This window comes from Phaseolus vulgaris, chromosome 9, assembly GCF_000499845.2.
Source record: "Phaseolus vulgaris cultivar G19833 chromosome 9, P. vulgaris v2.0, whole genome shotgun sequence".
In the NCBI taxonomy this organism is placed as follows: Eukaryota; Viridiplantae; Streptophyta; class Magnoliopsida; order Fabales; family Fabaceae; genus Phaseolus; species Phaseolus vulgaris.
Genome location: NC_023751.2, coordinates 9,868,810 through 10,012,988, shown reverse-complemented (window position 1 = coordinate 10,012,988; position 144,179 = coordinate 9,868,810). Strand labels below are relative to the sequence as shown.

General features: G+C 29.1%; 11 protein-coding genes and 2 long non-coding RNA genes across 21 annotated transcripts in view; 5 read left to right on the top strand and 8 right to left on the bottom strand.

The window, feature by feature from the left end:
* Positions 1-5,867: 5,867 nt before the first annotated feature.
* LOC137821195 (protein RKD4) lies at positions 5,868-8,129 on the bottom strand. The gene is made up of 3 exons (XM_068625670.1): positions 7,338-8,129; positions 6,600-7,146; positions 5,868-6,278 (listed from the first exon to the last, which is right to left on the bottom strand). Exons 1-3 carry the CDS (start codon positions 7,598-7,600, stop codon positions 6,114-6,116), a joined length of 975 nt encoding a protein of 324 aa, XP_068481771.1. The 5' UTR covers positions 7,601-8,129; the 3' UTR covers positions 5,868-6,113.
* Positions 8,130-52,397: 44,268 nt separating this feature from the next.
* Positions 52,398-57,264, top strand: LOC137821646 (protein ABIL2). Of its 3 annotated transcripts, XM_068626331.1 has the most exons (11): positions 52,625-52,904; positions 52,988-53,027; positions 53,557-53,688; positions 53,889-53,971; positions 54,074-54,224; positions 55,798-55,897; positions 56,048-56,140; positions 56,236-56,278; positions 56,365-56,456; positions 56,613-56,758; positions 56,849-57,264. In XM_068626331.1, the coding sequence occupies exons 3-11, from the start codon at positions 53,584-53,586 to the stop codon at positions 57,017-57,019; spliced, it is 984 nt and encodes a 327-aa protein (XP_068482432.1). In that variant the 5' UTR covers positions 52,625-52,904; positions 52,988-53,027; positions 53,557-53,583; the 3' UTR covers positions 57,020-57,264. The 3 variants fall into 3 exon arrangements, with proteins under 3 accessions (XP_068482431.1, XP_068482432.1, XP_068482434.1); XM_068626330.1 differs by lacking the exon at positions 52,988-53,027 and having other exon boundaries at positions 52,398-52,904; XM_068626333.1 differs by lacking the exon at positions 52,988-53,027 and having other exon boundaries at positions 52,695-52,930.
* A 2,073-nt stretch (positions 57,265-59,337) lies between these two features.
* On the bottom strand, positions 59,338-63,233 carry LOC137823199 (uncharacterized). 4 transcript variants are annotated; one of them, XM_068628365.1, is made up of 4 exons: positions 63,114-63,233; positions 62,934-62,999; positions 61,126-62,074; positions 59,338-60,249 (listed from the first exon to the last, which is right to left on the bottom strand). In XM_068628365.1, exons 3-4 carry the CDS (start codon positions 62,013-62,015, stop codon positions 59,769-59,771), a joined length of 1,371 nt encoding a protein of 456 aa, XP_068484466.1. In that variant the 5' UTR covers positions 62,016-62,074; positions 62,934-62,999; positions 63,114-63,233; the 3' UTR covers positions 59,338-59,768. The 4 variants fall into 4 exon arrangements, with proteins under 4 accessions (XP_068484466.1, XP_068484467.1, XP_068484465.1 ...); XM_068628366.1 differs by having other exon boundaries at positions 62,178-62,999; positions 63,114-63,229; XM_068628364.1 differs by lacking the exon at positions 63,114-63,233 and having other exon boundaries at positions 62,934-63,075.
* A 954-nt stretch (positions 63,234-64,187) lies between these two features.
* Positions 64,188-68,412, bottom strand: LOC137823198 (uncharacterized). The gene is made up of 9 exons (XM_068628363.1): positions 68,264-68,412; positions 67,645-67,878; positions 67,198-67,429; positions 66,438-66,588; positions 65,926-66,148; positions 65,750-65,841; positions 65,305-65,440; positions 64,697-65,028; positions 64,188-64,477 (listed from the first exon to the last, which is right to left on the bottom strand). Exons 1-9 carry the CDS (start codon positions 68,308-68,310, stop codon positions 64,227-64,229), a joined length of 1,698 nt encoding a protein of 565 aa, XP_068484464.1. The 5' UTR covers positions 68,311-68,412; the 3' UTR covers positions 64,188-64,226.
* A 6,541-nt stretch (positions 68,413-74,953) lies between these two features.
* LOC137822204 (uncharacterized) lies at positions 74,954-78,797 on the bottom strand. Its single transcript, XM_068627102.1, has 6 exons — positions 78,762-78,797; positions 77,014-77,394; positions 76,796-76,927; positions 76,434-76,692; positions 75,113-75,294; positions 74,954-74,998 (listed from the first exon to the last, which is right to left on the bottom strand). The coding sequence occupies exons 1-6, from the start codon at positions 78,795-78,797 to the stop codon at positions 74,954-74,956; spliced, it is 1,035 nt and encodes a 344-aa protein (XP_068483203.1).
* A 2,063-nt stretch (positions 78,798-80,860) lies between these two features.
* LOC137822897 (uncharacterized) lies at positions 80,861-81,306 on the top strand. The gene is made up of 2 exons (XR_011083022.1): positions 80,861-80,984; positions 81,100-81,306. It is a non-coding gene; the product is annotated as an uncharacterized lncRNA (long non-coding RNA).
* Positions 81,307-86,919: 5,613 nt separating this feature from the next.
* LOC137822203 (uncharacterized) lies at positions 86,920-89,209 on the bottom strand. The gene is made up of 5 exons (XM_068627101.1): positions 88,799-89,209; positions 88,484-88,709; positions 87,964-88,400; positions 87,532-87,882; positions 86,920-87,447 (listed from the first exon to the last, which is right to left on the bottom strand). Exons 1-5 carry the CDS (start codon positions 89,207-89,209, stop codon positions 86,920-86,922), a joined length of 1,953 nt encoding a protein of 650 aa, XP_068483202.1.
* Positions 89,210-95,223: 6,014 nt separating this feature from the next.
* LOC137821875 (uncharacterized) lies at positions 95,224-95,894 on the top strand. The gene is made up of 2 exons (XR_011082888.1): positions 95,224-95,362; positions 95,646-95,894. It is a non-coding gene; the product is annotated as an uncharacterized lncRNA (long non-coding RNA).
* A 2,224-nt stretch (positions 95,895-98,118) lies between these two features.
* On the bottom strand, positions 98,119-103,664 carry LOC137821292 (RNA-binding KH domain-containing protein RCF3). The gene is made up of 8 exons (XM_068625807.1): positions 102,748-103,664; positions 101,487-101,960; positions 101,019-101,267; positions 100,351-100,566; positions 99,295-99,374; positions 99,099-99,207; positions 98,571-98,697; positions 98,119-98,439 (listed from the first exon to the last, which is right to left on the bottom strand). Exons 1-8 carry the CDS (start codon positions 103,405-103,407, stop codon positions 98,420-98,422), a joined length of 1,935 nt encoding a protein of 644 aa, XP_068481908.1. The 5' UTR covers positions 103,408-103,664; the 3' UTR covers positions 98,119-98,419.
* A 4,200-nt stretch (positions 103,665-107,864) lies between these two features.
* LOC137821104 (protein PLASTID TRANSCRIPTIONALLY ACTIVE 7) lies at positions 107,865-110,563 on the top strand. The gene is made up of 4 exons (XM_068625531.1): positions 107,865-107,996; positions 108,083-108,130; positions 108,207-108,266; positions 109,989-110,563. The coding sequence occupies exons 1-4, from the start codon at positions 107,952-107,954 to the stop codon at positions 110,322-110,324; spliced, it is 489 nt and encodes a 162-aa protein (XP_068481632.1). The 5' UTR covers positions 107,865-107,951; the 3' UTR covers positions 110,325-110,563.
* A 1,571-nt stretch (positions 110,564-112,134) lies between these two features.
* On the top strand, positions 112,135-116,369 carry LOC137820578 (protein phosphatase 2C 57). 2 transcript variants are annotated; one of them, XM_068624725.1, is made up of 11 exons: positions 112,135-112,523; positions 113,234-113,362; positions 113,493-113,595; positions 113,811-113,921; positions 114,385-114,464; positions 114,560-114,613; positions 115,305-115,421; positions 115,503-115,557; positions 115,659-115,691; positions 115,785-115,831; positions 116,090-116,369. In XM_068624725.1, the coding sequence occupies exons 1-11, from the start codon at positions 112,216-112,218 to the stop codon at positions 116,211-116,213; spliced, it is 1,161 nt and encodes a 386-aa protein (XP_068480826.1). In that variant the 5' UTR covers positions 112,135-112,215; the 3' UTR covers positions 116,214-116,369. The 2 variants fall into 2 exon arrangements, with proteins under 2 accessions (XP_068480826.1, XP_068480825.1); XM_068624724.1 differs by having other exon boundaries at positions 112,138-112,523; positions 113,222-113,362.
* Positions 116,370-121,570: 5,201 nt separating this feature from the next.
* LOC137821185 (uncharacterized) lies at positions 121,571-122,727 on the bottom strand. The gene is made up of 3 exons (XM_068625656.1): positions 122,295-122,727; positions 122,154-122,209; positions 121,571-121,938 (listed from the first exon to the last, which is right to left on the bottom strand). Exons 1-3 carry the CDS (start codon positions 122,362-122,364, stop codon positions 121,828-121,830), a joined length of 237 nt encoding a protein of 78 aa, XP_068481757.1. The 5' UTR covers positions 122,365-122,727; the 3' UTR covers positions 121,571-121,827.
* A 17,986-nt stretch (positions 122,728-140,713) lies between these two features.
* LOC137823161 (importin subunit beta-1-like) overlaps positions 140,714-144,179 on the bottom strand; it is a 4,587-nt gene continuing 1,121 nt past the window's right edge. For all 3 annotated transcript variants that reach the window (XM_068628310.1, XM_068628311.1, XM_068628313.1), the window contains 2 exons: positions 141,975-144,179; positions 140,714-141,893 (listed from right to left, as the gene is read on the bottom strand). The exon at positions 141,975-144,179 is cut by the window's right edge. In XM_068628310.1, coding sequence (XP_068484411.1) covers positions 141,695-141,893; positions 141,975-144,179 — 2,404 coding nt within the window. In that variant the 3' untranslated portion in view covers positions 140,714-141,694. The remainder of the gene's footprint in view (positions 141,894-141,974) is intronic.

Here is a 144,179-nt window from a genome sequence, read left to right as displayed (position 1 = left end):
TTTGCCCTTTACCATTATTTTCCAATGTTATATATACTAAAGTTAAGCATTGAGTTTGTTTCTGTATGTATAGTTTTGAGTAAATGAAAAATAAATTACTAATATAAATAGCATAAATTTATATCAATATAATGCAACTTATTAAATAATAGTTAAATATATTTTTAATCAAAGTTAGTATAATGCAACGCCACTTATATTAAATAGCTTCAATAATGCCAAATAAACAGGTGTAACGTGTCCTTTGATACGTGTTTATAAAATTGATTTCGATTTGTAGAATTGATCATCATAAGTATATTTGAGTTTGTAATAGCATAATTTTGTACTAACAACATGAACATGAGTTTTATTAGACAATAAAAATTTAAAATCAATTTCGGCGATGCATAATGTTTCAAAACTTGTAACTAGAAGTGAAAATTTTAGTCAAAGTATGATACCCACAATAATTACTGTAAATTCGCCAAAGGTTATTTCAATAGCTTTAATGAAACTTTGGTCTAAAACTTGAACCCACATTTTCAACACAATGAATGACAAGTCTAATGGTCAATGAGAAAATTCATGTTTAACTCATTTTAGACTCAAGTTAAGGCGTGTCAAACATACATTCAAAGTCCAAATACACTTTTAATACATCTTTAATAGGCTGAATACTTAGTTGATACCTATACAAAATTTAGATAAGTGTTGGGAATACACTATTTTTTTAATACACACACTTTTATTGATTAAAATTTATTAAACTCGATAAAGAAAATCTTTAAATAAAATAGAGACTTGCAACATTTTATATTTTGTGATAAATTTAAGTCAACAGCACAGTGTGCGTTCAATAATGTTGCTAATCATTTGTTTAGATTTCATTCAAATGGCATCATTGTTCTAAATGCCTGAATTCACACAGTATAGTAACAAGGGTTTAACAAGTTCTAAATTTTATTAATGACCCAAAAAGATTGTCATGAAAACAAGAGGAAAAGGTCATGAAGACGATGGAAATAAGCAAACTTTTTTTAAAAGAAAATTGAAAAGAAAAAATCCTTAAAAATTGAACTGTAATTCAATTTTAAAAATGGCTTATAAAATAAAATTTATTCTCATGAAATATTATTATATTTAATAAATCAATACAAAAATAAAATTAAAACAAAAGTGGGATTCACAAATAGATAATGAAATTAGTGAGATGATAAACTCATTAAAATCATAACATTTTTATCAAAATCTTTATGCTGAATTTATTTCTAATGTTCTAAATATAAATGGTGAATTTTATTGATTCTTATATTTTTTATTAAAAAAAATTGTCAACTAATTAAAACATTTTTTTTGTGTTTGAATTTTGTAAAATATTATTCTTAAAATTAGGGTAAAACAATGTTTTTAAAATAATTTATATGACAGAAAATAGTTTATTCAATATCTGTTACATTTATTTAATTAAAGAATATGATGAGACTACTCGAACACAATTCAAAGTGGCCATACTTCTGTTGATATTCACGTGGATTTTATTTCTTTTAACTAAATGAAATAAGAAACTTTTCAAAAATTAAAAACAATAATTTGCAAAATTAAAAATATATTTAAGTTAACAATATAATTATTTTTAAAATATATTTAATCGGTGTAATGGCGTATATTAGGGTTTCAAACGTAACTCATAATTCAAAACATTTCTATTTCTACATCATTCTTTGTTCGGTCCACACCACAAACCATTAATTAAGTCTCCGCAAGCACCTTTCAAATTTAATTTCTCGGTCACATTTCATTAATTTAATTGGTTAATTAATGCACTACCATTCTACAACTCTCCAACCATCTACATATGTTAAGGAAAAAAAAAGTTCACATTAATGATTCAAAATATTTTAAAAAATAATTAATACATATAATTTAAAGTACAAATAAATCAAGGAAAAAATATTTTAAAAACTACACATAAAATAAAATGTTGGAGATAGGAGAAAACGTTCTATACTTTTTTATTACTAAATTTTAAATAAATATATTAAATGTAAGTAATGCATGCATAAGAGGTAGGGTAACATTTATTTATTTTTGAACAGATAATATAATATAATAAAATATAAGAGAATCTCTCGGAGGAGTTTATTATTTCCATTGAATTTAAGAAACTTGGCATTGCAGTAATTAATTTGAGTAAAACCTAATTCAAAGCCCACACCAGATTGGAATGCAAGTGTTGACCATCACAGATAATATTTGAAAGCTTGCAATTACAGTTCGATGACTTAACAGCATAGGCTTAAAAGTTAAAAAGCGTGTCTTGCAAGTCATTTTCTTTATTAATGATAAGCACGAGTATAACTTTCTTTATTTAAAAAAATACAAAAAAATTATATATTTTACTTTTAGAATGAATTAAAATAAAATTCCTTAGTAATCTGTTTTCAAATTTAATTATCTTCATGCTAAAAGATTCGAGTATAATGTTTTTAAAACTTAAAATATCACATGTAACACATCATGTATTAGCCTAACTGAGATGTCAAGTTGCATAGTGATACCTAACATGAAATTTTTTATTAAAAAATATATTAAAACTTACAACCTTTTTGAATGCATGAAGAAATTATAAAAATTAAGTAATGAATAAAATTAACATTGTCTTAACAATTACACAACAAAGTAAACAAAAGAAATTTGAGTATTGCTTTTTTTTTTCTGTTAAATGTATCCTAACACAAGTTGAAACTAATCCATTGAAATACATGTTTTTCAGTTGAGATCAGTGAAACACACTAAGTAATGACGGTATTGTATGTTGTTGTAATATAAATGAAAAGATTATTCTTTGTGAATAATGTTTATATATTGCCATTAAATTTAAATTTATTTGTTATCTCGAACCTTAATAGTTGAATTTTGAGATAAACAGAGTATATCAACATTAAAATTCAGTGGAAAAATAAGTCCAAAACTTCAGAATCAACAACTAATGTTGCCAAGGAAAAGGGCCCATAAAGTTAAAGCCCACACTTTCTATCCAATTACAAAATGCAGATACTGTCAGGGATAGTTGAGATTTGATGTTAGTTATATTTATTTAGATAATGGAAAGAAATATGATTTTTTAGTTAAAAATTAAATTAATATTTTATTTATTTGAAATTTTAATAAGATAATGCAATATATGTATAGAATAAAATAAATATTTATTATATATATACACACACGTTATTTTAAGATGAGATAAACTGCATTACATTCATAATTTTTGTTATCTTCTTATTTTCTATTTATATTTTAAATTTCATAATAAAAATTTATTGTTTAATTATAAAACATGATATTTAATATCGTTTTTTTATTTTATATTATATACTTTTTTTCATTTATTAAAATGTCTAAAGATATTTCCCACGTTCGGGTGGATTAGGTCAACCCAACCCAATCCTTTTATTGGATATATTAGATGGAATATTGAACATAGTTTGGAAAAATTTGAGAGTGAAATCACAAGTATTTTACTTTTTTAATAACAAATAATTTTATTTTAATTAAAACTATAAAATTGGTAGCTGGTGATTGAAAGATGTTAAATTAACTTGTTAAATTATGCATATTTAACAAAATTACATGTTAAAACAAATGATAAATTAAAACTGAAAGAAATAAATATATTGATATAATATTTTTATACAAATATTTTAAATTTTAACGATAAAATTAAGAATATTTATAATTCCAGTTTTTAATTGATTTTAATTTTTCTAGTTTTTTATTTATCTTGATTACTTTTTATTAATAAATTATCTTAATTACGTTTTTTTCAAGTATTCTGTGTGTGTATATATATCTACAATATTGTGTATTTTATTCATTTACATAATACTTTAAAATATTTTCAATCAAATTTAAAATAAAATAAAAAAGACATATATGTAAATATTATACTTTCTTTATATTAATAAATATTATGATCAAGAAAATAGTGTAATACAAAAAAAGTTATCATTTATCAATACCAGTGTATTGAATCTTACTGTTAGAATAATAAAATATTGTAAATAGTATAGCGGTTAAAATAAATTGAATAATATAAAAATATTTGAAAAATAGCAATAAATAAAATCAACTTATTATTTATCATTATCAATAAGTTATGCAATAAAAAAAGGGGAAAAAATATTTTGTATAAAAATATGTAATAATAAATTCTTAATGTAAGTAACTTCTATTAAAATGCTAAAAAACTAGTAAAATTGTGCATCAAACATTATTTATATATTTTTTACATAACACAATTAATAAAGTTAAATAACTTGTTTAAATAATAATAAAAAGTAGAAAATAACTGACAATAAGCCTTATTAGTACATATATAATTAAATTATGGTTATCGATCTTATTCAGATTTTTTTACTAAATAGATTATTTTTTATTTTCAAAATAAAGGGGATTTAACCAACATAAATTTAGTAAACTTATTTACTTTATCAAGTAGTTTATTTGTTATTATAATTTTTTTATTAGACATAATAAATTTCAGAGTCCTGAACACCAAATTTTAATTTGTTTGATTGAGGCATTCCATATATATAGATTTAATTTTAAAAATTAAGAGTTGTTTGTTTATGTGGTATAAGCATTTAGACCAAATGACATGTGATACACTATAATTCCCAAGTCCCAACAAAATAGATCTTCATCCAACATCATAACTACCAAACAAAAAATCACATTCAAGTGCATCAAAATAGAGAACCATCATGCAATAAGTGACCACACTTTCATGCCTGCATATGATAAACAAGTCACATGAAATTAAAACCACCATTTGTACTGTTGTCACATTTTTTTTCTACACAAGGGTTCCACAACTCTACACTATCTTTTATAAACTAATGTATGGATCATGAAACTCATCAAATTAAGTTAAAAACCTAATTCATAACCTTAACATTTGAGTGAAAATTTGTGTATAATAGTTCATGTATACATTTTTTCAACATAACTTTTTTTTAATTTAAATTTTAAATCAATTTTATATCCAAGTGTATTAATATTTATCTAAAATCATGTTGATAAACATTTCATTATAATTCTTTATCATACCCCCATCATACTGTAACAAAGTGTGGGTGAGAAAAAAAAAAGTTCCTAAAATGCATGTCATTTAAGACTTTAATGTAATATTAATTACTCATCTCTATTCAAACACTTAGTTTTATAAATAGACAACACAAATTATAAAAAAAAAGTACAGCATTCTGCCTTTTAAATTTAGATTTATGTAAAAAAAATTAAAGAGGGAAAGAGTAAATCATAAATCTAAATATTATATAAATCATGTAGTTTTACAAACACATTGAGCAAATTCTTCCAATTGGTTCTACAGAAAATTGGTCAGAAAAGAAATTATTAAGATTTGTTCAAGTGTTAGAATCAGATTGTGTCGATGCCACTTGATCGTGTTAAAAACATTGCACTAGAATGAGTTATTGCCAATATTTTTGCCCAAAATAAGTTTAGTATAAGTTTAACAAGGAGTCAGATTTTCTTCAGCAAAATCACGTAAATTTGAACCAACAATTTTATCCTTAAACAGTGTCTGAAAGTTAAGGAGCTAAACTGGCTGAGACCAACTTTGAAATGAGTTTGATATGTAACTAGGATATTGTCCTAAAACAATATTTTGTGTAGATTAAGAAAAGTATTTATAAGATACTCTCCTAAAAGCAGAGGCAGAGGATGATAAAAGATGTTAAAAATTACATCCGTGGTGGCTCAGTTATTTTGGGAAGAGAAATTAGTTAATCATTTTAACCAGTTGCTGGGTAGTTGTAGAAGAATAAAGAATATAATAATAGTAGGAATTAATGGACAAGAATAGTTGAGAATAAGATCTGATATCATAGGTTCCAAAAGTAAGATTGTAAGTATTAAAAGACATAAGATGAGGTAAAGAGGTGATGAACAAGATGAGTTGTGAAGTCAAATCAGTTTCCTAATTCACAATATGAACCTATGTTACCTAGTAGAGTCCTCCACTGTCCTATTTTATGTAATGTTTCAAATTTCTATATACTCCTATTCCTTTTATGTTCATCCACGAATTCCAGGCATAACCATGAAGCTCAAGCTTGGACTGCCATACCCATATACCTTCTCCTCTTGTAATTAGCTTTGAAACAAGCTTGCCTCAGCTTCTTGGCTTTTGCACTTATTTCCAGTCCTGGTAATTTCTCCAACAACCTTTTATGCTTCTCCAACATGGACACCTCCTCTGCCAAACCCAATTCCTGCACCACATACCAACCACTTTCAACCATTGACCACAGAAAAGTAATAAAATCAGTGGTTAATTAGTCTTCACGTTGGTTTTCTTGTCACCTTCACTGCCCTTTTATGGGGCACAAACTATTACAAAACAGTACAAACTACAAAGTTCTTAATTATGATTCCGCGTGGGGTCCAACTCCTACAATTGTAAACTCACAATTTCTCAGCAAATAAAAGCAAAATTGTTTACTACTTGAGTAATTAAGAGACATGGGAAATAAGGTAATAAAAAGAGAATGTTGTTTCAGTTGATGCTCATTAAATGTTACAAGGTACATTACCTTAACATTGTCAATGAGTAATTGCAAGCTCTTGAGTTTCCTATGGGGCCACCTCATGATGTTAAGCTCCCTGCACCTTCTTTTCAACATGGTTAACCCCACATTCATTTGCTTCGCAGCTTCATTAATGGGAACATCAAAATGTTTCTTTATCTCCTCAAATTCCAAAGCACATGGCTTCTTCTTCTTACTGCTACCGCTACTACCACTACCTCTACCTCTAGCTCTAGGCACTAGCATCTGCTCAATATTCTGCACCTCCTCTTTCTTCACACAAATGGCAGACCCACTTTCAATCGCCAATAAAGCATCCCCAAAACCCTTCTCGCGACTGCAACGACCGTTTTCAGGAACAACAATAATGTTCAAGGGCTTCTGGTCCACCTCCTCCAAATCTTCACCCAGGGGTGGGAGGCTAAAATCGATGTCCAGGTTTTCCAAATCTGGGAACTCATTCAAGCTTAGTTGCTTGCTTGAATATGACAACTGCTGTGTCCAATCGTGGTCGGAAAAACCCTCGAGTGGTGAAAGTGAAACCTCCATGGTTCTGAAGTCACACACACCATTAAAATAAAACTCATCCCCAGACACACACGAACAAAAAAAAAAACAATATAGTACTGTTTATCATATAAGACAAAATGAAACAAAGAAAGTTCCAATCAACCTCGAAAGTCACGAGAAACTGTTTCATAGGAATAATACTAAGGAAAAGACAATGAAGAAAGAGGAACTTACTTGTCCGTGGGGTATAGTTGAGCAGAGAAAAAGCATGAGTTGAAGGTATGAGGAATGATCTCAAGATTTGGGAAATCACGTTCGGAGACAAAGTCCATGTCGGAGAGAAAGAGAGAACGCAGAATAGGTTTGGAAGGACTAAGGAGAATGCGAAAAATGAGAGTATTTATAAATGTGTGTGTGAAGTGATGTGTGGTTTGGGAAAAGAGGGAGGGGGTTACAATTTTCAGACCAACTCTTGTTCCGTTCATTTTTTGAGACATTGAACCGCCAGTTTAGATACATCATAATCATATTCATCCTCGTTTCAGCTTTCATTAACGCTTAATCACTAATTAATAACTCATCACAACCACCCTTCTTCATCCATTCTCACTCATCTCATACATCTGCATGCTGCATCATATCTCATTCTAATCACAAATTAATAATCTCATTAGTAATAATCACAGATTAATAACCTTTCTTTTGGGATATAATCTTCCCAAAAAATGCATAATAATTAAATTACTAAAAAGAAACCGATGTTTGTTATCATGTAATGCAAGTAAGAATGTTATAGTGGTGGGGAGATTTGTGATTGGTGTTTTGTTTGTACGTGTAATTGAGGGGTTGTAAAAGCGTGTTTTTCCATACATATTTTGTCATCATTTAGTGTTTTAGGAAATGCTGCTATGTTCATAGCTGTTCCTAAAGTAACGCATCAAAACTATTATAAAACAAAATAAGACAAACGCATTGTGTAGTGCAGTCACGATATTCATCCACACAAGAACTTAAAAAGAAAAGGATAAATAATAAATGAGGTGTCAATAGTAAAAAATACGAGTTAGTCCGCTGTTTTTTTGGACTGGTCCACTCCATCACAGTATGGGCTGTCAACCCGTCAGTTTTTTTCTATTTTTTTATTTTTAAATCATAAATAATATTGTTTTTAAATTACTTAAACATTTTTTTATGTTAACTTAATTAATACTATTAATAATCAGAACTTAAATATTTATGATTTTAATTATAATAATATGACATACACATATGTAATATAAAAAATTAATCTCAGAGTTATTTTTTAATTTTTTGTTTTGATTAAACAGACCAGGCTAAACTCAAAATTCAATATGTCCAGTTAAATTAATGAAAGGCTGATAAACCAACTTTTTTTTCCTAACTGAATATAATAAAATAAAGAAGAGATAAAATCAGAGACACATTTATCTTTTCAAATTATTTAAGTTTTCTTATATTTTTTAAAATTAATTGTCAGTTGAGTATGGAAACTAATATTAATTATTACGCTTAGTCATAAAACAGGATAGGTGAGTCAGAATGTTGTTCAACAGTATTAGTTCATTTAAAGCAACAATCATTCTTATTCATAAAATCGTATACAGATCAGATAGATGTGTTCATAGAAATATGTAATCATGATTTATTTTAAAGCGTAAGATTTATGAAAAATAAAATAGAAAAAAGTAAGAATATTTTAAGAAAAATATATATTCAGTGACTAATTTATTATTTTTTAATATTAAGAAAATCTTAAACATAAGATAAAATGAAATGAAGGGAGTAATCCATTTCATTATTGAATTACTTCAAAGAAGAAAAAACTTTGGTACGTACTTTTTAAATATACTATTTTTTATTGCTTAAAATTTATTATAGATTATAAATATTTCTTGGACTTATATTTTATTTAATAAGTTTTTATTATAACGATTGAAAAATAATATTTGATAATAAAATATGATAAATAGAATGGTATTAATGTCACTCTCTCAGTTGAATATATGAGTATATTTTAGAAAATAGTTAAAAGACCAAAGGAGAGAAGAAAAAGAAAAGTATATGTGTATTTATCCAAATCTTTTCATTTATATAATTATATAACATTTTTATGAATATAGTTACTGAGGTTTTATAGAGTTGAAATGTGATATTAAAATTATATGAATTTGAGAAATTTAACCTCGTTATGTATTATATTATGATTATGATTACTTTTGTAAATTATTAATGAATTAAAAAAGCGTCAGTGTTATCCCAATAAATAATATAAAATGAACTAATCACGATTATAGAAATAGAAAAGTAAATTAAGAAGAATTACCGTTGCGGTTGAAGTGGTAGTCTTTTATATCTACCCTGCAACCAAAAAATGTTTGAAGTTATTTCGATATTTAGAAAATACTTGTAGAGTTTGTTGTTTAGAAAATATTTGGAAAGAAAAATAATATTTTCTGCTGACTCTCTTTTCCTATTTTACAACCAAATCATGGTGATGTGTTTGAGCTTTCGTCAAGGAAATTGGTGCAAAAACTCAAGGAGTAGAGTTTTTCTTGCCAAGAAAACTTAGCACTAATTACTATCTTTACTTCCAACTAAGAAAAAACCTTCATGCTAATTCACTTTCCTTTTCTTCATCTCTTTATTTCTAAAGTTTTTATCATATAACCTATACCTCGTGCAAATTTCTTGATTATTTGGTTATCAAGAACAAACAACAATTGTTATTGTTTTTCTTAATATTGTTATAAAATGATGAACAAACTTTTCTTAACTTGTTATTTTTTTATTATTATTATTATAAAAATTTATTGTTTTTTAATATTATATATTTTTATATTATTAGGAGTTGAATGCTCTTAAGATCTATTGATATTTGGTACCCATCAATCATCATAAGAAAATATATTAAGGTAAAAGTAAATTAACATAAGTTAAATCATGCACAAAGTTAGATAATGCAAAATGTTAATCGTGGTACATATCTTAATTTTGACCCAACTGTAAAAGAGTTCAACAAGACCCTATAATATGTACAACAATCAAGACAAATATATGTCATTGTTATAACATATATTACATCCAACATACCGAGTACTCACTTAAGTATCAGATAATCTTTATTAAGTGTAATTTAAGTCCAAAACCAAAGACCGAGGATAAGAAGTCATAGTTGGAAGAGGAATCACAAGGAGTTATTGTCTCACCCCTACTCAAGAACAAATTTAATTTGGGAAATTAATTTCAATTTTGTTGTTTATGTTTCATTATTATGAATTATTTTTATTTGAATTCGGAAATAAGAAAATTAAAAAAAAGTTGAATTGTTTGAATTAAGAAAAATTAGATGGAAAATAAAAGAAAAACTAATTATTTCTTTTCACTTTTCACCCATTTTTTTTAATAAAAATAATTTAGTCTTTCACTCTTTTTTTTGCCTTTTCCACTTCTTATATCAAATAAAGTTAAAAAATGTTAATTAATTTATGCTAGAACTTTGAATTATAGTTTTTTTTTTTAAATAAAAGCTTCTATGTTAGGTATCACTATGCAACTTAAGATCTCAGCTAAGCTGACACCTCAAGTTACAACAATCATTTACCATCACATGAAAAAAATATTATTGAACAAAAGAAAAAAAAAATACAAAAATACGGGGGACTAGACCAAAACCCATATGTTAACAAAAACGATACATAGGTAGACTATACATATTCATAAAGAATTCTAAGAATAGACAAGGTGGAAGCCTATTATACCAAAGAAAAGGCTCTCTATGAAAAAATCCTAAATTAGCCAACTTATCAGCACACGCATTTCCTTCACGAAAAATATGAGTAACCCTAAACCTAATTTTCCCACAGTAATTAAGACAAGCATTCCATCGATTACGAAGCATCCAAAGAACAGTTGTCCTAGTAGTAAACGCATCACAAACCAAAGTAGAATCACATTCCAACCAGACATTAGTAAGCCCCATCTTTTGAGTTTCCTCCATAGCATGTATAACCCCATAAAACTCAGCAACCAGAGCAGTCTGAACTTCAAGAAATGCAGAAAAAGCTCCAATAAATTTCCCCATACTCCCACGAAAAATACCTCTGCAAGTAGCAAGACCAGGATACCCCTAGCAGCCCCATCAGTGTTAATTTTAACCCAGTCTGGTGAAGGAAACTCCCATCTAACAGGAAGAGGACGTAAAACTTTACCAGTACGAGTGTTAATACCAAAAAACTTGAGCACGTTGAAATCGAACATATCATTCTTCATTGAAGCTTTAGACGAATTACCCACTAGACAAGTTAAATCTTTAATAACCAAAATAACCCTAGAAACCTCAATTTTATCCTGAAAACGAGCATAATTCCTCATACGCCATAACATCCAAATAGAAAAAGTTATCACAACTAGCTTAATCAATTTAACCAACGGACTACCATCACTCTTAATAAAAGAAAGAAGATCATCCTTATTAGAGAAATGATAAGTAGGAAAAATGTGTTGAACCCAACTCCAAATACGCAAAGCATTAGCACATTCAAAAAATAAATGTTGAATAGATTCCTCGTGCTTTTCACAAAGCGTACACATATATGCAAACCTTTATTTTGAATATGCTGATCTGTAGGATGCCGCCTTTATGTAAATTTTTTGTTTATCTTATTGAGATCATGAACATTTTTCTTGTTTCTTGTGTGATTAATTTAGTCAACTTGTGATTGTGATTGAGTTTAAGTAGTTATGTATGGTCGGTTGGTGTAGGATGGGAAATTTGACTTATAAGTTATTTCATTAAGGTTAATTAGAGAATTTGAATTAATAAGCCTCTCTTATTATATTATTCTTAGTTGATTAGATAAAATATTATATTTAAATAATGAGAAATTGAAGTTTAATTTGAGATTTAGTTGTCTAAATTCGAAAATGAAAAGAGATATTGAATTAAATCTGTACTAGTTATATAATTGCTGTCCTAATCAATCTCTCTAGGACCATCTTGATATATAAACAGGAAGCATATCTTTATGATCCCAAATGAAAAAAAAGAGTGATATTTAGAAGTATATAAAATTGGAAATAAAAGGGTTTGAAAGCAACTAGATCTTCGGATAGTATTGCGTGTGTTTATAACATGAAAAAACTGTGATGCGTGGAGGTAGATATAAGGAATTGAACTTTATTCTATTAATAAATCTAGAGAAGTGTAGAAAGTAAATTGGAGGTGTATTTGGCAATTTCTGAAGTGTAGAGAATTTGGAACATAATTATGTATTTTAAATTTTAAAGTTTAGAAGGTATTTTTTTTAGTTTGAAAACCTATTCTAAACTATAGGATTTGAAATATAATTTGTATTCTAAATTTTATAGTTTGAAAGGCATGCATTCGGAATTTTGAAATTTGGAATATAAAATTGTATTTTGAATTCTAAAATTTAAAATACAATTTTATATTTCAAATTTTTAAGTTCGGATGTATGAATTAAAAAAAATGAGAAGAAAGGTGTCAATAAAAAAGATAAAAAAGGAAAAAAATTGTCATTTCATGTGTTATATGAAGATATCCATGGAGGTACAGGTAGATATTGTCTTAAATTGAGGTTAATATGGCCCATCAACAAATCTGTTCACGAATACAGAATGATTATTTCTTCCTATACCTCCATAAGCTTATCATGGTACTCCCAAATTTCAGATAAAAAATCATTTTATCATATTTTAGATTATATAATTTGAAAATATTTTCTTTTATTTACATCTAAATTATATGTAATCCTAGAAAAAAATTATGAAATAGAAAAATTGATTTTTAAAATTTGTTTCTATTTCTAAAATTTGTTTCTATTTCATGTTTTTCTTGTATTTTTTTTAGTATAAATATTTTTCAAATTCTACCGTTTAAATTTTTTTTCTTAAAAAAAATATTATAAATTATAAAATAATAAATATTCTCAGATCCAAAAATACTTTATAGATTCTATAATTAAAAATACCCTACATATTTCACAATCCAAATTATATTCTTTAAAAAAATTCATTATGAATTATAAAATTAAAAGTACTTTTTTGAAAAGTATTGTTGGAGAAAGTGATAGATAGAAGCTCGTGCGTGGGACTATATATTTTGGGTGGTCCGATAGCGGGTGACACGATAAGCCCAACAAATACTCGCTAGGATAGACTCAAAATGGCTCTGATACCATATTATGAAGTGGACTTTAAGCCTAACTCAACCCCATAAAACCGGCTCATAGGATTGAGGTTTGCACTCACTTATATACAATGAAATGCTCTAATCTCTAGTCGATGTGGGATCTCCAACAAGTATAATAGTACCGCAACGAAAGGTGCGTTTTTTTTAGTAGCATTAAGTTATATTATATGTCTATAGTTTTAAAATTTTAGTGTGGCATTTTTTGTGTTACGTGTTTGCAGTGGATTAAATAAGATATTACAAAAAAAAATAGCTCATTAAATAAAATAACAAGCAAATGTGTTTTAATCTTACTTGTAAAACTTAGTTTTTTACTCATAGTCTGAAATGTGGAAATAAACAAATTATAATAACGGTTTTAAACTATCCATGTATCTTGAAAAGGAATAATTTTTCATTTAAAATAACTAAAAATATAGTAGTATACTATAAAGAAAATTGTTCAATAGTTTTTAAATAACCATTCCAAAAGAAAAGAAACTAACAAAAAAGTATTTTTTGGTTCTGCCATTTTCACGTACTCATTCAATGAATGGTGTTTTTCTACACATGTTATTACTACCTACACTTCTATCTATGTATAATACATAATACAAATAGAAATAGAGAAAATCTCAGGGAAACTTTTGACACGAAGAAAAGAAAACTTCAAAATAAATCTATACTTGTTTATAAAGGATTCTCCCAATTAACTATCATTTTACTTTATTTCAATTTTATTCTTATATATTTATATTTTATTTTATTATTTTAAAAATATATATGAAGATATATTTATCATTTTGTGATATCTTTATTTTTAAAAAATAAATTTTAAATTTTAAATTTTAGATTTTAAATTCTAGATTTTAGATTTTAAATTCTAGATTCTAGATTTTAAATTCTAGATTGTAGATTTTAAATTCTAGATTCTAGATTTTAAATTTTAAATTTTAAATTCTAAATTTTAAATTTTAAATTCTAAATTTTAAATTCTAAATTTTTAAATTTTAAATTCTAAATTTTAAATTCTAAATTCTAAATTCTAAATTCTAAATTCTAGATTCTAAATTCTAGATTTTAAATTCTAAATTCTAGATTCTAAATTCTAGATTTTAAATTCTAAATTCTAGATTCTAAATTCTAAATTCTAGATTCTAAATTCCAAATTTTAAATTCTAAATTTTAAATTCTAAATTCTAAATTTTAAATTTTAATATGTAAAATTTAAACTCTAAATTTTAAATTTTAAATTTTAAATTTCAAAATTAAAACAATTTAAATTTAACTCAAAAAAATGAATCTCAAATGCATTATAAGAGTGATTGACATGCTCCATTGCTTACCCAGGACACAACTCTCATTTTAAAATCCTTTGTCACATGCCTCTTTTTATTACTTCTTTACTTTCTCCACTCTCTTTCATTTATTTTGACGCTTTGTATTTTTTTTATATTTTTTACATTTAATTATCTTTTGTTTGTTTCTCTCTTTCATTTACTTTGATACTTTGATGATGTGTGTCATCTGTCTCTCACATTTTCTCTTCTCTCATTTCATTTGGGCTCTGCTTTTAGCCACTGGTATAAATGGAACCCACTCTCATGACAAATCTCTTCTTTTAGGTATTTTTCATTTGACACGATTTTTTAATTTTGAAATGGCCAACACCATGGATTTCTAAGTTTATATAAGTTCTCATATAAAGAGAGACTCATTCATTTCTCATTTCTTCTTTCATTTTTCATTTTTCTAAAGAAAAAGTGAGTATTTTATCATTTCTTTTCATTTTTTGGTGTATCCATATCCTACCTCTTCATATTTTTTGCCAAAATGTTGTTTCTTGTTGTTTTGATGTTTATCGTTCTTTATTTCTTACTATTTTTAGGATTTTTGATCAAAGTTGTGAACTTTTATCTTTTTCTAAAAAAAAATGTGAGTCTTTTATCATTTCTTTTCATTTTTTGGTGCATCCATATCATTCTTCAAATTGTTTTCCAAAATCTTTTTATTTTTATTTTCTCCCATCGTTTTTATATCTGTTTCTTACTTTTTTTTCGTTGATGTTAGGGTTTCTGATCAAAGTTGTGAACTTTTATTTTTTCCAAAGAAAATGTGAGTCTTTTATCATTTATTTTCATTTTTTTTGCATCCATATCATACATTTTCATATTGTTTGCCAAAATGTTTTTTTTGTGTGCTTTCTTCCGTTGTTTTTTATGTTCTTGGTTCTCTGTTTCTTACTTTTTTTCGTTGTTCTTTAGATTTCTGATCAAAATTGCGAACTTTTATCTTTTCTGAAGAAAAGGTAATTCTTTGATAATTTCTTTTCATTTTTTTGTGCATCCATAACATCAGTTCAGATTGTTTGCCAAAATATTTTTTGGTTCGTTTTCGTCGATCTTACCAATAGTAAAATAGGAACCACAACGACTACAAGACTAAACATAAAGTAGAAAGGTAAGTAAAGTTTTCATTTTTATCATCATGCACAAAAAGGGTTAATAATAAAGTTACAGATATTTAACGATTTCAGAATTTTGTTAAAAAATATTCTTACATTTCTTTTATTTAAAATTTTATTTATATTTAATTTATTACAATTTTAAAATTTTATTTAAATTTGATTTATTAGAAATTTAAAAATTTATTTATATTTTTTTTTTCGTCAACTTAAAAAATACAGATCATGAATGCGAAATCGGGTGGGACTTTGGTTTTACTCGAATACAACAAGATATATTATATATATTTTATAATTATGTATTAGATATTATTTATATGTTATTTGTTTAATGGAATTATTATATTTATTATTATTATTATTATTATTAATTAATTAATTGTATTTTATTTGATATTTGATATTTGCAATTTATTATTTGTTATTTGTTATTTGTTATTATTTTTTATGTATTATATATTATTTGTTATTTATTATTTATTATTTGTTATTAAGTATTTAGTATTTTTATTATTTAGTATTTATTATTTATTATTTAGTATTTAGTATTTATTATATTTTACTTATTATTTAGTATTTAATATTTAATATTTAATATTTATTATTTAGTATTTATTATTTATTATTTTTATTATTTATTATTTATTATTTATTATTTATTATTTAGTATTTATTACTTATTATTGATTATTGATTATTTATTATTGATTATTTATTATTGATTATTGATTATTTATTATTGATTATTTATTATTTATTATTTATTATTGATTATTGATTATTGATTATTTATCATTTATTATTTATTATTTATTATTTATTATTTATTATTTATTATTTATTATTTATTATTTATTATTTATTATTTATTATTTATTATTTATTATTTATTCTTTATTCTTTATTCTTTATTATATATTATTTATTATTGATTATTGATTATTGATTATTAGTTATTAATTATTAATTATTTATTATTTATTATTTATTATTTATTATTTATATTTAGTATTTAGTATTTAGTATTTAGTATTTAGTATTTAGTATTTAGTATTTAGTATTTAGTATTTAGTATTTAGTATTTAGTATTTAGTATTTAGTATTTAGTATTTAGTATTTAGTATTTAATATTTAATATTTAATATCAATTATCTATTTATCTATTATCTAATTATCTATTTATCTAATTATCTAATTATCTAAATATCTAAATATCTATCTAATTATCTAATTATCTAATTATCTAATTATCTAAATATCTAAATATCTAATTATCTAAATATCTAATTATCTAATTATCTAAATATCTAATGATCTAATGATCTAATTATCTAATTATTTATTTATCTATTTATCTATTTATCTATTTATCTATTTATATAATTATATAATTATCTATTTATTTATTTATCTATTATTTATTATCTATTATTTATTGTTCACATAGTCCCTCTGATCTTATTTTTCTTGTACTTTTACTTTCTAAATTAATTATAGTTGACTTATTTAAATGGTTGACAATTTGAATATAATATTATTGCGACAAAAATATGTCAACTACAATATCAACTGCTTCACATCTTATGTTTATTATTATTTTTTCATGCTTATCATTTTTATGTACATGTTAAGTGTTTTTCTTAATCATTTACTCATTTGTTTTCTTCATTTTCTTTCACTTTTAATTTCTAAGTTAATTATGGTTGACTTATTTAAATGGTTGAATATTCGAATATAATATTGTTACGACAAAAATATGTCAACTACATCATCAACTGCTTTTCTCACGAATTTTGTTTTTATACGTTATATCTAATAATCTGATAGAATGCAGTATAATTTAATTTTGATCACTTTAGTTGTACTGATTTTATTATTTTATGTACATTATTTTTTACAACTTGTTTGGTTATACGTGCATTATTTACCCAACTGTTCAGTATATATCAATATTATGCTCAACAAAAGAAGATGAAAGTTATTATTTAATAGATTTATGTATTCCAATTTCTTGCACATGCATATTGTATGTATATTCTGTAATGTTGTTCTTTGGGTCGAAGTGATTATCATTTTAGTAGTTTTTTTTTATGTTATGTTTCTCATTGTCAATTTTCTTTAAAATTCTCAACTTCATTATTCAAATAAATGTATTAAATGTAATAACTACATATACACATTGTATTGACAAATGTCATGTTTATTGATACATGTGTGCATTAAATACTTATATGAGCAATTAGGTCACTACTTTATTTTTTTCTTTTTCGCATACATTGCGGTTGTTCTCTATTACTTATACACTGTTCTCAACATATTCATTTTTGTTTTTGGTCAATTTTATGTATTCCTAGATGATTTAGTAATAATTATCTATTTATCTATTTATTTAATTATCTAATTATCTAACTATCTAACTATATATTTCACTATTTATCTATTAACTATTATTTATTGTTGCACTTCTAATTTCTAAGTTAATTACAATTGACTTATTTAAATGATTAACAATTTCAATATAATATTGTTACGATCAAAATATGCCAACTACAACATCAACTGCTTCACATTGCATGTTTATTATTATTTTTTCATGCTTATAATTTTTATGTACATGTTAAGTATTTTTTTTAATCCTTTACTCGTTTGTTTTCTTAATTTTCTTTCACTTTTAATTTTGCTAAGTTAATTACAGTTGACTTATTTAAATGGTTGATAATTCGAATATAATATTGGTACGACAAAAATATGACAACTACAACATGAAATGTTTTTCTCATTAATTCTGTTTTTATACGTTATATCTAATAAATTGATAGGATACAATACAATTTATTTTAGATCAGTTTAGTTATACTGATTTTATTTTTTATGTACATTATTATTTACAACTTTTTTTGATATACATGCATTATTTACCTAACTGTTAAGTATATATCAATATTATGCTCAACAAAAGAAGATGGAAGCTACATCATTTAATAGATTTATGTATTCCAATTTCTTGTACATCCATGTTGTATGTATGTTCTATAATAATGTTTTTTGGGTCCAAGTCATTATCATTTTAGTAGTTTTTTTTATGTTATGTTTCTCATTGTCAATTTTTTTTTAAATTCTCAATTTCATTATTCCAATAAATGTATTAAATGGAACAAATACATATACAACATTGTATTGACAAGTGTCATGTTTATTGATACATGTGTGCATTAAATACCTATAGGAGCAATTAAGTCACTACTTTACTTTTTTCTTTTTCGCATACAATGTGGTCGTTCCCTGTTACTTATTCACTCTTCTCAATATATTCATTTTTGTTTTTGGTCAATTTTATGTATTCCTAAATTATTTAGTAATAATTATCTATTTATATAATTATCTATTTACCTAATTATATGTTTATCTTTTTATCTATTATTTATTGTTCACATAGTCCGTCCGGTCTTATTTTTCTTGCACTTTTACTTTCTAAGTTAATGACATTTGGCTTATTTAAATGGTTGACAATTTGAATATAATATTGTTACGATCAAAATATGTCAACTACAACATCAACTCCTTCACATCTTATGTTTATTATTATTTTTTCATGCTTATCATTTTTATGTACATGTTAAGTGTTTTTCTTAATCATTTACTCATTTGTTTTCTTAGTTTTCTTTCCCTTTTAATTTTCTAAGTTAATTACGATTGACTTATATAAATGGTTGATAATTTAAATATAATATTGTTACAATAAAAATATGACAACTACAACCTCAAATGCTTTTCTCATGAATTAAGTCACTACTTTCTTTTTTTTCTTTTCCGCATACATTGTAGTTGTTCTCTATTACTTATACGCTGTTCTCAACATATTCATTTTTGTTTTTTGTCAATATTATGTATTCCTAGATTATTTAGTAATAATTATCTATTTAAATAATTTATGTATTTATCTAATTATCTATTTATCTAATTATATATTTATCTATTTATCTTTTTTTATCTATTATCTATTGTTTATTGTTCATATAGTCCGTTCGGTCTTATTTTTCTTGCACTTTTACTTTCTAAGTTAATTACGGTTGGCTTATTGAAATGGTTGACAATTTGAATATAATATTGTTAGGACCAAAATATGTCAACTATAGCATCAACGACTTCACATCTCATGTTTATAATTATTTTGTCATGCTTATCATTTTTATGTACATGTTAAGTGTTTTTCTTAATCATTTACCTATTTGTTTTCTTAATATTTTTTCACTTTTAATTTCTAAGTTAATTACGAATGACTTATTTAAATGGTTGACAATTCGTATATAATATTATTACGACAAAAATATGTCAACTACAGCATCAACAACTCTTCTCATGAATTTTGTTTTTAATATGTTATATATAATAATCTGATAGGATGCAGTACAATTTATTTTTTATCAGTTTAGTTGTATTGATTTTAGTTTTTTATGTACATTGTTTTTTACAACTTTTTTGTTATTCATGCATTATTTCGCTAACTGTTGAGTATATATCAATATTGTGCTCAACAAAAGAAGATGGAAGCTACATCATTTAATAGATTTATGTATTCCAATTTCTTGCAAATGCATGATGTAGGTATGTTCTGTAAATTATTTTTTGGGTCGAAGTCATTATCATTTTAGTAATTTTTTTATGTTATGTTTTTAATTGTCAATTTTCTTTAAAATTATCAACTTCATTATTCCAATATATGTATTAAATGGAACAAATACATATACAACATTGTATTGACAAGTGTCATGTTTATTAATACATGTGTGCATTAAATACATATAGGAGTAATTAAGTCATTATTTTTTTTTTCTTTTTCCCATACATTGTAGTCGTTCTCTATCAGTTAGACACTGCTCTCGACATATTCATTTTTGTTTTTTGTCAATTTTATGTATTCCTAGATTATTTAGTAATAATTATCTATTAAAATAATTTATGTATTTATAAAATTATCTATTTATCTAATTATCTATTTATCTATTATCTATTATTTATTGTTCACATAGTCCGTTCGGTCTTATTTTTCTTGCACTTTTACTTTCTAAGTTAAATACAATTGACTTATTTAAATGGTTGACAATTTGAATATAATATTGTTACGACGGAAATATGAAATATGCCTACTACAGCATCAACTGCTTCACATGTTATGTTTATTATTATTTTTTCAATCTTATCATTTTTATGTACATGTTAAGTGTTTTTCTTAATCCTTTACTCATTTGTTTTCTTAATTTTCTTTTACTTTTAATTTCTAAGTTAATTACGGTCGACTTATTTAAATGGTTTACAATTCGTATATAATATTGTTACGACAAAAATATGCCAACTACAGCATCACCTGCTTTTCTCATGAATTATGTTTTTATGCGTTATATCTAATAATCTGATAGGATTAAGTACAATTTATTTTTGATCAGTTTAGTTGTTCTGATTTTATTTTTTTATGTACATTTTTTTTACAAGTTTTTTTTATTATACATGCATTATTAACCTAACGGTTGAGTATATATCAATATTATGCTCAACAAAACAAGATGGAAGCTAAATCATTTAATAGATTTATGTATTCAAATTTCTTCACATGCATGTTGTATGTATGTTCTGTAATGTTGTTTTTTGGGTCGAAATCATTATCATTTTAGTAGTTTTTTTTTATGTTATGTTTCTCATTGTCAATTTTCTTTAAAATTCTCAACTTCATTATTCCAATAAATATATTAAATAGAACAAATAGATATACAACATTATATTGACAAGTGTCATGTTTAATGATACGTGTGTGCATTAAATTCCTATCCGAGCAATTAAGTCAATACTTTATTTTTTTTCTTTTTTCCGCATACATTGTGGTCGTTCTCTATTACTTATATACTCTTCTCAACATATTCAATTTTGTTTTTTTGTCAAGTTTACGTATTCCTAGATTATTTAGTAATAATGATCTATTTATGTATTTATCTAATTATTTATTTACCTAATTATCTAATTGTCTAATTATCTAATTATCCAATTATCTAATTATACAATTATCTAATTATATATTTATAAATTTATCTTTTTATCTATTATCTATTATTTATTGTTCACATAGTCCGTCTCATCTTATTTTTCTTGCATTTTTACTTTCTAAGTTAGTTATAGTTGGCTTATTTAAATGGTTGACAATTTGAATATAATATTGTTACGACCAAAATATGCTAAGTACATCATCAACAGCTTCATATCTCATGTTTATCATTATTTTTTCATGCTTATCATTTTTATGTACATGTTAAGTGTTTTTCTTAATCATTTACTCATTTGTTTTCTTAATTTTATTTTTCTTTTAATTTCTTAGTTAATTACTTTTGACTTAATTAAATGGTTTACAATTCGTATATAATATTGTTACGAATAAAATATGTCAACCTCAACATCAGCTGCTTTTCTCATGAATTCTATTTTTATGCGTTATATCTAATAAACTGATAGGATACAATAAAATTTATTTTTGATCAGTTTAGTTGTACTGATTTTATTTTTTTATGTACATTTTTTTTACAACTTTTTTTTATTATACATTCATTGTTAACCTAATTGTTGAGTATATATCTCTATTATTCTCAACAAAAGAAGATGGAAGCTACATTATTTAATAGATTTGTGTATTCCAATTTCTTGCACATGCATGTTGTATGTATGTTCTGTAATGTTGTTTTTTGGGTCGAAGTCATTATCATTTTAGTAATTTTTTTTATGTTATGTTTTTCATTATTCCAATAAATGTATTAAATAAAACAAATACATATACAACATTGTATTGACAAGTGTCATGTTTATTGATACATGTGTGTATTAAATATCTATAGGAGCAATTAAGTTAAGTCACTACTTTATTTTTTTTTCTTTTTTTCGCATACATTGTAGTCGTTCTCTATTACTTATACATTGTTATCAACATATTCAATTTTGTTTTTTTGTCAATTTTATATATTCCTAGATTATTTAGTAATAATTATCAATTTATGTATTTATCTAATTATCTATTTATCCAATTATCTAATTATCCAATTATCTAATTATCCAATTATCTAATTATCCAATTATCTAATTATCTAATTATCTAATTATATATTTATAAATTTATTTTTTATCTATTATCTATTTAAATAATAATTATCTATTTAAATAATTTATGTATTTATGTATTTATCTAATATTGTTACGTCGAAAATATGCCAACTACATCATGAACTGCTTCACATCTCATGTTTATTATTATTTTTTCATGTTTATTATTTTTATGTACATGTTAAGTGTTTTATTTAATCCTTTACTCATTTTTTTTCTTAATTTTCTTTTACTTTTAATTTCTAAGTTAATTAAAGTCGACTTATTTAAATGGTTTACAATTTGTATATATTATTGTTACGAGAAAAATATGTCAACTACAACATCACCTGCTTCTCTCATGAATTCTGTTTTTATGCGTTACATCTAATAATCTGATAGGATGTAATACAATTTATTTTTTATCAGTTTTGTTGTACTGATTTTATTTTTTTATCTACATTTTTTTATTATACATGCATTATTAACCTAACGGTTGAGTATATATAATTATTATGCTCAACAAAAGAAGATGGAAGCTACATTATTTAATAGATTTGTGTATTCCAATTTCTTGCACATGCATGTTGTATGTATGTTCTGTAATGTTGTTTTTTGGGTTGATATCATTTTAGTAATTTTCTTTGTTATGTTTTTCATTGTCAATTTTTTTAAAATTCTCAACTTCATTATTCTAATAAATGTATTAAATAGAACAAATAGATATACAACATTGTATTGACAAGTGTCATGTTTATTGATACATGTGTGCATTAAATACCTATACAAGCAATTCAGTCACTACTTTATTTTTTTCTTTTTTCGCATACATTGGTCGTTCTCTATTACTTATACACTGTTTTCAACATATTCAAAAAAATTTTTGTCAATTTTATGTATTCCTAGGTTATTTAGTAATAATTATCTATATATCTATTTATGTATTTATCTAATTATCTATTTACCTAATTATCTAATTGTCTAATTATCTAATTATCCAATTATCTAATTGTCCAATTATCTAATTATCCAATTATCTAATTATCCAATTATCTAATTATATATTTATAAATTTATCTTTTTATCTATTATCTATTATTTATTGTTCACATAGTCCGTCCGGTCTTATTTTTCTTGCATTTTTACTTTCTAAGTTAGTTATAGTTGGCTTATTTAAATGGTTGACAATTTGAATATAATATTGTTACGACCAAAATATGCCAACTACAACATAAACTGTTTCACATCTGATGTTTATTATTATTTTTTCATTCTTATAATTTTTATGTACATGTTAAGTGTTTTTCTTAATCTCTTACTCATTTGTTTTCTTAATTTTGTTTTACTTTTAATTTCTAAGTTAATTACTGTTGACTTATTTAAATGGTTTACAATTCGTATATAATATTGTTACGACAAAAATATGTCAACTACAACATCAACTGTTTTTCTCATGAATTCTGTTTTTATATGTTATATCTAATAATCTGATATGATACAATACAATGTATTTTTGATTAGTTTAGTTGTACTGATTTTATTTTTTTAAGTACATTTTTTAAAAAAAAATGGTTATACAGTCATTATTTACCTAACTGTTGAGTATATATCAATATTATGCTCAACAAAAGAAGATGGAAGCTACATCATTTAATAGATTTATGTATTCCAATTTCTTGCAAATGCATGTTGTATGTATGTTCTGTAATTTTGTTTTTTTTGGGTCGAAGTCATTATCATTTTAGTAGTTTTTTTTATGTTATGTTTCTCATTGTCAATTTTCTTTAAAATTCTCAACTTCATTATTTCAATTAATGTATTAAATGGAACAAATACATATACAACATTGTATTGACAAGAGCATTTTGATTGATACATGTGTGCATTAAATACATATAGGAGCAGTTAAGTCACTACTTTATTTTTTTTCTTTTTTGCATACATTGTGGTTGTTCTCTTATACACTATTCTCAACATATTAATTTTTTTTTTGTCAATTGTAGGTATTCCTAGATTATTTAGTAATAATTATCTATTTATCTATTTATCTAATTATCTAATTATCTAATTATTTAATTATCTAATTATCTAATTATCTAATTATATATTTATCTATATATCTATATATCTTTTTATCTATTATCTATTATTTAATGTTCACATAGTTCGTCTGGTCTTATTTTTCTTGCATTTTTACTTTCTAAGTTAATTACGGTTGGCTTATTTAAGTGGTTGAAAATTTGAATATAATATTGTTACGACCAAAATATGTCAACTACAGCATCAACGACTTCACATCTCATGTTTATCATTATTTTTTCATGCTTATCATTTTTATGTACATGTTTAATGTTTTTCTTAATCATTTACTCATTTGTTTTCTTAATTGTCTTTCACTTTTAATTTCTAAGTTAATTACGACTGACTTATTTAAATGGTTGACAATTCGTATATAATATTGTTACGACAAAAATATGTCAACTACAACATCAACTGCTTTTCTCATGAATTCTTTTTTTATACATTATATCTAATAATCTGATAGGATGCAGTACAATTTATTTTTGACTAGTTTAGTTGTAATGATTTTATTTTATATGTACATTATTTTTTGCCAATTTTTTGGTTACACATGCATTATGTACCTAATTGTTGAGTATATATCAATATTATGCTCAACAAAAGAAGATGGAAGCTACATCATTTAATAGATTTATGTATTCCAATTTCTTGCAAATGCATGTTGTATGTATGTTCTGTAATTTTGTTTTTTTTGGTCGAAGTCATTATCATTTTTGTAGTTTTTTTTTTTATGTTATGTTTCTCATTGTCAATTTTCTTTAAAATTCTCAACTTCATTATTTCAATTAATGTATTAAATGGAACAAATACATATACAACATTGTATTGACAAGTGCATTTTGATTGATACATGTGTGCATTAAATACATATAGAAGTAGTTAAGTCACTACTTTATTTTTTTTCTTTTTCGCATACATTGTGGTTGTTCTCTTATACACTATTCTCAACATATTAATTTTTTTTTTGTCAATTTTATGTATTTCTAGATTATTTAGTAATAATTATCTAATTATCTAATTATTTAATTATCTAATTATTTAATTATCTAATTATCTAATTATCAAATTATCCAATTATCTAATTATCTAATTATATATTTATCTATATATCTTTTTATCTATTATCTATTATTTATTGTTCACATATTTCGTCTGGTCTTATTTTTCTTGCATTTTTACTTTCTAAGTTAATTACGGTTGACTTATTTAAATGGTTGACAATTTGAATATAATATTGTTACGACCAAAATATGCCAACTACAGCATCAACGGCTTCACATCTCATGTTTATCATTATTTTTTCAAGCTTATCATTTTTATGTACATGTTTAGTGTTTTTCTTAATCATTTACTCATTTGTTTTCTTAATTGTCTTTCACTATTAATTTCTAAGTTAATTACTTTTGACTTAATTAAATGGTTTACAATTCGTATATAATGTTGTTACGACAAAAATATGTCAACCTCAACATCAGCTGCTTTTCTCATGAATTTTGTTTTTAATATGTTATATCTAATAATCTGATAGGATGCAATAAAATTTATTTTTGATCAGTTTAGTTGAACTGATTTTATTTTTTTATGTACATTTTTTTTACAACTTTTTTTATTATACATGCATTATTAACGTAATTGTTGAGTTTATATCTCTATTATTCTCAAAAAAAGAAGATGGAAGCTACATTATTTAATAGATTTGTGTATTCCAATTTCTTGCATATGCATGTTGTATGTATGTTCTGTAATGTTGTTTTTTGGGTCGAAGTCATTATCATTTTTGTAATTTTTTTTATGTTATGTTTTTCATTGTCAATTTTCTTTAAAATTCTCAACTTCATTATTTCAATAAACGTGTTAAATAAAACAAATACATATACAACATTGTATTGACAAGTGTCATTTTTATTGATACATGTGTGTATTAAATACCTATAGGAGCAATTAAGTCACTATTTTATTTGTTTTTTTCTTTTTCGCATACATTGTTGTCGTCCTCTATTACTTATCAAGTGTTCTCAATGTATTCATTTTTGTTTTTTGTCAATTTGATGTATTCCTAAATTATTTAGTAATAATTATCTATTTATCTATTAATGTATTTATATAATTATTTATTTATCTAATTATTTAATTCTATATTTATCTTTTTATCTATTATCTACTATCTACTATCTATTATTTATTGTTCACATAGTCCGTCCAGTCTCATTTTTCTTGCACTTTTACTTTCTAAGTTAATTACAGTTGGCTTATTTAAATGGTTGACAATTTGAATATAATATTGTTACGACCAAAGTATGTCAACAACAACATCAAGTGCTTCACATCTCATGTTTATTATTATTTTTTCATGCTTATCATTTTTATGTACATGTTAAGTGTTTTTCTTAATCATTTACTCTTTTGTTTTCTTAATTTTCTTCCACTTTTAATTTTTTAAGTTAATTACGGTTGACTTATTTAAATGGTTGATAATTCGAATATAATATTGTTACAAAAAAATATGACAACTACAACATCAAATGTTTTTTTCATAAATTCTGTTTTTATACGTTATATATAATAATCTGATAGGATGCAGTACAATTTATATTTGACTAGTTTAGTTGTACAAATTTTATTTTTTTATGTACATTATGTTTTACAACTTTTTTGGTTATACATGCATTATTTACCTAATTGTTGAGTATTTATAAATAATATGCTTAACAGAAGAAAATGACACCCAAATCATTTAATAGATTTATGTATTCCAATTTCTTGCACATGCATGTTGTATGTATGTTCTATAATGTTGTTTTTTGGTTCCAAGTCATTATTATTTTAGTAGTTTTTTTTATGTTATGTATCTCATTGTCAATTTTCTTTAAAATTCTCAACTTCATTATTCCCATAAATGTATTAAATGAAACAAATACTTATACAACATTGTATTGACAAGTGTCATGTTTATTGATACATGTGTGCATTAAATACATATAGGACCAATTAAGTCACTACTTTATATTTTTTCTTTTCCGCATATATTGTAGTTGTTCTCTATTACTTATACGTTGTTCTCAACATATTCATTTTTGTTTTTTGTCAATTTTATGTATTCCTAGATTATTTAGTAATAATTGTCTATTTAAATAATTTATGTATTTATCTAATTATCTAATTATATATTTATCTATTTATCTTTTTTATCTATTATCTATTATTTATTGTTCACATATTTCGTCTGGTCTTATTTTTCTTGCATTTTTACTTTCTAAGTTAATTACGGTTGGCTTATTTAAATGGTTGACAATTTGAATATAATATTGTTACGACCAAAATATGCCAACTACAGCATCAACGGCTTCCCATCTCATGTTTATCATTATTTTTTCATGCTTATCATTTTCATGTACATGTTAAGTGTTTTTCTTAATCATTTACTCATTTGTTTTCTTAATTTTTTTTTCACTTTTAATTTCTAAGTTAATTACGAATGACTTATTTAAATGGTTGACAATTTGTATATAATATTGTTACGACAAAAATATGTCAACTACAACATCAACACCTTTTCTCATGAATTTTGTTTTTATATGTTATATATAATAATATGATAGGATGCAGTACAATTAATTTTTATCAGTTTAGTTGTATTGATTTTAGTTTTTTATGTACATTGTTTTTTACAACTTTTTTTGTTATTCATGCATTATTTCGCTAACTGTTGAGTATATATCAATATTGTGCTCAACAAAAGAAGATGGAAGCTACATCATTTAATAGATTTATGTATTCCAATTCCTTGCACATGCATGTTGTATGTATGTTCTGTAATGTTTTTTTTGGGTCGAAGTCATTATCATTTTAGTAATTTTTTTTATGTTGTTTTTCATTGTCAATTTTCTTTAAAATTCTCAACTTCATTATTCCAATATATGTATTGAATGGAACAAATACATATACAACATTGTATTGACAAGGGTCATGTTTATTGATACATGTGTGCAATAAATACCTATAGGAACAATTAAGTCACTACTTTATTTGTTTTTTTCTTTTTTGCATACATTGTTGTCGTTCTCTATTACTTATCAACTGTTCTAAACATATTCATTTTTGTTTTTTGTCAATTTTATGTATTCCTAGATTATTTAGTAATAATTATCTATTTATCTATTAATGTATTTATATAATTATTTATTTATCTAATTATATATTTATCTTTTTATCTATTATCTACTATCTATTATCTATTATTTATTGTTCACATAGTCCATCCAGTCTCCTTTTTCTTGCACTTTTACTTTCTAAGTTAATTACAGTTGGCTTATTTAAATGGTTGACAACTTGAATATAATATTGTTACGACCAAAGTATGTCAAATACAGCATCAACTGCTTCACATCTCATGTTTATTATTATTTTTCATGCTTACCATTTTTATGTACATGTTAAGTGTTTTTCTTAATCATTTACTCATTTGTTTTCTTAATTTTGTTTTACTTTTAATTTCTTAGTAAATTACTTTTGACTTAATTAAAGGGTTTACAATTCGTATATAATATTGTTACGACAAAAATATGTCAACCTCAACATCAGCTGTTTTTCTCATGAATTTTGTTTTTAATATGTTATATCTAATAATCTGATAGGATGCAATAAAATTTATTTTTGATCAGTTTAGTTGAACTAATTTTAATTTTTTACGTATATTTTTTTTACAACTTTTTTTATTATACATGCATTATTAACCTAATTGTTGAGTATATATCTTTATTATTCTCAACAAAAGAAGATGGAAGATACATTATTTAATAGATTTGTGTATTCCAATTTCTTGCATATGCATGTTGTATGTATGTTCTGTAATGTTGTTTTTTGGGTCGAAGTCATTATCATTTTTGTAATTTTTTTTATGTTATGTTTTTCATTGTCAATTTTCTTTAAAATTCTCAACTTCATTATTTCAATAAATGTGTTAAATAAAACAAATACATATACAACATTGTATTGACAAGTGTCATGTTTATTGATACATGTGTGTATTAAATACCTATAGGAGCAATTAAGTTAAGTCACTACTTTATTTTTTTTCTTTTTTTCGCATACATTGTGGTCGTTCTCTAATACTTATACATTGTTATCAACATATTCAATTTTGTTTTTTTGTCAATTTTATATATTCCTAGATTATTTAGTAATAATTATTTATTTATAATATTTATCTAATTATCTATTTACCTAATTATCTAATTATCCAATTATCTAATTATATATTTATAAATTTATCTTTTTATCTATTATCTATTTAAATAATAATTATCTATTTAAATAATTTATGTATTTATGTATTTATGTATTTATCTAATTATCTAATTATTTACTTATCTAATTATATATTTATATATTATTTATTGTTCACATAGTCCGTTCGGTCTTATTTTTCTTGCACTTTTACTTTCTAAGTTAATTATGGTTGACTTATTTAAATGATTGACAATTTGAATATAATATTGTTACGACGAAAATATGCGAACTACAGCATCAACTGCTTCACATCTCATGTTTATTATTATTTTTTCATGCTTATCATTTTTATGCACATGTTAAGTGTTTTATTTAATCCTTTACTCATTTGTTTTCTTAATTTTCTTTGACTTTTAATTTCTAAGTTAATTACGGTCGACTTATTTACATGGTTTACAATTCGTATATATTATTGTTACGACAAAAATATGTCAACTACAACATTACCTGCTTTTCTCATGAATTCTGTTTTTATGCGTTATATCTAATAATCTGATAGGATGTAGTACAATTTATTTTTGATCAGTTTAGTTGTAATGATTTTATTTTTTTATGTACATTATGTTTTACAACTTTCTTGGTTACACATGACTTATTTACCTAATTGTTGAGTATATATCAATATTATACTCAACAAAAGAAGATGGAAGCTACATCATTTAATATATTTATGTATTCAAATTTCTTCACATGCATGTTGTATGTATATTCTGTAATGTTGTTTTTTGGGTCGAAGTCATTATCACTTTAGTAGTTTTTTTTATGTTATGTTTCTCATTGTCAATTTTCTTTAAAATTATCAACTTCATTATTTCAATTAATGTATTAAATGGAACAAATACATATACAACATTGTATTGACAAGTGCATTTTGATTGATACATGTGTGCATTAAATACCTATAGGAACAATTAAGTCACTACTTTATTTTTATTTTTTTCGCATACATTGTGGTCGTTCACTATTACTTATACACTGTTCTCAACATATTATTTTTATTTTTGGTCAATTTTATGTATTCCTAGATTATTTAGTAATAATTATCTATTTATGTATTTATGTATTTATCTAATTATAGATTTATCTATTTATCTATTATCTATTATGTATAATTTATTGTTCACATAGTCCGTCCAGACGTATTTTTCTTTCACTTTTACTTACTAAGTAAATTACTGTTGGCTTATTTAAATGGTTGACAATTTGATTATAATATTGTTACGACGAAAATATGGCAACTCTAGCATTAACTGTTTCACATCTGATGTTTATTATTATTTTTTCATGCTTATCATTTTTATGTACATGTTAAGTGTATTTCTTAATCCTTTACTCATTTGTTTTCTTAATTTTCTTTCTCTTTTAAATCCTAAGTTAATTACGGATGACTTATTTAAATGGTTGACAATTCATATATAATATTGTTACAACAAAAATATGTCAACTACAACATCAGCTGCTTTTCTCATGAATTTTGTTTTTATACGTTATATCTAATTATCTGATAGGATGCAGTACAATTTATTTTTGACCAGTTTAGTTGTAATGATTTTATTTTTTTACGTACATTATTTTTTACAACTTTTTTGGTTACACATGCATTATTTACCTAACTGTTGAGTATATATCAATATTAAACTCAACAAAAGAAAATGGAACTACATCATTTAATAGATTTATGTATTCAAATTTCTTCACATGCATGTTGTATGAATATTCTGTAATGTTGTTTTTTGGGTCGAAGTCATTATCACTTTAGTAGTTTTTTTTTATGTTATGTTTCTCATTGTGAATTTTCTTTAAAATTCTCAACTTCATTATTCCAATTAATGTATTAAATGGAACAAATAGATATACAACATTGTATTGACAAGTACATTTTGATTGATACATGTGTGCATTAAATACCTATAAGAACAATTAAGTCACTACTTTTTTTTTTTTGCATACATTGTGGTCGTTCTCTATTACTTATACACTGTTCTCAACATATTCATTTTTGTTTTTTGTCAATTTTATGTATTCCCAGATTATTTAGTAATAATTATCTATTTATGTATTTATCTAATTATCTATTTTCCAATTATCTAATTATCTAATTATCCAATTATATATTTATTTATATATCTTTTTATCTATTATGTATTATTTATTGTTAACATAGTCCGTATGGTCTTATTTTTCTTGCATTTTTACTTTCTAAGTTAATTAGGATTGGCTTATTTAAATTGTTGACAATTTGAATATAATATTGTTACGATCAAAATATGTCAACTGCAACATCAACTACTTCACATCTCATGTTTATTATTATTTTTTCATGCTTATCATTTTTATGTACATATTAAGTGTTTTCCTTAATCGTTGACTCATTTGGTTTCTTAATTTTCTTTCACTCATAATTTCTAACTTAATTACGGTTTACTTATTTAAATGGTTGATAATTCAAATATAATATTGTTACGAAAAAAAATGTCAACTACAACATCACCTGCTTTTCTTATGAATTTTGTTTTTATACGTTATATATAGTAATCTGATAGGATGAAGTACAATTTATTTTTGATTCGTTTAGTTGTATTGATTTTATTTTTTGATGTACATTATTTTTTACAACTTTTTTGGTTATACATGCATTATTTACCTAACTGTTGAGTATATATCAATATTATGCTCAACAAAAGAGGATGGAAGTTACATCATTTAATATATTTATGCATTCCAATTTCTTGCACAACATTTTGTATGTATGTTTTGTAATGTTGTGTTTTGGGTCACAGTCATTATCTTTTTAGTAGTTTTTTTTTGTTACGTTTCTCATTGTCAATCTTCTTTAAAATTCTCAACTTCATTATTCTAATAAATGTTTTAAATGGATAAATACTTATATAACATTGTATGGACAATTGTCATGTTTATTGATACATGTGGCCATTAAATACCTATAGGAACAATTAAGTCACTATTTTATTTTTTTTCTTTTTTGCATACATTTTGGTCGTTCTCTATTACTTATACATTGTTCTCAACATATATTATTTTTGTTTTTGGTAAATTTTATGTATTCCTAGATTATTTAGTAATAATTATGTATTTAACTAATTATCTAATTATTGATTTATTGATTTATCTACTTATCCATTTATCTAGCATCTATTATGTTTTGTTCACATAGTCCGTCTTTTCTTATTTTTCTTGCACTTTTACTTTTCAAGTTAATTATAGTTGGCTTATTTAAATGGATGACAATTTAAATATAATATTGTTACGACAAAAATATGTCAACTACAACATCAACTGCTTCACATCTGATATTTATTATTATTTTTTCATGCTTATCATTTTTATGTACATGTTAAGTGTTTTCCTTAATCCTTTACTCATTTGTTTCCTTAATTTTCTTTCACTTTTAATTTCTAAATTAATTACCGTTGACTTATTTAAAAGGTTAACAATTTGAATATAATATTGTTACGAAAAAATATGTCAACTATAACATCAACTTGTTTTCTCATGAATTCTGTTTTTATATGTTATATCTAATAATATGATAGGATGCAGTACAATTTATTTTTGATCAGTTTAGTTGTACTGATTTTATTATATTATGTACATTATTTTTTACAACTTATTTACCTAACTGTTGAGTATATATCAATATTATGCTCAACAAAAGAATATGAAAGCTACATCATTTAATAGATTTATTCATTCCAATTTCTTGCACATACATGTTGTATGTTTGTTCTGTAATGTTGTTTTTTAAGTCGAAGTCATTATCATTTTAGTAGTTTTTTTTATGTTATGTTTCTCAATGCAAATTTTCTTTAAAATTATCAACTTCTCTATTCCAATAAATGTGTTAAATGGAACAAATACATATACAACATTGTATTGACAATTATCATATTTATTGATACATGTGTGTATTAAATACCTATAGGAGCAATTAAGTCACTACTTTATTTTTATTTTATTTTGGCACACATTGTGGTCGGTTTCCATTACTTATACACTGTTCTCAACATATTCATTTTTGTTTTTGATCAATTTTATGTATTTCTAGATTATTTATTAATAATTATATATTTATCTAATTATCTATTTATTTAATTATCAAATTATCTAGTTTTCTGATTATCTAATTATCTAATTATCTAATATTCTAATTATCAAATTATATAATTATCGAATTATCTAATTATCTAATTATCTAATTATCTATTATCTTTTATCTATTATATATTATATATTGTTCACATAGTGTGTCCGGTCTTATTTTTCTTACACTTTTACTTTCTAAGTTAATTACAGTTGGCTTATTTAAATGGTTGACAATTTGATATAATATTGTTACGACAAAAACATGTCAACTACAACATCAACTGCTTCAAATCTCATGTTTATTATTATTTTTTCATGATTATCATTTTTATTTACATGTTAAGTGTTTTTCTTAATCCTTTATTCATTTCATTTCTTAATTTTCTTTCACTTTTAATTCTAAGTTAATTATAGTTGACTTATTTAATGGTTAATAATTCAAATATAATATTGTTACGATAAAAGTATGTCAACTACAACTTCAACTGCTTTTCTCATGAATTTTGTTTTTATACATTATATCTAATAATCTGATAGGATGTAGTACAATTTATTTTTTATCAGTTTAGTTGTATTAATTTTATTTTTTTATGTACATTATTTTTACAACTTTTTTGGTTATACATGCATTATTTACCTAACTGTTGAGGATATATCAATATTATCCTCAACAAAAGACGATGGAAGCTACATCATTTAAAAGATTTATGCATTCCAATTTCTTGCACATGCATGTTGTATGTTTGTTCTCTAATGTTGTTTTTTGGGGTCGAAGTCATTATCATTTTAGTAGTTTTTTTTATGTTATGTTTCTCATTGTTAATGTTTTTTAAAATTCTCAAATTCATTATTCCAATAAATGTATTAAATGAAACAAATACATATACAACATTGTATTGCAAGTATCACGTTTCTTGATACATGTGTGCATTATATACCTATAGGAGCAATTAAGTCACTACTTTATTTTTTTCTTTTTGGCATACATTGTGGTCGTTCTTCATTACTTATTAATTGTTGTCAACATATTCATTTTTGTTTTTTGTCAATTTTATGTATTCCTAGATTATTAGGTAATAATTATCTATTTATCTAATTATCTAATTATCTATTTATCTAATTATATATTTATCTATTTATTTATTTATTTATCTAATTATCTATTTATCTAATTATCTAATTATCTAATTATCTAATTATCTAATTATCTAATTATCTAATTATCTAATTATTTAATTATCTATTTATCTATTATCTATTATTTATTGTTCACATTGTTTGTCCGATTTTATTTTTCTTGCACTTTTACTTTCTATGTTAATTACGGTTGGCTTATTTAAATGGTTGACAATTTGAATATAATATTGTTTCGACCAAAATATGCCAACTATAGCATCTACGGCTTCACATCTTATGTTTATAATTATTTTTTCATGCATGTTAAGTGTTTTTCTTATTCATTTACTCATTTGTTTTCTTAATTTTCTTTCACTTTTAATTTCTAAGTTATTTACGAATGACTTATTTAAATGGTTGACAATTCGTATATAATATTGTTACGACAAAAATATGCCAACTACATCATCAACAACTTTTCTCATGAATTTTGTTTTTATATGTTACTAATAATATGATAGAATGCAGTACAATTTATTTTTGATCAGTTTAGTTGTATTAATTTTAGTGTTTTATGTACATTGTTTTTTACAACTTTTTTTGTTATTCATACATTATTTAGCTAACTGTTGAGCATATATCAATATTGTGCTGAACAAAAGAAGATGGAAGCTACATCATTTAATAGATTTATGTATTCCAATTTCTTGCACATGCATGTTGTATGTATGTTCTGTAATGTTTTTTTTGGGTCGAAGTCATTATCATTTTAGTAATTTTTTTATGTTATGTTTTTCATTATCAATTTTCTTTAAAATTCTCAACTTCATTATTCAAATATATGTATTAAATGGAACAAATACATATACAAGATTGTATTGACAAGTGTCATGTTTATTGATACATGTCTGCATTAAATACCTATAAGAGCAATTAAGTCACTACTTTATTTGTTTTTTTCTTTTTCACATATCGTTCTCTATTACTTGTACACTTTCTCAACATATTCATTTTTGTTTTTTGTCGATTTTATGTATTTCTAGATTATTTAGTAATAATTATCTGTTTATCCATTTATGTATTTATATAATTATTTATTTATCTAATTATCTAATTATATATTTATCTTTTTATCTTTTTTATTTATTATCTACTATCTATTATCCATTATTTATTGTTCACATAGTCCGTCAAGTGTCATTTTTCTTGCACTTTTACTTTCTAAGTTAATTACAGTTGACTTATTTAAATGGTTGACAATTTAAATATAATATTGTTACGACCAAAGTATGTCAAATACAGCATCAACTGCTTCACATCTGAGGTTTATTATTATTTTTCATGCTTACCATTTTTATGTATATGTTAAGTGTTTTTCTTAATCATTTACTCATTTGTTTTCTTAATTTTGTTTTACTTTTAATTTCTAAGTTAATTACTATTGACTTATTTAAATGGTTTACAATTTGTATATAATATTGTTACGACAAAAATATGTCAACCTCAGCATTGGCTGCTTTTCTCATGAATTGTATTTTTATGCGTTATATCTAATAATCTGATACGATACAATACAATTTATTTTTGATCAGTTTAGTTGTACTGATTTTATTTTTTTATGTACATTTTTTTTTACAACTTTTTTTATTATACATGCATTATTAACCTAACTGTTGAGTATATATCACTATTATTCTCAACAAAAGAAGATGGAAGCTACATCATTTAATAGATTTGTGTATTCCAATTTCTTGCCCATGCATGTTGTATGTATGTTTTGTAATGTTGTTTTTTGGGTCGAAGTCATTATCATTTTAGTAATTTTTTTATGTTATGTTTTTCATTGTCAATTTTCTTTAAAATTCTCAACTTCATAATTCCAATAAATGTATTAAATAAAACAAATACATATAAAACATTGTATTGACAAGTGTCATGTTTATTGATACATGTGTGCATTAAATACTTATAGAAGCAATGAAGTCACTTCTTTACTTTTTTTTTCTTTTTTTCGCATACATTGTGGTTGTTCTCTATTACTTATACACTGTTATCAACATATTCAATTTTGTTTTTTGTCAATTTTATTTATTCCTAGATTATTTAGTAATAATTATCTATTTATGTATTTATCTAATTATCTATTTACCTAATTATCTAATTATCCAATTATCCAATTATCTATTTATAAATTTATCTTTTTATATATTATCTATTTAAATAATAATTATCTATTTAAATAATTTATGTATTAATCTAATTATCTATTTATCTAATTATCTAATTATTTACTTATATAATTATATATTTATCTATTATTTATTGTTCACATAGTCCGTTCGGTCTTATTTTTCTTGCACTTTTACTTTCTAAGTTAATTATAGTTGACTTATTTAAATGGTTGACAATTTGAATATAATATTGTTACGACGAAAATATGTCAATTACAGCATCAACTGCTTCACATCTCATGTTTATTATTATTTTTTTCATGCTTATCATTTTTATGTACATGTTAAGTGTTTTTCTTAATCCTTTACTCATTTGTTTTCTTAATTTTCTTTTACTTTTAATTTCTAAGTTAATTACGGTCGACTTATTTAAATGGTTTACAATTCGTATATAATATTGTTACAACAAAAATATGTCAACTACAACATCACCTGTTTTTCACATGAATTCTGTTTTTATGCGTTATATATAATAATCTGATAGGATGTAGTACAATTTATTTTTGATCTGCTTAGTTGTACTGATTTTATTTTTTTATGTACATTTTTTTTACAACTTTTTTTATTATACATGCATTATTAACCTAACAATTGAGTATATATAATTATTATGCTCAACAAAAGATGATGGAAGCTACATCATTTAATAGATTTGTATATTCCAATTTCTTGCACATGCATGTTCTGTAATGTTGTTTTTTGGGTCGAAGTTATTATCATTTTTGTAATTTTCTTTATGTTATGTTTTTCATTGTCAATTTTTTTAAAATTCTCAACTTTATTATTCCAATAAATGTATTAAATAGATCAAATAGATATACAACATTGTATTGACAAGTGTCATGTGTATTGATACATGTGTGCATTAAATACCTATACGAGCAATTCAGTCACTACATTATTTTTTCTTTTTTCGCATACATTGTGGTCGTTATCTATTTCTTATACACTGTTCTCAACATATTCAATTTTGTTTTTTTGTTAATTTTATGTATTCCTAGGTTATTTAGTAATAATTATCTATTTATCTATTTATGTATTTATCTAATTATCTATTTACCTAATTGTCTAATTATCTAATTATCCAATTATCTAATTATCTAATTATCTAATTATCTAATTATCTAATTATCTAATTATCCAATTATCCAATTATCTAATTATCCAATTGTCCAATTATCTAATTATCTAATTATCTAATTATATATTTATAAATTTATCTTTTTATCTATTATCTATTATTTATTGTTCACATAGTCCGTCCGGTCTTATTTTTCTTGCATTTTTACTTTCTAAGTTAGTTACAGTTGGCTTATTTAAATGGTTGACAATTTGAATATAATATTGTTACGACCAAAATATGCCAACTACAACATAAACTGCTTCACATCTGATGTTTATTATTATTTTTTCATTCTTATCAGTTTTATGTACATGTTAAGTGTTTTTCTTAATCTTTTACTCATTTGTTTTCTTAATTTTCTTTTACTTTTAATTTCTAAGTTAATTATTGTTGACTTATTTAAATGGTTTACATTTCGTATATAATATTGTTACGATAAAAATATGTCAACTACAACATCAACTGTTTTTCTCATGAATTCTGTTTTTATACGTTATATATAATAATCTGATAGGATACAATACAATATATTTTTTATTAGTTTAGTTGTACTGATTTTTTTTTGTTAAGTACATTTTTTTTAAACTTTTTTGGTTATACAGTCATTATTTACCTAACAGTTGAGTATATATCAATATTATGCTCAACAAAAGAAGATGGAAGTTACATCATTTAATAGATTTATGTATTCCAATTTCTTGCAAATGCATGTTGTACGTAATGTTGTTTTTTGGGTCGAATTCAGTATCATTTTATTAATTTTTTTTTATGTTATGTTTTTCATTGTCAATTTTCTTTAAAATTCTCAAATTTATTATTTCAATAAATGTATTAAATGGAACAAATACATATACAACATTTTGTTGACAAGTGTCATGTTTATTGATACATGTGTGCATTAAATACCTATAGGAGCAATTAAGTCACTACTTTATTTATTTTTTTCTTTTTCGCATACATTGTGGTCGTTCTCTATTACTTGTACACTGTTCTAAACATTTTTTTTGTCACTTTTATGTATTCGTAGATTATTTAGTAATAATTATCTATTTATGTATTTATCTAATTATCTATTTATCTAATTATATATTTATCTATTTATCTATTATCTATTATGTATTATTTATTATTTATTGTACACAGAGTCCGTCCAGTCTTATTTTTCTTGCACTTTTACTTTCTAAGTTAATTACAGTTGGCTCATTTAAATGGTTGACAATTTAAATATAATATTGTTACGACAAAAATATGGCAACTACAACATCAACTGCTTCATATCTCATGTTTATTATTATTATTTCATGCTTATCATTTTTATGTACATGTTAAGTGTTTTTCTTAATCCTTTACTCATTTTTTTTCTTAATTTTCTTTCACTTTTCATTTCTAAGTTAATTACAGATGACTTATTTAAATGGTTGACAATTCGTATATAATATTGTTACGACAAAAATATGTCAACTACAACATCAACAGCTTTTCTCATGAATTCTGTTTTTATACGTTATATCTAATAATCTGATAGGATGCAGTACAATTTATTTTTGATCAGTTTAGTTGTAATGATTTTTTTTTTATGTACAATATTTTTTGCAAATTTTTTGGTTACACATGCATTATGTACCTAATTGTTGAGTATATATCAATATTATGCTTAACAAAAGAAGATGGAAGTTATATCATTTAATAGATTTATGTATTCCAACTTCTTGCACATGCATGTTGTATGTATGTTTTGTAATGTTGTTTTTTTGGGTCGAAGTCGTTATCATTTTAGTAGTTTTTTTTTATGTTATGTTTTTCATTTTCAATTTTCTTTAAAATTCTCAACTTTATTATTTCAATAAATGTATTAAATGGAACAAATACATATACAACATATTTTTGACAAATGTCATGTTTATTGATACATGTGTGCATTAAATAATTATTGGAGCAATTAAGTCACTACTTTATTTTTTTTTTCTTTTTCACATATATTGTGTTCGTTCTCTATTACTTATTACTTATGCATTGTTCTCATCATATTATTTTTGTTTTTTGTCAATTTTATGTATTCCTAGATTATTTAGTAATAATTGATCTAATTTTTTATTTATAATTATGATAGGCCTCATACTGAATGTAAAATTGAAAGGAATATATTAACATTATATCTCTTTACTTTGTTATTGTTATAATATTATAAATTAAGTATAAATTTTACACATACAATCCTGTGTTTAATTATTATTATTATAAAAAAAATATAATTCATAGTTATTTGATTTGATTTGTATTTAAGTGTTTTAAATTATTAATTATTGTTAAATTATTTTCTATATTGTGTTTTTAATATACCCATTATATCTATTTTTAAATAATATATTTTTAATTCATTTAATTTTAACTTATAATTTATTGTGTAACTAATATTACAATTTAATATATTACATTTGTAAAAAAACAAATTTAATCTAATATGTGTAATATATTTATTATTATAATATTAACATTTAAATATGAAATTTTCAAAAAATTCCCCTGCATATTGTACGGGATCAAGGTACTAGTTCATACTACAAGCAAAAAGATTAAAATATCCTTTATTATTGCACCCCACCACCGATGTTGCCTCCATCGTGCAGTTTTGAAAGGAAGATGACGAAGAGAGATAGTAGAATGGTGAGTTTATTTGGAAAATTATTCCAAAAAAAACTCGTTCTAAATACATTGTATATGTTTCAAAAAGTTTGTTCTAAAAAATTATTTTCTATTTCAAAAAAACTTATCATATGTTGTAGAAAGTTTGCTATGGAACTTCTTCTTTTGAAAACTCGTTTCATAATGCATTTCATACGTTTCAAAAAATTAGTTCTAAATTTTTTATTTCATAAATCATGTGCTAGAAATTTCAACAAACTTGTTCCAGAAAAAAGGTATTCATAAAGTCACTTTAGAAGGGTAAATTGGTTGTTTTAAATTTTTTGGGAATGCAGTTCAAAATTAAGGGGGTGCAAGAAAAAAAACCTGAATGGATACGGACTCAAATCGAAAGCAAACATGAAGAATGATGGGTCTCTCAATGTTAATCATGGCACCTTGTTATGTACTCTATAATTTCTTTCTACACCCTACAATTGTGGTATATTTAATAAAAGATAGTGATATTTTTTACACTGACTTAATAACCCAAAATATTAATAATTTAAGTATATTCTTTTACTTAACTTAAACTACTACTAAATATTATTAAAATAAGTTGTGTAATGAATGGTCATTTATTCTTTTGAGATGTAAAATATTTTTTTCCTTTAATAAAATACTCTCTTTTTTACTCTTTAAATAAAAAAAATTACTCCTTTCTCACTCCACATCCTTATCACTCTCATAACCTTGGACTTTGTTCCTTGCGACTCCACAAACATTTGTATGCATAATATTCCATTCTAAATTATTTCTTTAGTGTTATTTAGTGTTATTCTCCTCGATGATCTTGTTTGATGTTTTTTTTTTTAAAAAAAAACATGTTGAATAAATTATAGATTATGGTGTTTCAAATAGATCCAAAACAATTTATCTGAAAATACATCATGGATTTTGTTAATTTCTTAAGTATGTAATTAATATATTGGTTCTATGGATTAAGTAATTCAAAATAACATTTCCAAAATGATTTTATGGTTTAGGCAATCAAAAATATTTTCAAATAAATTAATCTAAAATTATATTTCAATTGAACGATAAAAAATGTTGTATTTTTTTTATCGTTGATTTTTTGTGCATATGATTATAGGTAGGAAAATGGGATGTGATTTTCAATCAATGCATGCCATCAATTGTCTCAGTACGAAAGATAAAGTATGGTGTACCTAATTATGTTAATGATGATGAAGTAAAAGGAATTATGCATTAGGTCAGTCAATACAAAGATTTTTCCTCAAATGACCATTTTTTATGGGCCTCGAGATACTTCATTATTAACCATGTACAAAGATCATGTGACTCTATATTTATAGAATAGGTTGGTAAGAGGTGACACAAAAAGATCAATAACTTCCATCCATCGATTAGTAAGATGACCATCACATTGGATAATGTGTCATCATTGTTACATATTCTAATCATTGGCTAGTTTTATATGTACATGGTCTTGGACATGTCAACAAAAACATATAGTGTTGGAAGAATTAATTAATGTTGATTACGATGATACATTTCTAAGGAATAGTCATTATAAGGTGGACATGTATGTTTAAGCTAGTAGTGAGAGGTGTATTGTGATTGTTATGGAACAAACAATAAATTCAAGCTTATTTATTGCATCTAGTTGACTACAAAACAATATTTATAGATGTCACCTTAGTGAGTGTATCCTATTTGAGTTTTTTATGTGTTCTGGTGACATGCAAATAATATTCTTGAGGAGTAACTTCATTGACCCATATGTGTGAACAAGATGCATGCTAACTTTGCAAACACAAGACAATTAGTTGCGTATGCAAGTGTGATACAAATGAAAAATTGTGATATTATGCAATTGTATATTTACTAACAACGTGCATAAAATATTTTATATGACATGTGAATTTATGAACACTTTATGGGCATCAATAAGAGGTATGTAACATCCACCAATAATTCCATTTTAATTGAATCATGGTGCATCAAGAAAATATAAGTAATAATCCTTGAATTATCATTTGATCTATGCTAATGAATGTATCTGTTACACTGAAGTAAGTTTATTGGATGTTGCATTGTGATTATATGACATATTTGTGATATTTTATATACATATCTTAAATTACACACTTGTTTTATGATCGTTACATTATTTTCATTATCCTTATTTAAAGTAAGTAAAATGCTTTTAAGCTTCACCAAACTTTGTTTTATGTTAATGAACATGAATTTCATATTAATTATTAATTTGCCAAGATATGTATGACCTATCACGCACCATTTTGTACTTGTGGTTTCCACAAACTATCTTCAAAATCCTTCCTCCACCTTTTATTGGATGGTTTCCTTGCAATAGAAAAGGACAATCATAAATGTAAGTACTAAGAATAATGAACTATAAATCATCCTTATAAACACCTATATTTTTCATCTCATTCGCAACCAAATAAAACATGTGTTATTTTCGTATTGACAATTTGTTGTATTTGATGCAAGTATAACAATGATAAATTCAAACTTAAAAGCAACCTTTTAAACTTATCCAAGTAAGTAATCTCACGTGTCAAAGACTTTCACATATACATAATTTTGACATTATACAAATAATTACATAAAAATACATTTTTACCCGAATCGTTATTAAAACACTACTTCAATTCAATCATTTTAAACTTAAGTGAACCACAATTGATAAATTTGAATTATAAGGGTATCATTTATACACTTAAATATATGTCAATTTTTTTTAACAAATTATTGATACCATTATTTTATACTTTCATTAGAGAACAAAAGATATTATTATTACTTTGTAACGGGGAATGGAAGCAGAATTTCCTTCAAACTCAAATATAGCTGAGTTGAGAGGTCCTTTAGTTATTTTAAAAATTGTGGGGTGCTGAGAGAAACTATAAGATGTAACTTGAGTGAGGGTGTTTTTGTTCAAGAGCTTAAACCAAATTTGGTCAGACAAAAAAACTAAAACAAAGTGTTATTTGCTGCTGGACCCACATATTTCCGTAAATCTCGCAGCTTTTGTAGACCCATCAAATTCCCACAAATCACGCAGCGGATTATGAAACCACAAATTCATAAAGATAATAAATAATTATTTTTAACTATTTCTTAATATATTGTCTCTCAGAACTACCATAAACACATCAAGTTTGTCGCACAATTATTCAGTTTAAAGGTTTAAAAAAATGTTTAAATAAAGAACAAATTATGTAAGAATATTTTATTTTTAAATAATTCTTACACTAATAATATCTGATTAATTAATTTTGTTGAAGTACATCAGATTCAACTCTTTGCCAACACAACTTTTTAATTCATGTTTTAAAGAAAGAGAAAGAGAGGTTTACATCCTAAATTAACAACTTAACGGAAAACTGTTTGATAAATGGTTTAGTATTTAAATTTTGTTAACTTAGATTTGAATTCAAATATAAAGTATCAATTTAAAATATCACTTTATTATAAAAGTGGAAAGATTGAGTATTATTCCTCTTGCACTAAAACAATTGTGAAAAGAGAAGATTTGAAATGCTTCAAATATGAAGTGTTTGGACATTTGTGGTTGTCACGATAACCACTCTTATTTCCTTCACCACCTTTCAAACCCTTACCTTATCTTTCCAACTAAATTAATTTCCATCTAGGGTTTAAATATCATATTGGTTTTTCTAATATATCAAATTTATTGAATTTAAAATTTAGGAGTCTAAGTCATAAAAAACAAATAGTTTTCAAATTTTAAGAAATTAAAAATTAAATAAAAAATATAAGGTATAGGTATTATGTATTGAACAAAAATTAAAAAATATATAAATAATGATTTAGCACAATCAAATTTTCTCCACAGTATGATTATTGTATTAGGAAAGGTTTTAGTTTTTATTTTTTTTTTGTTATTTTTTTTTATCTTATAATAAACATACTTATTCTATTTTAATCCATATTGTTAGAGCTTGTCCTTAAGTAATAAACACAAGAAACAAAATGTCACATAATTTGGACACATGCTATCATAGGACCCTACATTTCATAATAACATACCGTATTATAGGTAATGAGTATATTTCGTAATATCAATAATTAGTTACTGATTTATAGATTAATTTAACAAACTTAAAAGTATTTGATAAAAGTTAAAAAATAATTTATTTAAAAGTTTCTAACTTATAAGCTACAAATAGTTTAGATATTTTTAATTTATTTATTTATTTATTTTTATTGTCAGTCTTTATAAATTATTGTACTAATTTTAATATTTGTCCATACTTTTAATTTTTTTTATATAATTTAAATTAATAAAAATTTAACATTATAAATTGAAATAATTAATACATTTTGAAAAAAATAATTATTATTATATAATAATATATTTTTCGTCTAAAATACATAAAAATAATTTATATAATAAAACTTGTATTTAGCTATTTCATCTTATGATTAAGCAACTAATTTATAATATACTTTTAATTAAATAAGTTAAATCATGACTTTGAAACTTACAAATTATAAACTGACCAGTTACTAGGTATTAAAATTAGTTTAATCAGTCAAACCCAATATCATCACTTAAAGATAATATTAGAATATTCAGACTACTAAAATGATATAATAGATATATTATCAAAATCATTTACATATTTAATATATCCTTTTTATAAAAATTGATTTTATTTTTTACAAAGTTCTCCAAATATTTTCATTTATGCACAAGATATTTGTATAAAATAAACGGTTTTATGATTTTTTACCTCATTTAAAATAAGTTTAATGTTAATTAAATTAAATTAATATTATTTATTTTATAAAATATACATTTTATAATTTCTAAACTATTTTGAATCATAATCTTTAGGAATAATATTCAAATTTAAACATAATTTTTTTCTAGCATAGTATGCAATAGTTAAATTATATATACACACACCCTCTGTACTCAATTGTAAAAAAAAATATTTATAAATAAACTTCTACTGTACTAATCTTATTTAATGTTAGTTTTAAAAATATTACTGTGTTTAAATTTGTAAACAATTTCCTATGATTTCTAGTAATCTAGAATTTACAATTTTTTATTTTGTAAAATCAAGAGCATTAAATAAATTTATCTCATACTAACATTTTTAATCAATATACAATATACACACCATTACTACACAGTCACTAAATATAAACTATTTTTAAAAACAAAAAACAATTAATTACTATATTAAATAAATTAAATATTATTTTATAAATTAAAAAAATATTAATATCTAAATTAACTTATATTATTAATAAATAATTTATAAACTGATATCTAATTAACTATAAATATTTAAAATACTAATTATTTATATTTTAAAATTAATAGCTAATTAGATAACAATTTAAAAACTATTTATGAATAATAGACACTAATTAAATATCAAATATTTTTTTATAGTCTCTCAAAAAAAAATTTATCAGCAAATAATAAATAAAATGAGACACTTTAGGATGTTCCAACCCTTATACAAACACTTAGGTGTTTCAACCGTTATATAAAAAGTAGTCAAAGCCAACCTGCTCGATACCTGACCTACAGACTTCCATCTGACTTTACAAACCACCAAACCAAACCTCAATACAATAAAGGGAATGGTAGGCCACATCAAAATAATTGAGCATCTATTCTATCAGGATTCTTATAGCCTTAATAAAAAAAAGACAAAATACAATACAAACAAAACATCCCCTAAAATACCCAGAATCCCACAATAACATTTTCCAATCAAATTCCCTCACCCAAAAAACTAGTCCCACAAAACCTACTCAAAAGTGTGTCCACTTTCTTCAAACCAAGAAACCTCTACCTACCTACAAACCTGCTCGGGAAACACATTTTTTTTCATAACCTCAACAATGATATAACACAAGAACCTGCATAAAAAATCCAACAGTCCTGGACAAATAGAAAATAAACATTTGCACCACTTCATTTTTTCAAATACTTCATACAACACATGGGATCTAAGCACCAATTTGAGTAAGAGAAATTTGTCAATCTTTCCTTAGCTGTAACCCAAGATCAAGATTTCCTTTAAGCCACAGTGAAAATCTCCAAAAAATCTACTATCTCATTCTTAAAGATACATTCATTCCTATGATTCCAAATTCCACCTACGACTGCTACCCAACCCCCCCCCCCCCCCAACATCTAATGATAGCTTCCTTCATACCTACAGGCTTAAACAACATGAAGTGCATTTTTTGCATCAGAATGATGCACCAAGTAGAACCAAAGCCACTCAAAACAAAGACTCCATATTGTCCAAGAAATCCTACACTCAAAGAAAAGTCGATTTACCGTATCCTCTTCCTCACCACATAAGGGACAAAGATTACTTACTAGAACTATGTTGTGTCGCACAAGATTGTCCTTAGTAGCAATTGTATTATTCATCACCTTCCAAGTTGTAACTTGCGTCGAAGAAAGAGTCCCCAGTACTACCTTGCTCAAACCCCTTCAGATGATTATAAGATGTCTTCACCGTGTAAACTGTAGACTCTGCATCCCTCCAAAGCCACGTATCAACCATTCCTTTATTCTCTCCCACTAATATCTTATTATCTAACAACTGCAAGAGTTGTCCAACTTGACTAGATTCCCACACAAAGAGAGCCCTTCTCCACCCCAGATTCCACAACCAACAATTATCGTTCCATACACCAACTTGTGATAAAGTGCAACCAACATCTACAGAGTCGAGAACAACCTAGGAAATTTTTGCTTTAGGGATTCGTTATCCACCCACTTATCCTCACATAGCTTAATTTCTTTCCCATCTCCTACTATCCCTCTTCCTTTGTCTTCGAAAACATTACCCCGTTCCACTAAGTTTCAAACTTTCCTAAAATCCATCCACTGTATAGAATCCTTATTGATACAAGCCTGTGATCTTAAATTCCTTCAACCGCCAAACTTTGAAATTAAGATCTCATTCCAAAAACCACTCTCTTGTGACATAAGTCTCCAAATCCACTTACATAGAAGAGCATAATTAAACCTTCTAATGTCTATAACCCCTAAACATCCGTTTTCTTTTGGCTCACACACCTTATTCTACGTCACCCAAACAATTTTCCCACCCTTTAGGCCTCAGTCCCATAAAAATTTCTTTTGTGTCATTTCCACTTCCTTCATCATAATTGTCAACATATAAAAGATAGACATGTAGAATAACGATAGGGAGGTAAGAACACAATTTATAAGACATAATATACCAGCCAAAGAGAGGAATTTACTTTTTCATAAACCCAACCTACTCCGAAACTTACCAAACACTCCTTCCCAAAAGTTACGTCTCTTATGATTCCCTCCTATTGTTAATCCCATATAAGAAAAAAGTGCATTCATAATACCGCAATTAAGAATTATTGCAAAACCCATAATTTGATTTGCACTCTGACAAGTGTCAAAATTCAGTAATATTTCATATTAAAATATAGACACGTATGAGTATTAATTGCTAAAAAGTATAAAATAATCCATAATTTATGAATTTATACATTTTTTTTTTACATATTTTGTGATTTATAATTGAATAGGAATGAGAATTCTCATATTTGGTGTTAATTTCAGGATTCTAGGGGAAAATAGAGATGATTGGGCAAAAAGAAAATATACAAAGCTAAAAAGAGAAAGTTAGAATGTATCAACACTCACCAAAGCTGCCCAATTTTCCAAAAAACCAAGATGCCACCAGGGGATCTCGCTTGAGCAACATAATGCCAATAACGTTGGGCCTTTTTACGTTTTATTTGCCCAAGCGAGCCCATTAGCACCTAAGCGAAAAGTCACTTAAGCCCAATCAAATTAGGTTAAATAGGAGGCTTGATATCTAAGCCCAATATTATGTTCTTGATTGATTATTGATATTATTGTTTTGCTTCAAATTCTTTATTTATTATCTTAAATTTGTCTGGAAAGTATTTTTATGGTTCTGACCTAAACAATAATACTTAACATATTTGAGTGCTAGAAATAGACTTGAAATGTTAATTGTTATCAACTTCTGATCTTAATTCTAAATTGTTTTTTTATAAATATGCGAGTAATCGATATTTAGGAAGCATATTAATAATTTTATATGTGAGGAAGCGATATAAATGATTTTTATACGACATCAATATCAATCACATGACACCACATTACATGATTAATCAAAATACAAAAGAGTGAGACAGATGAAACCCAATCCCTATTTTTCCAATTGAAGCAAGAACTCTTTGCCTTGTTTTCTTGTTAATCATTGTCATCACAACAAATTCCAACAAACTTTTATTATTTTGTTTTATATGTAGCAAATCTTCTACTTGAATATTCAACTGTTCCTTGTGGGTTCGATATTCGTCCTTAGAAACACATTATTACTTCTGACAACATGGTGCACTTGCCGTAAAAAGTCATCACGCTCACAGCCACTCCATCAACCTTACTCTTAGAGTAGTTAACTTTAAGCCTAAAGGCGAGTTCAAAACATATCAAAATCGTTTTTAAAGTCATAACACTTTGGGTGTCAACTTTATAAAGAAAGAGAGTGTCATCCGCGTACTCACATTTAACTACCTTACTCAAACCTCAATACCTTTCAACAACTTCTTCTCTTTCGCTTGCCTAACCACCCTAGCTAACCCCGACTGCAATGAGAAAGAGGAAAGATGCCAATGAATCCCCTTGTCTTAGTCCCTTTTTTGGTTTAAATTCCACAGTTAGACTACCATTTACTAGCACCGAGATTGAAGAGGATTCAAGGAAAATCTTTATCCATACAACCCTCTTATCACAAAACCCCATTCTTTCTAATATATAAAATAAAAACTTCTAACTTACCGAATCATAGGTCTTCTTGTAATCCACCTTAAGAAACACACTCTTTCTTTTTCATCTATACTTCCTTAAAGGTCTCATTAGCTACCAACACATTTATAATTTAGTCAATCTAACAACTAATTATTTTTTGTCTCTACGATCTGTTTCTATTTAATAATTTTCTTATAGTGATAAAATTAGGTGTGAATTAAAAAAGTTGTAAAACATTTATTTTATAAAAGGTATTTTTTTTTGGTATAAATGATACAACGTTTCAAAAATAGTGTAAAAATAATAAATATTATTTAAAAATATTTTTATATTAAATATATAAATACTTCCTATAATATAATTCTTTTATCAATGCAATTTTTTTCCATCATTTTGGTCTCTAATAGTACAATTTTATCTTTAAGTAATGACATAATATATGAAATGTTATGTAAATATGATACGCAATATCAAGTATTCTAATAATGTAATATTTTGTTTTTTTATGTTATCACTTAAGGACAGGACTCTAATAATGAAAACTAAAATAATAAAATGTTATATTATAAATATTATAATAAAAAAGTAGAAATAAAACCATAAATAAGTACATTTAGATGAACAATTTAACCTATCTAACTGTACACTCAATTAATGTTTTCAAGTTACTTACTCTGATTTTTAATATAGAGTAGATGATAAATTCTCCCTTGAATCTTAACAAAGCAAATTTTCTCTTTCTCTAAATTAATAAATTATGATAGGTATAAATAAGAACAATAAATAAATAAATAAAAATTAATTAAAAATTAAAATTATGAGAAAACAGATACAATAATGTTTGTGTATAGAATACAACTTACAATGTGCAGAATACTTTTAATAAAAACCAGTTATGAGTGAAATTAAAAATAAGATTATAAAAGAAATCATATACTCGAAACAGTTAGAATTTTTTCATTCTCTTTTATATATTTTATATAATAATCATAAAATGAAAAAATACAAACCCTCAAACAACAGCTGTTCCTAGTCTTAGTAGTGTATTTTTTTTTATGAAAACGAAAATAAAGTCTTAAAAACTTGTATATCTAGCAAAAACATGTTTCTTTATTTGAGGTAAAAACAAATAAATTAAGCAAAATAAAAAATGTTATTAAAAACATTTATTATACAAAGACAAAATTTATTTGTTATGGAAACTTTCTCCTGTGATTCAAAATAACTAGATAGATGTAATTATTTTATTTTATGTATGTGTACGACAAATAACAAAAAAAGAAAAAGAAGCAGAGGAGGTGCATGATAGCATAGCATAGGATGCGAAACAGAATAGTGACAGTTGCGTATGAGTGAAGAGTGTGGCGGTGGAGCAGTGAAGGAGGGACCGTTGATAACGCATAAATAAATATAACAAATAATTTTTAAATGAGTGTGAAATAAAATAAGATAGAAATTTTAATACTTTAAATTAAAAGTTGATTTTTTAAAGTTTATTTCAAATTACATCATGAAACACCAATTCTTTTTAAAAATAGATCTCTCACACTTTCTTTCCAAAACATCTTTACATCAAAAAAATTCTCAGTAAAAGTTAAATATTAGAAATTTAAAACAATTCACTCATTTTACTCAACTAACTAAACTGAATTTCATGACTTTTGTTACACAGTTAGTCACTCTAACAAAAGAAAATGAAGTATTTTCCTTTCAATTTTATTAGAATTTTTTTCATCAATTTTGTGATCATTTAGATTTTTAATAGAGTTAGTCATCCATAAAATTGTCAAATCCATAAAAATGATAAAAAAAGTCATTCCCAGGATTAAAAATCATATATTAGAATGTGAAGTCTCTCTTAAATTAAATAAAAATTGATTCTTTTTAGAATGCTTTGTAACAAACAATACTTAACACTAGTAATGGGCTTGTTGCAGGTGGAATGATGGTATATGTTAAAATTTTCATTATTCCTGTCAGTCACATCATCCACTTTGGACAAATACAAGTCAGAAAACCCTCAAAGATAAAAGTAAAACCTTGTGTTTACTTGTTACTCCTTATGAAGAACCAAACAGGCCCTTCCAAAATTAAAGAGAAAAACAAAAGGAAATTAAAAAAAAACTGGGGCCATAAAATGACAATGATGCGAAGTGGGGTTGTCTTGGTCAGTTTCTGCTTCCCAAAGCAGCAAGGACTCATTTTTCTTTTTCCTTTTCATTTTTTAAGAAAAAAATGTTTTTTTTTATAATATTAGGGAATGACATATAATTAAAAATTCTGTGGATTCCTCAGCCAATGTTCCGACGTGCTCTCCTCTCCCTCTTTCTCTACTCTCCAACTGTACATGTTGCAAAACTTGACCTGTCCCTTTCCTTTTTTTTCAGTCAAAATCCCAACACCTAACCGTTTTGGTGTGAGTGCTGTAGTGAAGGGTCATCACACAGTGACTTTTATTTGACATTTGGTTTCCAATGGCAACTGGGTTTTCACACTTTCACTTTCCATGTTCCTCTTGACCACTGTAACTGCACCAAGAAACTCCTTCAAAAGGGTTGCTAGGTTGGTTTCTGCATTCCCACTATCTGGTTTGTTTTCTTAACTGCTTAAAGTAAGCAACTTGGTTTCTGGCAATTGTTTTTTAGGAGCTGCTTGGAGAAGGGTTAATTGTTTGAGCTTTGAAAAGTAACCACCTTCACTTAACCATGTTTGTTTTCCTTGTTGTTTTGGACTTGTTTGTCGGGAATTTTGCAACTTTCGATGTTTTTAAGGATTGGGTCGGGTTTGCTTTTGAGGGTTTATTTGTTTAGATTTTGATACAATGTGAGTGTGGCAGAAGATTCGGCAAAAACTGTAGAATTTTGCCTTTTATAGTTTAAAATTTTCGCTTCTGTTGTTCCAAAATTGTCTCAGAGAATTGTATTTAATATGTATTCTATTTCAGACAACTGTATGCTTTGTAGGCTAACCAGCTTTTGGTATCTTATTAGTTGTTACAGAAGAGGTTGTCTTCTTCTTTATCTTTCTTCTCAGCTTCCCTTGTTGTTATTGTGTATTTTATCAAGAGCTTTTAGCTTTCACTGTCTTGGTCTAAAAGGTGTTTATGATTTTGGTTTGATCTGTTTCTGTTTTCCTTTGGCAACACCTTTCTTTTTTATCCTCTTCACTCGCTCAACTTGACTTTGAAGTTGGTATCGTTTCCTTTATGGACTAGGTGGTCCTTCTTCCTTTACTTTCATTTATGGGGAAGATCACAACTTCTGCAACCCAACCTGTATCTCAAGAAGCTTCCAATTATGATGAGGTTTTTATGCAGCAGAGCTTGCTCTTCGATGATAGTTTGAAGGTACTTGTGATTTTCTACTTGCTGTTTAGTTGGGGATATTGGTTTTCTTTTTTATAATAGCTTTTTGATTCAAGAGGCCTTGTTTCCAATCTTAAGATCATTGTCTAATGCGTCTGTGGCTTTAATTTAGAATATACTTCTTAATTAAGTGGGATAAAGTATTTTGCTATTTGTTTTTATTGTTGCATCTCTGTTCCTAGGATTTGAAGAATCTGAGAGCACAATTATATTCAGCAGCTGAATATTTTGAACTCTCTTACACCAATGATGACCAAAAGCAAATGTGAGTTGCTTTGCTAGAGCTGGTCCATATTTATGCTGATACTGCCATATCCTTAATATCCTCTCTTTATTGTTGTTTTCTCTTTCTTTTCTATGTTTGCAGAGTGGTAGAAACATTGAAGGATTATGCCATCAAAGCTCTAGTAAATACTGTGGACCATTTAGGTTCTGTGACCTACAAAGTAAATGATCTGTTGGATGAGAAGGTCGTTGAAGTTTCTGTAGCAGATCTAAGAGTATCTTGCATTGAACAGGTATACCTAATGATCTCCATTTAGCTTCAGATGAAGAAAGTGCACTAAAACAATGCTTAAAATAATTTCTAAGATGAAATAAATGATAGCACTGTCATATTGAATGAGCAAAACGACTTGTTAGTCACATTTTTTTTGAGATATGTAAAACTGATCTTTATTGCATGCAATGCTGAGAATAAATTTTGCGAAGAGTTTCCAAAAACCATTTCATGTATAACTCTTCTTTTTTCACTGATAAACTCCAGAACATTTATAAATATCCAGTTATCTAAATGTCTGTATTGCTTGGTGCTTAGTTTAGTGTTGTATTCGTCAGAGAAACTTCTGCTAAAAGTCATCTGCATATATACTAATTGGAAACTTTAATTCAATTATCCAAAAAAAGAATTGAAAGTGCGATTTGTAAACTCGCAGAACATTTTTAGGTCGTAATTGAGAAACTCAGGTTTTTGTTGGGTACTGTAAATAGTATTTTTGTAATGAACTTGACGGGTGTGTTCAATTTGTTAAAACAGAAAGAAGACATTCCAACGAATATTTGTTCCATGTTTGATTTAAAAAGTGGTCAAGGGTTGAAACAAAACAATAGAAGAAGCATGGGACAAAATTCTCAATAACAACTATCCATTATTTGTTTAAACCTCACTAGCACCAATAAATAACAACCAGTAAGCCTTTGCATTGTACCCAGCACTACCCCTTCATCCACCATAAAAGCTGTTTGTGTTGTGCATTAACTACATAGCACCATATAAAACAAGTTATGCTATCAACCAGCTTCTTGTACCATGTTGTTTTACTTGTCCTGTCTCTCAGTATGTCTCAAATCACTGCAATCTTGATAAAGTTCATTTTTGTTCTCTTGCAATAGCCAGTGCAATAAAAATTTGGAGAGTAAAATGATTTTATTACGTAAGATAATGGTTGTTGGTGAATTTACCAAAACTGTAGCTGATATTGATCACCATAGTGAATCCATGGCTGATTTTATTCTCAAATTTTGATTAAGGGACGCTTTGAAAATACAACGCCCCATTCAATTCTAAGCAGAATTTTTCATCTGCAGCTGTGACTTTGAACATTGTCCTTTGTTGATATTAGGCTTAAATTCACTTTTGGTTCCCATAGTTTCGTTTCGTTTGTGTAATTTTGGTTCTTATAAAATTTTAATTGTACATTTGGTCCTCCAAGTTTCTAAAATGAGCAATTTTGCTCCAACATTATATATCATCTAAAATGGTAACAGTAAATGTTAACCTTTTTTTTTTTAAATAACAATGTTAAGACTTATTAATAAACATTACTATTAATATTTTACATAGTTAAGTAACTAATACTGTCATCATTCAATCATAAATTGGATAAGGTATTAAAAGTGGAGCTAGATTGCTTAATTTAAAAAAAATTGAAGGACTAAATGTGCAATTAGATATTTATAGGGAATGAATTTGTTCATGAAACTATAGAGAGCAAAAGTGGATTTAATCCTGAATGTTATTGAAGCTTGTATGAGGAAAGAGAAACTTTGTGAAGCTCACTAACAATGTGTTTCCGTAATGTGGTATACCAGAGAATAAAGACATGCCAAGAGTATATGGATCATGAGGGGCGTACTCAACAGTCATTGGTGATCAGTACTCCCAAATATCACAAGCGTTATATCCTGCCAGGCAAGTATCTTGCATTTTCCTCTTCACTTTCTTTATATGGTGCTGTTTCCTTTTTCCATTTCTATTATATTTTGTTCCTTTTACTATTACAAAGTATGTTTATGATGCTGAATAATCACATATTCACATTCCTTAAATTCACAAGTTCAGTTGGAGAGACCATGCATGGTGCCAACTGCACAAAGTCAAAATATGAGGGTTACAACCTAGATGACGAAGATGACTGGCCTCACTTTAGGAATGGTATCTCTTTCTATCCTAATATTTTAATTCCACTTGTCTAGGGATTAACATTAGATATAAGCTCATATTCCTTTTATTGCGTTTGTATCCCAAAGCTGTTCGAGCTACAATCAGAGAAACACCACCATCTACAGCAAGGTAATTACAAATTCCACATCTTATTTTAGGATTAAGATGGTCATTGTCACAATAAGATCCTGATGTAATTCTTTATTTTGATGCAGAAGAGGGCGTTCTCCCTCACCTTCTTTACAACCTCAGAGATCTGGAGCTTTTTCATTCACTTCTTCTTCAAGCATGCCTAAAAAGGATTTAGGTTGTATGCACAAGATATCTTTATTCTTGAGTTTTCTTTTATCACGACTAATGTCATCCATGTTGATTCATTGAATTTCTCTGCCATTTTCACATAAAAGATGAGGATATAAATCTCACTATATCTGTATTTACAATCTTGTTGCATGCACTGAAGAGAGGCAATCGGTATCACCATACCGATTCCCCCTTCTGCGCACCGGATCTCGGTCAAGTCGGCCTACTACACCAAAGATAAGCAGACCAACCACACCAAATCCGAGCAGACCCACAACACCAAATCCTTCTAATGCAAGACAAAGGGTGAGTAAACATAAATCATGGTTGTTTGCTCAGCATATCACCAATAACCTCACTAGTTTATCTAACCGTCTGTGTTTATTGTTTCACCAGTACCCTTCAGAGCCACGCAAATCATCTTCAATGCGTTTATACGCTGAAAGAGACCCTGCCAAAGACGTAGAACAGTACCCCAGTAAGAGTAAACGTCTCCTGAAGGCCTTACTAAGTAGGCGCAAGTCTAAGAAGGATGACATGCTATATACATACTTGGACGAGTACTGATACGGTAGAACCAATAGAATGCAAGGGAAATATGTCATAGAATCTTGGAAACAAATCAAATTTTGCTTGCTAGTTTGATAGGCTGCACTTCTTTGTCCTTTAAATGAACATTTATACGGTACCTTTCCTTTATCTTTGTTTTACTTTGTGTAACTACGCACCCAAAATTATGACGTGGGATAGTGTAATAGTTCAAGCTTTATTTTGAACAATGAATGTTATATAATCAAGTAAAGTTGGCATCATTTATCTTTTCTTTTTGTAGCAAGTTGAAGTTCAAGGCGCATGACTGTTCCTCCTATTGCTTAGCCATAATGTCTGATGGAAACAAAACTAAGGTGTATGTAAGCAACAAAATGAATGGAAATTGGATTGGTAGTCGTTGATCTAGAGCATGTAATGTTGAGTGTATATGTTTTGTTTCTTCTGTTGCTCTGAGGAAACCTCCAACAGATGGGAAACTTCGTGGGTCAATTATTTTCACTGTGACAACTAATCTTGGGTATGTTAAATGCAATTTAATGGAGTTTTACATTTGTTTTTCGCTCTTAAATATTATTGAAAAAAATGCTAACATGTCCTTGTCAATGCTCCGTTATTTCTTGCACCTAAAGTGGATGCGCATCAATTCAGATTCGAAGTTCCAGCCAACTACTTAAAACCTACTGCCATTTTCATTCTAAATAAATGCATCTACAAATTATCGTTATTTTTGAATAATGTTTCCACCAAACAACGATTCACTACTTTCATTTAGCTCAGCTGAAAAGATAAGTTGCATTTAAACAGTAGCTTTTGGGACCATATATATGCAGTTTATAACTCTTATTGAATACGTCCATTGCCAATCAGTTACAGTTTTTTTTTTTAATATAAACTTTCTTACTCATGAGAACATTCAACACCATCCATTAAACATCGTCATGCATCGTTTACTACGTTGGGTTGCCATAACAGCATTCAACTCTACACCATACCATTTTTGATATGCACCCAACAGTGCATTATGTGAAAAGTTTTTTGTACCCTTAACGAGGAATCGTATTCTGGATATTAATATCCGTAAGCTTAATCAAATCATTATGGATATAAAAATCTGGAACTCAGAACTAACTTCCGGATATGAAAATCCAGAATCTAGAAAATATTTCTAGATATGGATATCCGAAACTCATAGTTCACCAACGCAACAACTCACCATTACCACACCATAGCAACTCACTACACCACCACAACAATCCATTACATCACCAACTATTTACTTATATTCTTTAAATTGGTTTAGTTTAGGGGATTTTAATCCATTAAAAGTATCAAAAGTATCAAAAGCATCACACTGCCAAAAAATAAACACTGAGGATGATTCTTCTGGATATGTATATCCGGAAGCATGATAGTGCCTTTCAGATAAAGATATTCATAGTCAAAGAGTAGAATTTCGGATGACAATATTCGTATGCAAACATAACACTTTCAGATATCAATATCCATAGGCAAAACTGACACTTCTGGATGCCAATATCCACATACAAATACATGACTTCCGGATATTGATATCCGTAAGTAAATATATGACAAGACAAAAGTTGGATTTAAAATTTTTGGTTGATATGGTGAGGGAGAAATTGCCTCAACTGAATCGTAAACTAGTTGAGAAATAACCGGTTTAGCTTTTGAAAGTTTTTAATTTCAGACTAATTACCTACTAATCAACGGCTAAGGTTGCATATGCATCTACAATGAAACCATTTCTTCATATCTACAATCCATTTCGAGGTCACTGTAGTTGTCATCTTAGTTATTCAATACAAATTTGTTCTAACTAATTATCGATTTAAATAAAAGTTTTCAAATAAGATTTTCTCTAGATACAGAAACACGGACATGGGGAAACTTTCATGGCAACATGACTAGCCTTTCCGTACCCCATTAGATATTTGATGTGTAGTGATACTGTCACTGGGTGTTATATAATACTATTAGTGATGATGTAAGGTACACTCAAACCCTTCTAACCACATTGGTAACAACATTATTATTATCGGAAGATCATTGTTTTCTAAATGTTTATCTTAGTTGGTCTGTTCAGATGCAAATAACAAGCTATTTACTAGTACATGTATATATTGATGGGTATAACCGTTACTCTCCTTGAAGGTCAAGTTGACAAGAGAAGTCAAAGACTAGTCTCAAACCACAGAAAAATAAGCACGAACTGCATTTTTAAATACAAGAATAGGATTGGAAGAAAAGAGGAAGACACAAATCAAAACCCAGAATGATGAAGGCTAAGAATAATAAAAGGAGTTAAAGAAGAATTGAAAGCTAAGGGTGAAGTGATACTCAACAAAGTGAGAGGAAAACAGATGGAGCACCTAATATGGCAATGATATCCATCTCTGACCCACAGACCTGACTAACTATTTTGACCGTTTACATATTTCAAGTAACTAAGTACATTTGATACTTAAAAGAAAACTTTATACATAACTACTAAACGTATTCTTTCTGCACTACAACCACAACAAAGCCTTTTCCCAATAGGTGGACGTGGATCTTTCTACACTATATGTTCTTAAACATATACAACTAATGAATGAGGAATATGCACAAACTTAGGCATGGAAACCATGGATAACATTGTATATCCACTCCTGTGAATCTTTTCAGCACAACAGAACTCAAATTCCAGAAAAGCATAGCAGAAGCATGACATTAATGCTAGTCAATGTCTGAACCAAGATGTCCTCTATAACGGTGGAAACATCCATCCCATGGTCCAACCGAGAAGCAAACCAGCACCAGCAAGGCCTACTCCCACCGCAAAAGCAACAACACACTTTGTAATCCCACATCTTCTGTTACTGTTCTTCCGCTTCCCAGCTTTGTCACGACTCTTCTTAAGCAGCATTGCCCTGCATGGGGTCCAGGGTAAGGATGCTGGAAAAAGATCTAGCAATGACTGGTTTTTGTTTCGGAGTTGCAGGCAGAGGTTCTCCAACTGCAGCATGTTGAGCCACTGCTTGTAAGCAAAGAGCTGTGATGCCTGTCGAAAAAAGAGACTCAGGATGTGCTCCTTCTCGCTGTAAGCTTGCTGTGCTGCTTTCTCAGCCTCTCTTGCTCTTGTTTGAGAGTAACACAAAGCCTTCAACAGCTCAGACATGCTACTGTTCTCAGAATTTATGTGGCATCCTTTGTTGCTTGAACTAGAATCTGTGCTCTGGCTGAAACTGAACATTTGCAGCATAGTTTGTTATTGAATTGATCATAGAATAATCATGAAATTTCAACTCAACAGTATAAAAGTTATAAGAAAAAATTCCCAAAACACGTTACCAAGTGTGTGTTTAGTATGCTTCCTAAATTCCTACACAATTAATAAATGAAACAGTGTTTCATTAGTCGGGAATTCAATATATCTAGTACAACAATTATGATCTATCATTGTATCTTAAATTTCCAAGAATGGAGCGCCTGTGCACATGTTCAAGGTCAGAAGGAAAAACATATCATTCAAGGAATCGAAATATAGCTTGAAAAGAGAGCATCCACATATATTTCTAAAATTTTAGAAAAACCATCTATGCTTTTTTTGGTGAATTAAATTTATAAGTTATTTTATTTCCTACACTTGTTGGTAGTTCTATACATTCATACAGTTAGTTTCTTATCATGTACAAAAGCAAGTTTAAATTCAGTTAAATTTGTAAATCATCAAATTCCCTGATAGCATGAGATGGATAACTAAAAGCACTTTTAAATCCGTAATGGCAAGCAGTCAGAGCCAAACATCTGTCGAAATAAAAAATGGATTTCATATAAAATAATGCGTACTATCTCGAATGAAAAATGTAAGGTTTGGAACCGATAACTAGCTTCACACTCCCCAATCAATAGCATTGAAAACAGCATAGATACAAAGTACCTCAAAGTAGATAGCATCTACAAATAACAATCCTTAACCCTAGTCAAACTTAATAGTTAATTGGGAAGTTCAATATTTCAAACACGACAAAACATCAAATTTTTTACAAAATAGACCGACCATCATGGCAAAGATTGCAGAAAACAAGTAAAAAATCGTAAAGTATGCCTCTATCCATTACCTGGAATGCTTGTTTGACTCCTGAAATGAACAATCAGAAGTGGATATTCCCGTTGTATAACCATCTGCATCAGAAGATTGATTCAGAGATGATGGTAGAATCTTATCATGGTCAACACCTTTAGGGTAGGGAGGTCTCTGACTGACATGATTAGTCTGGGGATGCGGAAGATCACAATTCTCAATATGCTCAAGTGACTTCCGAGCAACCAAGGAAGCCAACTCGTCTTTTCCAGCAGTGCGCCACCAAGGCCCACTTTCCTCAGCTCCCATCAAATGTGATTCTAAATCAGATGATGTCATTTTAACTTGTTCAGAGACCAAGAAATTGGAAATTTCAGAATCCATAAAACGACTGTCTGAAAAACATAGTTCCCCCTGATCTTTATTCTTAGGAGTAAAATGCAAATCAGTATTCAGTGAAGCCTCAAATTTTGGCATTCTGGTATTGTTGTTCTTCATACATCTAGGAGAGACATGCCGCGGGTGCTCTACAGATAAATTAGCACTTTCCAAGTCAGAAAAAGTATCGAAGTCTTTGACCAATTGATCTGCCCCACGCTTGACATTTCCATTAAGCAATTCAGCATAGAAGGCACCAAATTCAGACTCGTAGGAATTCAGATGTTGACATGTATAATTTGATTCATCACCCAAATCACTTTTCACATGTAACCACCATTTCATTTCTGGTAGTTTATCAGAATTCAGATCATGGGGCATGCAAACTGAATTGGCATGAATGTGGTCATTAGTAGAATCACAAGGAACCCAATCAGATACTAATTTTTTTGAAACTGGTGAAGGATGACCCGAAGTATTCAGGGGAATGCAGAAATCTTGAGTAAAACAATTAGCTGTATAGGGTGCCTTCCCTTCTGCTGACGCCATTGCTGCTAGTCTCTGAATAATGATCAGTTTTAAGAGGCAACTTTTGGAGGATCCGGCTTCTGTTGATTCAGTAAGACACAAACTCAAAACATTACATTATTACATACAAACTAAAATCCCAATGAAATGTGAAATATATACTGTACGAGACCAACAAATTACCAATATTTCAATTTAGATGAAAAAAGTTTTGTGAAAGCAGAAGGAACACAGGAATAGTAGGTCCACCAGCTCTAACAATTGTTGCCAAAATCCCACAAAAATCATTGTAGAATGTTGATTATCAATCCTATTTCTAATTCCCTATCATTAACAGAGAAAGAACATTCATCTTCAAATACGAGTCAAGCAGGAAAGCAAGAAGACCAAAAGATCAATGACTCCACAAAAATTTCTTTTGGTAGAAGAGAAGAAATCTAACAAGAGCAAACTTTCTTTGCTCTTCTTTTCCCAGGAAGACCTAAGTTGCAAGAAAACTAATTGTCAAAGCACCATCGACTGGAGTCATGAAAACCCAAAATCAATAAGAAGCTTTTGATGAGTAATATATAACCAATGCAATGCAACAGTCAAAAAAGAAAAAGAAAAAAAACTTCGGGTGGTTAATTGAAAGACAAGGAACATGTCGATTTTGGGTGTTCTAAATTCCGCTTAGAGATTCTGGAAGAAGTGAATGTCTCCGATAGAACATCACACATATGTCAACTTTCTCGAATTCTCTTGGCAGTTACACGCTCAAACTATCAAACCTCAGAAAAGGGAAACAACAAAGATCTATATATATAAATCCCAACAAAAGAATATAAAAGGTGCAGCGAAACTTAACAGTACAAACTACATGAGATCCCAAAGAAGCAAGGACAAGAATATTCAGTTAACTGATTAAAGGACACAGAGAGAGAAAGAGAGAGAACTTGCCCTGATTATCATCTGTAGTGAACTTCCTTGTAACACTGAAACATGTTTGAGACTTTGCTTGTACACCTGTCCAAGAGAGAGTGCGTGTTATGCACTGCTAGTATTTGGAAAGCATGGTCCTTGTATTTGGAACCATCTCAAAGAAAAAAAAAAAAGAGTATCAATAATTGTGTTACTTACACCCATGCTCCTAAATATCTATCTTTTTTGTTCCTTCTCATAGTCAACATCCCATGCTTTCCGAATTACTGTTCCCTCATCCTTCTATCCCACTCTTTCTATAACATCAATTGGTGTGCCCTCAATAAATACATTTACTTTTTCTTTTATAGTGTTGATTTAAGTTTTTTTTTAATTATATTATTCATTTTAAAATTATTAAATCAAACTAAAAAAACATAAAAAATTGTATTTTTCTTTGTATAACTTCTTTATTCTCTTTCTTGTCCAAGTGTCCAGATTCTGTGAACTTTGTGTCACCATCGTTCTCAACGTAGTTTGCAAAGGCTTCTAACGGTGACACCTACGCAGCCCCTTGTGACTCTTCTTTGGAAATATTTTGCTTATTTCTGGTAAATAATACAACAATTTTAATTAACTTTTATCTTTTTTATAGTGAGTATTAAATATATTTTATATTTTAAGGCATTAAGTACTAGATCTCTTTAAATGTACCACAATTATTTATGCCATTATCTTTTTTCTTATTTCTGCTTTGATGGAGGGACAAGTGTATGCTTTTATTCCTGTTTCAGAAATAGTATTCTCAGGTGATAATTGTTTACTCCTCTTATTTAATTAGTTATCCCTTTTTTCTAATTAAAAAACGATGCTTAGATTTTCATCCTAAGCATTTTATTTAATTAGTTGGACGTCACTCTCGTATAGGATAACTTCCACTCAGGATTTTCTCTCTACAATCCTCACCCACTTTTTTGCATTTTACTAGTCAAATTCATCTTCAAACAATTTTTTAAGCTCTCAATTTAAAAAAATAAACTAAATCAGACGCATGCTTATCAATTACTTTACAGATTATATATTAATAATAATTTGTGATTAGATGACTATTGTTTCACACTGACACAGTTAAACTCTAATTTTAAGGAGTGTCTAAATTGCAGACTAAACCCCACCGTGAGGCTCATGTGAATGTTGATTAAGCTCAAAAAAAAAAGAAGCACTAAGGCCGTATAGGTTCCTCTCACCGAAAAGCAATGCATGGAAATACTTGGAGAAATACTTACAGCAGGGTAAACATCACAAACAATCATAATCATCACATAATACCCCTTAGTAGTTAACGATCTGATTATACTTTTTCCTAAGCACAGACAATCTTCTATGAAGGGTAAGCTTTTCATCTTTCTTCCCTAGTTTATCCAAGTAGTATACAATTTTTTTCAGGCTAACCAAAACCTCCTCACTTTCATATCCAAATTCTCTTTCTTGGATACTCAAGATCCTTCTAAGCAGCTCGAGCAACTCACTGTCATCCTTACCAAGTCTGGTTTGAATAGACACCAAACAATCCAACGCCTCCCCTGCCATGCATAACATATGATAAATATCAATTTCATCCCAAAAACTTAAAAGAAATAGGAAACTTAAGGCTCAGTTTTTCCCCTTCGGTGCAAGAATAGTATTACTACGCTCATCAGTGAAATGCAACACAATTAATTGAATGCCCTGAATTATGAATAACTCGATCCTAGATTAATTTGAGCCTGACCAGGTTTTCAATGAAGTATGGGAAGGCTTACCAACAGGAAGGGAATTTTTTCCAAAGGCCTTCTCACGGATCCGCAAAACCTCCAGTGCAAGTTTCTCTGCTTCTTCATCCTTTTTCAAATGGTAGAGTGTAACTGCAAGATGTAACATAGGAAAGCTGATGGACTGGTCATCAGTTCCCTTATGCTTTATCATGATTTGCAAACTTCTTCTCAACAGGTGCTCGGCATCTGCATAATTCTTTGACCGTGAATACGAAGTTGCAAGATTTATCATGTGCGTCACCAGGATGGGGTGCTCCTTTCCTTTGTGCCTCTCAGTGATCCACAAACACTCCTCTAATAGCTCTCTGCCTTCTTGTCCTCTTTGAGTTAAACAAAACAAATTCAAAACCAACCAGCTTTGACGTTTTAATCTTACTTTCTTTCCTTCCTTTTGTTTTTTGTTTTTTTTTTGGGGGGGGGGAGGGTTTAGAGAGAAGGGGGTGTTTAGGAGGGTTATATATAGCAAAACCATTTATATAGAAACAAAAGGCGATACAAATTTATTCTATGTTGTTAATTGTTAGACTTTATTCTTAAACACCCAAAAAAACACTTGAACCTATCGTTAACATAACCAAGGTTATAAGGAAGCTCACCTCCCAGCGGCATGAAGTAATTCAGATAGATCCACCCTCATCTTTTCCATTATACTGTCATCTGGTGACAAGTAATTTGAATCCTTCATGACCTGAATAGCACGTTTAAACAATTGTATTGCTTCATCTGATTTCCCTGAAAAATTATTGGTACTCACATCACATCAATAAGTAGACAGGTCTCAAAGGGACCGTGCGTGGACACCGTTTACATCTAAATAACAAATAGCATCAGCAAAGTAATTTCCATGATAACTTAAGACCAAATAAGTTTGAATGCTGGTGTTTATTCCATCATTTCTGCAGGACACACCATACATTAAAGAAATCATAATCAACACTAGTTAACTGCGCGATCAGGAAAGAAATTAAAATAAAGGGGATATAAATATAAATGGAATATACAAAGAACAAATAAATTGTATATGCAAGTTTACAAAGTTACCTTGAGCACTCTTAACTCGGGCTAGGGAACTCATAGCTATCCCAATTCTTCCATCATTTTGTCCATATAATTTAGTGTATATGTCGAGAACTCTATAAACCAAACCAAAATATAAGTAATATAGAAGAAAGCAGAGTCAATAATGCACTGGATATGGAAGGAGAAACTAAATTAACCTAGTAAAATGAGTTTCAGCGTCATTGGCTCTCCTTTCTTTGAGTAAAAGATTGCCAAGGCTAAGTAAAGGTACAACCAAATCCTTACTTTGGGCACCTCTACTTGATCCCAAAAGAGTGATCACACGCTGGTAAATCTCTATGGCTTTTGTTGCTTTTCCGAAAGAGCCAAGAACTTTTGCCATACCCAAACAAGGCGTGACAAGTAAAGTACTATCCTTACCTAAAAGAAGAGATTATATTATTGAGAATATAATTTTTTTATGAAAACGAATTTAAAAGCAAATTTAGCTTCACCACAGATAATTTCTTCTAAGGTATCTGGAGATTGAAACCGTTAAAAATAATTTGTAACTAGACATGCACAACTGAAAAATCTCAAGAAAATAGCTCCAGATTTCCAATCAAAGAGATAAGCAACACAACATAACCACAGGCATAGTCCTTCATAACAGGTAAATAAAATCAAATACTAAATAAAACTAACATTACTAACTGAAAAATGTTCTCACCGTAGGTCCCCTCCATAATGTAGAGAGCCCTCTGATATGTGTCCAATGATTTTTCAAACATGTTCAATGTTGCGTACATACTTCCCATATGCATAAGTATTGAATCCAGACGAGGTGCATCATCCTTCAAATTGTCAACAACTTCTTTCATCTGGCCATGAATGAAAATATTAGAATGCACTCCACAGAGAAAAGGGAACAACACAAAGAGGTGTGCAAATGTAACACTAGCATTTCAGCAGAAATGTGAAACATATAACTACTTTCGATTTTCATTTGGGTATATACAAACTAAGACATACACAGAGGAAACTATTTCAGTACAAGGGAATCAAACATGTGATACCAATATAAAATTAGTAACCACTAGTGGAAACCCTCAGCCTCATGCAAGAATGTCAGTCAAGAAGAGTGATTGCAAATAACTTTACTGCATACATTTTTGGCGAGCAATGACCATTTATTCATTCTAGCTCCAGAAACCATGACAATCATTAACTCATGTTAGAAAACAAAAATAAACCGACAATTGACTTCTTCATTATACTCTTACACCATCTCATTATAGTAAAATCTGGGTGCTATTAGTTCTTCATAAATTGGTATGCTGAAGTCTTACTCTAGAACAGTAAAAAATTCGTGCAGATTCTGAGAGTTCAACTAATGGCATACCATGCAGACATAATTTAAGTTACCCAACTAGACAATATATTGAAAATGACAAAAGAATGAACAGGAACAAAAGGAAAGGGGGAAATACCATATCCAACAAAGATCCAACAAATTTTAAGTCTCCAACTGCCATGTAACCTAGTGCTATGACATCCAAAATTGCAGCTTCTTCTATGCCTTTAGTACCTGCATTCAGGCTCTCTTTGACGGCTTCGTAATTAGCAGTTAGCAGGTCTATAGCATCATTTTTGTTTCCCATCCTAATCATTCTCTTCACTTCATCAAATAACTCTTCCAATTCTCTTTCTAAACTGCCAATTCTGTAGAATGTGAAATTTCCAAAGCCAAGGGACATTGCCAATTAGAAAATGAACAATTTAAGTTATAAAGATGTTTTATCCTTAGAGGATAAAATTCCAATACATTGGTAAGAAAATTAAGGCACAGAATTGAAATTTGGAAATACTTGAAAATACAACAGGCATAAACAGTAGAAAAAAAGGGAAAGAACAATATCATTTGAACCAATTCCCACCTCTGATGGTCATTTGGAGCTGAAAATCCTGAATAAGCATCACTATGTGGGCCTGTCCCATCACATTCCAATGACCCAACTGAAGATCTTGCGATGCGGACCCGAACAGAAGCAGTCCTAATGGGAATAATGTAAAGCTTTTGATTGTAATTTTGCCTTTGATTACAAACCGAGAAGCATGCTATGCTTTTCAACTCACACAAAGATAGCATATGCGGAAGCTCTTTGCTTGTCCTAGTAATATATACCAGAAGACATTAAACCAAGCCATCACAAATTACTGTAATCAGATATGTACATTACAATGAAGAGTAGACAACAAAAAAAATGAGGATAAAATAACCAGAAACCATGCATCACAGATTAAACATGTATCCAAGCCGAAGACTCACCTGAATTATTAAAAGAAATTCTGCAGTGAACAATATTCATTTCTTTAATTATTGGTAGGTTTTGAGTTATTAAAGTGCATAAATTTCAATTAATAAAGTTGAAGTTGTTATCCTGTGGTGATTCATTGCAGGGAAGAAAAAAGTGGCATGGAACGGAAGTAGCATAGTTGGGAGAAGCAAAGCATTAGCACAACACAACTTAAACATGGAAAGAACAGAAAGAGAACCTGATTCCGGTGAAAGAGTGCGAAGGAAGAAGACATGAACCTTTCATCGTCTTCCTCTTCCTCCTAGGATCAAACCTTAGCAATTAGCATAGCATAGCATACAGCAATGTTAGAAACGGATAAAGCGCATGTGTTTTTCGGGGCTTGTTATGATATTTTGGGCCTCCATTTCCATTCTAATTTGAAAGTAAATTGTTGTTTACACCTCCCAACTTTACTAATATACACTATCTCATATAGTGTAAAGGTTGTTGGTCTGTTAAAGAAAACTGATTTCCTAAGTTTTCCCAACAAATGACTTCCACAAAATACTTTCCGAAATTAAAATTTTAACATTTTAGAGAGCATGTTTTAAAAGTTCTGAAATTTTTGACATTTCACAAAATTACTTTCCAATCTTTTTTAAAAAATTAACATTTTGAAAAGTGGTTTTTAAAAAAAAATTAAAAACCTAAAAAAATAGGGGTGTAAAGAAAATATTTTTGTACTCCTATGCTTAGGATAGACAATAAGTTGATATTTTGTTTTAAAAAGTTTGACAACTTCTATAAAGATAAAAATAATGTAAGAATTATATTATTTGTCATAAATGGGTTGGCATCACTATTGTTATGCATGATATGGTTGTGCAACATTTCACACAATTCCGTATTATGGAACTAAACAAAAACTAAATAATATTTGGAAAGACACATGGATGACAATGGTTTGAGTATATCTTTAAGAATGAGGCAGTGGATGCTATTGAGATTTTTACCACGACATAGTTCAAAAGCTGGGAATGGATTAAGAGTAAGTTCCCTAAAGCAAAATTTTCCTATGTTGAATGATGTGTGTGTCCGTTATTTTGCTTGAAATCTGTGTGTTAAAGGATTTGTTAATCAAAACTTTTTTCTGTATTGATGGTGGGAGTACTAAAGCATAGACAAAGAACATAAACTACTTCTGTCTTTTAGTTTATATAGGTGAGGCAAATTGTTTTTTATCAGATCCACTTTTCGAGTAGCACTTGTGTTCATGCTAATCTTTGCAGTTATACTAAGCACCATCACCTGCATCATCACTATCACTTTTTGGAAAGTAATATCTTTTTGAAGCATGTTCTGTCTTAGGTGGTATGTCAAACTCTTGACTCGTCAGATGACTTATGGAATGGAGTTCAAGCTCAATCCCATGTACTACTAAACATATGTTTTTTTGGATCCTAAAGCTGGTATATGTATAATAGTTTTTCTTTTAACCTTTATTGTAATAGTTAAGTGGTTAGTGATAAAGGGTTATGAGATCAATCCATTTTGAGTTTAGGGCTAGAATGTTAAGTGGATGAGAGTAATGTTACTCAATGTACTAATTTAATTTTTCTTTTTTATAAGTGTTGAAACATCCTTAAAATATTTTTTTTTATTCTATTTATTTGTGGATAAAATAAAACACCTAAACTAATAGAATAAGAAGATGAAGTATATAATATAATATATATATATATATATATATATTTAAAATATAATTATAAAAAATAACATATCTTTTGTCTCAAAAAATATTATCAAGAAATCACATAATGTCTTAAATACATTTATCCACCTCAACAAATTTTAAAAAATCACAATCAAAATATAAAACATTACCATTTCTAAAAAAAACAAAAACTTTTTAGTAAGTTCACCTTAAATTAACAATTAATTAGATATTTAGGGTTTAGTTGCTTGTACAAATTCAATAAAGTGTTATACAGAAATATCTATTCATTATTTACTATTTGATACCTAGATACAATATCATTCTCACATTGCTTTCAAAACTCAATACCACAATACTTAAATTATATTATATTATCACCTAACTAACTATCTTTCACACAATCATATCAACTAACAAATCTAAACATATCCTCATTAGAATAATTTCATTTCAGTATTCACTATTATACTTACACAATAAAGTTATAGATGCTTTAGGAGATGAATATGTTTTGAATTTCTTCATTCAAGACTCCAACTTCTAACTTTAATATTATATAAGAACAACAAACATAAGTTATATGAATTTATATGATGTTAAATAGTAATTTGTATTTTTATGATTTTGGATTGTATTTTAAGATGATTTTGGATTGTATTTTCCTATCAGGAGTTTAAGAGTTTAAGTTTTGAGATGAATATATTGAACTCAAATTTGGTTTTATTTATATGCAATTTAGAATTAAGGTCTAATATTTATGTCACTACTAAAACAATTATTAAATACAAATTATTTTTAGTGATAAAAAATTATTAATTATTTTATTAATTAAATAAAATATAATTTTAGAGATTAAATTAATTTTTATTATTGATAAAAGCTTTTTAAATTGGTATCAAATTATTTAAATTTGAAAGTTGTGAAATAGATGAATTCATTTATTTTATCTCAAAAAATACCTTTTTGTAGTAATTCTTATTCTTATTTTGAATAATTCTTACAAGTAGAAGTAACCATTTTATTTTAAACAACATCTGTCCTTTTTATACTATTTAAAAATGATTTTCTTTATTTTTCACTTGAAGAATAGAATAAAAAGTTAAACAAAATTAATATTTTTCAAAATTATCTCTCAATGGATAATTTATAATTAAATAATCACTTTAATTATTTATTTATTATTTTTTAAAATTATAATTTTTTCCATTTTATACTATGATAATAATAAATTTAATAGTTTCCTCAAATAAGAGAGGTGTCCATTCATAAGAGATGATGTGTGTGAGAGACTCTATGTGCATGTGGGTGTGTACAAAAATTAATAATTTAATTAATATTATATAAAAGATTTATTATTAAATTAATAACTTATTTCATGTACAATTAACTTTGATATATAGCTTATATTGCATTTATTACATTGATAGATAAATGTTTGACTATTTATCCACCTGGACATCAACTTTGGATATTAAACAAGCAAAATATTTCATTTCATTTCATTCTATTGGACATCAACTTACACTATTTTTTTTCTTGATTTTATTTCTTCTTGTATGTTAATAAAAAAAGCGAGAATCTGGCAAAATTGATTTCAGGTTACCTATTATTATTATTTTTATTATTATTTATTATTAATATTAATATTAATATTATTATTATTAATATACTAAAAAATCGTTAAATAATAATCAAATTTAAAAATAAAAAATAATTAATCAATATATTAATTAAATTAAATACTTTTTTAGTAAATAATTTTTTTAATATGTATAATTTATTATTAATAAAAATTTATAAAATATTTTTTTTTATTGTTAAATTAGTTATCAAAGTTTTAATTATTAATATTTTAATTTTAAATTTATTTTTTAAAAGATTAATAGAAACTAATTCCCTAACTAAAATATTAATAATTAAATATCAATTTAAAAATTATCTTGTACATTTTTATTAATAATAAAAATTAAATTAATTATCAATAATTTTTTAAGTTTATAATTAATTATTTTAGATTTTAAAATTATTTTATTTTTTTAGTAATAGTATCCATGTTAATGCGTAAATATAAAAAAAAAATGTTTTATTCATGTCATAGTATGTTTACTATATAGTCTAAAGTATTTTGCCTAGTTAACTTGGTGATCCCACTGGTTATTCACAACTATTTTTATAACTTGCCTTTACAAACAATAATATGCATTTTGAATTAGACGGTACTGTGACTAATTGAAATAATTTTGTACACATTTATTTTATTTATTATTAATTGGATAAGGTGATATTTTTTTTTTCTATCATTTAAGCGTTTGTTTGGAAAAACTATATAACTAATAAGCTAATTTCTATAAGTTAGAAGCTAATATCTTAATTTGTATTGATAAATTACTTTATCGAATTATAACTGTTTGATAAAATTAATTAATAAACTACTTAGTAAATTTAAATAATATAAAAAGAACATAATTACAAAAAATTTATTATATAAATAAATTTTGTTTTTTTAAATATTATGATTGTAATCTTATATATTTTCTATTTTTTTAATATTTATAATTATTCTTTAAAAATTGTATACGTTTTTTATTTGTATAAGTTATTTTATTTAAACAAGTTAATCTAATAAGTATTAATAATTTTTTTATTAATTTAAAAAAAATATATTTTAATTTAAACTAAAACTAAAAATAGATGATAATAAATAAAAAATATGAATAATAAAGAAATATATAAAAAATAATTAAAAAAGATTACACAAGTTAAGTTATAAACTATATTAAATATTTTGTAACTTTTAAACTAGAAGTTCATAAAATAAATAAATGTTCATTACCAAACACAGTTTACATTTATCAAATTTAATAAATTTATAAGTTATTAGGTAACTTATTTTCTTACTAAATACATTCTATCTCATTATGGATAATGATATTGATATACATAATCTTGATGTAAGAAAAAATCACTATATAAAAAAAAGTTTTTTTTTATGGGCGAGAAAACGTATTTTGTATTATTACACAGTACCACAATACAAATCTGAAAACCTGCATAAAACACAGTTTTTTTTTTTAAATATAACTTTTTACTTTTTTTTTCTTGCAATTTCTTTTATCGTAAAAAATATTTGGAGTATAAAAATTTAAATAATTATATTTTATATTTTTCTTTATTTTCTTTATATATGTTCTAACATTTTAATTAATTTAAATATTTTTATATAAAAATTACTTTTAAGAAATAAAATAAAATATTATATTATATGTTTTTTATAAGATTTTAACCGACTCATTCATTACATTTTTTTAATAATTTAAATATATATATATATATATATATATATATATATATATATATATATCGCACTAGGTTTTGTGTGGATAACCTCTCTCTTTCTTGGTTTCCAGTTTACTAAAAGATAAAAGATATCCTTCATGTCTTTTCAACATTTCATATCACTAAAATGATTAATTAATTATCAAATTGTAGTTTGTTATAGTCTTACTTAGATTCAATGTCTTCTATCAATTCCAATTCCAAATTAGGTTCAACTTTTATAACTCTTTTATAATTTTTTTTTATTTAAGGTGTAAAAACTAATAAATATATATACTTTAAATCAATAGTTCAATTTTAAATTTAAATTTTTTTTCCATTCAAATATTTATAAACAAGAAATCACAACATATATTTTGAGATGTTATATAAAACATTAACGTTTAACTCAAGCAAAACAAAGAACATCCAACTTACAACAAAGAGAAACTTGTAATCCAAGCCCAACACAAAATCAAACTCATACAAACTAGATTATCGAGACACCAGTCATAATAAGAAAAATAAATTGATAGTATCTTAGAAGTTACCCAAGACCAAACTTTTAATTGAATTAAAACAAACATTTTTTAAGCATCAATCACACCACCTTTAAAAATTACCTTATTTTTGTGCCTTTAAATCTCTTTTACTACATCAATAACATATTCAAATGCACTACAGAACTTAAACAACAAAAAGTGATGACAACATTCAAAATGATCCACGAACGTCATACCTAACCAAGCATAACACTGACTCCAAACAAGCCAAACTACTCTGAACTCAAAAAAAATGTCGACATGAGTCCTCTTCCACCCCCATAAAACTACACAGAATGCTCTCAACCACTACCCCTCGCCTTTCCAAATTGACCTTAGTGACAATCTTATTTTCCAGCACCCTCCAAGTTGTGACATGGGCTAAAGGCAGAGCTTTAATCCTCCAAAATCTTTCGTACATAGATGAACTTTCCCCCTTAGAATCTCCCCTTAAGGAAACGTAGACAAATTTAACCGAGTACGTTAAAAACACACCATCCTTCCAAACCCAGCTATCTTCCATTTCTAATACTAACCTCAACCCTCGAAGTTTTTGAAGAAGTTGGCTCTCCAAATCCTTTCCCATTCAAAAAGTCTCATTTTCCAAGATAAATTTCACTACCAAATACCGTTATTCCAATCCCGACACTCAAACAACTTATAATCAGAGGACAAACTCAAAGAACGCAACCACGAAAAACTGCTCTTCAAAGCACCACAACGCACCCAATTATCTTCCCAAAAAGAGATTTCTTTCTTGTTCCCAACCTTCCAACTGAAGCAATCTTCAAACCTCCTTTCCCAATCCTCCAAATCTCATACCTCTTTCAAATCTTTCCACCAGAGAGACACCTTATAATTATTATCGCGCACTCTCAAACTTCTTCACCTTCCGTATTTTGATTCCAAAATCTCCTTCCATAAGCTGCCCTTGTCCATTCTCAAATGCCAAATCAATTTTCCTAGTAAAGCTACATTAAAAACCCTTAAATCAATAATTCCAATACCGCCAGCCTCACGAGACTCGCAAATATTTTTCCAAGAAACCCAAACAATCTTCCTCCCTTCACACCCCCACCCCCAAAGAATTTTTTTATGAATTCTCACTATCTCCTTTAACTCCACATAAGGCATTTTGTATAAAGACAAATAAAATAGTGAAATAGAAGAAAGAACATACTTAATTAGACAGATCCTCCCGGCCATTGAAAGAAGCCTACCTTTCCACCTGCCAGTCTATTCTTCAATCTTTCAACCACACCATCCCAAAAGACACCTTTCTTATGACACCCCCTACCAACAACCCCAAGTACTTAAATGGAGTTGTCATCACATCACAATTAAGAATAATTGCAAAACACTAAATCATAGTCTAATCGATCCCCAACCCACCAATTCTACTCTTCAAGAAATTCACCTTAAGATCATAAGATAATTCAAAACAATTCAAAGATCCCTTAATGTTAAACACACTTTTAGTATTAGCTTCATAGAAAAATAAGGTATCATTTGCATATTGTAACATGTTTACCTTAACTTTCTTATCCCCGACTTCCAAACTATCAATCAAATTTTTCTCAACCGCCATCCTTGACACACCTGCCAAACCTTCAGCCGCAATAAGAAACAAAAATGGTGCTAATGGATCCCCTTGACGCAACCCCCTCATCGGAATGAACTCCTTAGAAGGACTTCCATTCTCAAGCACGAACACTGATAAGTGTAAAATATTAGTAATATTTCATATTCAAATATAGGCACTTATGAGTATTAATTGATCAAATAAATATAAAATATTCCATAATTTATGAAATTATACCTTTTTACATATTTTATGATCTTTATTTGAATAAGAACATTTTATTCCCAAATTTGGTGTTAATTCATGTTTCTAGGAAAAAATGGAGATGACTGGCTAAAGAAGAATAATATAAGTTAAAAGGAGAAAGTTGGAAGACCCGGAATGTACAAGCGCACAAAAAGTCCAACTCAACATCAGAGCAACTCACTCAAGTGAGCCCATGCTCGCTTGAGTGAGAATGCTCCGACATCATTGGACAAAATCGACTCTTTGCTCGCTCAAGCGAGTTATACCTCGCTTGAGTGAGATAGCGCTAGAGACATAACATTTTACTTGACTAAACTAGCCCATTAGTGTCACATAAGAAGTCACTTAACCCTAGCAAATTAGGTTAAATAGGATGCTTGAGATACAATCCTAGTGTGCACGATTGAGAAGAAAACACCATTGAGTGAATTGTAATCTAATTGGAAGAATAAAAGGTGTTAGAAGATGTGTGGCTAATTCTACCATTTAGGATTAAGAGCATTATGTTCAAACTCTTATGTATTGAGGTAATCTATGAACATAATATTTTGTTATTGATTGATTATTGGTATTATTGTTTTGCTTCTAATTCTTGATCTAGAATCTTAAATTTGACTTGAAAGTATTTTTAGGATTCTGGCCTAATCAATAATACTTGACATATTTGAGTGCTAGGAATAGACTTGAAATGTTAATTGCTATCAACGTCTGATCTTGATACTAAGTTATTTTTATATATATGCGAGGAATCAATATAAATGATTTTTATACGGGCATCAATATCAATCAAATGACATAATATTATCAGACTAATCTAAATACAAAAGAGTGAGAAAGATGAAACTCAATCCCTATTTTTCCAATTGAAGCAACAACTCTTTGCTTTATTTTCTTGTTAATCATTGCCATCCCAACAAATTCCAAACAACTTTTATAATTTTGTTTTATATTTAGATAATATTTTACTTGATTATTCAACTGTTCCTTATGGGTTCAATATCTATCCTTAGGGACACATTATTACTTCTGACAACACAGTGCACTTGCTGTAAAAAGTCATCAAACATCGAGGCAAATTCTAAGCAAGCCTCAATCCCTTTATCACAGAAGCCAACCCTTTCTAACATATAGTAAATAAACTCCCAACTTATAGAATCATAAATCTTCTCATAATCAACTTTAAAGAAAACACAACTTTTCTTCTTCCTCTTCATCTCCTCTAAAACTTCATTGGCCACAAGCTCTCTATCCAATAAACCCTTCCCATCAAGAAAGCAGACTGCCTGACATTTATAACTTTGTTAATCACCTTTTCCAACTTAAGAGATAATGCTTTTGAAATAATTTTATATAAGCACCCAACCAACAAAATAGGTCTAAAATCACCGAGCTGCTGGAATTGTCAACTTTCAGAATCAAGCATAAGAATGACACATTTGACCCCCTAGACCATTTACCTCTGACCACAAAGCCTTTCAGAGTTGACATAACATCATCTTTAATAAAGTCCCAACTAATCTTTAGAAACCCAAAATTGAAACTATCTGGACCTGGAATTTTCAAACTGTCGCTTCCTTTATTTCTTCTTCAGAAAAATCTCCTACCAACATCTCGTTATCTTCCCCAAAGATGGAATTAAAACTGACATTGTCCATCCTGATCTGAAAATCTTCTTCCCCAACAAATCTAGACTTGAAAAAATCTCTGACCTTATCCTTAATCACTTCCTTATCAACACACCATTGACCATTCTCTACAATGTTATGTAACTCGTTCCTAGCCCTCCTCCATTTCAATGTCGAGTGAAATTTTTTTGTATTACGGTCACCCTGTTTCAACCACTTTAAATGAGCTTTATGAAGCAAAACCTCCTCTTGTTTAAACGAATTATTGCTTTGTTCCGCTAAAAGTAACCTTCTTTCCTCCCTTCTAAGCTCATCTAACTCATTTTCGTCGTCTCTTTCATCTAACTCAAAAATCCTCTTCTGCAGATCTTCACCAACAATATTAACATTCCCAAATACTTCTCTATTTCATATTTTTCTGCTTTAAGTTTTTTCAATTTTTCTTTGAATACAAACAACCCTCCTCCTTGCAAGATGTGGTTAACAACCTGAATTAAAAAGAAATGAAAATTTTCACGGGAGAAAATAAAATAAAATAAAATGTTGACACGAAAATAGGAGAATGGGAGAAGCATATGAATTGAAGAAAAGCTCTTTCTATATATATATATAAATAATCCAATATCTTTAATAACTATATATAACATATATTTAAAAATTCCAATAAAAAGAGAGAATCTCAATGAAAAAAAAGAAAATCTTTCATATTTGAGAGAATCTCAATTAGTGTTATTGAAAACATCTATTTTATAAATTTATCTTTCATATATAAGCCTATAGTAATTAGCTAAACAATACAAGAATAAAATTATAAAATTAGTCATTAATTTAGAAAATAATAGTAATAAGTAGTTAAAAAAAAATTATAGTTAATGTTAAAGACCAATTCTAGATTTTCATTTGCAAAACAATTTAGTTATTGTTCTGATGTTAAAACTAACATTTTATTGTTAATCAACAACTCATTTGTTTGCTGTGGAGCTTGAAGCTCTATAATGATTTTGTGCTTAAAAAGGTCTTGGGCTAATGCGAGTTTGTCTTTAAAACCACTTTTTTATTCTCATAAATGTCGTCAACATTCATACTTTAAGTATATTGAGATACCATCACTAGAGTCAATCACCACATTTGAGATATTGTCCGCTTTAGAATTTGGAGCTTTATTATAGTTTTGTCCTTAAAAGATGTCTTAGAGGATTAAGGGATGAAGGTGTAATTAAATTCCTCATAACCTCGACTTCTAAGCAATGTTGGACTATTGTACATACAGAAATATAAAAATCAATTTAGTGACCAGTTATATAGAAACCACTTTAGTTAGAGTATTATACAAAAACCATATCAGTAACCAAGATATATAAAAATCAATTTAGTACTATATTATATAGAAACAAATCAAGAGAATGCAAAAACCAATTTAGTGACCAAATATGTAAAGATCAAAAGATAATTACTATATTGGTCTCTAAATAATGATAATTTATTTTAAAATATTATCTTATTGACCTACTTAATATTTCATATTTTATATTTATTTATAGAATTAAGTTCACTAATTAGTTTACCAATTTAGAAACTATTTATTAATAATAAAAATTACTTTAGATATCAATAATTTTTTTAGTCTCTAAAAATATCTAATTAAGTCAATATAGTAACTAATTACTTTTTGTCTACAAAATTAGTTTCTATTTAATGATTTTCTTGTAGTGAATTTGCTTAGTTACCATTCCGCTCACTCGAGTAAAGGTATGCTCACCCATCCACCAAACCTCTCAGGTTTCAATTAAATGAATTTCTTTCAATACCTAAGCATATCGAGTTTTCAATTAAAAGATTTTAACCTCACAAGAAGTTTCTCGCCTAGCAACTTTACATAAATCGAAATTTTTTATAATTTTACAATTTTACCAAATTGGTCCGAAAATTGTAAAAAATCTTTTACATAAAATTATTTAATTCATTTTTTAAATAATAACATCCTGAACCAATTTGACTCGCAACATTCTATATTTTTAATTACTAAACATACAATATATCTCACTTAGAATTTTACCGAGACAAATTATATCATTTATCAAATTCATCACATTTTCAACAATCCAACGTGTCATTCATACAATATGTTACTCACTAGTAATGTTTGTAAGGAACATTAACAATATTGTCACAATTATTTCAAAATTCATCATCGCATATGATATTCATATCAAAATTCAACACATTGAATATTTTCAAACAAAACAATCCCTCAAAATAATCAATATTGTGGCCAGATCATATCCACAATCACTCCTAGACTAACCGAGATTCATCTTTGCTCCCAAAACATCACATGAAAGACCTTGACCGACTATATACATGCATCATTTCCCATAAAACCAACTTAAAAAGAAAATGGCAAAAAGAAACTTACACAAAAATATCTCTTGATTTGAAAAATGTGTTTTACGCTCCAATATATTAAAAAAACTATTTTAGATTTAAAAAATTTAGAGAAAGAACAAATGAAAAATATGGTATTTCTTGTAAAATAAAACTTGAATAGTTAACTTTTTTAAATTAGTTAAATGGAATAATCCTACGCACTGTCAATCTCTTTATTTGTATGAAGAATAAAAAAAAAATACTCTCAAAACCACTGAAACAAACACAAGAACCCACCCGCCCCTCCCTCCTCATTGTACATACCTATAAATAAATACAACATAAGTGAGTCGGTTCATTTAACCATCAATACATGATGAATGAAATTGTACTATTTTTTTTATGAAACTCATTAGTAAGTTAAGTTGAATTATCCATCAAATACTCAATTGATTGATTAGGTCGAGTCACATTCAATAGTACATTTTAAAAATTTTACATTTTCAATTCATATATAAGTGGGAAATACAACATGTAGGACCCAATAAAAAATGACATTATTATTTTACTAAATAAGAAAAACATTTTCTTATTTATTATTAAACTTACCATAAATATTTTTATTTGGTATATTTTTTTATTATCTCTCACTTTTTTTTATTTTTCACTTGAAGAATAGAATAAAAAAGTTAAACAAAATTAATATTTTTCAAAATTATCTCTCAATGGATAATTTATAATTAAATAATCACTTTAATTATTTATTTATTATTTTTTAAACTTATAATTTTCTTTCCATTTTATACTATGATAATAATAAATTTAATAGTTTCCTGAGATATATCATAATAAATTTAATAGTTTCCTGAGATAAGAGAGGTGTCTATTAATAAGGGATGATGTGTGTGAGAGACTCTATGTGCATGTGGGTGTGTACAAAATTTAATAATATAATTAATATTATATAAAAGATTTATTATTAAATTAATAACTTATTTAATGTAAAATTAACTTTGATTTTTTTTTATTAACAAAAAATTAAGTAAATTAGGGGATACTTCCGGGTAAACAAACACCAGCAGCTAGTCAAAAACAAGATAAGAAGTAAAATTAACTTTGATATATAACCTATATTGCCTTTATTACATTGATAGATAAGTGTTTGAATATTTATATTAACATGTTTTTAGGTTTATAACTGAAATATTTTACACAAATATCATTAAATAAACTTATCATTATAAATTATATATTGCTGTTATTAATTCATAAATATATAAAAAATATTTATTAAGTAATTGATGTTTTCCACAAACTCCTTCTTAACCATTTGAATGAATTTTTTTATTTACATAAAATATATACACGTTTCAGTATTAGATAAAATAATAAAATAATGAGTACAAATTATAATATTTCCCTTCCTCTCTATATATAGAGTACTGATATATTGTAAAGTAGAGACATAAACATAGAAAGCTAGAGGAGAAAACAGAAATTGATCTAAAAAATGATGTCCAGAAGAATCTCCACTCTGAGCTTTATCATTGGAATTCTGTGTCTTGCTTTGTTCTTCACTTCAGGTAATCAACTTAGGTTGTTTGTTGAAAGTAAAGCTACGATGAATATTAAGTTATGATATTTGAGTTTATATTAAGTAAAGTTACGATGATTTTGCATGGAATTTATTGATTTCAGGATCTGCGAACGTATATTGTCATAAGGAGGGGAATTGTCCAAATCCAATAGCTTGTTACGCTTACTGTTATCAGTTAGGGTTTAAACAATATGGTGGTCTTTGCACTGATAAACGCTTTAATCTATGTTGCTGCATAAATAATACTCCTGTATCTTCCTAATCAAAGGGACAAAAATATAAATAAAGTCTTTCAATTTCAATTTCAACTCATATATCGTTGCATCATTTTTATCACTATTCAGTCTCAAAAATTGGTAAAAGATTTCTGAAATAAACTAAATTTTAAATTCGATTGTTATGTTAATAAAAAAATTAGGAATCTGCAAAATTGATTTCACGTTATCTATTATTATTATTATTATTATTATTATTATTATTTATTATTATTATTACTATTATTAATAAAAAATCATTAAATAACAATCAAATTTAAAAATAAAAAATATTTAGTCATTATATTAATTAAATTAAATTTTTTTTAAGATAAAAAAAATTATTAATATTTAAATTAGTTTTTATTATTAATAAAAAGTTATAAAATAATTTTTAAATAACTATTTAAATTAGTTATAAGATTTTAAGTAAATAAGTACTTTATATTATAAATTAGTCTTTATAATTAATAAAAACTAATTTAAAATATAAATAGTTAGTAACTAAAATAAATAGTTAAATATTAATTTAAATTTTGATTAATAATAAAAATTACATTAGATATTAATAATTTTTTAGTTTATTAAATAGTCTTTAATTTAATTAATATAGTAATTATTTTGATTTTTAAAATTAATTTTTATTTCATAGTTTTTTTTTAATGATATTAGTAGTAGTATTCATGTTAATGAGTAAATATAAAAAAAATTGTTTTATTCATGTCATAGTATGTTTTGGTTTAATAGTATAAAATATTTTGCATTAGTTAACTTGGTGATCCCCAGTGGCTATCCACAACTATTTGCATAAATTGCCTTTAGAAACAATAATATGCATTTTGAATTAAGACTCTACTGTGACTAATTGAAATAAATTTGTAGATTTATTTTATTAATTGGATAAGGTTATATTTATTTTTTCTATAAACTAAGCGTGTGTTTGACAAAACTATAAGCTAGTGTATAACTAATAAGCTAATTTCTTTAAGTTAGCTGCTATAATATCTTAATTTGTATTGATAAATTAATTAATTGAATTATAAGTGTTTGATAAAATTAATTAATAAAATAGTTAGTAAATTTAAATAATATAAAAATAACATAATTACAAAAAAAAATATAAATAAAATTTGTGTTTTTAAAAAAATATTACGTAATTGCAATCTTATACTTTCTAAAAAATAATTAAATTTTTAATATTTGTAGTTTTTATTTGTATAAGTTATTTTATTTAAATGAGTTCGTCTAATAAGTATTAATATTTAAAAAAAAAATTAAACTAAAACTAAAAATAGAGAATAATAAGTCAAAAAAAAAGAATATATTAAAATATTAAATAAGATAAGTTATAAACTATATTAAATATTTTATAACTTTTAAACTTCAACAAATAAATGTTCATTACCAAACACCTTTTACATTCATCAAATTTATAAAGTAACTTATTTTCTTTACTAAATACAATCTATCTCATGATGACCAATTGTGAGACAACTTTATTTGCAGAGATAAAATTCTATTGTTATTATTTTTCAATCTCCATCATATTAGGTTTTATATATATATATATATATATATATATATATATATATATATATATATATATTTCACGTTAACCAATGAACTTTTTATTTTATTATTATTATTATTATTAAATCAGATTCAGGCCCAAAGCTAATATGAGTCACATTATATAAATCAATTTACAATATTATAGAAATTAATTTACATAATTTCTAACATTTTCCCACTTCATAGCACAAGAATTGTTGAAACTGGAAATGCACGGTTCATTAAAAATGGTGAAATCAGTGGGATTGATGCTTCACGAAATGTGGAGATTAAGGAAGTTAGAGTACAAGTTCCTTTAACTAGTACCTCTACTTCAAGTATTGTTGTTCCTAATGTAGTTGAACCACTCAACGATGATGAAGAACAACAAATTAATGATCATGAAGTTAAGAATGAACATGTAGTAGAACAACCACAAGAAATAGTATTAAGAAAATCTCAAAAAGAAAATATGTTATTTCGAATGATTATGTGGTTACAAGAGTCATAAAATGACTTAGGCATTGATAATGATCCAATTTCATTTTCAGAAGCCATCAATGGTCATAATTCTGATAAGTGGTAAGATGCCATGAAAGATGAGCTTAAATCAATGACACAAAATGATGTATGAGACCTTATGGAATTTTCATAAGGATGCAAGAGAGTTGGGTGTAAATGAGTCTTTAAGACTAAACGTGACTCTCATGGCAATATCGAACATTATAAGGCCCGACTTGTTGTAAAAGGTTTTACTCAAAAGGATGACATTGATAATAAAAAAACATTTTCACTTGTTTCTAAGAAAGACTCCTTTATAATTATCATGGCATTAGTAGTTCATTATGATTTTGAGTTGCATCAGATGGATGTTAAAACTGCCTTTTTGAATGAGAATTTAGAAGAGGATGTTTATATGGACCAACCAGTGGGGTTCATTGAAGAAGGAAAGGAGCACATGGTGTGTAAACTTAAGAAACCAATATACAGGCTTAAACAAGCTTCTAGACAATGATATCTTAAGTTCAATGATATTATTGTGTCCTTTGGATTTAAGGAAAACATCGTTGATCGATGTATATATCTGAAGGTCAGTGGGAGCAAGTTTATATTTTGATTATGTATGTTGATAATATCTTGCTTGCAACTAATGATCTTGGTGTATTAAGTGAGACTAAAAAGTTTCTCTCTAATAACTTTGAAATGAAAGATATGGGTGAGGCATACTATGTGATAGGAATTGAAATATTTCGTGATAGATCACAAAGATTGTTAGGCTTGTCTCATAAAGCATATATTAATAAAGTTGTAGGGTGTGTTTGGATTAGAGGGTGTGGGGGAGTGGAAAGTTGAGGGTGAGTGGGAGTGGAAGTGTGAAGAAAGTGTGAAGAAAGTTGAGGTTGTTTGGATTGGGGTATGTTAGAGTGGATGTGTGAGGAAAGTTTATTGGAAATTGTGAGTGATGTGATAGTTGTAAGAATATTATAAATTATTTTGAAGAGTAAAGTTTGTGAGATTACAATTTTACCCTTGTATATAAAAAAGAATAAATAATGATTAATCCTATTTCATATTTTAGTTAATTATAATTTAAAATTAAAGTATAATTATATTATTTAACATTTTATTAATTAAGAATTATTTTTTATTTAAATTAATTTATTTACATAATTTTAATATTATAAATGATTTTATAAATTATGTTATGTTATATATATAAAATTAATTTTAATAATAATTTTCATTATTATGAATAGCAAAATGAATATATTTTAAAAAAAATAGAAATTTCGAATATAACATGAAAATTAAGTAGGTGTCAAAATATATAATATAAAGTCATTACATGAAGAACATAATAATGTTAATTAGAAAAAGAAAAGACATTCCCAGTAATAACATTTGAATCCTTCTTGTGGAGACCTTCAAACGGTTTTCTAGAAGACATATCTTATTCCGTTGTATGATAATAATTTCATCTTTTTCATCGGCAACATCTTCAATGCACCATTTGAAAAAATTACAGCCTAGAACCATGCCACTTCTAATCTGTTTTGAAGAAAACAATAAAATTGAACAATGAATAAGTTTAAAATAACATTCTTAAGTTTGTTTGAAACCTAATTAAATAAATTTTACCTTGTAGTTGGGACAACCCCAAAAATTTTTTCCAGCATTTTTTTGTGTTGTCGCTATTCTCAAAACAGCAAATTGTCCACAATGACAAATAGGATCAACGAAGGCACTTGTGGTCCCAGTAGCATGGGTAAAAGTACCACGTTTTTGCACACTACAACCAGTACAACTAGATGACGACGTGTTGTGATACGCAGACATTAATGACACTTAACCAATGCTGTCGAAGTAATAAGATGGTAAAAAAGTTGCATTAAAAACAATATGATTATGTAAATAAGTAGCATGAAAAGTAGCATAAAACCTTAACAATAACAATGTCAACGTCAAAAATAACAAACACAATTCATCAATGTTCAACATGAAACTTAGAAATAAAAATAACAATGACAATAACATAATAATAACACACTCAATGGCCTTGATGACGTCGAATGTCAGCCAGAGTAACCTCCATTTTGTCCAATCGGGTATTCATCCTTTCCATGCCGGACAAAATCTGATTTAACAATTCCCTTTGAGTGGGGTTTTCCTCCTCAGGTTGACCACCTTCATCATCTTGTGGTGGCAATTCATCCTCTTCATCATCTTCTTCGTTTGCATGTTGTGGTCTACCAAGTTGCCATATGCCATTGACCTGGAATATATTTAATTTTGTCATACTTTTTTTGCCAAAGTAATTATTCCAGCCTAGCATTGTTGCTTGTTCATTGGACAAGTCAAAGCCATACACCTGCAAGATCCTCGTTATCAAATTTGCATATGGGAGAGGCATCTTGTTATCCCGGCATTTGATGATCTGTTGCATTATGTAATGAGGCCAATTAATGCGTACATTATTCTTGATTAACCACATCATGAAAATATCTTCATTCAGCAGTTGTGCATAATTGCTTCCTCGAGGGCACAAGATATGCACCCATGTGTAATGCAACAGTCGGTCATTCATGTTCAGACTACCGACATTTTTCAGATTTTGACCTTCAACATCTTCACGAATCATGGTGGATAGTGCTAGTGCTCGATCAAAATTCACTTCCTCAGGGATCGTTCCGGGGGTTAACTTAAGACCGTCATACTGTAGATGAGCAATGGTCATCCAATCCACTTCTTTGATGTGTATCATTTTGCCGCAAATCTCAACGGCAAGGTGACCAGCAGGTGTGAATTTTGCATTTGTATAAAAAATCCTTACCAAATCCTCATAATACGGAAGATTAATTCCGAGGAAAGGTTGTAAACCTTGCCAATTCAAAAGATTTTGGAATTGAAATCCTGGACCAGCAAAAAATGGAGTATGCATCACTTTTGGTGGTAATACTGCTCTTGCGTGAAAGTTCTTTTCAAAAACCACCATTTGACGCCTGGTACTGAAGTATCTTGAATAATCAAGAACTTCTGGAATCCTCGTTGGTGGAGGAGGAACGTCAACATCTTCTGCTGGAGATTTACCCTTACGGGTTCTGTTACGTTTGTGGGATGATGATGCCATCTATAATGCAATTACTACAATAAATAACTAAACAGAAGTTAACATAATATCATAAAGCAATAATATAACAATGACAAAAACCAAAATATTACATTGCAAATGAAAGTAGGAGTTCACAAAACAAAATATTAGATGTCCAATAACTAACACAGACAGTCAAATATTACATGCCCAATAACTAAGAAAGAGAGTCAAATATTACATGTCCAGCTACTAACAAAGACAGTCAAATATTAGATTAATAATAATTAAAGGTAACCCCACGCAGAGATATGAAATCAATGCCTAGTCATAAAGCCAAACAATTTTGTCATTCGACGCTCATATGGCATCCCAAATAGTTGTTTAACTCTTCCGGGATGGTCACATAAAAACTCATAGCATTGATCCATGAGTTGTTCATCTTGAATGTTTAGCTCCACGAGCATTGCCCAAATATCAGACTCTGAGTACTGGTACGAGGCATGGCGTCGATGGTGGTGTACATGCTAAGCATATAGGTCGTTTCTTCGTCTAATTTCGGCAGCTATATCTTGAGCTGCCGTTGCCTGTGCACGAGCAATATTAACCAACTGAGAGGCATTTTCATTTCCATCCTTCATTGATGACACGCATTGTTGAAGATTAGTATTCAACATTGCAAATTGTTCATCAATGTCGTACATAGTGGGGCCTTTTCTCTTTGATCCTCGGGATGAGGATGTGCCCGCAGAGCCAGCAGACGGCATAGAAGGAGTGTTTGATGGTGTGTCTGAAGGAGTGTCACCAGATTGGAATTCAGCAGCTGGTGATCGTGGGACGTAGTCATCTGCCTCCTCAAAGTTCGGTGGTTCGGGGATATAATCCATATTATTCTCCCCAAGGTTGACATTGAAATTGGTCATGTCAGGAGGTGAATTCATGTCACGGGCTGTCCTCACCCGACTTCCTGTGGCTCTATCATTAGACCACAACTCCTCCATGAGGTCATAATGGCGAATGGGAGTGAAACGCCATTTTGCCGCAGATGGTTTGGCCTACATACATCTCACATATTAGTATATCATTCGACATGTGAAGTTAAATGTTCATCTTACGTAAAAAAGTACTTATCATTGTACCTTAATCAGCTCACTCCAAACTTCGTCCTCGGCTTCAAAAAGTTTAGTGGTCTGGTTCCATGCGAAACCACTCAATCCACCAAACAAATCATGGATTTCCCTCCACCTATCCTTCAGGCTTTTATGCCGGTTCTTCACATTATTTTTCTTAAGACCCGATAAACCAGCCTCATTTAAAGCCATAACTATGTTAGTGTATCCTTGAGTGGTCCAGCTACCATCAATTCTACACCCTTTTCGTACCTCGTCAATCATTGCATTGAGCAAAATTAGGTCCATCTCCGCCGTCCACTTGGTGAACTCTCGATAAGAACCTGATGAATTTGAAGCCACATTTTTTCCGCGATCCATCTAATTAACTTAAATAAAGTTAGGATGACAAACATTGAAAAATGGTAGAAAATAAATTATTTCATTAAATTAATTGTTTACATAATCTTGCCACATTTCGTTTGCTATAGCATCCCTAATATCACACCCTATCCTGTAATCATGTTCACGAGCATGGGTGGTGCTTGGTTGGACATCTTGTTCTAACAATTCATTATCTACTTCTTCAAGCAGAGACTGATCATTGTCGACCCCGCGTAGAAAGTTATGCAGAATACAACAAGCTAAAACAATTTTTGTCATAGTATCCACATCATAATGTGGCTCAGTCCCACTGGCTATAATTGGAAAACGTTTTTTAAGCACCCCAAAGGTTCTCTCAATTACGTTCCTAAGTGATGAATGTCGATGATTAAACAACTCTTTTACATTTTGTGGCCCTCTTCGCGAATATTCTTTCAAATGGTATCTCACCCCGCGATAAGGTGTTATTATATTTCGTTTTAACATAAAACATGCATCACCAAGATAGTATTTTCCTACAAAGATTGTGGAAAACTGGGTTAGTATATATTACTACAACCTTTTAATTTTTCTGCACACCCAATCCCCTATAACTAACCTTCTGGAATAACCAAAGGATCGCCTCGTACCAAAGCATCTTTCAATATCCTTGAATCGGAGGCAGTTCCTTCCCAACCGGCTAAGACATATGTGAACTTCATGTCAAAGTCACAGGCTGCAAATATGTTTTGGGTTGGCCAATCTTTTCTCCCTCGAAAATGAGGCGCATCAGCACGTGCAACCTTAGCACGTACATGACTCCCATCTATGGCCCCTAAACAATCCTAATGTAAACAAAAATTCATAACTTTAATTAACCACAAACTAAAGAAGACATTACACATAATTTGAAGTAATGTTTTTATCAACAAACCTTAAAGTAGGGGAAAAATCGACTGTTGTTAAGGATGTGTGGTTCTACAACCGTTCCATTTGGTTGAATTAAAAATTCTCCCTCCAACCTTAAAATGGCACTCAAAACATTATGAAAGTGACGGGAAACTGTTTCTCCAGACCGATGGAAAAAGAATGACACACTTCGATTCTTCACATTATGCCCAATAATGTGCAGAAATTTCGCTACTTGTTCTTCCACGGTTGATCGATATGCATCTTTAACAAGTCCAGTTCCCCGTATTCGTTCATATAATTTAATGAAAGCTTTTGGTCCCATGCGAATAATGTGACGAGATTGTTCAGTGTGAACCAAGTACTCCATCAATTCTTGTCTGCGACGCTCTTTTTGTGGTTGGGACTCACTGATACAGTTGCTTGTAGTAGGCATTGTGCGTAACAATTTCAATCCAAAAGCAATCATACAAAGAATCATGACTGATGCACCTTCATTATTTTTTTTTATTTGTTCTTCGATTTGTGAAATTAAGTTCATGTTTGTCGCAACAAGATCGTCATAAATTGCAACTGTTTCCTCAAAGTGTATCATCTCTGCCTCGTCATAATTTCTTTCCGAATTCATACCGAACGCGGTTACCGTATCGGTGTAAAAGTACACCAATACAGTTACCCTAAAACGTACTTTTAATTAATTTTAATAAAAAAATTAATCAAAATTACTATATCATTCAATAACATAATTTAATCAAACAACAAATAAATATAAACAAATAAAATAAAATAAAAACCTAAAATTTCTATTTCTACTTCTAAAAATATTCATTTTAAATACATAAATTTGTATCTTTGTAATAATTTATGTACAATCTAAAATAATATTAACTACAGATTATTAATTTTTATTTGGATTCTGTAAACTGATTTTTCTTTGTAATAATTTATTATCAATCTAAAATAAAAAAAATTTGACTTTTTAAATTAGTATAACATTTTTTTTAACATTTAATTCTAACACCAATAATTTGGGTGAAATACAAATTAAAAAAAAAATAACTCAAAATGATATTTCTACTTTAAACTTTTACTGTTTTTTTAATTAATACAACATTTGTATAATGTTTTCTATTATAACATTAATAAATTATGTTTAATCTACAAAAATAAAAACCCTATCAAAATATTTTTAAAATTTTAATTCCATTCTGTCAAAAAAAAACAAATTTAAATCTGTTTCATAAAAAATTCATTTTGAAATAAATAATTATTTTCTACATTTATAATTAAAATATCAATTAAAAATAGCACTTCTAAAATATCAATTACTTTTTAAAAAACCTACAAATTAAAAATTTCTATTTCCACTTGTAAAAATATTCATTTTAAATACATTTATTTTTATCTTTCTAATAATTTATGTACAATCTAAAATAATATTAACTACAGATTATTAATTTTTATTTGGATTTTGTAAACTTATTTTTCTTTGTAATAATTTATTATCAATCTAAAATAAATTTTTTCTGACTTTTTAAATTAGTATAACATTTTTTTTAACATTTAATTCTAACACCAATAATTTATGTGAAATACAAATTAAAAAAAAAACTCAAAATGATATTTCTACTTTAAAATTTTACTGTTATTTTTAATTAATACAAAATTTTTATAATGTTTTTTATTATAACATTAATAAATTAGGTTTAATCTACAAAACTGAAAACCCTATCAAAATATTTTTAAAATTTTGAATTCCATTCTGTCAAAATAAATTTTTTTAAATCTGTTTCATAAACATTTCATTTTAAAATAAATAATTACTTTCAACATTTATAATTAAAATATCAATTAAAAATAGCACTTCTAAAATATCAATTACTTTTTAAGAAACCTACAAATTACACATTTCACATTATTCCACTTGTAAAAATATTCATTTTAAATACATTTATTTTTTTCTTATAACAATTAAATCTTATAACAAAAATTACAAAAACATTTTTTTTAATCTTTTCAACTAATAACATTAATAATTTATGTCCAATTAAAAAAAAAATTAACCATACAGAATACAAATATTCATTTAAAAAAATTATCTATTCTCTTATAAACAATTAAATTAAATGTTAAAAAAAATTAACTTTGTATATTTATTATTATACAATATTTCAGTTTTCTTATACAATATTTATTAACTTTGTATATTTATTATTATACAATATCTATTCTCTTATAAACAATATTTATCTTAAATTTTTCACTTTTCTTTAATCACAACAACATTTTTTTATTTGATTTAATTATAACATTAATAATTTATGTTTAATATAATAAAAAACATAAAATTTACAAATTTCTGTTTCGATTCTCTAAATAATTCATTTCATAGAAATAAAAAATTTTCTTAAATGTTAAAAAATTAATAACTGTCTACGAAAATTAAAACAATAAATCAACTGAAAAAATTAATTTAATTAACTAAACTCCTTAACATATTTAATTAACTATCTAGTAACTACTTAACATAATTAACTAAACTAAACTCTAAAAAAATTATATTACAACAACAGCCTTAACATAATAAACTAAAATAAATTCTAAACAAATTATATTACAAAACCATAATCATAAATATAAAACACAAATTAAATAAAATAATTTTACATAAAAAAAAATTAAAACCTGAAGATAAGCACTCAACAACAGCAATAGGATGCCTTATAGGAAGATCAACACACCTGAAAATAACAGAAAACAAATAAATTAACAAACATTTTTATTTCAAAAATTCAAGAACATAATCGATTATGGCATCACTTACACAAAGAGGATAATCGATTATCAAAGCATAATCGATTATGTTAGTAGGCAAAAAACAAGCATAATCGATTATCACATCCCATAATCGATTAGGACCCCTTTCACACACATCAGATAATCGATTATCAAAGCATAATCGATTATGCTGCTAGGCTAAAAACAAGCATAATCGATTATCCCAAACACATAATCGATTATGAGCCATTTTACACACTATACATAATCGATTATGCCTGGAAAATTTTGCAGATTACACCATAATCGATTATTTTGCCTGTGATATTTGAGCCATAATCGATTAACCGTTGAATGAAACATATAAACTCACCTCAGATGAACCAGATGAAGGCACAGATGAATCCAGAGATGAACACACCACTTTCAGATGAATAACCTCTACGTTAATGAAGCCCCTAACACACACTATGACTTACGAATCTCTCCAACTACACACTCTATGCTTCGCTCTCATTGCTTAGGCTTCGCTTATCTGTGAATTGTGAATGGAGGAAGCAACGTTTATAAAGAAACCACGAATCTCACACACCTACCTCTCACCCACTTCATTGATGAGGTTTCAAACTTTCACATGGTCAATAGATTCCTGAACCAAGTCAGGAATCTCTTGCTTTTCACTTGGCATGCATGCAGAGGCACTGTGCTTCTTGAATCCAACAAAAAAGTAAGGGCAAGATTGGAAATGCGTGGTGATGATTTGGCACTTCCACTGCACAGTGAAACTTTCTCTTCAGCTTTCAGAAGAAACAACATTCCCTCAACTTTCTCTTCAGCTGCACTCTCACCCGCAACGAACCATGGAACCAAATGGGGTGGTGTTGTGACTTCCGTCGTCGACAACAGTACCACCCCTGGATCCAAACAAGGCATTAGAGAGATTCGGAATGGATAAATGTTCAACATCTCCTGTTCTAATACAGAAAGGAGACAAATTTAGTCGCATGCAATGTCCAAAGAATGATTTGGAACGAAAACAGATGGAGACTATCCCTTATGCATCAATTGTTGGGAGTTTAATATATGCTCAAACATATACAAGACCAGATATTAGCTTTGCAATTGGTATGCTTGGTAAATACTAGAGTAATCCAGGATTGGATCATTGGAAAACTGTGAAGAAAGTCTTAAGATACTTGCAAGGAACGAAGGATCACATGCTTACTTATAAAAGATTTGATCATCTTGTGGTGATTGAATATACTGATTCAGATTTTGCTGACTCTGTGGATACACGAAAGTCTACATTTGGTTATGTGTATCTTTTAGCCGGAGGAGCGATTTCATGGAAAAGTGGCGAAACACTCAGTCATTGTTGCATCCACCATGGAGGCTGAATTTGTGACATGCTTTGAGGCTACAGTTCAAGCTAATTGGTTGTGGAATTTTATTTCAGGAGTTGGAATTGTTGACAGTATTTCCAAACCACTGAGAATTTATTGCGATAATTTTGCAACTATCTTCTTTTCTAAAAACGACAAGTATTCAAATGTGCTAAACATATGGAATTGAAATACTTTGTCGTTAAAGAGAAAATTCAGAAACATAGAGTGTCAATAAAACATATTAGCATTGATCTTATGATTGTTGACCCTTCAACAAAAGGGTTGTCGCCCAAAACATTTACTGGTCATGTTGAAAATATGGGCATTATGTCTACTAGTGAATGATGAATATTGTTATCAATGCTTATTTGACACTCTGAGCTCATTGATAAATAAAAGTTTCTAAAATATATGTTTTCTACTTCATGTATATGCATGCAAATTATGTTATGGAAAACAAATTATGTTATTATTGATGAAAAATGACATTATGTTTGAACCCATTATGAATTTCTCATGATAAAGTCATATTAAGGAGAAAGAATGATATAGTAGTACATGGAAGGAAATGTGTTGATTAAATGACATGTTTTTTATGCTCTAGAGTTGCTACACAATTATGAAGGAAACATTGTTTATCATATGGTTTCTGTTTTGGTTTGTAGAGGAAAATAGGGACTGATAGCTTTAGTTTGGTGGTGTGCTTCTGTCAGCAGCTGTTATAAGCGAGTGTTAGTCCCTGTACCTAAGGATTCAGTTGTATTCTGCTTGTAACCCTTGGGTGTTTGTGTGGTAGACCCTGCATCATGCTTCTCTTTTGTAATAACCACCACATACCAACTTTTCTGGATGCTTTGTTTTGGGTGTGTTATGTGTACGCTGTGGTAGTTGGTATAAGGGTTGGGACACCCCTGAAGTGTTTCGTTTAATTTACTTTATTCTTTGTTGATAAAAAAAAATGACATGTAACCGCCATGACTCTTATTAATTCACATAAGGTCTTTAAATGCGCATTATGATTTATGTAATTATTAAATCATGAAAGTATTATAGCTCATACCCTTTTGACTTTGTTGGATAACCAATTAAATATCCACTAATTGTTCTTGCATCCAATTTCTTTTCTTGCGGATTGTATATTTTAATTTTTGTCGGACATCCCCAAACATGCAGGTGTCTCAAACTAGGTTTCCTACCTGTCCACAATTCAAAAGGTGCCTTTTGAACTGCCTTACTAACACTATTCAACTGATACATGACAGTTTTTAAAGCATATATCTACAATGATATAGGTACAGATGAATTACTTATATGCTTCTAACCATATGCATTAAGGTTCGATTACGCTTTTATGAAACATCATTTTAGAAAAAATAAATAAATATAAGAACAATAATAAAAAAAAAATATTGCATAATATTGACTCAAATGTATCCATAAAAGTTGGCAAAAATATTTTTGTAAAACAATCACTACTAAAAAATCATTAAATAGAAACAAATTTTAAAAACAAAAAATAATTAATTATTATATTAATTAAATTAGATACAATTTTTTAGATACTACAAATTTTATTGATATCTAAAATAGTTTTTATTTAATCAATATAACAATTAATTAATTTTATCTTTAAAATTAATTTCTATTTAATAATTTTCTTGTAGTGAATTACTATTTACATTTATATTTATCATGAAAATAAGATATAGTTTTCTATGGAACTTATATGATTATATGTGACTTATATTCTTTGAATTTTAAATTTAGAATCTTACACTATTTTTTAATTTTTTTATAGCTTATTGTGTAAGAAAAAATTAGGAGTATGTAAAACTTTATTTCATGTTGTCTATTAAGTTATTATCTAAAATATATTTTAACTTCTGTTACACGTTAATAAGAAAATATACAAGGAATATTTTTGCGTTCACATTAAATTGTATTTGACTATTTGGTTAAATAACTAATTAATGTATTAGATGAGTTAGGTATTCACAATAAACCAGCCAGCTATATATTTTTACCTTCAGAGGTGATTTCAAAATTACAAAAATAAAAAGTTTTGAAAAGGTTGGGAGCAAGGGAGGCTTTTCTGCGATTTTAGAAAGTTACAAAAAATGGAAAGATTTTAATAAGGATTTTCTTCCTTCTTTATAACTATTTACTATTCTTAATTTTATTTATTTTAAATATGTTTTATTAACTACAGTAAGTAAATTACTTAGTAATTATAATCACTACTAATATAGTATATCTATTTGTATAAATGCTTATAAGCTCATCACTGAGAAAACCCAAGATCTTCATCATTTTGACAGAAGAAAGCAAGAGCACACAGACTCATCTTCACATAATGGCTAACAGAAGAATCATCGACCTAGGCTTTGTCTTGGCAATTGTGTGCATTGTTTTTCTTTTGGCTCCAGGTAATATACTTAAGATGCTTCTAGTACAAATCTTGTTAACTTAATTTTGAACTTTTAATCTTCATCAAAACAAAAGAAAAATCATTTAAGCATGGAACACATGAATCATCTGTTATTTCTAATTGTCTTAAGTTTGGTAAATATTTAATACTTATTATATAATTTTTGGTAGTTATGGAATGGTTGATAATACAAACTATTAAGTTGTGATAGTTGAGTTTATTAAAGATAAAACTATGATTTGCATACAATTTGTAATGACATTGCATTGCATTGATTTTAGGATCTGCCATAGAAATTTGTCAGAAGGGGGGACGTTGTCCAAATGAAAAAAATTGCAACTCGTATTGCTCATTTTTTGGCTTTAGAGATGGTAGTCGTTGCAGTACTGATGGCAAAAATCTATGTTGCTGCACAAGAAATCTTGGCTCTCCTCAGACACTTTCATAATTACTCTTCTGTTACTGTGTTTGTTTGTAACACAATATTGTAAGAAATTAGAAAATGAATAAAGTGTTACAATTTAAAGTAATATTGTATTATGATTTTATGGGAATGAGCATTGAGGTAGAGATCATTGGTTTGAGTGGGAGTTACCACTCGTGAAGGCATTTATGATGGAATTAATCTTGAGATAGAAAGGGAGAAATGAGATTTATATACTAAAATCATCAAATAATATTCTGTATAATAATAGAAACAATGAGAATGATAAGTTTTTCACATTAATTTGAAAAACGAAAGTATTTTGTATGGAAACTAAGCAAGAACAGGATTGTAATTAAGAAAAAAAGTGAAATTCATCTAGCCTCAAATCTTTGTCAACTATGTTTGGAAGAGGTAGAATCTACTCAACATCTCTAAACATTAAGTGCATAATTGTTAGTTAGGGTGTGGAACTTGTGCTATAATAAGTATTAAAATAACTTCACATAATTTAGGAAAGGGTAATAAGATGTAAAAGAGACATCAAAAGTGCATTTTGTTTTATGGTATGATTCATGAGACGAGTGTATACGTGAAGGGTATATGTGTCAAATTATTATAAGAAAATTATTAAATAATAATTAAGTTTAAAAATAAAAAATAATTAATTATTATATTGATTAAATTAAATATTATTTTAAAAATTAAAAATATTATTTATATTTAAAATAATTTTTATTATTAATAAAAATTTATTAAATAATTTTTAAATTAATATCTAAATTAACTATCAATATTTTAGTTATTAATATTTTAGGGTATAAATTAGTCATTATCAGTATTAATTTAAAATCTAAAATATTGGTAGTTAAAATCTTGGTAACTAAAGGTTAGAGACCAATTTAGAAACTATTTTATAAACTTTTATAAATAATAAAAACTATTAAAGAACTAATTTATAAAATAGTTTCTAAATTAATTAAATAATAATTAATTATTTAAAATTTTAAAATTAGTTTTTATTTAATATGTCTTTTTTGTTATAAGGCTGACATGTAGAATTTGGCCTGGTAGTTGTGGTGTAAGATAGAGAGAAAGGTTTAATATCAATCTAAGATAAAGGGTAATATGTAATTTTTGGAAAGGGATTGGAACAATTCTGACTTTTAATTTATTGATTTTTTTATTGATTAAAAAAATTGTATTATGATTTTTAAGTTTACAGCATAATAGATATAGATATTATTATGCTAATAACTCCATTTGGAGCAAAGAACCATGTTGTTACACAATATTGAATCCACTATGTACTTCACACCTAGGAGCATGTTGTACTACCTCAATATTTGAACTGAATTAATTTTTGTATTAAATAAAATTGTATAAAAAATTGATTTGTTTAAAAAAATTGACCAAAACTTTTATACTAATATAATTTTAAAGAACTAAATTGTTATTAAATAAATTTTTTTATAATTTATGAAATTAAAAAAAAATATATACTTTAAATTAAGATGTCCATTAGTACTTATTTAAACAATTTAAATTATTTAAATAGCTTAAAATTAATTTAGAGTAGTTAAATTTGATTCCGTTCACTTAAATTATAGTATAATTCAATTCATTTAACATATTATACAATTTAATTTAATAATTTTAAATCACTCTTAAAGTTTAATTTAATTTTAAAATAGTCCACTTTAATTTGTAATTTTGTTCAATTCTATAATTTAAATGTTATAATCATTTTGAACTATATGAAAGAGTATTATAAGATATTTTAAGTTGTTCCACTGGGTGAAAATGCGTCTATAGAAAGGTATTTATAAACCCATTGCATCTGCAACCGTAAGGCACATCATTAATGTTCATCCTGAACCGAAGAAAAAATATACTTTTTGACACCTTATAAAACAAATTATTTCCACTTTACAAACTATTCTACCAATAATATAGTAATAAATATTAATATATTAAATTGTGAAGTGAGACTAAACATATTGGCACTCTAAACCAAAATTGAAATCCTCATAACTCCTAGTTACATTACTCTACCACCGACATTATTGTTCACTACATTATTTTCTGATCACAAATTAATTCACCCTTCTAAATTGTTTAAAGACAGTATATCTTTTTAATTTTTGTCTTTCAAGAAATATTACATAATCCATGTGGTGATTATAGTAGGTATATTCAGAAATATTTAACTTTGAAATCAGCAATTCAGAGTTCAGACTTGTGACTTGAATTTGTTAAATGAGGTAGCATCGTGTAACAGAAACCCCGTATTGCGAGGGTGAAGCCCCCTCCCCATTTTCAGGCTTGAATAATAAAACCTTTTGATTTACTTACTCAAATTAATAGAAGAGATCAACTAGAAAAACACCATCTAGGGTGGCTAACAATTGCTCCCATGCACTAGCTAAAAAGACTAACAAAACTAACAAAGAAGCTCTCTTAGTACAACATTTACACTGAGATGCTTCTCTCTGTTGAAAATTTCAACCCTTGGCCACAACAATCTTGTAAACATGGAAATCCAATCATCAGTGCATGGAACAAAATGCTTCAAGCACTAAATTAATCATTCTTCCCTTTAGTCTAACCAGCTTTCGGAATTTCAGTAGTTTAAGGACCGTCTTCTTGTGCTGTTAAAACAAAAGAAAACATCGATTCAAATTTTTTTATTTACAAATCATGGGTGTTTTCTCTTTAAAAATCAAGACAACAACAAATACATTCCGGGAATAAAAATTACGTCTGACACATAAGGACTTACTGCTCAAAATAAATCCTTGGAGCAAGCTCTGGGCTCTCTCTGCCTGCTCTGGAGTTCCAGATATCTGAATAATCTTCTGTGTCACGTCTGGTCTATCCTCTACTAGTGTTACATTGGCTCCTGATAACTGTTACCATGAAAACATTAGTGAATATAACGGATTTATTTATAGAATAAAACGATAACAATTTCTAGAATCTAAATCCAAAAATAATGGGTAATTTGTTTTTCATTCTTGAAGCTAAATCAAAAAATAAAATAAATTTAGTATGATCTATAGATACAATCTACAAGTCAAGCAATGTAAAGAAAAAAATTATTTCATTGTTGTTGTTCTGAGAGTAATTGAATTGCTCAGTTTTTTAAATTTGGTGGAGGGAGTGGGGAGCTACTCAATTCAATTACGCAAGGAGTAGATAAAAGGTAAACATGGACAAATAGGTTTAACAACTTTGTATAAGAATGCTTTTTCTAGCACTTCACAATCCAAATATCAAAGTAAGGTACTAAAAGATCAAATCAACACACCTCACTTATTTGGGCAAGCTTGCTTTTGGATTTTGCTATAAGCTTTGGTACTGCATACTCTGGTATAACAACTTCAAGTGTACTCCTTGTGACAAGAGGCACAGCAATCCTACCCACAAGGTGGGAACATAAAACATTAGAAAGGCACAAGACAGAGTACAACTTCCTATTGTAAAATTAGGTTAAAACCAGTTACCTATTCAAACCACTAAGCACGTCATCACGGCGATCACTTTCTTTCTGCTTTCCTATCTCAGTGCTAGTTCCTCCAGGTTCCTTTCGATAAAAAAATAGAAAAGGAATAAAACTTCCTTGTATCTTCAAATCAAAAAAACAACGTTCTGTATAAAGTAGATAATAAAGCCATAACTTTAATTATATGGTTTGGCCACCGATTGAGAACACCTTAGATACAAGACTATACTTAAATAGCCATTGCAAAATAGTAAAAGAATTGCTTGATCGATAGATAGCATTATATGTTTCATATATTACTTGCTCTATATCAACAGTACCAGATAAATTCCATTTTTATGATACAACTTAACTACTTGTTATAGGAACTTAGGTATTATGGGGTGGTTAAGTCCCACGTTGAGTAAGAACTACTCAGTGGAATATTCAAGTTTTAGGTTCACACCCCTTAATAGCTAGTTTTTTAAGGTAGATTCTCCAAGTGCTTGAGTGCTTATCAATTGGTACCATAACTGATTTCAGTCTCTCACTACCTACGGAAGATTCTGACAAATGTATAGTGAAGTGTCATTGAATAAATTGTCGTAAAGTAAAATCAACTGAGAAGTCGACTCTTACAAAGAGTTCTATGATATGGAATTTGGTATTATAAGAAGCCTAAATCTCACATCAATAGTATGGGCGCTTAGTGGAGTGTTTAAGTATATGGTTCTTCCCCTTAATATTTAGCTTTTGATGTGCGTGGGTGCTTACAACAGTAAAAAAAAATATACAGTATGAGAACAGAACCTCCTCCCCATCCCAAACAAAGAAAAAGGGTATACCACCAATGAAAATACTTCCCCGTTACTAGTTGAAATAAGAATTTTTTCATGGGACAAAGAAAAAATAACTTTCTTAATTCCTGTGGTCAAAAGTTATTTTCAGAGAAGACAAGGAACATAAACTGAAGATGACTAATAAATCTCCCAAATGCTAATCATTTAAATAACATAAATAAAGATGATGAGCAATATACTTAAGATAATAAAGCAACTTTCATTGCATCAAAGAATACCTTTGATGGAAAGGCTGCTGCAACAGTTTGCATATTTTGATAGGTCGTGAGTGTTTCAATAACTGGAACTAAATTATTGGAAGAAGATGCCTCCACACCAGGCAAGGCAACTGGTGGTACTATGTCCCTTTGAAAGAAATCCCTATACAAGTAACTTCTTAATCTTGATGTCACCTCCACAACAGCATCTCGGGCCGCTTTAATCTCTCCTACAATCTGTAATGCCAATAAAGAAGCAATTGAGAAACAGAAAAAGCATATTTTGAATATTCAGGTCTTTGTTTTAACATTACAGAACTGGAAGGTAAGGCTTTGGATCCTCTCTATACTGGGTGCATGAGGCTTCTGCCTAATGGGGGCTCAAGGGAGGGAGGGTAAATCTGTCCACAGCGTTACCCCCACAAGTGAAGAGGCTTAAGTCACGGGACAATAAGCCTATCATTGTGTCTAAGTTCACTCTCATCTGGATCCTCTTTATACCATGTATTGGAAAAATATTTTAATAATGAAAACAGTACATTCTTTAGTTTGTCAATTTTTTGTAAAGTAAGTACACATGCACCCAGTATGATGCTTTGAGGAATAACACCTGTCATCATTATTAAGTTCTACATTTATCAAAGGAATCTGATAGAATACATCAGCCAGCTGTAGGATATATGACAAACCTGTACAAGTTCATCGGTTTTTGCAACACAGGGAGGTAGCTCATCTCTAGGCAAAATTTGAATATTAGCACCAGTCAACCTCCTTATTTCTGAAAGTGAAGCATCCTTTCCGTCTAAGCATTCAATTTCGCTGGATGGGACAACAAGTCTGGTGGTTATAGTATTGTCTTTCTCTAGAATAAGATCGACAATGCGGGTTTGTATATGTAACAAAGCTTCTTGAGCTGGGAACAGCTCATCATCAGGACCCTAGAGTGCATAATTAGAAACAGTTAGAACTTTAAACATGTGATGTATCATATCTAAGTGGACACATGTCAACTTGCACCAAAAAAAACTGTTGAAGTTAAGCAGGGAAAGCAGTGTGCCCAAAACACTTGCAACCTGAACTAGTCCCCTAAAAGAATTTGCACTAGTACACCGTACACATCAGATAGAGAAACAAAAAAGAACGGGGAAGAAAAGTACCTCCTCTGAAGTAATGATAACTATTTGTTCATCCGAACCACCAACAGGATCAGTGACCTTAACATCTACACCAACCTCATTCTGAAGGAACTCTACAATTCCACCTGATTCCCCAATTATACGATCAACTCTCTCAACTGGACAGAGTACACGGAAAACCAGTTCCTCCCCATAAAAGCCATGCACATCATCAGAAACAGGAGCAGCCCCAGGCTCCATCAAATAATTCATTGCAGAGTGGTTATTGTTTCTGCTAGTTGTGTTAGAACCTCGTGATCCAAAAGCGGCCCCATCCACAGATGATCTACGAGATCCACCAGTCACATGAGGAATATAATCATTGTCGGGAGAGAAAAATCGCTCTGGTGAATGTATACGCCCATGGAAATGACTTCGGTCGCGGTGCTGGCTCTCCCTCAACCGTGATGATATATTAGCTATAGCATCCTTTACAGCACTTACATCACCAACAACCTGCAGAAAACATAACATAATTGGCAAACCTTCAGTTCATATATTTTTTAAATGTATGAATCACACAGATCTATAGAATGGCCAAGCAACACCCTACATCTCCATATTTCTCATATCACCATCATGAATGAAAGCAGTATAAAAGATGTTATCTTCAAATAGGCATGGTACTGCCTGCTTTCTATCTCAATAAACAGACTAAATTCACGCAAGAATCAACCAATAAATACATACTAGATCTAGCCAAGTTCAACCACATAATCACAGAAGCACATCAGAAACAGATTACTAAAAAACTGGGATAAATGCAGCACAAATCCAATGATCCAACACAGAATAAACTCAGAACCCCCAATGAAAAGAAATATTGCTTTGAACCACAACATCATTCCTTCTTTCCAGCTTTTTAGCTGAAACTTGAAAGTAATCTCAAAAAGAAGAACTTCAAAAGCCCTTCAAGCCTTACCATAAATCAGTTACAATCGATGCTTTATTACATTACTTAATTAGTTTAGGCGAAGCTGATCAATGAAGGGATAAATATGCAAAGTGAAGAGTGAAACTGAAAAAAAAAGGTCATTAATATCTTCGGTTCTCGAATTTTAATTAGTATCCTCCAAATTCAGCAAGGGTGGATGAGAGTAACTTGCTCCCTCACAGTCCAAACCGATGTTCAACAAAATTAATGAAGGGGGTTTCGTTTGTCTTTAAAGCTCAGAGCATATCATGCATGCAATTTAAGTATGAGATGAAAAACAGTCCAAGCTTATTTTTTCTGGTTGGGCACCTGAACAATCTCTTCAGACATGGAAACACAACGGGGAAGGTTGTGATCTCTAGGGAGTATCCTAATCTGCGTCTTGGTTTCCATCCTCATTTGTTCAATAATCTTCCCTCCTTTACCCAACAAACACCCAACATGCATTCTCGATACCACCAGCCTCGTCGCCACCCGGTCCCTCCCACCGCCTCCACCCCTCCCGCCGTACTCTTCATCCTCCTCCACCACCCCGAACGCCGCGTCGCTCTCCAGAATCCGCTCGTGGATCAGCAGCAGCGCCTCCTGCGCCGGCGAGAATGACGGCATTCTCCCCTCGGGGTCTCGCCGTCGAGTGTCCGAAATCTCGATGATCCGCTCCTCATCCCCCGGCATGAGCTCGTGCACGTTGATCCACGCGCCGGTGTGCTGCCTTATGGACTTTATAATGCTGCCGGACTTTCCTATCACGCCGCCAGCCTTCATGTCGTGGCACAGAATGCGGTAGCTGGTTGTGACGCTTAGTTGCGAGTCCTGCGCCTTTGCGTGGCGGGCGCCTCCGCCACGGTGGCGGTGGTTCCCGGCGCCGGCGCTGTAGTGGTGATTATAGCGCGGCCTGGTCCTGGCCACAGTCTCAGAATCATAGTCTTGTTCATAGTAGTAGTTCCTCTTAGATCTAGAACGTTCCATGGTGATGGATTGGGTTTTTTCGGAGTTCTTTCAAAGTTCTTTATGGCTGCGCACGCTTATCCGCAGCAGCGTGATCAATCTAAATCAACAGAATTCAGTTGGCATTGTTGTCGAGAAAAACATGGGATTACAGAAATTTTGTTGACTTATTTGATTTTGCAAACTCCATCGCAAACCCTAGAAACAAGTTCCACTATCTTTCCTTTGCACACTCCAGCAGCAACGTGAACCAACTGAGTTACTGCTTTCCTATATATATATATAATATATATACACACATATATATATTTATGCTGCTTTTTTTATTAATAATAACAATAATAATAATAATACTGATTTATAATTATTATATAAATATACCAAAATAATAGGATACTATCGCTGCCATTCAACTCAACAGTCAAGCTTCAACTTCCATCTGTTCTAGAAAAATGCATAAACAAACTTATTTTTAAATATTTTTATATTTAATTATACCACGAGTGATTGAATGAAAAGAAGATAAATTATATATAATTTATTATTGATTAATCAGATACGTTGCTTAATACGTGATTTTAAGATAATTGATTTCTATATAATATTTAAATAACCTGTTTTTATGAATTTAATTTCTATATACAATGTGCTCCAACTAGTTATATATATATGGCTTTGAAGGTAACTATTACAAAAATTAATACATTTACTGTAAATGATTACGTGATATCAAATGAAATACATATAAACTATATATAATGTATTGTCAACTAATTACTAACATGTTTAATATACTATTATCGATGATTGCGGTAAAAAAAATATTTTTGTTAATAAAAGGTAAATAGAATGCTTTCTTACTTAATATGCTATAGATTATTTTTTCGTATCCCCCTCGATTTTATTTATTTATCGCATGCAATATACTATAATATTGTTTAGCATGAGGTAAATATAGTGTAATTAGGAGTGATTATCATTTTCTTAAAACTAATCATGTTATCTATTGGTATTCAGAGTTGTTTTAGGTGGATACATTTTTAATTAATTGTTTAGTAAGTTAATAGGATGGTCAGAGCATGCTTTTATTATATTTTATTTTACACTTAATTTTTTATCTTGTTACCAAGACTGACTTAGATTTTTAAAATATACTTTTCACTTGTTGTGGATACACGTGTCATCCAATCTTATGTTCTTTTTGCTTCACTCTACTACTACTTTTCATTCAAAAACAATGGAAGACAAAGAAATAAAAATTGAAGTGAGATGATTATATAACTTCTATAATAATATATTAATGATAGGAACATTTTTTATCTAGAATATCATTATATCTCTATTTCTCAACAGCTACTCACAATTTGATTATTATAATTTTCTATAAGATGAATTTATTCTCCTTCATAACATCATTATAATTGTTCGGACTTTAATTTGAATCTTTTTCTCTCTACATAAAAAGAAAGAAACATATAGTTTTTTAAATTTTATTTTATTTTTTATATTATACCTCTGTCTCAAATTATGATAAAAAGGTAATTTGAATAATGTTTCAAACATGATTTTATGTCACCGTTTAGAAAATTATCTAGTGTAGTTTTTTATTTAAAAAAAGATGAATAAAGTTGTCTAATGTATATATTATTATTTGGTTTTTTTTTATGAAAGTCTCTCGACCAAATAAAGTGTAAAGTGTGTATGATGAAGAGTATATAGTATAATGAAATGTATCTTAAAGACAACTTTGATGAAAGAAGATCTTGTAGAACCATATACATCAATTACAATCTAATGCAGCTAATTATTTTGCATCTTTTATTAAACACAAACATGTGTTTCAGATCCTGTTACATACTTCTAAGTTGTATAACTAAATAGACATGTTATGACATTAATGGTGAACTTAAAGTAATTTGAGTAATCTTAGTGCATTACTTAAAGTTGTGAACTAACTTTCATGTAAATTGAGATAATTGTGATTGAGTTGTAATGGTTTATAAATTCATCGGGTAACTTGTGTGAGAAAAAAAAATCTAAAACATGTTAAATTTCTTCTGTTTTGATTTCATTCATTTTTTAATTTGTTTTGTGATAATATTTGTATTGTAGACATTTATGCTCATGTGTCAATACTCAATCATTTCAAAACATTATAAAATACACACAAAGGATAAGCATATTATATCAAATTTAAAATACTACATTTAATGCACAAATAGCTAACATCTAATGATTCAATCACTTCTTCTCATCAAATCAAACATGTTATAAATCAACCTTTCCAAAATTTCCTAAGCAGTCAATTATTTAGAAACCAAAAATAAATTTTAACTTTAGTTTGACTTACAACTTGAAAATATTTGAAAAACAATTATTGAATAATTGTTATATATATATATATATATTTCAGAATATTTCTTGTAAAAGTGAATATCTCAATTTTTTTTTATTTAAACACTCAAATATTAGCTAACGTATATAAATAGAACAATGTAAAACTTTTATTATTAATTTGTATAAAAAAATTATGAAATTGGATTAAATTCTAGAGGTTAAAACGATTTTAAGTTAGAACTCGTGTGTTATCTACACAACTTTATTTAATTATGTTAATTAACTGAAGTTGTGTATGAGTCACACAATTTCAGTGCATAACAATACAACTGAATTTGTGTCACCTGTATACAACTTTAGTTTTACTATTATGCACGAAAATTGTGATACATATGAACAAATTGAGTTTGGTTATGAAAAAAATAGGTATATTATGAAAAAAAAAGACTTTAATTTTTTTTACACATATATTCATAAATTTAAAAAAGTTACTTTTTGTATTATCTTAAAGAGTGGAAAAATTTGGATTTGTAATAATTTGTTAATTGTAATTATTTGTAGATTACGATATTATGTAAATTTGTCGGAGTTATGCAATTGTTCCTAATTTGATTAGTCTGCTTACACTAGACTCAATTTTTGCCAGATGTTCACATGAGACGTAAAAAATCTGGAAGACCAAATATTAGACACATTCATAACAAAATGAATAACCCAAATCAAAACAAACCAAAAAAGTGTTCTTAATGTATAAATGAACGACACAATAGGAACAATTATAAACCACTCTCTTTAAATATATATGTAAAAAATTCAAAGTCTTTTACGTATTAAACCTATTTTTTATTTAACACCAAATTGAACTTGTGCATTAGTGTAAAAATAATAAAATTGAAATTGTACATTGGTGACACAACTTTATATGTATTATTCTGCATTAAACTGGATCACTAAGCACAACCCTCAGTTAATTAACATAATTAATCAAAATTGTCCATATGACACACGAGTTTTAATTTAAAATCGTTTTGATCCTCACAAAACTTAACCCAATTTTGTAAAAAAAAATCCCAAATCAATAATAAAAAAATTTAAATTCCCCCATTTACTTACTTTAGTACTCAAATATCACTTAAACAATATATTAATCACTTAAGTTATATTTCTTGAATGATAAGAATTGTTAATTTTTTTATTATAAGATAAAAGACTTGGAAAACAAAGTTATCGCATAAAACTTGTGATATTAGTAAGTTGGTTTGGTATGCATTAAATTATTGATTGCATCGGATAAATCACATAAAATAATTTGTAATACATCAAATATTTCCTGACCAATACTATGGTGACTAAGAAAATATTGATTAAATTTATACATTTTTTACCATTACATTTATGAGTTGCATAGTGTCAAACCTAACGCCAAGCTATTAAAATATTTAATCTGCTACAATATGAATATTTAAAGTTATTATAAGGAATGCTAATTTAAAAAAAAAAAATCAGTTTAAGAATGCATTTTATTGAAAGATCTGTATCTATATATAATTATATTTAGTTTTCATATTCTATCACTAAAATATTTTGATTAAAAATACACACAAACACGACGATTTAACACTGCTAAACAAATAATTAGTTCTTTTAACAGTTATTGATAAAAGATTAGTAGGCATCCGTTATTTTTACAAATTTTATGAAAGCAATTTTATTGTTGGGTTTTTAAAATATACTTTTTCCTGAAAATCTTTAAAATATTTCTTAATTTCTTTAAAAAAAATTAATTAAATTTATACTACAAATCCTCATATAATGGAAATTAATTAATTCAATGTTATATGTATAATTGTCAGACTAAAATATTTTTATATTACTATTAATCATAAATTATCATCTATAGCAAACTAATAATTTTACTTATATTAAAAATCTTATTAATTATAATTTCTAATTAACTCAATTTATAAACATTAAAAATACATACAAATCAAACTCATAAATAATTAACTACATTGTTTACTTAAAGTCTAAACATAAGCTAAAGACTAAAGAGATTATTAATTTGAGATTTTAGAGAAAATAAAATATCAATTAATTTAACAATATATTTTAAATAGAGAAAAAATATTTAAGTCTGTAAAAAAATTTATTTGTAATGTTTGAAGAAAAGTACAGTTTTGTCTTATAAAATATTTTTGTTAGTTTTCAGATAAGTGGAACACTCATCCATGGCTCTCCCTATGAACTCGTTTACTCTCTCTTCCACTTTACCTGTAATTTCTTATTTCTCTTGCCACTAATATTATAATTCAATTTATTTTCTGAAATTCAAATTCACTATAATTATTTTTGTTTGCAGAAGATGGAGTTAAGAGGTGGAAATTCGGGACTCTGGGTTTGCTCGCAGGTAAAAGAAATTCGAAAAGTTTAAATTTTTGTTTGTGCTCAACTGAACTTGTTTATGGGTTCATTCGATTTGCAAGATGATGCATCAAATGCGAAAGGAGGGTCGTGGACGACGAGTGTGGAGGCGAAGAAAATTGGTATCTTTGCTCCCGATTTCTCTTTCTTACAATTACTGCTTTCCACCCTTGCCTCTTACCTGTTTGTCTAAATTCCCAAATTGAAAGAGGTGAAAATGAAGGGGTTTGCTTGTGTATTTGTACTTGTTTCCCAGTTTAGAAAGCTTTTTCAATATGTAAAGTCTTAGTTGTGGGAGTATTGTTGTGCTAAGTGTTAGTTAGATGTTTGAATTTATCTAGCCTAAAGGGTTAGTTAGGATATTAGAGTGAGATTAATTTGTATTTTTGGTTTTCTTGGCCACCAACCTCAATTGGAAGAGGTATTGCTTTTAAGTGCAACATGATGAGTCGGGAGATGGGTATTTCCCACTAAATATTTACCCATGGTTGTTCATTTGCTATAAAATAAGGATTTTAGTATAACCATTCGAAACTTTTTGTAAGTTAGATGGATGAGAGAGTTGAGGTTATCATAGACTGATTTATTGCATTGTAGGATTTGAAAGTAGACTGATTGGAAAAGTGAAATAGAATTAGCAATCTAGATTTTTATGCATTGCATATGATTGCTTGATGTCAATGCTATGACATTTACACGTATATTACTATTTAAGAACATAATTGTTTGCAAAAGATAACTGTTTTTTTTCATCTCCTGAGATAAATATAAGCCAATTTAATTTAATTTAATCCATGTCTTTGCTTCTTTGTATCTTGGTTTCCTTGCACATCTTCCTATATTGTTACATTAGTCTCTACTCTCGATGCATGCTCATCTTCTGATCGATCTTGGTGCACATGTAGCTTCTTCAATGATTTTTATGTTTGCCATAGTGGTGAACATTAGTACTTGTAATTGATGCATTTGGAAAAGCTTATTTGAACTTGTCTCATTAGTGCTTAGCTAAGCTTATTTGAACTTGTCTCACCGGTTGGGTAAGATTTTGGGCAAACCCATTATCCAACCCACTAAAAGAATGAGGTGGGTTGGGTTTCTACATTTTTTTATGTTAAACTCAACCCACTCTTTAGTGGGTTGGATTAAATTGGGTCAATGTTTTGAAAACTTTTTTTTTTTTTGTTTAAAGCTGTAATTTTCAAGTATCAACCTAATTAAATAATAACATAATCTTTACAAAAATTAATTAAAGGCTTCAAGTAAGTTATTAATAAGTTAAGTTATAATAAGTTTGTCCAAACTAATTTAAGGCATGAAGAAGAAAAACATAACACAATTTGTCCATTACACTAGTATAAGAGTGAGTCCGAGTTCACTCAAACTAAACTCATCACCCAACTCGTATAAGAGTGATTTAGGTTTAACTCAATCATAAATGAAACTCAATCTAATTGGGTTGAGTTGGATAGTGGGATATCTGACCCACTAAACACCCCTATATCTTATGATATAAAGTAATTATGTCAGTGTTCGGAAAAGCTTATTTGGACTTATCTTTTGATTGAAGTAATTATGTAAGTGTTTGGGATAACTTACGAAAATAATTTATGATATGCTCATACTGTTTTGATCTTATTTCAATAAACCCTCCATAATATCTGATAAAAATAATTTAACTTTATTTTCTCTGATCATATAATATTCTTTATACGTAAGTAGTACTTACACGGTAAGTACTTATTCAGTAAGTGCTTAGCTAAGCTATTTACCCAAACGGGAATGTTATTGATACACAGCCTTCTCTAATCTCATGTTACTCTAAGCAAAAATTCATTTTGTTGCAGATAAAAAAGGATGAGTATATGGAACCCAAAATGGAGCGCATTCCTTTCATGGAGGAGCAGGTAAGGAAGATTAGGGAACAGGGAAAGATGTTGACGTTGGACATAGAGAGGTTACTGTTATCGGAAGACAATCGTTTTGAATTTGTGAATGAGATAGCAGCTGAGGCCAATGAATATGTTGAGAACAACAGGGATGAGTATGGAGGTGAGAAGAAAGCCATTCTTCATGTTTTGAGCAACCGAATGAACGATGCTGGAATTTACAGGCCAGAGGCATATTACGAACCTGATCATTTTAAGCCCGGACCCCATTATTTGAGGGAAGAATTTACTTAAGTGCCAGAGAAGTGTTATGCTGCTATCTTAAACTAGGGACAGGAATTTACCTATTTTCTTCACTTAGCTCAAGCTATTTCCTTCTAAACTAGCTACTGTTGTTTGTTTGTATGTATGCAAATTAGAGCCATATTCAAACCAAAATAATATAACATTAAAGGGTATTTTTCTACTCATTTCAAAGAAGTTCAAAATGGATTCTAACTAGCATGAATATGAATTAATGTTGTTTTTGAGTATTACTTTCTTCTTAGTTGCTTGGTTAGATGTTGACTGGCGTTGTTAGGTGTCTTTGGTTTGTATGTTTAGTTATAGAGGATGTATTATCCTTCTGTATAAGGATTGAAGTTCATATTTATTTATTTTTTTTTTCTGATAAAAAATTAAGTTATACTACACAAATAATATAATTTATATTTAAATCATTTTTAATTATTTACTTAAATCATCAGAATCTAAAACAAATTTGATATCATTCCAAACTATCATTCAATTTTAACTAAAGATTGAATTTTATACCGAATTTCGACGAAACTAAAATGGAGGAAAATTTATCAACTCCTCCTACCTTTATTCATGTTCTCTTCTTAGCAAGAATAAAAAAATTATGTAAAGTTAGAAAATCCTAATTTGCTTTTAAGCAACCTGATTCACAATAGAACATATGACTACAAAACTGGTAGAGATTAATCTATTCAGCTAAAATATCATATACATGCATAAAATCTACACATGAAACAAAAATAGATTTGAGGAATCGATAAATCAGGAAAATACACAATTTGATCGAGTCAAAGTGCCATAAACTCTTTTGTCTTCTAAAGGGTAGCTTTTGATTGAATAAAAGATTACAGTCATAATTTTAAAGAGAATACGAAAGAAAGAAATTTAAAACTATTGTATAATTTGTAAAATAAAATAGTAAGAAGTTAAAATTCTAATTTTATTAAACATAACTTGAAATTTTGACATTTATTATTTTTTAAATCATCCCTACTAAAAATAAAAATTACTAAATCAAATATTTATTAGGATCTTCTATGAAAACTTAAAATAATTGAATATTTCAATCCAAACTCATTATTATTGAGAGCATCGAGGTTTTAATATAATTTTTGTGGATCTTACTATGCTACATTATTTTTAAAATTCTCTTACCATTTTTAATCAGATGGAAGGGTCTTATATGATTTACACTCTCATTCAAAAATATATATTTTCAAAATGAAAAAATAAAATATTATTCTTAATTATTATCTTAAGTCTTAATTATTAATTTAGTGTAATTTTATCTCTTAATCATTAAAATATTTTTTTTAAAATTAATAAAATAGGTAAGTGATTATACTTTGACACTTTTTAATTAAAATTACAACTTTAATTCTAAAATTAAGTTGTATTTATCTTAACACGATTTCTTCACGTAACATTTTAACATGATTTATTCATTTTAATAATTTTTTAAAATTTTAATAATTAAGAGGTAATTTTTTTTACCAAATTAATAAAAAATACAACTTGACTCCAGCAGCAGCCATTACTTAATCTGATCTTAACCACAACCGCACATCATGTTGAAATAAATAAGCAAGGTATTATAGTTTGACCAATAAAAAATCCAAACATTAGTGTTTGTGTTACATGAGTAGGGCCAGGACCATGATGGTCCACGTTCCTGTCTTGCCACGTCAGTTGTGGGTGGGCCCATTTTTAAGGTTTCACGCGTTGAAGAAGCTTGTGAAGAATCTCATCTCATCCCATCGTGGAATCCAATCCGTTAAAGCAGTTAGAGGCTTCTATTAACTCTCGCTTATCTATATCTCTCTATCCTAAACTCAACACAAAAACACTTTCTTTCTCCTCCTTCCCTTCACTGTCCGAATCCTCCATCATGGCCCTGTCAACTCCACACATGCAAAGATTCCTCTTATGCAAGCTCCATACTCGCTCCACCTCTAAGACCACACACAAAAACACCTTCACCACCACCACCAGGGGCCGGTGCTGCTCTGCCATAGCCATCGATGCTCCATCGTCTTTGACTGAGGTGCCCGGTGTGAGATGGGGGTCCATAGCCTTGCAGGGTCTTCGTGAAGAGATGGAGGACGACATCATTGTTCGACCCGATGGCCTTCAGGGCTTCTCTTTCGCGGCTGTCTTCGATGGCCATGGAGGGTTTTCTTCTGTCGAGTTCCTCAGGTCTTTCAACACATTGATTTTAACTGAGGTGTTGTTTGTATCATGTACGCATGCTTTGATGCACTATTTCATGTCTTGTTGCTTCTTTTGTTTCCTCATTTTATATCCATTAATGGGGTGTGAAATGATGGTTATTTTCGTTCTACTGTGATATGTTTCCTTGAAGATAATTGAAATGCTGCACAATATAATTTCATATGATTACTTGCTCAGGATTCTAGTTGATGTTCATAATGAGTGAATTTGGAGAATGTGAGTGGAAGTGTGTCTATTGGGGTGGATTGGGTGGAATGAAATCGAGTGAATTGAAATTAAGTTGAGTAAGTTACTATTATCTTGTTTGGGCTTTTTTTTATGATGAAATGTAACAAAGAAGAGAATGGTTCCAGTTCACGACCTTCTGAATCAGGGGGGAAGAAAAGGAGTTGGATTGAATGGGATAAAATGCATTTACATTTCAATCAAGCTCCGTTCCATTTAATCTTATGTTAAACAATCCAAACAGTGAGAGGCAAAGTTTTTTGTTTTGATAAAATTTCTCAACTAATTCATTAGGTTCCACTCCATCACTTTCATCAATCCTAACATTGGGAAGTTTATCTGCCCTTGCACTCATCGTTTCCTTTTATTCTGGATGGAGTCTGGTAAATGAATTGTTGTTCTTTACACAATCTGAATTGTTGATTTGGTGTGCCAAGTGCTAACTACAGGGATGAGCTGTACAAGGAGTGTGTTGAAGCTTTACAAGGTGGATTACTATTAGTGCAGAAAGATTTCAAAGCCGCTAAAGGAGCATTGCAGGAGGCATTTCTCAAGGCAGACACGAGGTTACTAAAACGGTAAGGCAATACACTAGTCTCCACCAATGGATAATCTCCATGAAATTTCTCTGGTTAAATAGTTCTCATATGATTCTAGATTTGGTATAACTATATTAGAGGTTTAGACAGTAGAATTTGATTTTTAAAGGCTTGAAATGAATGGAGAGGAGGATGAATCAGGTGCTACAGCAACTGCCGTTTTCATCGGAGGTGATGAGCTTCTAATTTCACACATCGGTGACTCCTCAGCGGTATGTATTATTTATCCTGTTGTGTCCCAAGATGATAGAAAGAACTTCTTTATACATGTTTCTCTGTACATGAAAGAAATGTACTAGAATTATGAAGAAAAAAACTATCACTTGGACTATTCTTATATTCATTTTCCACTTAGGGTATCTAGACTAGGGGATTGAATGTCTTCAAAATTACCTGACTTCTGTTTAAGCTTGTTATATTCTTGTAGGTTCTATGCAGATCTGGAAAAGCAGAAGTTCTGACTAGTCCTCACCGTCCATATGGGAGCAACAAAACTTCTCTTAATGAAATTAGAAGAATCAGAGAAGCAGGTGGATGGGTGTGTTTTCCTTGTTCCTTCATCTTTTACATACCTTTTGACCATCATCCCAAGTCAATATGACAATATTCTATACAATAAAAACCGAAGTTCTGATTTGAAAATTTTGACAACTTAGGATGTGAACTAAGTAGTGATTTCTGGGGCATATAACCATTTTTTTTTCTAGTTTAATAATTTATGTTGGGTGGTTTTATGGTTGGAAACCACATGTAGTAGTGTCTTCCAACTATATCATGTCATGTGTAAGAAATTGTCACTTTCGAATATCATTGATGTTTTCAAGTGTTAATTTTCAGGCTCAATTGTAGCTAAGATTTTCAAATTATGGTTTTATTGAACAAATTGTTTTCAATTGGGTTGGAAGTGGCTCAATTGTTTTCCTTTTGCACTTTATCACCATTCTTTATAAAGAAACGCCCATTACATGGTTAATGATAACACAGATATATGCTGTCTATAGATTAGCAATGGTAGAATTTGTGGAGACATTGCTGTATCTCGTGCATTTGGGGACATGCGATTCAAAACGAAGAAGAATGAGTACGGTCCTTAATCTCCTCACTATTCTTCCCAGTCTAAAGAAATTTCTCCTAGTTTTGTGTCCTAAAGGATATCTACCTTTTGCGTGTGAAAAGGATGCTGCAAAAAGGAGTTCAGGAAGGAAAATGGTCAGCAAAGTTCATCTCTCGGTAGGTAATCTTATGTGTCTTAAAGTTCTTTACATTTTCTCCAATGTGGGTTGTCTTACATTAGCATTTAGTAAAAAGAATGGAGATAAGTTGTTTTGCCCTGATTCACATCTCTAGCTAGAAATAACTACAAGTGTTAGAGATTTGATGTTGTCTAGATATATGGTTAAAATGATAAAATAAATGAGTACATACAAACCTATTTTAAGTTGGTTTTTTAGGTTACTTTAAGTCTAATTTCAAATTCTAAGATGATTTCAAAGTTTATTCTAACTAGAATTGTTGAATCTATTGTGCTAGTTCTTATAGAACTTGTTACAAGTATTTAATCTCATGCTCCAGTCATGAGGTTAAATGTTTTATTAAAGATTTCACTTCATATAGACATATAACTAAATTAGAGTGTATAAAAGTGATCAAATTTTACTTAAAGTTGGTTTTGTAGGATTAAAATAAGTCTAAACCTGCATTCTAAGAACTAGAAAGAGAATTGGTGGTCCTGATTATTTCTGAAATACATAATCAAAATCTGAATGAAGCTCCTATTTTTTGTTGGCTCCTGCCTGATTATGCAAAATACAACGAGGACATGATATTTTTGGACTGTGTTGCACTGTCACACTCAAATTGACCTTTCTGTAATTTTATAACAAAACTATAAACTTTAACGTAAGGATGGTTCACGACACAGTGTACAGCTCAACAATGACTTGGTTGTAGCATACCCTGATATTTATCAGGTAGCTCTTGGCTCTGATGCAGAATTTATAGTATTAGCAACCGATGGCTTATGGGATTACATCAGCAGGTCTATTACATGATCCCTTGAATCAGTTATGACACCTTTCTTTATTTTTTGGTTTGTAACACATTCTTCTTACAATTGCAGCTCAGAAGCAGTTTCTTTAGTTAGGGATCAACTACGAAAACATGGAAACATTCAGGTATGCACAATGCTTTATATTTGAAACCACAACGCTAGTATCAATAAGCCATCGAAGTTGCAGCTATAATATTTTGTTTGCTCTTCTTGTTTCAAATTCAGCTAGCATGTGAATCGCTTGCAGAAGCCGCTTTGGTAAGTTTTAACAAATCTCATGGCATTTATCACCTTTGAACTTATTATATCCACACTTCAAAGTTTTTAGTAATATAATGATATTCTCTGCAGGACCGACGTTCACAGGATAATGTCAGCATTATAATTGCCGATTTAGGGTATGTGTTTTCTCATGTATATATATTTATGATTTTGCACTTTGGTGCACAATAGAACTGGCACTCTGGGACTACCATACAGTAAAATTCAGTGTAGTTGAGCCTTTTTTCTTCTTCTAAAATACAATTTTACTATGGAAATGTTGCATAGGTGTTTGTTTATAAATATCACTGACATAAAATAAAAATTTGTTGTTAGCCAAATTTGACTTTTTACCCCTAATTGATTGTGCTGTGTCTTATTTTGAATGCTTGCAGGCGGACAGACTGGCTGAATGTGCCACTGGAGCAACAAAATTCTATAGTTGAGCTGGTTCAAGCTCTTGCTACCATTGGAATTGTGTCTTTTGGAATCTGGTTTTCATCACAGCTTTCTTTATAGATGCAAAAAATACCACCAGTCATGTACATATAACAGCCATATACTTCTCAACTTATTGCCTGTATAATCTTATCTTAATTGTACATGCCTCACATCTTAGAATCTACTTGGTTTAGGGCACCAAGGAATGGTTAAAATAAATGTTTTTTAAGGATTCATCTTATTCTGATTCTAAATTTCAGTTACTGCTTTGCACCGTTTGTCCCCTGTGCAAGTGGATCAACTACTTCTTCCACCTAAATTTGATAGCACACTTCTTTGACTAACTTCTCTTATTTTCTTAAGACCTTTGAAATTGGTCCACAATCACCAAGATTATATTGTTAATTACACCATCTGAATGAGGTTTGACTTCTTCAAGTTGAAACCGAACAGTTTAAGCACTTTGGTTGTTTATTAATTAATTACCCAAATAACTTTTTACCCAAAAAAATTCTCTTCAACATTTGATCGTTTTTTAATGTAAAATAAAGTAATACAAGTATCTGTTTGACTTCTACAAGGATCCTACAGTATTTACACTGTAGACCAAAAATCTTATTTACAAAGTTTGGCTGCTGTTTCTTTTGTGTTCTTTAACTTGATCCACTTTGATAGGCAAAAGGGTTTTGTTCTAATTTCACAATTTTGGATGTTCATCCTTACACAATATGACCAAGAGCCTCACCTATTTACAAAGCCTGGCTGTAATGCATATGAGAAATCTAGATTTAGATTTTTGTGTGTGTGTTCTTAACTGGATCCAATTCGAAGGGTTGTTCTAATTTTCACAACTTTGGATTCTGATATTTTGAGTAAATTGTTGAAGGAATTGACATCATTATGCAAAGTCCAAATTAACTATTTGTGGGTTATGAGAGAAATGGTGGGTTTCAACGTGTTGGGTAAGTAGGACATACTAACTTTTAAACTGGCTATTATTTGACAAAAATTAAGAGAAATATGTGATGTCATTGTCAATGTTTACCACTAAAAATGCGTGTGTGGAGGTGCACAATTAGAAACATCAGGAACCTAACTTTTTTTCCTTGTTTTAGTCTATGAATCAAGTTCTTTTCCAAACGCTATGTCAGCCACAGGAATTGGAAACACAGACTTCACTTTCTTTGACGTTGATGTTTCTCAAATAAGTAAACAAAATGGATCGCAATTAACATGCTTCCTTGTTTAATCACATATTTTACTATTTTATTTTATGTTGGTTAGATATACAAGTTAATTTATAAGATTGAGATAGATTTTAAATTAGAATCTATTCTAATAAGTGTTTATTGAATTTTTTTTTAAGGTTAAACTCTTTTTTTTCTATAACATCTAATGGACTTTTTTTTTCTTCTATAACATCTAATGAACTCATTTCAAAGCTATCATAAATTTATAATTTCTTACAAACTATCCCTAACATTCTCAAAATACTTACAAATACTTAACATTTCACAAATCACTATTCAATTTAGAAATAATTTTAATTAAAGATATTTCTTTTGTAAATATAATTAATGCAGGAGATTTTTTTAATTATTTCTTATGAAAGAAGACCGATTATAACTTTTACTTGGAGTTTTGTAAAAGAATGTATTAATCATAATGACAAAGAACTTTTTTAATGAGTGGACTCATATTCCACACAGATATGAGTTTGAACATGCTGTTAATATGAACTTTTTTTTTTCAGTTCTTAATTAGAGATTCTTAAATTTTATTAGTAAATGGTCTGCATATATTTTTTAAAATCTTGATGGATATTAAACAAATGTTTCTATTATTTTCGATTATCCCTTGAATTTTTTCAGTAATTAGAAATATCCCTCTTGTGTATTTGGGATAAGTTTCTTTCGAAACTTCTTTTAGGAGAGAAAAATAAAATTAATATTTTTTATAAATTAAAATTAAACTTATGCATAAATTAATTTATAGAAACTCTTATATAATTCATCTCATTTTTTTTTTATTTTTAACCTGGGTATAAGATAATTTTATTTTGTGGAGAAATTACATTTTTTTTCTTATTTTTCTTTTAAAAGAAGACTTATTGAGAAACATGTCCAAAGAGATACAAACTCTCTTGTAACAAATTCATGTTCTGCTTCCACACTACTATAATCTAAATATTCTGTGCTCTGCTTCTTCTAACCCTTTCTTTCTTTTTTTTCTTAAGTTTGTAACCATGAATGATTTAACCACAAATGAATTAATGACTTTTATGCAGATGCAAAAAATTGTAAGTTAGCATTAGAATTCCTCATCGCCTATTATCTTCATCTAGAGAAAATTCAATAATTGTTCTTCTCTCGCTTTAAAGACTTTGTTGGAACACATTGAATTATAAATTAATGGGTTGTGCACATGCACGTTATTGTTATTATAATGAATGACGAAAAATTAATAAAACAAACGTTTTCTTTGTATATTACGGAGTGGACTTTAGACCTAACTCAACCCCATAAAATCGACTCAATGAGAACTCAACCCTATAAAACTGATTCAATGAGGTGAGATTTGCACCCACTTATATACAATGAAAGACTCTCATTTCTAGTCGATGTGAGATCTCCAACATTTTAAAACGCAATAGCAGACTTAAAAATTTAATTTACTATGATAGGTGGTAGAAATATTTGTTATAGAAAATCACTTACTATGAGAAGTGTTAGAGCTATATTTGTCATAAAAAATCACTTATTATGATAGTTTTGATGAGAATCATCATAGTAAGTCATATTTTCTATGATTGTTCTAGAAATATCAATCATAAAAAGTTTCATCTAAATATATTATGACAAATATTTTGCTCATTTTAACAGTTTATATACAACATTACTAATAAATTCAACTTATTATTATAGTTTTTTAACCTACATAGAAAATGCAAAGTTTCTATGTCGCCTAAATTTATGTCTCAATAAGATCTGTCATAAAAGTTATGTAGAATTGTTATAAAAAGTCTTATTTTGCACTAGTTGCATTGTGAAAGACAAAAATTGATAGAACTTTAAACTCTAAATCCTAAATTATAAACATAAATTATTGTCTTTTGTGAACTAGTTTTCTCTTTATTTGCCTATTAAGTAAGACAATTAACTAAAAAAGTTTTGATTGAACTAAATGCCTTATCTAATAGTTTTCATTCTCATAACACAATCAGATATCCCAAGAAAAAGTAAACAACTTCAATAATGGAAGAGCAAAACGAAAATCATATCAAGGAAGATTATTTTCACATTTTGTAATTGTCCACATAACACAATATTGTTATAAGCATGAAATTCACCTTTATAAAAATAAAGGAATATGTAATCAAGAAATAGTTCCAATGTTAATAATATTATGATTTTTAGGATAATTTATTTTCACAACAACTCTTCTCCATAAGTGTTTTTTTTTTCAAATGTTGGACTCAATTTTGGACAATTGTAACAACTTCTTGCTTTGTTGCAACAATCCAAAGGAAACCATCTACACAAAATTAACAAAATCTTCACCTTCTTCGTTGGTCAATCACAATCTATTCAAAATGACAATTCAGATAACATAAGTGTAGACACCAACATTGCGAACCAAGATATCAACATCAACCATCTCACTCACATTATACCTATTTTAGTTATTTCCATGACATTAAACTTGTACATATTAAATTGCCAAATTTTTCCCATGTTGTTACTAATCCCAAACTAAAATATTTTTTTAGTTTTAAGGTTACTCGTTCAAATAAAGTCATGCCTTACTCTTATAATTTCATATAACAAAGTTCTTTTTAATGCTCAAACTCTTAAACATAACCATATCACAACAACCTTAATGGTTGTCCCCTTGTCTCTTCACAATTTGACTAGACATATACTTTATTATATAACACCTTAGTCAATTCATGCAAACACCCAACACTCATTGTCATCAAGTTGCTCTTTGTTTCTTTTAATATATTAAATTTGTTCCATATGAGATATTATTTATTTTTTAGTGACCTTGATTGGACTTCAACAAGTTAAATGCAAATTTCAATTGTAAATTCATTTCATGGAGTCTAAATGCTTGAAATCAAATTTAATTTAAAAAATTATAATTTTTTGATAAGTAATAGATTGCAAAGAAAAAATTCTTTTCAACGTTAAAAAAATTATATATTGAAAAAATAGAATGCATTAATTATGACCTTTCATTAAATAACAAGAGTTAATTTGCATAACTTTTCTCTAACTTGTGAACATAACTTAAGCAAAAACAATATCACATCACCTAAATTATTCATGTGTTTTTTTATATATTTAAATTCTTTATATATTATATAGATAATTTTTTTATAATTTTTATTTATACTTTACCTTTTAATAACTTAAACAAATAATTTAAGTATTATAATTTCATGTTAAACATTATTCTTTATAGAAGCAGCTAAAATTTTAAAAAACACTTTTAGTTACGTAAATCAGTTCTTTATACACAATTACTTTTTAACCAATACACTTTTATTAAAGATGCTCTTAGTTTATAAATTATTTTATCTTCCCTGTTAAAGTTTAATATCTAGCTATGCACTGTTAATTTGACTTTCTAGTGAATAAAGGTAAAAGTTAATCAATAATTAGATTATTAGGTGAAATTTTTAACTCGGTCAATCCATACACTATTTATTTACATGGTTATTTATAGAGTTATAAAAGTAGTGTTATAGGATGTCTCACATATTACTTACAAATATTTCTTAATAATAATTCTTTTAACTTTGGATAATCCTTCTCACAACTTATTACTTAAATGAATTTGATACAATCCATTTTAATACATAAGAATAACTTATAAATGAATTTCTTCTAAGAGAATTGAAAATGAAACCATATCTAATTTCGTGTTATTTATACGGTAATGTAATTTGATGTAATGAAGATAAGAGTAAGAAGACTTAAAAATAAGAAAAAATATATTTTGACACTCTTTATTAAATAAATCCCCATTTGATAACTTTCTTTCAATAATATAATACTAAATATTAATAATTCAATTTAAAAATAAAAAAATGTAACTAAAATATTAATATAACTAATTTTCAAAAATGGATATTAATACTCTAAATTGCACTTACAGAAATAATATTGAAATCTAAAAACAATTGCAGTTACAGAGAGATCGTATTGAAATCTTTTACCGCAAGAGGTTCGGTACATAATAATAAACCCATAAAGATATTTTATAATTATTATATATAAATGAATGTAAATATTATGTTATTAACTCTTTTTATAAGATTGAGGTAAATTTAAAATATCTTTTAGTAATACCATATGCACCTTCTTCTTTTCTTTCCCTGGAGATTGATTATAATGAGACGATAACAACTTCCAACATCAGGAACATGATTACTAATTATAAGGCAAAAACTTTATTATAATATTCTTGGTTTAATGGTCCACAGCCCATTGATACGCATCTGGTGCACATACATAAAATAAAGTATGATACTAATTTATTGCCTCATAATACACACAAGTAGTGGCTCCGATGAAGAAACTCGTTTACATATCTCCTCATACACGACCAAAACATTGAGTAGGAAGAGAGATGACAGTGTATTTGTTAATTTATTTCATTATTAGTTAGGTTTGAAGGTGTGCGTTCAAGGGCCCTTCCCAGGTTTCTTAGCGTGCCTTGGGTTGGGTCCTGCCTCATCATAATCCAACACAAAATCATGACCAAATAGCTTCCTCGACTTCACCTTCATACCATCCTTCATTCAAAGCCAATACCAGAAGAAACAACGTGTTAGTTTAAAGAACTATATATATTGCATTATATACACAACATTTTCAATTTTCACAACTGCAAAATCATTGTGGAAACACATTATAAACAAAAGCAAACATCTATGTTTCCTTCAATGTAGCTCCATTCATATTTCTTCATAATTCTAAAGCAAGAGGACAAACACACAGTAGGGTTTACCTCTGAAGGTAAGCCATGAGTAGGATGCATGCTTTCCCTGAAGCCATCAGCCAAGCCTATAAGGAAATAAAAGCTGTTATGTTTGTGTGTAGGAGGAGTTAAATGTTTGAAATTGTATTAAAATATAGAGAACAAGGTCACCTGAAGATAAGGGAACGAGGAGCAAGAGAAGAATTAGAAGGAAAGAACTGGTGTTGATCTTAAGGGCCATGACAAGTACAAAGAGTGGTTCCTCTTGCTATGAGCAGTTAGATTGGAAGTGAGAACATGAAATATACGTGTCTTGGCAGGGAAATGCAAGCAGGGAGAGCCCTTTTTAAATTTGGCGACGAGAGAGGTGTTGTGATGGTGTACCCCACCCAATAGCAACAGGGTGATGATGAAATGCAATAACTTGTAGGCTTTAACGCACAACACTTAAGTCAACTCTACTATTCTATAAGACTATACATAATTGCGTCAAAGAAAAGATGGTGATTGTTTGCATGTGCACATTGCCAACATATTTCCCTGCATGGCTCAAAATCAGCTTCTCCACCTTTTCCCCAAGTCAACCATACTTATATGTTTCTCCAAATGTTATTTCATGCTCATACTTCTTTAAATACCCGAAGGCCAAACACACGTATACACATAACCACCGGATATAATTACACGATAATCATATGAAAATTACGATTAACGACTCAATTAGGTCGCATCAATCTATAACACCCAAGATCCAAAATTATAATTATAAATAAGAAATCATCTCTTAAAAAAAGTAATGAAACTCTAACCTCAAAATTAACTTAAACATTACAGTGTCATCACAAATATCTTTTCTAAAAAAAAGTCGAAAGAACAATAAAATCGAAAATTGAAAGAATATATGCAACAACTAAGAGAAACTTTATCTCAGTAACTGGTAAGAACACTTATATTTTTTTAGCATGGTGTTACATTATATATATGAAACTTAAATCCTATAATCTTATTTCTCGATCACGTTGTTAAAGATTTGATTTGATTTTGGAACTGATAAAAAAAAATGTATATAGAAACTCCAAGTAACTTTTCTGCCAAAATCCAATTATATAATGGGTCTCAAGAATGACGTATCATTTCCCTTGAACCAATTGTTTTTAGTCATATATATCTAACTTAATCCTCCAAGTATTTTAAGTGGCATATACTAAATCCGAGGAAACAACGTCAAAGCCGCCACACTTCCCTTAAATAGATTTCAATTTCGAGAGATGAACTCTTGACCAAAAAATACTTTCTACTTTTTCTACTTTCTTTCCCTATATATGATCACTAAGACGCACCATTGGCACATGATTAATCGTGTGTGCTTGTCTATTTTCTTATGAATATACTGTTCATATTCTGAGGATTAATATAACCTAGCTCGATCGTTTAAAATGCCGAACACCACATTCAGATGAATTGGGTGGTGAAAGCTGCTAAAAGCTTGTCGTATATTTCAAATTTTCCGTGGTACCTATCACCACTTTGGTGGAATGGTGGTGCTTTTAGTCCTCACATTTGGGCTTCGTCACTTTTCATATAGTCAATGGATGGAGACAGATATGGAGAGTGGGCTACAGCTAAATTTAAATAGGGAGCAAGAGAGTTGAATGTGGAATGCCCCTTGGTGGGTGCACTAACAAAAAGGAGAGGGAACAACACCATTAATTACTAGTTTAATCCTACATTAAAGCAAGGAAATTGTTTACTTAATCATCCTTTAGGAGACCATAATATATGTTGGTAATGATTGTTTCAAATGGGCTAGTTAAGCTTCCTAAAACTTTGTTCTGCTTTTAGCAAATATGTTCTGAAACTTGTAATGTGGGCAACAGAAGACTATTAGGCCTTAAGTAGCAAAACACTTCACATATTCCCACGTGCATATGTACCACATTCCTACAACTACGTACTATACAACCAAAAAGGTTCCATTGGAGTTACAACTTCACAGTGCCCTAAGTACCATCAATAATATTCTTTGCACATATCATGATCAAGATTTTTCCATGCACATCGATATCTTTATTTTGCTTCTATCTTTGCCTGCAAATCTAACATAATCTTTGCCCATAGACGCAATTGTGCATTCTAGATCTTCGGAATTTCTTATACTAATCACTCGGAAATGGGAGCATTCTGATTTGTGGTTTAGCATTGCTCATTCCAACAACTGGAATAAAGAATAATCCATGCATTGTTTGTTTGATTTCTCAAAAACCAAAAACAATTATAAATAATGCAGCTCACACAATCAGGATTCTCTCTCTAAAATGATTTTGTTTTTTTTTAAAGAGGCTTGACTTCCATCACAGAATTACAAAAATCTAGTGTTGGCAAATATGCACTGCTCTTAATTGGAATAAACAGAAGAAGGTGCAATTTTTTCTGTCTACTATTGCATAAGTTGAACCATTTTTATCCACACAAAGACATTGCATATGTGAGTGTCACTGTTTCTTAAATCTGGATCTAAAGAGTCAAGTAAGAGATTAATGCATTTAGTCACTACACAGATGCTCAAAGTGGAGATGCTGTTCATTTTGGAAGCTTAGTGTGATTTTCTGTGGGAAAAAAATTATATACAGTTGTTTCTATAATTGTTCTCCCTATTGGAATTGAAATTTTATTTTGTTAATATATATGTATATATAAATATAATTATTTAATGTAGCTTTTTTTATCATACGAAACTCTAACTCTGATAGAAAACAACATTTATAGAATTGAATTTAGGTTTTGTGAATTCTTTGAAATCTTCTCAAACTAAGATAGTTTTAGAAATGCATGCATAGTTTGTTCCTTCCGGTGAGTGGCACCACCTCACATACATTAAAGAATCATTAAATAAATTTATTTTGAAGATAAAAATTAATTAATCATTATATTAATTAAATTAAATATTATTTTAAAAAAATTATTAATACTTAAAGTAGTTATAGTTTAAATTTTTTATCTAATTAATTATCAAATTTTAACTACCAACTTATAATTTAAAACATTAGTAGCTAAGAAATTGATAGTTAATTAAATATTAAATTATAAATTATTTATTAATAATAAAAAATATTTTGGATATTAATATTTTTTTAATTTAAAATAATATTTAATTTAGTTAATAATATTTTTTATCTCTAAAATTGGTTTATATTTAAATATTTTTGTGAAAATTTGTAATAATAGTAGTAAAGGACTAAAAATTGAGATTAGTAATTAGTAATTAGAGATAGAAGATAGATTAAAAAGAAATTAAAATGAAGGGAGAAACAAAAGTGAGAACAGGGAATCTCATTCACATCCAAAACAGTGCTTTATGAGATATGCATTGGTGGCAGTCAGATCAGAAAAGCTTAGAAGCACTTTCTCTGAACTAATTTAAAAGTAAGAAAGTTACCCATATTTGATCCCTTCTCCATTAAAACTCAAAAATGTATAGAGAATGGAAAGAACCTAACTTATAATTTTTTTCCTTTGCTAATAAATATTCCTATGATGGCTTTTCAAGGGTCTCATGAGACAAAAATACATTTCTTGTTAGTTTAGTTACTCAACTTTGTTGAGGTTGGGAATCAAATCAATATCTTGGGAAAGCAAGTATTAAGTTTTGAATGCAGTGTTGCTGTTTGGGCTTTGAATGTGCATTAACTCTCACAAATAGTGGTACTACATTCTCATATATACTATTAAGCAAACTTCACACCTGTGATATGGGAGAGGTGAAAAATTATTTATTTTTTGTAGAGAAAAATTTGTGGCAATATAAAAAATGCTATTTTACTTTTTTTATTCTTAAAAATTTATTGAAATATTCTCATGGACCATTTTAGTCACTGAAAATTCATTTTTAATATGAAAAAAAATCTCTTATATCAAATATTTCTTTAGAGAAATATCCATTTTCACTTTTTATTCTCACTAAATTGGTAAATAACTCGTGTTCAAGCAATAGATAATAGATAGATTAAAAAAATGATATTGAAAACTCTATTATAATTATTCTCGTGATAACTTCATTCATCTCCTCTCTCAATATATATGTATCATTCCAAAGAAAAATTAAATTTATCTACGAAAAATATTTGTACAAATAGTATGGGAAGAACTCAAATCCAAATTCTACATCTCGTAGTGTTTAACAAGATGAGGTATAACTGCAAAAGCTTTTTGACGCTCAAGTTAGTATGATGTATTATTGAGTCCATAAGTGTTCTTGAACCTAATCATTACATATCTCTTGGTCACATATTCATACTATTTTGTGATGAATATTTGTTGTCATGTATCCTATTCATGCTCAATACCTCTTGCTAATCCACGCTTAGGGCTTGTTTAGCAATATGATAATTAAGGTTTTTAATTAGAACTTCTTATTTTGATGATTTTCTCTTTTTAAATAATCGATTTAGTTTAAGATTGGTGTGACACGAAAGGGGATTTGATGGTTGTTCATCGAGCCAATTTGACCTAGAGGCTAAGAATTCGTATTATGACAAGGTTTCTTGGTGGGACCCATCCTGAGAGGTCGGTACACTGCCCACCGAAATCAAATGTTCGAAGAGCATACATATTTGTTTGAAAGGAAAGTCCATTTCTTTTGGAATTGCTGGCGGTTTGAGATCTTCTCAATTTCGAGCATCAGGTATACCCCTAGGCTCGAGCAACAAGAAGTCATGTCATTTTCTAAGATATGTATCTTCCTTGAGCAATGTGTATAATAAATTATAGGTGCTACAAAAGATTTGAAATGTCAATTCTTTTGAACCGATAGATGCTAAGAGATTTAACAGTTGGGGGTTCACGACAGTTGGTCCACCTTGCTAAGACTTGAGCCTATAAATAACGAGTGAGATCAACACTTAGTCCACTCTTATCTGACATTTGTCTTCCAAGTTGTCAAGAAGTTTTATGATTTAAGGTAACAGTGTCTTTCTTTAACCTCGTTTCTATTTTCAAGGGGTTGGGGTTTCTGAGAGAGAGTTATCAAGACTTCGATACAGGAATTATATTATTGTCGGATGCAAGTTTGATATGATATCAGTGCAGAGTGTTCCATCTATTCTGAACGAGCGAGTGGAAGACATTGCAAGTCCTCCTGAGCGGGTCAATGACACCCTGACCTTGCAGTTGAAGAGGCAACCAAGATGGTTGAGGAGAGTTAGAGCCTAAGAAAAGGCTACTAGCTCCTTTTCACTGGACAAGAAACCCATTGAGGTAAAACTTGTGGCCTCGATCTATTATGAATGTTGAGGACCTAAAACTCTATCAGTCCTTGATCAGCTACCTCGAAAAATCTTACATGTCTACTTGTCTCTGTGTTGATGGAGTGATTTATACAGTACAAATAGTTTTTGGTAGTTTTTTCATTTCTTTGCAGATTTTAACTTTGCTGATTTTTTTTCTTCTAATGCAGATATCATGGCTTCCAATGATCCAAAGGAAAGACATACTTATATGTCCTTTACCTAAAGAGACGAGGGTTAGCGCCCGAGAAATTTAAGGAGGTAGTCGATGCTCATACACATGTCCATCTCTTGGAGTCAATGGCCGACAACCTTCATCCTCTCGACATGCATAAGAAGCACAAAAGAGAGAGAAAAAAAATCTTATCGTTGATCTCTTGAAAAAGAAATCCCCATCTACTTGTTCACCAAAAAAGAGTAGGCATGGTAAGGCTTCTTTGACACTGAGACGAAGTTGTCAGAGAAGTTATCATTCAGCGTGAACAACTCCGAATGGCAGTTGTATCAATCGGCCTTTCCAAGTGCCTTGGCTGACGTTGAATGAGCTCGCAGGCCCAAACGATCTTGTTGCGCAAGAAATTGAGAGAAGAGTTCGACAAAGATGTCTCTCTTGCCAAGGTAAAGAAACTTAAGAAGGAGCTTGCTGACTCGGGTTATTCCTTCCAGGCTGCCCTAAATGCTAATGCTTCTTTGGGTATCCATCTAAAGTATTCAAATGATGCTCTCTCCCGGTGTGAGGTCGAGAAGAAGGCGCTAGGAAAAAAGGTTTCCCAAATGTCGGTTGAAGAGGGTTTGTATCATGCCCCCCAAGTTGGAAAAAATTCGACCTCGGATTTAGAACTTCAGTAAATAACATAGTTAGTTCGTTCACAAAGAAGATATAAACATTTCTAAATTTGGGATGATAAGATATAAATATTTCTAGATTTGGGATGTGAAGCTAACTTATGTTCATTAAGCTTTGGGAGTTCATATGGGTGCGATCTATATACAGGCCATATTTGGAAAGAATAATTGGGGATGAACTGACTTTTTGGTGAGTATCCTCTTAGAGGGTGAGACCTTAGGAGGTCTTTGAATATCACCCTTAAACTTCTTTATCGATGTCAAGTATTTAAATATTTAGGTAATGAAAAAGATAAATAAAAAGAACACATTTGAGGTGCAATTTGTATTTTTGCACGGGTGAACATTATTGTTTTTACGGTGTAAGGTGAAGTGATGATACCCTGATGAGAATCAAAAGGATGTTGTTAATAGGAAGAATGGACAAGGGCCAAATCATTTAAAGTTCTTCTTATTAGTCTTTTCAAAGGATGAGGCCTAAGCCCAAAGCCCAAGCCCAAGAAGGCCAAAGCCCAAGAAGGCCAAGCCCAAGCATTAAATAAAAGAGCATCATTTGAATTACTCTTGTATAGTTGTAGGAGGTCTGGATATTAAATAAAGGAGTGTGAATATGTGAAAATAAAGTCACATTGTCCATGTGACTTAGGAGAGTAGGTGTATGTGTAGTTTTTAGGAGGTGTCATAGTAGAAAAAGGTCACACCTCCCATGTGACTTGTTTTTTGTGGGAATTTCTAATGAGTTTCATTTGAATTTTCCCACCTATTTTTCAGCATCCTCACACTATAAATAGAGGTGTGAGCTCTTGTAAAATTCAGAATTGGAAATTGGATATAGAGAAACTCTACTCAAATTGAGAGAGAATTGTGAGTTTTGGTTTCTCCTTCTTCCATAGTCTTATCTTGTGTGCCATTGGAGAGCTTCAAGTGGCGGCTTCTCTTCACTTATCTTGGACAAGGACTCCAAGTGGCGTGATGCAGTTCCAAATTCTCATTCCAGCCGAGCTTCACTCCATAAGTGTCATTCCTTTCATCTTCTTTTGCAATTTCATTCGGTAGTTAGCTTCTCCTTAGTGTTCTTCATCTTTTCAACCGATTGGTTTTGTATTCCTTGTGTTGTTCTTCATTTTTTGTTCGGTACCTTGCTGTTCTTAATTCAATTGTGTTTAATATCTTGTTATATGGATGTTCACAAGGAGATAACACTCTTATTGAGTTTGGATCATCATTTTGGAAGGCTATGTCTCCATTGATGACTCCTTAAGCTTCCTTGATTCCATTTATGTTTTCAGCTTGTTATTTTGTTGATGTAATTTCGTTTTCTTTGTTTAAGCACTCTTTGATCCTTGAATTGTTGTTTTCCTTCTCATATAATGTTGTGTTCAAGAGTTTAAAAGTGCCTATGTTCAATCCAACTCATATCATACCCGTTTTATCTTTTCTGTCTTCATCTTTTTATTTTCTTTTTTGTTTTTCATTTTTAATTGATCCTTATTAACTTCTTTGGGAGAGAGGGGTTTTAAGATAACCTTATGCCCTTGGAAGTTGAAAGAAATCTTATTGGTATGGCCATCATGTAAATTTTTTCTATCATATTGCCAAGGTCTTTCCAATAGAATATGTGTTGCTTCCATTGGCACAATATCACATAAAACCTCATCTTTATACTTTCCTATAACAAAACTTATGAGGACTTGTTTATTATCCATAATTTTGTCTTCTTCACTAAGCCATTGTAGTTTATAGGGCTTTGTATGAGAGATAGTGGGTAATCTAAGCTTCTCCACTACTTTTGTACTTGCCACATTAGCACAACTACCCCACATCTATGATCATGGAACATAACTTGTTGTTGATAAGGCATCGAGTGTGAAAAATATTTTCTCTTTGAGTGTTATCAAAAGGTTTTTGAATAGTACCCAACATTCCCCTTACCACCAATAAGTCACCTTCACAAGGTATCTCACACTCGTCCTCACTTGGGGTTTTTGAAGAGGAAGTGGAACTAGCTCTAGATGATTGGGAACTATGATCACTCACGACTATCCCCCTTTAACCATCATTATTCTTTTACTCGGGAAATTGGCAGAAATGTGCCCAAAACCTAGACATTTAAAACATTTTTTACTTGAGATTTTGGTGGATGATTTAGGAGTAGAAGATTTATCTCTAGAATCTTTATGATGTGGGGTGGTTTCTTTTGAGAAATGGGAAGGAGAGTTTTGGTTTTAAAATTTGTTTTTGCCCTTCCAAGATGATTTGTAAAAGCCATCATTATGAGTATTTTTAAAAGAATTTTTCTCCAAAACTTTTGATTCAACCTTGATGGCTAGGTGAACCAATTTTTCCAAAGAAGTATAATTATATATTTCTACAACATCTTGTATTTCTTGTCGTAATTCACTCACAAATCTAACAATCATTGACTTTTCACTTTCATGCATATTAATTTTAGTCAAAGTTACTTCCAAATCTTTAAAATACTCGTCTACACTCCTAGATCTTTGATGAATTCGTTAGAGTTTCAACAAGAGTTCATTCCTATAATGAAGAGAAATAAACTGCGTGCGCATGCATAACATTAAATCACTCCAAGAGACCATGGTTGACCTCTTGTTTAGCCAAATGTCCATTACAGTTTGACGCCACCATTGCATGGCATAGTCCTTAAATTCTATGGAAGCTAACTTAACCTTTTGGTCATCTTCGACCTCATACACATTAAAAGTTTGTTATACCTTAGCTTCCCATTCTAGATATACATTTGGGTCACTATCCCCATTCAAACTAGGTAATTTTACAAAAGGTAAAGTCTTCTTTGGTTGTTGATGATGGCGCCTAGCTTCATAATTTTGCACTCTCTAATCTTCTTCTTCTTGACTTCCATAGTGCATGTAATGTCTTGTATCTCTTCTAGGCTCCCATCTCCTCTCGCGGTTTTGTCTCGCTTGTGTATCATCTAGCCTTTGCATCATTTCCATTAGTTGTCGCATTTCCTCTTCCTTGTGGGTCAAGCTTCTCTTGGTATCCTCAAGCTCCCCCAAAAGACGTTCCTTTTGAAGAGATTGTGGTTTGGAAGATTCCCCTGAAGATAAATTGTGTATAATTGTGAACAACAAAAATTAAACAATTTGTATTTAACAACAAATAATGCACTCACTCACATGTATCACTCGGCTATTTAGTAAAGGATGAATGAAAAAGGTAGAACACTCACTTAAGAAAGGTTTTAAAAAACGCCAGAGGATCTACACTTGGTAGCAACACTTCAAGTGAAAGAGGTCAAAGCTCTTATCACTTGCTCATACAAAGAATCTCCAACAAAACTTTAAGAGACTTTAAAGACAAGCAAGAAAAGTTAAAAGAAAGAAAGTTAAACCAAAAAGAAAGTAAGATGATAACAAAACTTAAACAAGACAAACAAGAAAAGCACTTTTGAAAACTCAAAAAAATTTAGTTAAACTTTTAACTATGAAGTTTTTTACTTTTAAAAATTGTAAAAGCAAAAAGGATAAAATATCACAAATATGAAAACAATTTGTCACATAAAAAGAATCCTCTTATTTTAGTAATTTTGAATTTGAAAAGTGAATTGCACTAACTTTGTTTTTTGTCTTTGCTTTTCTTTCGTGGATTCAAAATGATCTTGGCATGCATATTTTAATTCACTTTCAATACAAATAGATTGGGATTCAATTCATATGATCACTTGTATTCTTTGTTTGGAACTAAATCAACTACCACTTAAACAAACTTTAATTACTTTTAGTTCTTCAAAATTAAAAGCAAAATAAGCAGAATGGATTTAAAGACTCCTAGAACACTAAGAACATAAGAATCAAGTAAAATAGGTAAGGAAAAAAATTGACACAAATAATTCAAAGCAAAATTTAAATTACTTAATTGCTTAATGAATAAAAAGCAGAATTGTAAATGACAAGGAATTTAAAGACTGAATTGAAGGTGCTGAATTGTAAAGTAGAATTTAAATTGTTAGAAGATAAAGACATAATTAAAATGTGCTGGAATTTTAAAGCAAAAAATCAACTCATAAAAGATAAGCACAATTAAAACCATGCTCTGAATACCACATGATGTGAATTGATTTTAGATTGACACATTTTAGAGGTTTCACGTTTGTTTAAGCTTTTGAGATTAACAATTATGGTGAGAGGCCCAAAGAAGATGCTCATTGGACACGAACTTAACCAAGTGGTTAAGTAAGTGTGAATGTGCACTTCTAGAAGGAAAAGATAAAACACAAATATGGTGATTCTGATGATGAAGGTGCGGAAATAAAAGACATGAAAAGAAGCATAAGATGATGAAGAAAGCCAAACACAAATGAATAAAATTATGGAAGAATGGCGTAAGGAAAAGGAAAGAAAAACACAAAGGTGAAGAGATTGTGAGATGCTTATGGAATAAGGAATCACACCACTTGGAGGGGAAAGAGACTCCAAGATAAGTGGTGAAGAACCACCACTTGAAGTGCACAAACACCCAAGATAAGACCCAATTTCTAGGAGACAAAACCTACTAAACACTCCTGTCGAGTTTCCTTTCTATTCTAAATTCAATGTGTCCAAATACATGAGGCAACATCCCTTATATAGGAGAGAGTGACTTGAGGAGCAAAAGTGAAAGGGGTAGGGGCATCATTTGTGAGAAACCTTCTAGAAGGTAGGTTAAAGATACCCTAAACCTAGGTGCACATGTCATGAAAGGTGGGCTTGACACAAACCCAAATTACTAAGCAAACCCTACTTAAATTATTAAGCACACCCTACTCTAGCTTATTCTTTTATTTGGACCCCCAAAGTGAGCCCAAGTTATTTACATAAACTTGTCTTTTAAAAAGACTTTAAAATACCAAAAGAAAGAACATGTGATGCTCTGACCTATGTCCAGTTCTTCTTCTGTTGAGATCCTTCTAAAGTTTGGTGGGACCTTGTCTGTGATACTGTGATGACTGACTTAATTATGAAGTGTATGTTGTGTCCTTAGTCATTTGTTTGTCGAGATGGTTTGTATCATGAGATGTGATTTTCGAGGGGTTTCCGCATAAGTTTCCTAATCGATTGGGTAGTTAAATAAATTGTTCATATTTATATGTTAACTTCATAAAAACTTTTTCGAATCAGGGAGTAGTATATGATATAGATTCTCAGGAAGGATTCACTTTTTTTTTTAAATGTACTAAGTTGAAAAAATTGATAAGAGTGAGCTTCTCGAGGGAGATTCACTTTCATGAAAACGTTCTAGACCGAGAAGTGGTATAAGATTGAGTCTTCTCGAGAGGGTTCATTTTGTAAAAGCATCTTGGGCCAAAAAATTGTATAAGGATTTACAATTCAACTCTAGCTGAAATAAAACTTTAAGTGACTCGCATTCCATGTCCGGAGTATGTCCTTATCGTTACAATGTTGCAAGTGGTATTGTCAACACTCAATTTCGTCCGAGTAAATAAAATTTGATAACTAAAAATAATAATAAAATTTTAAAACATATAAAATAATAACAAATTAAATTAAATTAAATTAAATTGGGAAATAAAAAATAAAAGATAAAAATCATTAAAATTGTTTGTTAAGAAGTAGTATTATTTTCTTTTAAAACTAAAAAACTTAAGGTATTGAAAAAATATATATAAGGTTTTTTATTTTAACCTCAAAAAATAGAAAATAAAAATAAATAAAAAAGCAAAAAAAATAATAAAATGAGAACATGTGCTAAAGACAAAGAGAAAATGGTTAAAAAAAAATAAGGCTACGGTAAAAACTTGACTTTAGATATGATAATTATTATGAATAAAATTCATATTTATTTTATTTTAAAAAAAATCAGTCTCAGCCTCGGTTGTCATGTCATTCTGAAAGTTCTTCAGTTTTGGAGGTTTGTTGAAATAATTTGTCAAAATTCGCTCCAACTTCTTGCATAAACTATTCGAGAAAGGTCTCAGTCTCAAGATGGTGACCATGTGATGCATAGTGACATCCAGACAGAGGTTTCGTATGTTTAGGGCCATATTTTTTAAGCGTTCCATGAAGGTTCGTAAAGATTCACCTTTCTCCTACCTAATATTCACCAAAGTTATTGACGTGAGATGAAAGGGCAGCTTGTCGCGAATTGGAACCTGAACTTTACTACGAGTGTATCAAAGAAACCTATCAAATGGATTCATAGTCACGTAAACCATCTTAGGATGACTCATTTTAGTGAGTGGGAAACACAAGACATATGACCATCTAATGTGTATAGGCTAACCTGGATGACGTAGGTGACTAAGTGCTTGTTAAGATTGGTGGTTCCATCGTAATTTTTCAAGATTGGACTTTTCCAGTTGGTTGGGAGTGACGTTTCTATTATCCCTTTAGTGAAGCCATGTCACTTTGAATGCTCCGAAAAGTGTGTGGAAGGTGACTAGTTGTCATTCCTGTGACACACCGAAATTGTTAATTTCTAACATTTTCAGGGGAGTTGCTCAGCTTTAACCAACTGGTTCTCTTGGTTCCAAGTTGAGTGGGAGTATTTCCTTTGTTCTTAACTTTTTGCTTCATGCGGGCATTTTCGGCTTTCAAAGTATTTATTTCTTCAAAACTTTCTCTCTTCAAAGTTTCTAGTTCTCTTCAGAGTTCCATCAACATCATCATGGTGAGGTCTGCGTGATTGTCTTCGGTTCTTACCATTGGGGGTCTTCCTATGCTCGTCATTCTTCTTGTGGCAATCATGTGCTTTTCTTGTGATCTCACTCGGACCCATGGTGAGTGCCAAAATATTCTAACAATATCAAAATTTAAGTACCACTACCTACACACGTGTTGTTCTTGTCGCTCTCGATCTTTCCTTTCTCGATGTTTAACTCTCAGTATTCTATTGTTGATCTTCTAAGTCTTGTAGTGTTTAACAAAATGGAAGTATGGAAGTTACCTGCAAAAACACTCTAATGTTTAAATTAGTGCAATGTATTAATGAGTCATAAATGTTATTGAACCTAACAATTACCTACCCTTGGCCATCTATATATATACAATTTTGTAATGATATTATGCATCCTTTTTTGACCTAATCCTTTTGTAGTCCATCCCTATAACTTGTTTAATGTCTTATCCTTAATTAAAGTTTTTAATTAAATTCTTATTTTAATAATTTTTTCTTCATAAATAATCGATTTGGTTTAAGATGAAGATTAAAAAATAATTAAGTTTCTATTAAATTACATGATCAATAATAATAACAACACCAATATAACTAATATATTCTAACATGTGCAATATACAATAAATATTTAATTTGGAATTTAGGATTTATATGATAAATTCTGACCTAATAAATATAATGGGTTGCAAATGTTTTCGTTCAATAATAACTTTTTCCACAACTCTATGAATTATTTATTCTAAATTTACATGCAAAGAAAGACATATGTCTACTTTTGTAAAATAAGAGTTATTATTATCATCATCATTCCAAACTGTCTAAATAAATTAAGTATGAAAAACAATTAAACTATTCATTCCATCCAATTCCCTATATGAAGAAGATAGACGGGACGTAATAATGCCTTACAACTATTATTTTTTTCTTCAGTGTCACTATAAGAATTAAGACACTATTATTAGAATGAACCATATTTTTAGAAAAAATCCATTAGACGTATTATTTGCTATGAAATTTAATGTTTTGTCACTATGTTTTTAAAATATATTTTAATAATTTAAAAGAGAAAAATATATATAAACTATATTTAATCTCAACTATTAAGAAATATGATATTTTTAAATGTATCCAAATAAAAAAAATATGAAAATCAAATTATACATTAATTAAAAATTATATTTAAAAAATATTAGGAATTTTTATAAATTAATTAATTTATGAAAATTATATCCGAAAGATATGAAATCGGAATTACACCCCATACAGTTGGATTTACAACGGTAAAAAATTTAGTCCAATGTCAGCTTGACTTAAGATATTTTTTTTTTTTTTGTATTTCATGTGTATTAATTATATATGGTCTATGTGAAATAGAAAATAAATAAAAAAAATTAGAGTAAATAAGTTGAAAATATACACACACAAAAATTAAATATTTAGTTGTTTGATAAAGATAGAAAAATAACTTAATTTGAAACTATATAATTTGATTAGTTTAATAGTGAACAAAATAAAAATAATAAGTAAGAATGACAAAAAAGAATACAGATGTCTCACTTTTTTTTAAAAAAAATTATCTTTCATTCTTATCAAACATCATTCTCTCGTCTCCACGACTGTAAGCGATAAACTTTAATGAAGTTAAACTATTTTTCATTAATTTAAACTATGATAAAATAAACTAATTTTAATTGCTATGAAATTCGGAGTCGTCCACAGAGGCAGCCATCAAAACTAGGAAAAGGTGAATTAAAAATATTAGATTAAATGATAATTGTTTTTTAGGAAAATGATGGTTTTAATTTAAAAATAAATAAATAAATGAGAAATCATATATGATAATAATATGTGGATCATTTAACCACTTTTCATAATTTTTGTACCTTAAAAGACATAATATGATACTTTTATTAATTTATATTAAAATAGAAATTACATTTATCTCTTTTGAAATCTTGTTAAATAATATTCCCCTTTTTAAAAGAACAACTATATTTTTTATGTTTAAATAAAGTAACACGCCTTTATTTTAATTAAATATTGGCTGAAATTTAAATAAAATAAACTTGTGAACATTCTACATTACAATTTTAAAATATTAAAATTGAAGTAAATTTTATAAAAAGAAAATAACTATTTAATTAATCAACATATTTTAATAATATAAAAAAATACTGTCACCCAATTATAAGTTGTCTTTATAAACATATAAAAGAATTGTATACTGTTAAGATGTTATTTTAATATCAAGATAAATAAATATTTTAAAATATATGGTTCTATTTATTAATAAATTATTATATTTTACGAAGCACTTAAAAAAAAGAGTAAATATAAATAAAATAAGGAATGTAAATGTTATTCTATTAGTAAGATGGAGAATGTAGGTGTTTATTTTAAAATTAGACTGTGAATATAATGTAAATAACTATCATCAGTCTAATAATTGACAAGCACAACTCAATTTATAACTTAAAATTAATGTATTCGTAAATTCAATACAAGACAAACCTAGTTTTAAATCTTATTAATATCTATTTCCATATTTTAATCCATCTCTGTTTTCCCATCTCATGAAGACAAACGTTTTCTTTAAAAACAAAAAGGCCCAAGTTCATTCGATAGATAATAATTATTGTAAAAAAATCACACCTTAAGATGTTACTTGGAAGTAAAAAGATGACATTTTCAATAGTAAAAATAAAAAAAGGTGTAAAATAAACATAAAGTTTTAGGAGTGAGACAAAAAAATAACTAGTAATAATAACGACAATGAAGTTATATTTTAGTATCCTTAATTATTGTCCTTATCCGAAACTCACAACTTGCGGTGCGTTCTGGTTCTTTCGGACACAAGAAACCAATGAAACCTTTGAAATTGCGGAGACATAGGTCTCCTTTAAAAAATATTAATGATTTCATTAATGAAACCTTATAATTTTCAAAATTCAAATCCAAATTGGATTGGATTTAAAATTTATATTCATTTTAACTATTATATTTATTTTTATTTGCGTCCGACCTGTTTTTTGCGGGTCAAATGTGGGACGGGCCTATATGGGCGGGCTAGCCCGCATTGCCACGCATAATTACAATAAATTCATTTTGATATGGACAGAAACTAATTTGGCTTGAATTGGACCTAAGCTGACTCAACCGGGAAGCGGACCAATTCGACTTGACATTAACCCGAGCCCGCTCGGCTCGACATCGACCCGAGCCCGGACGACTCGACATTCCAGGCCTGGACGACTCAATATCGACCCGGACATGAACATCTCGACATCGGCCTGAACCCAGACAACTTGAAATCAACCATGGCCGAACAACTTGACATTGGTCCGGGCCTGAACAACTCAACATCTGCCTGGCCCAGACGTCAGACTCGCTCGACTCGACATCGGCCCAAGCACGCTCAACTCAAGATCGACCCGGGCCCGCTCGGCTCGACATCGGCCAGGGCCTGCTCGACTCGACGTCAGCCCGGCCCCGCTCAGCTCGACATCAGTCGAAGTCCGCTCGAATCAACATCGGCCCGAGCCCACCCAAATAACTTGACATCGACCGGACCCATGCGACTCGACATCGAATCGGGCACACTCGACTCGTCATCAACCTGGGCCTGCTAAACTCGACATCGACCCAGACCCAGACGACTCAACATCGACACGGGCTTGCTCGACTCTACGTTGACCCGAAATTGCTTGACTCGATATCGACAAGGGCTTGCTTGACTCGACATTGGCCTAGAACTGCTAGGCTCGACATTGACCCAAGCCTGCTCGGCTCTACATCGACCTGGGCCTACTCGGCTTGATATCAACTCGGGCCTGCTCGACTCAATATCGGCCTGGACCCGCTCGACTCGACATCAACCTTGGCCTAGTCGTCTGAATATCGACCCAGGCCTGCTCGACATGGGGCTAGACCGGCTCGACTAGACATTTGCCTGGGCTAACTCGGCTCGATATCGACCTAGGCCGACTCGGGTCAACTTAATATCGGCCAGTCAGCTCGACATGGCATAGGGTTGACTCGGCTCGACTTTGGCCCATACCCACTTGATTCGATTTGGGCCCGGACAACTCAATTTCAGCCCGGACCCAGACCACTTGACATCTCAGGCCTGAACAGCTCGTCTTCGTCCCAATCTTGAATGACTCGACATTGACCTGGGCTCAGATGACTCAAAATCGACCCTGGCACAAACGACTCGACATCAGCTTGGGCCCAGACAATTCAACATAGGCCTAGACCGGGACGACTCGACATCGACCCAGGCCCACTCGGCTTGACATCAGCCCGAGCCTGCTCTCTCAACATCAGTCGGAGTTTGCTCGACTCAACATCAGCCCAAGCCCAGCTCAGATGACTCGACATCGACTCGGGCCATACGACTCGACATTGACCCGGGCCCATACAACTCGATTCGTCATCAACCTGGGCCCACTCGACTCGTCATCAACCTGGGCCCGCTAAACTCGACATTGACCTATACCTAGACAACTCGACATTGGCACGGACTTGCTCGACTCTACGACCCGGGATTGCCCAACTCGACATCGGCAAGGACCTGCTCGACTCGACATTGGCCTGGAATTGCTCGGCTTGATATCGACCCGAGCCTGCTCGACTCAATATCGACCTGGGCCCACTCAACTCGACATCAACCCTGGCCTAGTCGTCTGAATATCGGCCCAGGCCTGCTCGACTCGATATCGGACCCGATAGATTCAGCTCGACATGGGGCTAGACCGGCTCGACTAGATATTAGCCTGGGCCAACTTGGCTCGATATCGACCTTGGTCGACTCGGGTCGACTTAATACCAGCCACTCAACTCGACTTGTACCAGGGTTGACTCGACTCAGCTTTGGCCCATACAGACTTGATTAGACTTGGGCCCGGACGACTCGACATCAGCCTGAGATTGCTAGACTCGACATCAGCCCGAGCCCGCTCGACTCGACATGGGCCTGGAGCTGCTCGGCTTTACATCAGCCAAAGCCTACTCGGCTCAATATCGGCCTGGGCTTGCTCAACTCGATATCGGACCTGAAAGATTCAGGTCAACATGGGACTGGACTGGCTCGACTCGATATCGACCCTGACCAACTTGGGTCAGCTTAATATCGACCACTAAGCTCAACTTGGCCCAAGATTGACTCGACTCAACTTTGACCCATACCGACTCGATTCGACTTGGACCCGAACGATTCGACTCAACATGGACTTAAGCTGACTTTGCTCAACCTAGGCCTAAATTGTCTTGGTTCAACCTCGGCCCAAATTGTCTTGGCTCAACCTGGATCGAACCAAGTCAAAATCCAACCCAAAATACAATTTAGATAATCCAAAAATATATTTAATCTATTTCTAATCCATATCCAATTAAATGAATTGGATTTAAAATCCATAAATATGTATTTGAATTTGAGATAAATCCATTTAAATGGATTAAAACTAATATGAATTTGGATAATTATGGATTGAATTTTGTAATTTGGATTTTTTACCCAACCTTACTTTTTAGAATTATATTTCAGGTTGATAGTCATTTCATTACCGGATTCAACATGCCAGTCTACTAAAGCATTATACAAACAAATAGATAAGAACGAAAATACATTGGTTTAACAGCGATCATTCAGGATATGATCTCCTCTACCAAAAAAAGGGGTGATTCCAAAATTGGAGTTTGCAAACTGCCTATGAAAGTGGGGCGAGACATTATACAATTTTATCTTTGTAACAAAAAGATTCACATCACCAAAACCATAATGAGATATGCAGGAACATGGCAAAATTATCAAAGTCGCCAAAATTCACAAACTTTTACTTAGACAAGAGAAAGATAACATGAATACAGGCTATACCCAGACGACTGCTTCCAACAAGTAAAACAACAATCCACCACACTAGTTCTTTTGGTATCATCACAACATATGGCGAGTTTCTTTTTTGTATCCACAGGAATAGCCAATATATGATGTACATATGCATTTTAAAACAAAGGAATTAAAGGTTGATGATTTCATGAATGCATGATGATTTTTGCCCTAAGAAACCAACTGACATAAAAAAAAATGCAAAATGCTAGAAGGATGTAATCTTTCCCATCCTGGGTCAATAATAACAAACCGATCCCCAGCCTGGAAAAGCAATGTGTGGAGAAAAAAAATTATATGGATGACCAACAGACTAGGGACAATTATACACAATGGGATGATCAAAACAAATGGTTTAAGAAGATGCAGGTTAAAAGTAAAAAAAAAAGGAAGAGATTCACTTGAAATAAAGCACTTTGGGCGGTGTTGATGAAAACCAGTTCAACCCCGCGAATTCAACTATTCCAATAAAGTATTATCAGTTCAGTTGAGGAAAAAACCGTTTTCAAGCTCGAATGGGTTTATCTTCTCGTAACATCAACTCCAAACTCATCATCCAATTCCAACTAAGAGTAACTTAGTTTCTCAATCAGGAATCAGTTGCCTCCCCGTAGCCATTCAATCAATTACACGTTTCATGAAGACCTACACCCACATTTGCAAACTCATCGCTACCTTCTTCCTCTTGACAGACCTGGACTTAATGGTGCTCATGCAAAAGTCAGTGATGCATTGGTGATGATGCAAGAGTTAGTGACAACAAGAAGACCTTCATACTGATACCTTCCCGTTGTCTGACCATGGAGACAAATTGACACATGCAATCCCAAGACCCACCTCGACACACCCAAATGCATGCAGATAGTTTATGACAATGGATATGCTAACCCAGATGAACCTCAAACAGATATAGCTCGAGTGATAGCCAACTTGGCCCACTCAGCAGATTCCTTAATCAAATGATCTTCTGAGGTCAAACATTCATTCAAAAAGTCTCTGCTTGACAAAGACTGCTGTATCAAAGAACCAGCATTGCTTCCCAGTGTATCAGCTAGATCTCCAAGGACTCCAATTGCTGTTTTCATAACTACTTCGTCCCTGCATTCAAAGAGGCAATGAAGTCACTAAAAGTAATGAATACACAACAAGAAAAAAAAAAACTATTTTATCCTTTCTTACATGTCTTTTTCCATGTATATGCTATCCAAAAACTGGAGGATGTGAGGCGCATAAGGAATCAAAAGCTGGGATTTTGATGAATTCTTAAACCCTTGAAAAATCCCAGAATATGCCTCCAATATCCCATTTCTCAAAGAATTAATGTACTCTGTCATTTCATCATCAAAACCTGATGTGTGGGCATACATCTCTGCAGCAAGTTGTAGTGTGTTCATTGCATACATTAAGTATTTATTAAAGTTATCTCCTATTGCTAGTGCTATATCACCGATGCATGAAAACAGAGGGGGCTTCACAGAACGGTGCAAATTATCACTTGACAAATTTTTTAGAAGTTGTGTCATAATCCCATCACAATAAGGCAGTATCTTATCCTCCAATGCTCTGCATATGTCCCCTACAACACCAACAGTGACAGCACAAACTTGGTACTCCTCAAAGTTCTGAAGGTCCATGTCAAGAAATTTATAAAATTCTGGCATGTACTTGGCAAAATCAGGGCCTATCACATAGGCAAGGGCTCCAATGGCTAGCATTGCCTCCTCATGTGCAGTGGCATTTCTAAAAGCAAAGACCCTGAAGAATAGTCCCATTATCTGATCAGAACACTGCAAAAAGACATATTTGGTACCTTCTGAAGACCCTAACTTCTGAATAATTACTTGCATGCACCCACAGAGAAGGCCTATCAATTCACTTCGCTTTTCCCGTTCATCAGATGAAAGATTTTGTGCTTCAAGACATTTGTGCAGCTCCATCATGATGACAGAAACTAGTTGTAACACCAAAGGAGCTGTTTCATCAGTGGAACACCTTACCACTTCATTCAATGTTTCATATGCAGAAGTTCTCAACCGTGATTCTGTAGCATCCTCCCTGCGAGTAACAGTTAGAAGGGATTGAACAATTTCCTGAAAAAAAGGAGTTAGAGGAGATGTTAGTCCCACATCCTCATAACCCTGGGCAAGAAAATACAAAGCACCACAGGCCTTCTCAGCAACATTTGGAACATCCTTCATGCTCTGAAGGAGAACTGTAATAATCTGTTGGCAATTTCCCTCATTAATAATTGGTGTACCAACAATTGAACTGTGAAGAAATTCAAACATGCGTCCCAAGGTCCAAGCAGTGGTGTCTTTCACATGGTTGTTTGGGTCCTTCACTAAAGCACTGAGCATAAATGGTAACGCATGGTTAACAAGAGGAGCTAATTTGTCCGGGGAAGGCCCCTCCAAGATAGATCCAAAAGCATAAGAGGCTGCCTCCCTTTGCCTCCAATCTTGTTTTGTAATATTCTCCTCAATGAAGGGCATTACCAGTGGCACAATATCATCTCCAACAGTACGAGCCACTAAACCAAGGCATGTACCACCTGCCATTGCAATATTCCATGCACCTTCGTCTAGATCCTGATCTTCTTCTTGTTTGAGTAATGTTTCCAGCAGCAGAGGGATAAGTGCAGGAAGGGCCTGCTTTATAAAATAAAAACAGGGTATATCAGAGTCTCCATTGGAATCACCTATATTTTCTTCCAAGATATCAGTTTCCTCATCACAAATTGTACTCCAAAATTCAATGGCTTGAAGAGCAACAGGCTCCTCATCACCCCTAACAGCCTTTGCCGTGATGGAATATATATCCTGGATGTAAGGAGCCAATTTCTCATAATACATGGCAGCAATAGAGACCAAACATTCAAAGGCTGCTTGACGTATTTTCACTTCTGGGGACATTGTTGTCTCACAAACAACTCTCATTATATAATCACGCTCCATATCATTGGTAAAATTAGCCTGAGCAAATCCAAGAGCATTATATAATGCAATTGTAGCAGCAAGCCTAACATCATTATTCCCTTCAGACGCATTCATACCTTGAACTACAGCAGTAAGTATTTTATTTACTTGTTCCTGATCAACAACCTGAGGAGATACTTCCTCACACAAATACCCTAGAGTCTCCAAAGTCGCTTGCTTCACATGAGTAGGTACTTGATGAATATTTGATAAAAGTGATCCAATCAGCTCAGGCCACTGTTTCTGAGGAAGCTCAATTCCAGCAACTTTAGCAATTACTTGAGTTGCTGTAGACCGAGCATCAAGAGCAAGAGAAGAGAGTGTTTGCAGCAAGCATGACTTAACTTGAGTTTTTGCCACAGGGTCTAGAGACAACCATCTTTGGACCAATTCTTGCTTTCTGCTTTCA

Excerpts from the sequence above, each read along its gene's own strand:
- LOC137821195 (XM_068625670.1), bottom strand. The coding sequence starts at position 7,600 with ATGTCTCAAAAAATGAACGGAACAAGAGTTGGTCTGAAAATTGTAACC. Across the intron at positions 7,147-7,337 it reads CAACTATACCCCACGGACAA|AACCATGGAGGTTTCACTTT; the intron begins GTAAGTTCCTCT and ends GTGTGACTTCAG. Across the intron at positions 6,279-6,599 it reads TACTCATTGACAATGTTAAG|GAATTGGGTTTGGCAGAGGA; the intron begins GTAATGTACCTT and ends TATGTGGTGCAG.
- LOC137821646 (XM_068626330.1), top strand. The coding sequence starts at position 53,584 with ATGGGGAAGATCACAACTTCTGCAACCCAACCTGTATCTCAAGAAGCT. Across the intron at positions 56,279-56,364 it reads ACACCACCATCTACAGCAAG|AAGAGGGCGTTCTCCCTCAC; the intron begins GTAATTACAAAT and ends ATTTTGATGCAG. Across the intron at positions 56,457-56,612 it reads CATGCCTAAAAAGGATTTAG|AGAGGCAATCGGTATCACCA; the intron begins GTTGTATGCACA and ends CATGCACTGAAG.
- LOC137823199 (XM_068628365.1), bottom strand. The coding sequence starts at position 62,015 with ATGGCGTCAGCAGAAGGGAAGGCACCCTATACAGCTAATTGTTTTACT. Across the intron at positions 60,250-61,125 it reads GAGTCAAACAAGCATTCCAG|TTTCAGCCAGAGCACAGATT; the intron begins GTAATGGATAGA and ends GCAAATGTTCAG.
- LOC137823198 (XM_068628363.1), bottom strand. The coding sequence starts at position 68,310 with ATGAAAGGTTCATGTCTTCTTCCTTCGCACTCTTTCACCGGAATCAG. Across the intron at positions 65,441-65,749 it reads CCGAGTTAAGAGTGCTCAAG|GGAAATCAGATGAAGCAATA; the intron begins GTAACTTTGTAA and ends ATAATTTTTCAG. Across the intron at positions 65,029-65,304 it reads TTACTTCATGCCGCTGGGAG|AGGACAAGAAGGCAGAGAGC; the intron begins GTGAGCTTCCTT and ends TTTAACTCAAAG.
- LOC137822204 (XM_068627102.1), bottom strand. The coding sequence starts at position 78,797 with ATGGGTGAGCATACCTTTACTCGAGTGAGCGGAATG. Across the intron at positions 76,928-77,013 it reads GGGAAGATAACGAGATGTTG|ATTAGTTGGGACTTTATTAA; the intron begins GTAGGAGATTTT and ends GGGTTTCTAAAG. Across the intron at positions 76,693-76,795 it reads TTGACAATTCCAGCAGCTCG|GCAGTCTGCTTTCTTGATGG; the intron begins GTGATTTTAGAC and ends TATAAATGTCAG.
- LOC137822203 (XM_068627101.1), bottom strand. The coding sequence starts at position 89,209 with ATGCCTACTACAAGCAACTGTATCAGTGAGTCCCAACCACAAAAAGAG. Across the intron at positions 88,710-88,798 it reads GATTTTTCCCCTACTTTAAG|GATTGTTTAGGGGCCATAGA; the intron begins GTTTGTTGATAA and ends TGTTTACATTAG. Across the intron at positions 88,401-88,483 it reads TCCTTTGGTTATTCCAGAAG|GAAAATACTATCTTGGTGAT; the intron begins GTTAGTTATAGG and ends CAATCTTTGTAG.
- LOC137821292 (XM_068625807.1), bottom strand. The coding sequence starts at position 103,407 with ATGGAACGTTCTAGATCTAAGAGGAACTACTACTATGAACAAGACTAT. Across the intron at positions 98,698-99,098 it reads AGCTTGCCCAAATAAGTGAG|TTATCAGGAGCCAATGTAAC; the intron begins GTGTGTTGATTT and ends TCATGGTAACAG. Across the intron at positions 98,440-98,570 it reads CCAAGGATTTATTTTGAGCA|CACAAGAAGACGGTCCTTAA; the intron begins GTAAGTCCTTAT and ends TTGTTTTAACAG.
- LOC137821104 (XM_068625531.1), top strand. The coding sequence starts at position 107,952 with ATGGCTCTCCCTATGAACTCGTTTACTCTCTCTTCCACTTTACCT. Across the intron at positions 107,997-108,082 it reads CTCTCTCTTCCACTTTACCT|AAGATGGAGTTAAGAGGTGG; the intron begins GTAATTTCTTAT and ends TTTTGTTTGCAG. Across the intron at positions 108,267-109,988 it reads TGTGGAGGCGAAGAAAATTG|ATAAAAAAGGATGAGTATAT; the intron begins GTATCTTTGCTC and ends ATTTTGTTGCAG.
- LOC137820578 (XM_068624724.1), top strand. The coding sequence starts at position 112,216 with ATGGCCCTGTCAACTCCACACATGCAAAGATTCCTCTTATGCAAGCTC. Across the intron at positions 113,922-114,384 it reads TCAGAGAAGCAGGTGGATGG|ATTAGCAATGGTAGAATTTG; the intron begins GTGTGTTTTCCT and ends TGCTGTCTATAG. Across the intron at positions 114,465-114,559 it reads TTCAAAACGAAGAAGAATGA|GATGCTGCAAAAAGGAGTTC; the intron begins GTACGGTCCTTA and ends GCGTGTGAAAAG.
- LOC137821185 (XM_068625656.1), bottom strand. The coding sequence starts at position 122,364 with ATGGCCCTTAAGATCAACACCAGTTCTTTCCTTCTAATTCTTCTCTTG. Across the intron at positions 122,210-122,294 it reads CCTCGTTCCCTTATCTTCAG|GCTTGGCTGATGGCTTCAGG; the intron begins GTGACCTTGTTC and ends ATTTCCTTATAG. Across the intron at positions 121,939-122,153 it reads CTCATGGCTTACCTTCAGAG|GATGGTATGAAGGTGAAGTC; the intron begins GTAAACCCTACT and ends CTTTGAATGAAG.